Source organism: Marmota flaviventris, chromosome 18, assembly GCF_047511675.1.
Source record: "Marmota flaviventris isolate mMarFla1 chromosome 18, mMarFla1.hap1, whole genome shotgun sequence".
Lineage (NCBI taxonomy): Eukaryota > Metazoa > Chordata > Mammalia > Rodentia > Sciuridae > Marmota > Marmota flaviventris.
This window is the reverse complement of record NC_092515.1, coordinates 4,826,755-4,950,237: the sequence shown is the minus strand read 5'-3', so window position 1 is coordinate 4,950,237 and position 123,483 is coordinate 4,826,755. Positions and strand designations below refer to the sequence as shown.

At 51.7% G+C, this 123,483-nt stretch overlaps 6 protein-coding genes across 24 annotated transcripts; 1 reads left to right on the top strand and 5 right to left on the bottom strand.

Moving 5' to 3' along the window:
* Window positions 1–22,391: 22,391 nt before the first annotated feature.
* On the bottom strand, window positions 22,392–26,870 carry LOC139702678 (myeloid cell surface antigen CD33-like). 3 transcript variants are annotated; one of them, XM_071604381.1, is made up of 6 exons: window positions 26,231–26,869; window positions 25,780–26,058; window positions 25,111–25,230; window positions 24,148–24,250; window positions 23,733–23,814; window positions 22,392–22,860 (listed from the first exon to the last, which is right to left on the bottom strand). In XM_071604381.1, the coding sequence occupies exons 1-6, from the start codon at window positions 26,703–26,705 to the stop codon at window positions 22,615–22,617; spliced, it is 1,305 nt and encodes a 434-aa protein (XP_071460482.1). In that variant the 5' UTR covers window positions 26,706–26,869; the 3' UTR covers window positions 22,392–22,614. The 3 variants fall into 3 exon arrangements, with proteins under 3 accessions (XP_071460482.1, XP_071460483.1, XP_071460484.1); XM_071604383.1 differs by lacking the exon at window positions 22,392–22,860 and adding an exon at window positions 23,522–23,615 and having other exon boundaries at window positions 26,231–26,870; XM_071604382.1 differs by lacking the exon at window positions 25,111–25,230 and having other exon boundaries at window positions 26,231–26,866.
* Window positions 26,871–41,633: 14,763 nt separating this feature from the next.
* LOC139702778 (sialic acid-binding Ig-like lectin 13) lies at window positions 41,634–51,351 on the bottom strand. Its single transcript, XM_071604937.1, has 6 exons — window positions 50,445–51,351; window positions 50,177–50,224; window positions 49,033–49,290; window positions 48,332–48,431; window positions 47,888–47,969; window positions 41,634–44,067 (listed from the first exon to the last, which is right to left on the bottom strand). Exons 1-6 carry the CDS (start codon window positions 51,349–51,351, stop codon window positions 43,879–43,881), a joined length of 1,584 nt encoding a protein of 527 aa, XP_071461038.1. The 3' UTR covers window positions 41,634–43,878.
* A 6,696-nt stretch (window positions 51,352–58,047) lies between these two features.
* Window positions 58,048–64,323, bottom strand: LOC114083614 (sialic acid-binding Ig-like lectin 13). Of its 6 annotated transcripts, none has more exons than XM_071604388.1 (7): window positions 63,836–64,312; window positions 63,370–63,648; window positions 63,102–63,149; window positions 61,083–61,263; window positions 60,601–60,694; window positions 60,194–60,272; window positions 58,243–58,330 (listed from the first exon to the last, which is right to left on the bottom strand). In XM_071604388.1, the coding sequence occupies exons 1-6, from the start codon at window positions 64,272–64,274 to the stop codon at window positions 60,243–60,245; spliced, it is 1,071 nt and encodes a 356-aa protein (XP_071460489.1). In that variant the 5' UTR covers window positions 64,275–64,312; the 3' UTR covers window positions 58,243–58,330; window positions 60,194–60,242. The 6 variants fall into 6 exon arrangements, with proteins under 6 accessions (XP_071460485.1, XP_071460489.1, XP_071460486.1 ...); XM_071604385.1 differs by having other exon boundaries at window positions 61,006–61,263; window positions 63,836–64,311; XM_071604384.1 differs by lacking the exon at window positions 60,194–60,272 and having other exon boundaries at window positions 58,048–58,330; window positions 61,006–61,263.
* A 7,390-nt stretch (window positions 64,324–71,713) lies between these two features.
* On the top strand, window positions 71,714–81,992 carry Znf175 (zinc finger protein 175). 8 transcript variants are annotated; one of them, XM_071604354.1, is made up of 4 exons: window positions 71,714–71,800; window positions 72,553–72,879; window positions 75,690–75,816; window positions 78,186–81,992. In XM_071604354.1, the coding sequence occupies exons 3-4, from the start codon at window positions 75,717–75,719 to the stop codon at window positions 80,048–80,050; spliced, it is 1,965 nt and encodes a 654-aa protein (XP_071460455.1). In that variant the 5' UTR covers window positions 71,714–71,800; window positions 72,553–72,879; window positions 75,690–75,716; the 3' UTR covers window positions 80,051–81,992. The 8 variants fall into 8 exon arrangements, with proteins under 8 accessions (XP_071460455.1, XP_027777387.2, XP_071460458.1 ...); XM_027921586.2 differs by having other exon boundaries at window positions 71,718–71,800; window positions 72,640–72,879; XM_071604357.1 differs by having other exon boundaries at window positions 71,790–71,839; window positions 72,640–72,879.
* A 2,363-nt stretch (window positions 81,993–84,355) lies between these two features.
* Window positions 84,356–94,114, bottom strand: LOC114080063 (beta-1,4-galactosyltransferase 3-like). 5 transcript variants are annotated; one of them, XM_071604400.1, is made up of 7 exons: window positions 94,053–94,114; window positions 92,960–93,019; window positions 87,126–88,968; window positions 85,697–85,884; window positions 84,998–85,120; window positions 84,746–84,850; window positions 84,356–84,664 (listed from the first exon to the last, which is right to left on the bottom strand). In XM_071604400.1, exons 3-7 carry the CDS (start codon window positions 87,342–87,344, stop codon window positions 84,388–84,390), a joined length of 912 nt encoding a protein of 303 aa, XP_071460501.1. In that variant the 5' UTR covers window positions 87,345–88,968; window positions 92,960–93,019; window positions 94,053–94,114; the 3' UTR covers window positions 84,356–84,387. The 5 variants fall into 5 exon arrangements, with proteins under 5 accessions (XP_071460501.1, XP_071460505.1, XP_071460502.1 ...); XM_071604403.1 differs by having other exon boundaries at window positions 84,415–84,633; XM_071604404.1 differs by lacking the exon at window positions 87,126–88,968.
* A 12,341-nt stretch (window positions 94,115–106,455) lies between these two features.
* On the bottom strand, window positions 106,456–119,468 carry LOC114080060 (sialic acid-binding Ig-like lectin 5). The gene is made up of 9 exons (XM_027921591.2): window positions 119,361–119,468; window positions 118,909–119,292; window positions 118,412–118,690; window positions 118,089–118,136; window positions 117,297–117,515; window positions 116,931–117,215; window positions 116,658–116,751; window positions 115,223–115,304; window positions 106,456–107,558 (listed from the first exon to the last, which is right to left on the bottom strand). The coding sequence occupies exons 1-9, from the start codon at window positions 119,395–119,397 to the stop codon at window positions 107,370–107,372; spliced, it is 1,617 nt and encodes a 538-aa protein (XP_027777392.2). The 5' UTR covers window positions 119,398–119,468; the 3' UTR covers window positions 106,456–107,369.
* Window positions 119,469–123,483: the final 4,015 nt, after the last annotated feature.

The window sequence follows — 123,483 nt, the reverse complement described above, 5'->3', positions numbered from 1 at the left end:
CTTTTCTGTCCCAGATTAGACTTTGTATAGTGGAAAGCAAAGAGAAAACAATAGAAGAAGGGGAAATCTTACCAGCATCTTCAAGAGATACTATAGCATTAACTACATACTGACTATCAGAAAATAAATTAAATACAGAATCTTTAAACATCACAAAAGCTTGTAAAACTGCATTAAGCTCTACATTTTGAGCTGATTTTTTGGGTACTAAAAATGTAAAAGTTTGATCAGGGGTAACTACTGCTGCTGTACCATTATTTGACCCATCAGTGAATATATTTGGAGCATTCATGATAGGTGTTTTTCTTGTCATTTTTGGAAAAATTACAGGATGCAATGACCAAAAAGACAATAAAGGATTAGATGGTAAGTGGTTATCAAATGAAACATTAGATTTGCACATGATTATTGCCCAAGTATTTAACTCATTAGCTAACTCATCAATTTGATTCATAGTATATGGAGTAATAATTTTATTGGGAGAAATTCCAAACACTCCCTTTGCTGCTTTTATTCCTTTGAGTATTAATTGTCCTACAGCCTCAGGATACCTAGTAAGAATAGTGTTAGGAGAATAAGATAAATGTATCCATAATAATGGACCTTCTTCCCAAAATACTCCTGTAGGAATATTTTTTGTTGGTAGTACAATAAATAATAAAGGCAAACTTATATCAATTCTATCCAAATGCATATTTTCCATATATGTTTCAATGATTTTTAATGCCTTTCTTGCTTCAGGCGTTAACATTCGGGGTGAATTTGGATCTGATGGACCTTTTAGGATATCAAATAAAGGTCCCAACTCTCCTGTTGGTATCTAAATAAGGCCTTATCCAATTTATGTCTCCTAATAACTTTTGAAAGTCATTAAGTGATTTGAGTTGATCTACTCGTATTTGAATTTTTGGTGGACGGACCATGGTTGAGGATAATAGAACTCCTAAATAATTAATTGGAAAATTTAATTGTACTTTATCTATTGCTATCTCTAGATTATAATTTTTTAATAAGTTTGTAAGTGTGGCATAACATTCTAGCAATGTGTTTTTATCTTTGTGTGCTAATAATACATCATCCATATAGTGAAATATTTGTAGTTCAGGATTTTGATTTCTAAGTGGCTGGATTACTTTGTTAACATAAATTTGACACATAGTTGGGCTGTTAGCCATCCCTTGAGGGAGTACTTTCCATTCATATCTCTGATCAGGACCTTCATGATTCAGTGCAGGGATAGTAAATGCAAAATGTGGACTATCCTCAGGATGAATTGGAATTGAAAAAAAACAATCTTTAATATCTATAACTAAAACATACCAGGTTTTTGGCAAAGCAGACAATTGAGGAATCCCTGATTGAGCAGGTCCCATAATAACCATCTCATTATTAATGGCTCTTAAATCTTGTAATAATCTCCATTTACCAGATTCCTTTTTAATGACAAAAATGGGAGTATTATGGGGAGATACTGAAGGTTGTATATGTCCCTCCGCTAATTGTTGTTTGACCAGGTCATGGGCTATTTGTATCTTTTCTTTAGTCAGGGGCCACTGAGGAACCCACACTGGTCTTTCTGATTTCCAAGTAATTTTGATTGTCTCAGTGGCCCTTTCTGAAAATCCAACCCATGTCTGTCCATTCCTTGGTCTATTTGTATTGGTGCTGCTATACCTTGTTCTTGTTTTTCTAATCTTTTTCCTTTCCTAAAACCTTGTCTAGTCATAATAGTGGGTGCATTTTGATTGATGTTATTTGTTAATGTCAAACCTAATTGATCTAGGACATCTCGTCCCCATAAATTTACGGGAAGATGATCCAATACATATGGCTGTATAGTTCCTTCACATCCTTCAGGATCCTTCCAATCTAATACCATTGCACTTCTATGGGGATTAGTCGCCACTCCTAGGCCTTGAAGCGTTTGAGTGGCTTGTTGTAATGGCCAATGATTTGGCCATTCTTGATGAGAGATGATGCTAAGGTCTGCACCTGTATCCAGTAGCCCATTAAATTCATGTCCTTGAATATTTAGTTTTAGCATGGGGCAGAATCTGAATTTAAAGAAACCATAGCCCAATCTACACCTGTGAAGCCTAATCCCTTGGAACCTCTTTCTACAGTATGACTGGAAAATTTATCATGTAGGCTGGGTATTATTAGTAACTGTGCTATTCTATCTCCTGGTGAAATTACTGATATACCCTTTGGAGAACTGGCTATAATTTTTATTTCACCTTCATAATCGGGATCAATTACCCCAGGACTTATCATAAGTCCTTTCACCCCTGTGGGAATGATTTGAACTCCCATCTCTGGAGTTAGTACTGCTCTGGCGGAGGCGCAGATGTCCAACCCTGCGCTCCCTCTGGTTTGTCTGATGAGGGATCTGATGGACAATGTGTCCTGGGCACTACCCTGATGGGGTTGCTGGGTTCCTCCAGTGCTCCGTATATTTGTGGTTTTGGGCCCCGGAGCATTGGGCCCCCCTTTCCATTTTTTGGCAATGGAGCCCGATGCCTTTCTCCACGATATCGTGGATAAACACCTGGTCCTTGTTTGTTTTTTGATAATGGAGTACCCTCTATGGTGGTTTGAGAACGGCATTCATTAGCCCAATGTCTCCCTCTACGGCATCGTGGGCAAATACCTGGTATTCTACTCCTTTGATACCTCCTCCAATGGGGCAATTCCTTTTAAAATGTCCTGTTTGTTCACAATTGTAGCATGTTCTTGGCCTGACATCTAAAGCCTGTTTTACTGCAGCTGCCACAATTTGCCCTTGTTCATTAATGTCTCTGGCATCTAAAGCCTGTTTTACTGCAGCTGCCACGACTTGCTCTTGTTCATTAATGTCTCTACATAATTTAATATATGTGTTTAAATCTTCATGTTTCCATGGTCTAATGATATCTCTGCACCAACGATTCCCTTGCTCATAAGCCAGGTGTTTTAGTAATGGCATTGCTTGTTCTGTATTCCCAAGAACTCTGGTAGCTGTTTGAATAAGCCTATCTACAAATTCAGCATAAGGTTCATTAGCTCCTTGTATTACCTTAGATAATTGACCTTGTAAACCTCCATGTCCTTGTAAAGTCTTCCATGCCTTAATTGCATCTACAGCAATTTGTGCATATACACCAGGATCATATGCAATTTGTTGCTGCTGATCCTCATAAGGTCCCTTTCCTAACAACATATCTAGATTTCTCTGAGGATAACCAGCTGCTGCATTTCGCCTAGCCATCTCCTTGCAAAATTCCTCATTGGCAACCTTCCATAACAGGTATTGTCCTCCATTTAGCACAGCTTTACACATATTAGCCCAATCTGCTGGCGTCATGTTCAAGTTGTTAATGGATTCGACCATGCTTACAGTGAAGGGTGCTTGAGGACCATAGGTTGTTACAGCCTCTTTTAGCTGCTTCACTGTTTTGAAATTTAAAACTTGGTAAAATCGCTGCCCTCCTGCCTCAAATACAGGGCATGTTAATATTTGAGATCTTGTCTCAGGATCCCAACTATCAACTGCGGGGGTTGGGGACCTCCCAGCATATGGAGGTGGCCTTGTTAGTTGGACACTTACGTCCTCTGGTGATAGAAAGGTGTTAGTAGCAGTCTCCTGTTGTAACTTTCCCCCTGATGGCTTTTTCTGTTTTACGCTTTCTTTCTCTGTCTGACTAACTTGAGAGACCTTCTCTTTTACTTGAATCATTATGTCTTCTCCTTCCTCTACCATTGTCTGAACTGAAGGCTTTGGACTAAGCAAACAAGATATGAACGTCCACAATGGCAATGTGCCAACTGGCAGAGTCCCTGGGCTTTTCTTTTCTATTCTTTTTAAATCTTCACCATGATGGTTCCATTGTGATATATTTAACAACTCCTCCTTAAAAAGCCATGGGCTACATTTTTGTATTGTATCAACGTATGCCCTGATTGTTCTTGATTTTACTGAGATGCCTCCTTCCTCTAACAATTTACTTAACACTCTTTCAGTTTGTTTTTTGCTAATTTCTGATCCCGTATTTCTACTATAATACAACCCAACAAGATAACGCCTAACAAAACCGAAACAGAGTGAAACAAAATTGGAACAACACAAAATCATTATAATAGCCTCCTGAAATGTCCATCCGTCCTTTCTCCCTATCTGTTCCTCAGATGTGAGCGGTTTTCTTCCATCTTACACATCTCCAGGGACAGGCAACTTAAAACAAAAGTGAAACAAAATAACAAAAGAGGAATCTTAAAATGGCTACCCATCCTCTCGCCCTGCCCTCAGGGGCGAGCAGTTCACTTATCCTCAGTCGCTCCCCGTGCGAGCCACCAAATGCCGCAGTCTGGCTGGGCACAATCAGGAGCCACTTGTCAAAAGAAACTAACTTTATTTTTAGAACCACACACGCCAAACAAAACAGCCTCTCAGGAAAAACCCTCAGAGCCTCAACTGCCACCACCGGCTTTCCACAAGCCTCTCTCTCCCCCACAAGCTTCTCTCCACCTCCCACAATCCTCCTGCTCTTGAGGCCGATTGGCTGGGTCACGTGGGCGGAGCCAAAAAAGTCCCCCAATGAGCAGCTCCGTGGTCTGAAAGGGCAGGGAAACAGCCCAATGAGCATCACTGCAGAGGAGCCAATCAGCTAGATGTTGCTGGGGCCGCTGTGAGCCAATCATCAGTCGGCAGCTGGAAGTTTGCTGGGGCCCCTTCGGCTGTGGCTCTCAACAGTAACAACAGAGCACAGCAGTGAATATTCACAAGAGCCCCGTTGTGCATAAATACGGGACATTTTATTTGTCAGTTGGACCTCATTGAAGTGACTGTTCTTTGGGGAGTAATATGGAAAAATCTGCCCAGATTAAGGTCAAGAGACTCTTTCCTTGAGTTTTCTTGTTGTGCTTTTACAGATTTAGGTCTTGTTTTTCTGTATAGTAGAAAATAAGTGTTCACTTTCATTCTTCTGCACGTGGATATCATTTTTCCTAGAATTTTTAGACTGCATTTAGGTATGATTCTGCTGATAAATACTTTTAAAATTAATTTTCGATTAAAATATAATTCATGCACACCAAAAATTGACCATGTTAAAGTGCACAGTAGGGATTTCAGTGTATTCCCAGTTGTGCAGCCATCGCCATCGTCTAATTCTAGAACATTTCATCATCACTCAGAACCCCAGTGTGCTCTAACCTGCACTCTCCCAGCTCCCAGCCCCAGGACCAGAAATCCACTAATATACCCTCTGTATCTATGGATTCATCTGCTCTGGGCATTTTTTAGAAATGAAATAAAATAATCTATGGTCATTTGGGGGCCTTCTGTCTCTCACTGAGCATGTTTTCAGGCTCTTGGTGTCATTTCTCAGTGCCCCTTTTGTCTTTATGGTTGAACAATCTCCCACTGTTCCACCATGCGGCCTGCGCAATGGTTTCATTAATGAGGTTCTTGGCATAAAGTTAGTTAGAAGAGATCGAAATAAAACACACAGACTCAGTTACCTTATTTCTATTGCCAGATCCGAGACGGCTCCCCTCTCTGGCTCCAACCTCTAACCGCCCAGCAGGGCAGCAAGGATTACTCAGGGCTAGCAGGAGAGAGAGAGAGTGAACACGCCAGGGAGTAGCCTTTTATTGGGGAACAAGAAATTCAGGGGATAATTCCATCCAATGAAGGTTGAGGGGGGACTGCACTCCAAGGTCAGGGTCAGTGATTGGGCCCCCGGGGTCAGTGGTCAGTCACACCCCCACACGGACGGGTTCTCTCATCAGGAAAGGGCCGGGAAAATTCCGACACAGCCAGAAGCCTCAGACCCTTAACGGGAGTCGCCCAGTCACGTGTCAGGATGGCTTCCCACACACTGTATGTAGAACACCTTTTATTTTACACATTCACTAACTGATGGACATTTCTGTTATTCCCACTCCTTGGAATAAATTACAAACCCATGAATCACACTGCTGTGACTGGGAACTACTTTTTAGTTCACATCTAATGAAAACTTACTGTTGCAATTTACAACTCTAGAGAAACTCTGTCTCACTTAATCCCCCAGCAACCCTGGGACTTAGATCTCAGTATCCCTTCACATAGAATGTCATAGACCCAGAAGAGTCCTGTGTCTGGACCAAAGGATGGGAGGAGCCATTGGGTTGACAGGTCTCAGATTCAACTCGACTCCAAATGGAGTGCCCTTCTCAGAATTTCATGTAGCTTTAAAACCTGCGATATAAGCATGATCAAGTTCATTCTATCACGTCCATCTCCTCATGAATAAGATATGAGACTAAATCAGCTGGTCCTGACCACCTTATAAGGTTGGTAAGACATTCCAGGAAAGAGCTGTAAAATGCACAGCAAGACGAGTTACAGACATTTTCAGCTGTGACCTGAGATGACCCACACAGTGTGCCAGCAAAGGGATCTAGATTCTTCCTCATCATAAACTGGAAGTCGGATGGCCTGATCTTTGTCCTTACTTCCTGGGTGAGTCTCAGGAAAGTCACTTCCCTCACTATTGGACTCTCCCAAGAGTGGCAACCAGTGGTACCCAAGCTGTGAACTCACTTCTTCTCTTTTGTTAAAAAAAAAAAAATTCAAATGAACTGCCTGATTGTGGGTCACATTCCTGGCGAAAAAACACTCAGGGTCACTCAAGTGAACTGGGCAGTGTGAAATAACCACACAAGGGACAGAGATACCTTTTTCTTTGGGGGTGCTGTGATGGCTCCTCTGACCTTAAAGGTCTGCAGAGAGAGAGAGAGAGAGAGAGAGAGAGAGAGAGAGAGCATGTGAGAGCAAGCCAGGGAGTGCTGACCCCTTTTATTGAGGAGAAGCCATTCAAATGAGGCCAGGGGTCAGGTTTCAAGGGGCTGAGTCTAGCTTTGTGATGTCCACTGTCAGCAGGTTGAATGACATCTAGGAAGTCCACACCCAAGGGCAGAGCAAGAGAAGGAGACACACAAAGGGAGTTTCCGTGGAACATTCCATCCCAAACAGGGCAAAGGGGTAATATCACAAAGGAACAGGTGAGCGTAGCTTGACCCATGAGGCTGCAGGAAGGCACACCTATGCATGAAGACACATTTGGCGGCATTTTTACTCCTCTCAAGACAGGGGTCTACAGCCACTTGAAAGTGGCCAGATCATTGGAAGTGACCAACAGGACCTCAAAGCAATCAGGAGAGGTCACATGGTGCCTCCCACAGTTGTGAATCCTAGTTAGCTGTGTACTAGAAGAAAAGCTAGGCCCGTCTGCTAGTGTACAGCTACGCTCACCTGTTCCTTTGTGATATTACCCCTTGCCCTGTTTGGGATAAAAAGTTCCATGGAAACGCCCTTTGTGTGTCCCCTTCTCTTGCTCTGCTCTTGGGTGGGCCTTCCTAGATGTCAGTCAACCTGCTGACAGCAGACATCACAAAGCTAGACACATGCCTCCCTAGGCCTGTTTCCTTGTGTTTAAATTGTGTAATAACAGCCCCCATCTCATATGGTTGTGGCTCAGGGTTAAATGAGCTAATAGAACAACCTCACATAGAGTGACGCCCTATAATGTTAGTTACTTCTTAGTAAACTGCCTGCCATTTGGATGTGCTCTGGATCCCCTTTACTCCTGCCCGTGCTGCAGACTCTGCCCTCCGCTTCCCTATTCCACAGTTCTCCATGTTGACAGGACCCTCAGAGTGGAGTTCACCTGCAGAGTTAACCGTCACTGTCCAAACTGACTGCCCAACTTCTGCTCACAGAATGAAGATTCTGCCAAGTTCCCCAGTCAGGAGCCTCTCACACCAAACACATGCTGCCTTGCTTTTTTTCTTCTGTTTCTATAATTTAAAACCTTGGGCTGGGGCTGGGGCTCAGTGGTAGAGCACTTGCCTCATAGGTGTGAGACCCTGGGTTGGATCCTCAGCACCGCAGAAGAAAAAAATAAACAAAATAAAGTCATAAAAAATAAGAAACCCTCATTGGGATGTTGGATGAACCTTACCTGGGTTTTGGCTCAGGCTTTGCCAGTAAATCACTGAGGAACTTGGATCAAGTATTTTTTCCCCTCTTGGTTTCCTTTTACTCACCGATGACAGGAGTGGGCTTTTTTCCTGAAGATGTAAGGGTCCATCTAGTTTTAAAACTCTGACATCTTCTTGTTCCTCTCTGCCAGGCTCCTGACCACCACTTTTCTCAAGTTCACCTTGGTCTGTGTTCCAGGGGCTGCAGGCAATTCTTTGTCTGGGGCTCACTTCCCTCTGTGTGTTTCCTTAGCAGAGGGAGAAGGGTGGAAATGCTCTCCTGCCTTTATAAAGGAAGCACTGACTTACATTAATGGAAAAACTGGTTTTCTAGAGAAGCCCAAGGCTAACAGTGAGACTGACACCCTGTCTTTATAGGTGGGATGACTGTGAGACTAATAACTGACTGCCTTCTCCTAAGAGATTGATGTCGAGGAGCCTAATTAACCCACTAACAAGCAGGGCATGAAGGGGTGAGTTGTCTCAGTAATTGATGAACTGATTCACAAGGGGGTAATTGTTAGGTGCAGGACAGGCTGAATAAGTTGTCTGCAGGGCATGCCAAACAAAGTTAGCCGCAGGATGACCTGGCCACTCAAACCCTCTGTCTGGTTCTTTATCACCTGTTTGTTTCAAGCCCAAACGCCCAAGCCCCTGCTCAAGGCTGAACATTTTGGCCCCCTGCTCTAGGCTGAACACTTAACCCTCCTTGTGCCAACAAGGCAGCTTGCAGACCCAGAGACCCCATTAGATTTGGGCTATAAAAACTCCCTCCTGCAGGGCCCCTCTCTCTCTTGCCCTCTCTGTCTCTCTTGCTCTTGTTCTCTTACTCTTGCTCTCCCTCTGTCCTCCTCCTCATCTCTCTCTCTCTCTCTCTCTCTCTCTCTCTCTCTCTCTCTGTCTTTGCTCTCCCCCTCCCTTCTTCTCTCTTTCCTCACTCTTTCTTTTTCTCCTCTTTTGCACTGCTGCAATAAACATCTCTTGGTCACTGCGAGTGCTGTGGTCACTTCCTTCCACTAATCATTGACTCCTTCCGGCACTAATCTGATCCTTCACTGACACACAGCTTGGTTGCCTTATCAACAGACTGATCACTCACATGCTGCCCTTTTGCCTGACCGGGTGACTGATCTGGAAACAAGCTGACCCTGGAACTGATGGGGAGGCAGGCTGACCAGGTGACAGGGGTGACATAATGCCTAGGGAGAACAGACATGGGCTCCAGGTGAAGTGACCAGGGCTCCAAGCTCTTGGCTCGCCGTGCACCCGCGACAGGCCTGCAAGGCCTTAGTGCAGGGCCTCGATGGCTTGTGGCTGGGTCACTGACTACCACTGCCCACTGGAGAGCAGCCCTGCCCCTGGACCTCAATCTGCGGAGGCCCTCGCAGATTCCCTCTGCCACTCCAGGGACGCCACAAGCAAGTTGCGCCCAGAGACCAGTCACCACACTTTTGAGGTTCAGGGAAGGCAGTGGAGGGCTCAACAGCTGGCCAGACACCCCCATGGCAAACCCACCCGTCAACCAATCAGCGGCTGCGTGGCATTTTCACCAGCCAATCAGCAGCTGCACACGCCTACTCCACGCCCTCAGCCAGTCAGGCAGATGGAGCAGGGGCCTCAGGGAGCTGAGGCAGAGTCACCAGGACCAATCAGGAGCTCACCTGCATGTCCCGCCTCTCCTTGAGACCAGTGGGAAGGAGCCAATCAACAGGCGGGGGGCGGAGTCCTGGGAGTTGGCAGGGGCAGTTTTTACTTGGGGAGGCTTCTCTTGACCACACTCTTGAAAGCCCAGCGACCCTCCAACCCAGACCCTCCCTTCCTCTTGGTTGATCCTCCTAATCTCCCATGCTTCACCCACTGCATGCTTTCTGACCCCCTTCAAACATTATGCTGATCAAGTCTGCTTTTATCGCCTGACTGTCCCACTAGGACATAAGCTCGAGTAGGCAGAAATTATTGTCACTACATGTCCTGGCTGTGTCCTCCAGGCTTGAAATATTGAGGGCATCATATTCGCCCATGAGCGGTCATTTAATCAGGGACAAGCATGTGCGGCGGGCCTCGGAGTTCCACAGGTTAGACATAGAGATCACTTTGTAAGATGTGGCTGATGTGGATAAACAGGTGACACTCGCACCACCAGAGCAGGAGAGTCCCATGTGCTCCACATCCCTGCCAACGGGTGATGAAGACCAGTGGGTGTGTGTGTGTTAGGGCCATACCATGATTTTAATTTGCATTTCCCAGAGGGGTAATATTATTTTCTATTCGTATAAACCATTTGGAAATGTCTCTGTGTTGTGGGGACCAGTGTAAAGTCCATATTCATTAAAATAAAATTTAATTGTTTTTTACCTTTTATTTTTCTTGTTTTATAGCACTTATGCATTTGGATATGAATTCTTTTTTTAGTTACACACATTGCATTCAAGTCTTTGCTTGCCTTTCACTCTCTTAATGTTGTTTTTTAATTTTTTTTATTTTTATTAGGGATTGAACCAAGTGTGCTTCACTACTGAGCTAAATCCCCAGCCCCTTTTATTTTTAATTTTGAGACAGGGTCTTGCTAAGTTGCTTAGGGCCTTCCTAATGTTGCTGAGGCTGGCCTCACACCTGCAATCCTCTTGCCTCAGCCTCCTGAGTCACTTGGATTACAGATGGGTGCCACCATACCTGACATAATGCTTTTAATATTGAGAGAAGTTCTTAGAATTTTAAGTGAAATTCAATTTAACATTTTTTAAAAATTAAGAGCTGGGTTTGTGGCTCAGCGGTAGAGTGCTTGCCTCCCACCTATGAGGCACTGGGTTCAATCCTCAGCACCACATAAAAATAAACAAAATTAAGGTATTGTGTCAATCTACAACTAAAAATTGTTTTTTTTTTAAATATGGCTAATGATTTTTGATACTGCTTAAGAAATATGAGCCCCACAAGGTGGTAAATTATTCCTTTTTGCTTCTAGGAGCTTCATTGTTTTACAATGACACTTAAGTCTATTATATATACCAAATTGATATTTGGGTGTGATATGAAATGTGGATCCAGGTTAATGCTCTTTTGTTTAGATTTCTAATGACTTTGGCACCAACTATTGAAAACACCATTTCTTCCCTGAATCCCTGTGGCCCTTAATCACCCACCAGTTCTCTGTGTTCCCAGGTCTTTATTTAGGTGCCCTATTCTGTTCCAAAGGCCTATTTATCTCTGCTTCCACCAAAACCATTGTCTTATTACTCTAACTTCATCCAAGTCTGAAAGTCAGGCATCTTCAGGATTCCAGCTTTCTATGACTTTAAGAATGTCTTGACTTTTCAGCTGTTTTGCATTTTCTTATAACTTGGAATCAGCTTGTGAACCCCCCTCCACACAAACACCTGCCAGAATTTTGATTGGAATTTACTGAACTTAGGAAAGGTTTGGGGTGAATTGATCACAAATGTGGTACAATATTCTTTTAATTGTTTTTGAGAAAATAAACATGAAATAATAATTATGGTTTTAACCATTTTAAGGTGTAATTGTCAGTGTCATTAAAGACAGAGGTTTCAGTTTGGAGTGTCATGGTGGGGACCCTGGCGTGGACGTTCCTGCTGGTGGGCAGCTCCACTTCCCTGTGGTCCTGCGTATCTGGCACATCCTCAGCACGATGCTGGCCTCCAGAATGAGCTGGTGCTCCTCTCTCCACACTTTATGGGGAGATTGAGGTCCATGTTAGCCCCACGTGGTCAGTCGAGGTGACCAGTGAGGCCATCTGGCCAGGACTGTCCTGGTGGAGGTCTGGGGTTAGGGACTCATCTTCTTGCCAGTGTGGGGTCTGCTCAGAGGCTCTGCCTGCTCATGGCTCAGCCTGTGTAGGTTGCAGGTTCCAGGAATCTGTCCTCTCACCCAGGTGGGGCCACTCATTAGCGAGGACTGTCCCAGGGGCTCAATTAATCATCTTCATTTCTCTAAAGTCATGGGGATATCCTCATTTTCATTTACGACTTTCATGATGTGAGATTCTCTACTTGGTCCGTCTAGCTACACGTTGGTCAATTCTGTTTGATTGTTTTAAGAAGCAGTTTCTTGTTTGCTTGATTTTCTGTGACTTTTCTGTCCCCGTGTCATGGTGTCTGTGGTGACCATGGTTCCCCTCTGTTAGGTTTGTACTTTGGTCTTTGCCTGACGTCAGGTCGCTGGTTGGAGACCTTTCCTCCCCAGGTCAGCTCTTATGCTCACATTTCTCTCCAGCTCTGCCCCCTGGACCCGTGGATCCTCACGCTGTGTCCCGCTGCTCCTCATCTCCAGGAATTGTCAGGTCTCTCTGGGGAGTTCTTCTTGCCCACGGGGTGTTCATGGTTGGTGTAGGATTTCCACATCTGTATGGTTCTCTGCTCTCCTCTTGGGATGGATTTCTGGTCTCGTTCCATCATGATAGGAAAAGATGCCGCGCGATTCCAACCTTATAAAATCCATGACGACCTGTGTATGGCCCAGGGGTCCTCCTGCCCCAGCAGATTATCCTGTTGATAAATCTCCTTCTGAGTCCAGGTTTGTCCTTTCCATGAGACTGCAGGGTGACGTCCGCCCTCATCCTGGCTGCCTGGCCCTTGGGCACAGACCCAGGCTGGTGGGGACCATTAGGAAGCTCCCTTTGCTGATGATGTGGATGATGGGCTGTGGGTGAGGGGAGCCCAGAGGCTGGGGAGAAGGCTGTAGGAATGGTCTGGGGAACAGAGGTCACAACGTGGACCTGGAGGTGGGGAAGAGGGTACAGATCAGAAGTTGGGGACTGTGGGAAGGGGCCACCAGAGAGAGAGAGAGAGAGAGAGAGAGAGAGAGAGAGAGAGAGGGAGAAGTGAACCAACACCCTGGCCAGGCCCATGGGAAACTTCTCCTTATAGAAACATTATCTAATACTTCCTATCTGCTAACTGGGACTTCAGTGGGTTTTCCCCTGTGACCACAGGACACTCCCTGGATCAGGGGGCAGGTGGAGAGCAGCATACAGCTGGTACCTTAGGGGATTGTTATTGTTTGGGTATGAGGTGTTCCCTGGAAATATCCTGTGCCAATGCAGGAATGTCCACAGGTGAAATGATGAGATTGTGACACTGTCACCTAATCTGTGGATTAGTCCACGTGATGGGATAATAATTTCAGGGATTACTGGGTGGTAACGGGAGGCATGTGGGGCTGGCTGGAAGAAGCAGTCCCTGGGGTGTGCCTTTGGGGCTTTTACTTGTCCCTGGCTCTGCCCTCTCATGTGCTCTCCTCTGCCCTGGGATGAGCAGCTGTCCTCCACCACGCCCTTCTGCCACGATGTCCCACCTCACCTTGGCCCCAGAGCAGTGGAGTCTGCCCACCACAGACTGAACCTCTGACTGTGATTCCCAGATAAACTTCTCTTCCTCTGAGCTGTTCTCACCAGGTGTTTGGGCCACATCAGTGGAAAGCTGACACAGTCAATTAGAAAATTGAACAATGACCTCAGCAGCACGTGGCACTCAACTGAATGCACTTTGACCAGTCCCCCAAAGCTGACTGCTGCTGGACCCTTACCACACCCCATACCTGCACCAGACTGCTGTGCCCCTTCCCTGAATCCTCAAGATGAGCCCTTGAGCTAAGTGGTCCTGTTACCCCCATTTACAGATGTGCAAAGGGAAGAAGGAAGAGATGGAGCTGTGAAGCAGGCATTAGAGTCCTGGAGATCTGAATTCAAGTTTCCATCCCCATCACCACCATCACCATCATCATCACCATCACCATCATCACCATCATCATTACCATCACCATTATCACCATCACCATCATCATTATCACCATCATCACCATCACCATCATCATTATCACCATCACCATCACCATCATCATCATCACCATCACCATCACCATCATCATCATCATCATCACCATCACCACCATCACCATCACCATCAAGGTAGCATTCATAGAAAGAGAGAGAGAGAGAGAGAGAGTATTTGAATATTTGAATGTTATTTCAGAGGTTCCCTATGAAAGGATAGTCTAGCAGGGAGAGAGACACAAGATGTGAGGATTACCTTATTCTTACTCAATTTTACTGCATGTTGAATTCTGTTTTCCTAAAATCCACGTGTTGAAGCCCTAAGCCCCAATACAGTGGTATTTGGAGACAGGCCTTTGGGAGGTGACTGGTGTCACTGAGGTTATGGGAGCCGAGCCCTCACATAGGACTAGTAAGAGGAAGCACTGTCACCAGGGGGCAGAGGTGCGATGTATGCAGTTGAGGGGTGCTAAGAGCCAAGTATATGATGCATGGCATTTTTGGTCGAAAGGTGATGCCAGCTAGCCATTGAGATGATATGATTATGTTAAGATTTGCATTCATATGGATATTGGACTCCTGCTGTTCACCTAGGCCGGCTACGGGGATCCTGGAGAGTTCCCATTGGTTGGGGAAGTAGAGTAGGAGGGAGTTCCGGGGGAGGAGCTCTCTCGGCGGTACAGGACATTGGCAGCAGTTTCAAAAAATAAACTTTGTTCCTGCTTGAGTGGCTTGTGATTTTGTGCCCAGCCAGACTGCGGCAGAGGGGAGAAATAAAGAATGTCCACACACTTCTGCCCTTTTAAATGCTTTATTCCCTCAAATCACTAAATACAATTTCACTCTGTAGGTTCTTAACCAAGAAAAGGTCAATCCTTAATGCCAGGCACTGCAATAGACATAGTCAATTCACAGCAAACAATTCTAGATTAATTATTCTAGGCACTGCAAACACACTTAATCATCAGGCTCAGGACAGACATCCCCTCTGGGTGCTAAGTTCTAAAGTCTCAGGCCTTAGGCTTTACGTCCAGCAGATGCCCACTCACTCAGACCACAGTGATCAGGTCCTGACCCAAGGCAGGCTTCTCCTGGTGTGGAGTGGACGACCAGTTGAGGAGAGGGTCCTAGGGAGAAGTTGCGGCTCTCACAGGGTCCAGACAAGATGAAGAGTTAGAGGGTGGTGAGGATCAGGAAACGATGATAAGTGATGGGACGTCAGTCCAGGTCCTCCTCAGGCCCTCCAGCTGAGTGCACCCTTGTTTCCGCTGGCTGAATCCCTGTTCATTAGCTCTATTGTTTATACTAAATTTGGAGCTTTTGACCACCATTTCAACCCTTATCATCTACCCCTGGGTTTCTCCATGACGTCATTTACCCTGGGGTCAGAAACATCTGGTCTGCTGGTCTCCACCCTGATCTTCTTCTCTTTCCCTCTTATCAGGCCAGGACAGCCTGCCAGGGCTGCACTCTGTTATCAGGGTGAGGGGAGGTGACTTGTCTGAGGCCACACTGGAGGCCCCCTTAGGTGAGCACTGACACTGCAGGTTTCAAACTGGAGTTTTAAATGGAGTTGCTTAGGCTCAGGCCTCAGGCCATCCTCCAAACACCAAAGAGCTGGTCCTCTTTCTCCACAGTGTGAGACAGGAAGAGGAGAAGATGGTCATCTAAAATCCAGGGGGAAAACCATTACCAGAAACAAATGGGCCAGCACCTGGAACTTGGACTTTTAGCCCACAGAACTGGAGAAGTAAATTTCTGTTAAGTCACCCAGTGCACAGTGTTTTGTTACAGCAGCTCAAACAGACCAAGACAAACTGTGTGCTTACTATTATAAAACAATAGCATTGCAAGATTGAAGGGGAGCAGGCTGGGTTGAGACCCTACGGAGAATGAGGGCAGAGTTTGGAGAAGAATGTCATCCTGGGGGCTGGTGTTGTGGCTCAGTGGTAGAGAGCTTGCCTAGCCTGTGGGAGGCACTGGGTTTGATTCTCAGAACCACATAAAAAAGAAATAACTAAAATTACGGTTGACATTGACAATTAAACAATATTTTAAAAAATAGTAAGGTTTGAAGGCAAAGGAGCATATTTGAATTGTCATGAGCAAAATGTGTAGAAGTGGGTATTAATTGAATGAATAAGTAACCACCAGGAGAAGGAGGAGGAGGAGGAGGAGAATACAGCCCTGGGACAGGTGAGAGGGGAAGTGGCCTTGGGATCCTTGGGGACAGCAGGAGGATGGAGTTGGAAGGTGACAGTGGGTGGGTTCCTGCCTGTGCTGGTCCTGCACCTGGTCTGACCTCCTCCTGAGCTGTGAAACCCAGGTCTTGTCTGAAGCTGAAACAGTCCCCCCTCCATCACACCCCGGGGAGGGTGGCTGTGCCCACCTGTGCCATCTCACATGGCCGGGTTCTGTGGAGACAGGATTGTTCCTCTCAAGTAACAGGAAGGTGGCTGTGGATACCTGTCCCCAGAGATTTAGGAAGGGGAAGGCCATGGGTTCTGTGATGCTCCCCCTTCCTCCTCAGTCCTGGCTTTTAGGGCCCTGGGCACCCTGACCTGGCACTCACAGGACACATTTAGCCTGACAGCTCTCTCCACCATCACCTCCGCTCCAGGGAGGTCTCAGGAAAGGTGCGGTAGGAGCCGTGGTCGTGGGGCCCTGGTGTGAGGTGACCCTGGGGAGCGGGGCGTTCTCAGGCCTGGGGGAGAGGCTTGTGCTGCCTCGGGAAGGCGCGTGGCCTCTCTGTGCAGCGGGATGCCCCTGCCTCAGGGGTGTAGGCTGAGCCTACAGTGAAATGGGGTCAATCAAGGGAACTGAGGGATGGGTTGGAGGTGGGGTGTGGTTTCCTGAGTGTGGTCAAGGAGGGCCTGGCTGAGAAGGGAACACCAAACTCCATGACTCCGCCCACACCACAGGTTGGCTCCACCCACTGGCCACACAGAGAGGAGGGGCTTGCAGGCTCAGCTCCTGATTGGCTCTGGCGGCTGCTCCACGTGGCACTTGGAGCCATCTGCCCCACTGGCTGGAAGTGGAGTAAGCGTTTGGGGCCCCTGATTGGCTGCCGGGTGGGTGGTCCCTGTGAGGTACAGGGTGGTCCAGGGCTGCAGTGAAGCCCCCCCACCCCGTGCCCTGCACTGCAGGAGAATGGTGATTGGCCCCCTGGAGTGGCGGTGGGATCTGCTTGGGGCTCTCCAAACTGGGCAGCAGGAGGCCGGGCTGCTCCCTGATGGGCCACTGTAGCCAGCCAGGAGCCACCGGCCGTCCAAGCCCCGCGTCCAAGACCTGCACCACCGCCCTGTGGGACTGTTGGTTGGTGCATGACCAGCTCCTGATGGTCAGACCACAAGAGCGCAGACTCCTGGTCAATTCGCTCAGAGCCCATCCATTTACTGGTCAATGGTCCCTTTTCAGCATGTCCCCCTCAGTCACCTGGAGTTGCAGAAGACAGCCAATGGGTCACCAGTCACAAGGCAGCCAGTGTGTGCTAGTGACCATGTCACTGTCCTGAAGGGTGGAAAGCTCGTCCCCTTGAGGATGGGTTACTGTATGTCACCCCCAGTCTGCCAGGCCGGAGCACCATTAGGTTCCACTGTCCTCTTACTAAGATAGTCCTGCTCTAGGTCACCAGTCCCCAGCCCTGTGCCTGTCCCATGGGTAGGGCAGGTAATGGGTTTCACTGTGGCCCATCTGTTCCCCTAGAAGGTCTCACTTTGGGACAGGCGCCCACAGGGCGTCAGGGGTTGTCTGCTGTCCCACTCCACCCCTTGTCCCTTCCCCCTCAGTCATGTTCTTATCCTGTCTGCTCTGGGGTCTCGGGAAACCCAAGTCTCAACCTCTTCCTTCATCGCAATCTCCTCATCTTCATCCTCCTCCTGCTCTCTGGGGACATGGGTGGTGACTGAGCCACTAGGTGAGCTCTGCAGCCAACAGGCTTCACAGCTGTCCCACGTGTGACACTCTGGTTCCCTCCTGTTCAGCCCCTTCATCAGCACACTGGTCCCCTCCAGGAGCCTGGAGACCTGGCAGGAGAAGGGACACTCTCCAAAGGGAGGTTCCTCTGGGGCTGGGGTGGACCAGGAGATGAGAAGAACTTTCCAGACACCCTGAGGGGCTCTCAGAACATCCTGTGAGTCCACCACACCTTCATGGGACCCTCAGAGCAGGCCTAGGACAGGGGCTCCATGGACAGATCCACTTCCCAGTGCTCCTGGGCTCCCTGCTGGCCTGGGACCCAGGACCCCCCTCTTAGCCTCCTGCCTCTCTACTCCCCACACCTGTAGGGGGCCCAGTTCCCCTCTCCCCTGGCCTGGCTGGTCCCTTCCTGCATTCCTGAGAAAGCTGCCTGGCCCTGTCCATCCTGCACTGGTCACTCTGAGCGTGGATGCAGCTGGTGCTCGAGGTTGGGCCAGCACCAGGGTTGCGAGGCCATGGGGTCCCTGGATCCCAGCAGCAGGAGGAGAATGGTGATGTCAGTGATCAGGGCAGCTGGGCCCTGGGAGCTAAGTCATCCAGATGGCAGGCAGTGGCCAGAGGCACTGTGACACTGTCATTTCTCTCCGACCAGGACATTGGGTCTGGCTGGCCTGAGGGCCAGGGCTCCAGTGTCCCAGGGCAGAGTGAAGGACCCTCAGGACCCAGGGTGGCTGCTGCCCTGCTGTGTGTGTTGTAGCATGAGCAGGTCCTGCCTGTGTCCATGGCCAGGGTTTGTGCATTGTGGTGTGTTTGTGTGGTATCTGTGGTCTCTGTTTGTGTCTGAGTTAGGTGTGTGTGTGCATATTTGGTGTGCACGTCAGCATCTGGAGTGTATATGTGTCCTGCATGTGGGTCTGCATGTGTGTCCATGGTCTTTGTGCACATGTCTGAGGTGTGCATGTGGATTTTTGTGTGCTTGAACTGTGATGTGTCTGAGGTGTGTATGCATCTCAACTGCTAGTATATGAGTGTGTCTGCACGAGTAATATGTGTGAATTTCGAGATGTGCCTGTTTATATGTGTGAATGTGTGTTTGAATGTGTGCGTGCATGTGCATGTGATATGCTTGCTCTCTGTGCATATCGAATTTCTTTGTGTATTTGTGTATGTATCTGTAGTCTGTGTTGTGTGTGCTTGTGTGTATTGTGTGCATCTGTATGATTGCCATGTTATGTGTGTGCATTTGCAAATATTAGTTTCTCAGGGATGATGTCCATGGGGGACATACTGAAGAGTCCAGTCCATCCCTCATTCCCCATAACATAATCCTATTTTGTTTCACTCCAAACTTCTTGTCACCAACCAGAATAACATGTAATACACTTAGTTATTATTTACCTGACTTTCTCACTATTAAGTTGTGTACCTAATTAAAGATTTTGTATCTCTTCTGCTTACTGCTGAATCCTTCCTAGAAAAATGTGTGGCATATGTGAGGTGCTCACTAGTTACTATAAGAATGGTAAGGAAATACAGAAATGCAAAATAAGATTGCTTCTCCAAGGGACGACTCTGAGTTCTTTAGAGCATCCTGTCTGCAGTGATCTGATCCCAGCCTGCTGTGCCTGTGTGCTATGTGACGATGCCCTAAGGGAGAGATGGAGAAGGGCAAACCATTGCTCCCACACATGCACCTGCCTTCTGTCTCCTGGAGGCCCTTGGTTCCCACACAGTGAGCTGGTTTCCTAGTTCATCCACAAATTCCTATCAAAACACTTGTGTTTCTTTCTCTCCTTTCTGGATCTCTCATTAGTAATGAGTGAAGTAAAATATCTAATGTGTTAATTTTCCCTGTATGACAGTCATGGTGGTGTCCCTCTTTGGGGAAAATCGTCCTTGGATGGAGTAGTGAAGAAACCCAGCTGTGCCTCTGTGCACGGGGTCCCTGCTTGGTCTGTGCTCTTGGCCTTAGAGACAGTGCCCCAGGCCTCCAGGTGGAGCAGATCCTGGGGAGGCCACAGGTGAGGAGGAAGCTGGCCCAGGTGGCCCCCACGCAGGCAGGGACCAGAAGGAGAGGGGCACAGGGAGGTGGGGGATGCAGGCATGAGGTCCCCGTGCCCAGGTGTCAGTGGCACCCAGACTCCCTGCCCCTCCAGGACTCTGGGCTCAGGTCAGCCTGGGCTGAGAAGAAACTGCAGGAAGCTTCTGGGCAGAAATTGGGCTGGGGCCTGCGGAGCCTGAGGCCACCTGGCAAGATGGACTCTCCAGACAGAAATGTGAGAAGACAGAGGGAAACCTCTGAGGGGAAAGAGGGAATAAATTCAGACGAAGAGGGGGGAAGCCCTGCGGGTGTGGGCTGCCTGGAGCAGGCTGCTCACCAGAGCCAACCTGATTCTCCCAGGGTCTGGGAGTGCTCTAAATGCCACTGTGAGTGACTCCTGCTCCTTACCAATGCTGTCCCAAGACAGCACGGCCACTCCCACCTGGTCACTGGGGATGTCCCTGGCTAACCCCCCCTCACCTCAGGACAGCCTGAATCCCTAGCTAACACCCGCGGGGCCAAGAAGCCCCAGCCTGGACACACACCCACAGGGTCCTGGACACCCCTGACCAGCTCACAGACAGCATGTCACCAGGCCCCTCTCTAACCCACCTCTGCACTGGAGTGTGGCCAAGGCTCTGCTCAGGGACCTCCATCCACCAGGAGACTCTGGCCCAGGGACATCCCTGCAGAGGGGCTGCCACTGACCGTGGTGCTGAAACAGGATCAGCATCAGCTCAGCTGCCCCAGCTCTGCAGAGGGCTGAGCCCAGAGCCTGAGGAGCCCAGTGTGGCCCAGGAGGGGACGGCCAGGCCTGCTGCAGAGGCACAGGTGGAGTCTCGGGGGACCAGACATCAGAGGTGGGTTGTGCTGAGCACCCCCTGCAGCTGCCTGTCCCCCTCAGGCAATGTCCTCCTGAGGGCAAGGTCATCTGCCCCCCTGGCTGGGCCACAGGGAAGGGCCTGGCTTGATGAGGCCCTCTGCTGGCCCCTGAGCTGCCCCTTTACCATCTTGCTTCACACCAGCCTCAAGTCTTTGACCAAGAAGAAAACTGAGGGTCAGAAATACCAGTCGCCATGGCGCAGGCCTGATGGGGAGGGGACCACCTGTGACCCCTGATTCAGCTCTGATTGTTCCCCTCCAGGAAATGTCGGTCCTGCCTGAGGCCCTCAGAGGGATCCTCTTCTACCAGGAGCCCACGTGGCTGCCTTGTGCTGCTGGCCAGGGGTGGGGCCGTGGTCCTGAGGGACCTGCCACTGTGGGGTGGTGGCGGCTGAAGGGGCAGAAGAGACTCTGTCTCCGTGTGTCTCTCCAGTCCAGGGTCCCAGACCAGCTGGCCTCACCCACTTCTCAGAGTCCCTCTGTGTCTTGCACCATTTACAGGTTCCTAGTTGTTCTGAGGTGGGAGGAGCAGGGGACATGGGATGATGCCAACTTCTCAGGACCAGAAGCCTCACAGCGACCTCCCAGTGTCTCAGCAGTGAAGTTGAGCTGGTCACACCTGCCACCAGCCTGGACAGGAGCCTGACTCAGCCGCCTGCTGAGGACCTGGGAGTGGCGTCCAGGCCACAGGTGCTTTTCACTCATGGCCAGAGTCCACCATTGTTTACTGGTCCTCATGAATTTCTGGGTAATGCTGTCCCTGCCATGGTTTGGTGCTGCTTGGTGCATGTTGGGCAGGTACGTCCTGAACTAGCTTTCATTATTATAATGGGGCTTTCTAGAAGGACAGTCATGAGCTCTACTTCACTACTCTACCCAGCATCTGCCTTTGAGCTCATTCTGAAGGTCATGGAGGTTTTAGCCTACCTGTGGTCAGCCCTGAGTTCTAGAAAGTTCTCTCAGTGCTAGCCTGCAGTTTGCCTGTGGCAAGACATAAAGGAGCTGGGAAGGTTGAGTAGGAGAGAGGAGGGATGGAGAGAAGGAGGTGGGAGTGGAGGGAGGTGGTGCAGGTCAGGGGGAGAGCGCCCCCTGCAGGGTGTGGGCAGAGGGAGGCTGAGCTGCTGATTCAGTGTCTGTGCTCAGGGGCCTCTGGACTAAGGTCAGCAGGAAGGACCAGGATGCACAGTCATGGGCTCCTGCAGGTGCATGCTGGGAGCACCTCTGCTGCCCTCACAGTCACTGTTACACTAATGCAGACCTGGAATCTGGTACACGGAGGGGCAGAGTGGCTGGCCTGTGTCACAGGGTTCATCAGGAGGGAGCACAGGTGTGATCCAGGTCTCTGGTGGCAAAGTCTCAGAAAATGTAATTGCACCAGGAATCGCACAGCTCACCCTGTGCCTCCTGTCCACCCCAGGCTCTTGCCCAGACCTGGGAGCCCACTTTCTCTCCACTCTGCAAACAGGGCTGTTACAGACCCCTTCTCTATGGGGTGTCAGTCTCCAGGCATCAGCCTCTCCTTCCCAGGAAGGTAGGATGCTGTCCCCTAGCAGCTCAGTCAGCTGAACTCAGGTGGCTCCTGTGAATTTGCAGGGTCACAAAATAAAACACAGAATTTACCTTCACAGAAGCTTCTGGACAGATTCCCTGGCTCTTGGCCTCAGGTTCCCCAAAGGGAGAGCAAGAGAAAGTCACAAAAGGCTGATGAGAGAGAGAGAGAGAGAGAGAGAGAGAGAGAGAGAGAGAGAGAGAGAGAACATTTGGAAGTCATCTTTTATTGGGGGACTCTGTTCTTAGAAAATTCTATCCATTAAAGGGCAGAAGGGGCAGGACTACAAGGGAACAGGTGAGTGTGACTCCACCCTGGGGACATGCCCCACACAGAAGCCCTCCCTGCTGTCCCCTTGGGTCTCTGACAGGCCACAGGAATGCAGGGTTGGCCAGAGCCTGGGGCATCAGGACTGGAGGGCGTGGTCACTCAGTGTGGCTCCACAGCAGGCGTCCTCTGCTGAGACAGGCTCCTGCTGGTCCCTCCCTGTGCCCTGATCTCTGAGTACTGGGTGGTGGTGTCCCCTGCAGGACTTGCCCCGTGGACGTCGCGGGAGGCCCCGTGAAAGCTGAGGGTGGCGTAGTGCAGCTCCTGCTCCTGCCCCAAGCCAGGGCCAGCTCCTGAGGTGCTGCAGGGGTCAGCAGGGCCAGGCAGCGGGGGCTGCTGCCGACACCCCTGTGGGGACAGGAGAGAGGGTCACACACAGGTCCTGCTGATGGGCTGGGGGAGGGGTGTGAGGCAGGAAGGAGTGGGGGGGAGCTGGGCTCAGGGGGAGGGCTGCCTTAGGGTGAATTCAGAGGAACAGGAGTACCTTGGGGCAGGTGGGCAGAGGGAGAAGGATGGGGGACTGGGCTGGAGAGGGGCCAGGTCTCTGTTGGGCTGTGGGGACAGGAGTGCCATCAGAGATGGGGAACCCAGCAGGTGAAGGGTGTGCAGGGATGTGTTGGCCACGCACTTCTGAGGTTCTGACATCAGGGCCTTGCGCACCCCAGACACTGCCTCTCCCAGAGCCCATCCCCAGGGACAGCAGAGGACACGCCTACTATGCACCTTTCCCTGCAGACCAGGTACCCAGACCCCAGACCAACCCCGTCCTCCTGGAGCCCTTCCTCTCTGCGCGACCATCACGGACCCTAATAACCTAGGGCAAGGCGCCAGGCAACCAGAGACACCCCAACCCCAGGCTCTGCTGACACAGAGCAGCCAGTCCTACCCGCTGCCCGCCCGGTCTCGCCCCGGCCCTCAGCATGGGCTCCTGCCCATGTCTTCCCTCACCCTGTCCCCTGACCAGCCCTCCTGCTCCACGAGTGGCCTTGTGTGGCGTGGCCTGCCTGTTCCTCTTTGGAACTGGGAGTCACACACTGTCTTCACACAAGGCCATCGTCTCCTGCAGACTGGCCTTGCCATGTCTCAACACTGAGACCTAAACTCTAAAACAAGGGACAGCGACCAGCTCAGTTCTAGGCATGCTGAGTGGGCACCACCTTGGGCCACCTGGGGACATGCCCTGGGGGCAGGCAGGATCCCAGGGTGCACAGGGCACTTACCAGGGAGGCAGGCTGGAGGGCGGGGTGGGTGTCACTCATGTCCTCTGCTGCCCTGGCTGCCTTCCTCCTGTGGGACTTCATTCTGAGGGGACACGGGTGTCTCTGAGCCTGGTTTGCTCAGACGGTGGGGTCACTGTGTAGCCTGGAGTGCGTGACTATGGCAGGTTTAAGTCAGCTGTCACCTGGTGGCCTTCACCATGGGACTTTGTGACAGGGTCCCCTTCTCCACCCTGCTTCCTGGGCATCTGAGGCTGGGGCTGGGAGGGGACAGGCTTGCCCAGAGGCCGCAGCCTGGATCCTCAACACCACTGCACCCCATCTAGGTCCCAGGCCCTCAGAACCCCTCCAGGTCCCTCCAACCCTGGATCCCCCCTCTCCACCCCCTCTCCACCCCCGACCCCAGGCTGAGACTCACATGGAGAAGGTGAGACAGAGACCGAGGGCCACCAGGGCCATGACGCCAGCCCCCCCGATGGCCCCCCAGACCACTCCTGCTGCTGCGTTTGTCCCCTGACTCCCTGCAGAGAGAAGAGACTTGGGTGACCTCCAATCTTGGTAACCAGGCACGTGTCCCCTCCTCTCCAGCACTCGGGGGCCCTCACCTCCCACGTGGGTTCAGCCCCTAAGTCTTCCCACCCCTCAGAAGACGTCAGCCTGTCAGGAACCTTAGGGGGAAGGACACAGCTCACCCTGTGCCTCCTGTCCACCCAGGCTCCTGCCCAGACCTGGGACCCCAGTCTCTCTCCACCCAGGGTCTCCATGCCACACACCCCAGACCTGGCCACAGTGGGGCCATGAGGCTATGGGGGACAAGGGCTTTCCATTAGAGACAGGGACAGGGACAGAGAAGGTGCAGGACCCTGACGGACCTCATCCCTCCCTTCTTCCCTAGTCTCCTGTCCTGGTCTCTGCGGCCCTGTCACTCAGGGTCAGAGGGCTCCCTGGGCCTGCAGAAGGGACGAGAAGCAGGTGGAGCAGGGAATCCATGTCAGGCCTCGGGTCAGACCTGGGCAGCCTCCCGGGACCTCGACACCTGGAGTCGGGGTGTCCCTGGGCAGTGGAGGTCAACGGTTGAGGAGGACTCCTGAGGGAACCACCCCTGCCCTGGGGGTCTCACTGTCCATTTAGGGGACCAGATGGCATTGCCGATGGGAACAGGCCGTGGTGCTGATCTCTGGGCAGAGGTCAGGGCCAAGGGAGGAAGGATTGACAGGAAAAGCAAGAAAGTCCCAGAGATGTTTCAAGGGCTCTTCTGTGTGACTGTGTTATGGGGTCAAATCCCACAGTATGTAAGACCCTAAGGGTGGCCCTGCCAAGAAGTGAGGACTCCAGGTGACAGTGACGTGTCCATGTAGGTTTGTGGACTGTAGTAACTTACCCACTCTGGAGCACGAGGTCTCCTGACTCAGGAGGTGGTGCCACACAGGGGCACCTGGTGTGTGGGAAATCTCTGAACCTGCCGCTTGATTTTGCAGTGAACCTTCATTTCCTCTAAAACCTAAAAACCATTTTTCAAATGTCCCCAAGGCAATCAGTGATTGAAAAAAAAACCAGAAAATTCTTTGAGGTATGCAAAGAGCTAATTGCTGGTCACCCCCAAATGTCCTTACGCAACTATAGGAAGATACTTGGGGATGGAGGCATGAGGGGGGCTTCCTGTGGGGACCTGCAGCCTCTCCCTTATTCCAACACCTGGAAGCCAGGTCTCACGCAGCCTGGCTCAGAGAGCACAGCACTAACAGCCCCGGGGAGGCCCCCCCGCTGCCTGGACAGCCCCTGGGGAGACACTGACTGCAGGGTTCTCTGCAGCATCTGGACAGGAAGGTGGTTTGTTGCCCCTTTTAGTTGTATTGAAGATGAGGCAGCACTCCCCACACCCACCCCATGACCACAGACACACAGGGGGACAGGACAGGTGCCCTCCAAGGTCCCTGACTCAACCAGGCCCCCAGGACACGGCCACAAAGTGTTCCTACCCCTGGGACCCAAGCCTTCTTCCTTGCCCCTCACAGCTCCAAGGACCCAGGTGTCCTGGCCCATCACTCACAGGTGACATTGAGCTGGATGGTTCTCTCTGTGGTCACACCAGCTGCAGGGAACTTCACCTGACAGGTGAGGTTGGTGCCATGGTCCTGGGGCCTCGGGGTGAGGGTGAGCACCGAGGAGTGGATGATGTTGGGGTCCAGGGAGGACACAGAGGGCCCTACCCAGGAGAAGGTGGGGGGCGTCCCCTGCTCACAGGCCCAGGGCACAGAGCAGGTCAGGTTGCTGGGACGACCAGACTCCAGGGTCCCAGGGACGAGGATGTCGGGGGTGTGGGTCAGGGCTGGTGAGCAGAGGGGGACAGGCAGGGTCAGGAGGGAGGGTGGGAGGTGGGGCCCTCAGAGAAGCTCAGGCTCTGACCCAGCTGCTCCCTGAGCCCCAGCTCCCCCAGGGCAGGGTCCCACCCAGCGCTGTCCTGTGACCTTCCTGAGGCTGCCCTGGAGCTGGAGTCTTACCTGTCACATGCACAAAGACCTTTTTTGTATAATAATTCCACTTAAACTTTCCTTTCTCAACCCGAAATAAGTAGCAGCCACTGTCACTGCGCTTGGCCTCTCTGATGCTCAGGGAGCAGTTGTTGGTTCCTGGGTCCCCGAGGAGGTGGAATCTGCCCTGGGTCTCCTCCTGCACTCTCCGAGTAGAGTTGTTTGTGGCCACAGGACAGCCGTGGTCTGTATTGTCCCCTGCATGGAACCAGGAGACAGAGACGTTGCCAGTCTCTGAGCCGTGGTAGGAGAAGGTGCAGGGCACCAGGACACACAGACCCTCCTGCACCGTCACGGACTCGGGCACATCCACGCTGTGTTCTGGACCCTGAGGGGAGGGCCCCTGGGGAAGCCGAGGGTCATCACAGGGCACACTCCTCGGCCCCTCTGCACAGGCCCCCTCCACTGCCCACAGCAGGGACAGCAGCAGCAGCAGCCGCAGCATCGGGAGGCAGAGGGTCCTGGGCTCCTGGGACTGAGCAGAGCAGCCAGAGCCTGCGGAGGGGAAGCTGCAGGACCCACGGAAGCTGGGGAGGGGCCGAGGCCTGGGCGGTTCTCAGAAGAGGAAGCTCAGACCCGCTCACCACTGCAGTCCATCTGCTCTGTGCCGAGGAGGGACACCCACAGCCAGAGACCCAGAGGCCTGCCAGAGAGGGGCAGAGGAGGGAGGAGACCAGGTCCCGCCCCGTCTTGGGTGCTTCCGTGGAGCACTCAGGACAAGACCAGGACTCTGGGGACACTGGGAGTCTGTGACACTGACGGGGTTCTGAGTCCTCCCACCCTGAGGGCTTTTCTGTGTGTACTGGTCACACCAGGAGCTGGCCAACTCCTGCCTGGACCTGGGGCCACACTCGTCTCATTCTGGGGAGTGGTCAGTCCTGCAGGACGGACTCTGTAGGGCCGCGTCTGAGCACAAGAAACGCAGAGGGACACAGCCAGCCAGACACTCTGCGCAAACCACCAGGCGCTCCCTGCACTGCTGCTGAGGCCACCAGAGGCTGCCCCCTGGTCCCCACCTGGGGCGCCCCACGCAGGAGCTCAGGCCTCTGCTGCCTGCCCCAGAGCCCCAGGTGCCGGGGAGTCGGCCACCTGCCTTGGTAGCATGAGGGTGGGGTTCAATAGGGCACAGAGCTGTCCCAGTGTCCAGTGCAGACACCAGGTCAGTGACCCTCTAGAACAGGGGCCACGCGGTGTCCTCAGGAGGCACAGAGAGGGGGCAGTGTCCTCAACCAGAGCTGAGGGGCTTCTCTCCCAAGAGTGCTGCCTGCTGGGCGAGCCCTGGGGCCATTTGGGACGTCCCTGTCACACACATTGGCACTTCCACATTAGTGTGCCTCTCACTGTGAAGTGGCCCTCGAGGGACGTCAGGTTTCCAGACAGCCCCAGTGGCTCAGGAGGACAAGATGCAGTGCTCAGCTCGCGGGTTCCCCTCCCCCAGCAGGGGCTCAGGTCTGCTCCACTCTCCTGGCTCCAATATTCCAGGGTCATCACGGGTTGGCTGTGTCCCCAGGAGCTCCTTTCATGAGGGACCCACCCACGTGGCTTCTGTGGACATCTCTCTACACACTCACCAGGTGACAGTGGGGTTGCTGTCAGGCCTGGTGACAGTGACAGAAAGCTGCTCTAAATATAGAAACACAAGGACAAGCTGCTTATTGTGTGGAGGAGTGTTCCCATGTCACTTGGAAAAGATTTGGAAGAGATTGGCGTGATCCCTGGCAAGAGTGTAGGTTCCCATTTAGGTGACATCTGCCAACTCCTCCCCGCGGGGCGGTACCACTCATTGTCCTGCTGGCAGCCTTGGGGAGCTCTGGTGGCTGCAGGTCCTCTTCAGCATTTGGAGCCACCAGGGTGTCCCTAAACCTATGTCATGTTAACCATCCTTGTTCCTTTGTAAAGGTTTCCTTGGTGCGTTACAGTTGTGCCTGAGAGCAGGGTCACTGGGACACCTTCATCTGGGCAGGGAAGGTGACTGGCTCCACTCAGTCCCAGTGCTGTCCCCTCCCTCTGTCCTCCACCTGTCCCCTCCCCCACCCCCGGGCTCTTCTACTGATTCGCTGTCCTCTCCTTGGGGCTCTGTTGGAGCAGGACAAGGTGGGATTCAGGCCCTGTTCCTGGGGACGCACAGCAGGACGTGGTCCACTGCAGTCCACGGTCCTCCCCCTCTGGTCGCTGTGCTCCCCTGGAGCAGGCCGCGCACCGCCCCTGGCTGCAGTCTCCAGCCCCACAGGCCAAGGCTGCTGAGCACTTCTCCTCACTGACTGGCCCTGGGTTCTCTGTGCCCAGTGGAGGCCTCTTCCTGGGGCCCCGCCATGGAGACCCACTCCCCTGTGAACTCTCCTGCTCCAGGCCCCTCAGTGGAGATGGTGCTGTCCCTGTGCCTGGCCTCCTGTGCTCAGGGGGCACCTGCTGAGGCTCCTGCTGGCTCCTCCTCCCCTGCAGGTTAGGGCAGGCTGCGTGGGTCCCAGCAGCTGCTGAGGGACAGGTGGCCGCTTCCCCTTAGCTACAGCGAATGCTGCCACAGTGACCCTGGGGTGGACACTGCCTCCCAGGTCTGTGGGGGCTCCCTGGGGGTGGTCACAGTGGAACCTCTGGTGACCGGATCAGCTGTTCCTGGTCTTTTGAGGAAACACGGCGCTGCCCTCCACAGCGGCTGCCCCTTTCTCCTTCTCAGCACAGAGCACAAGCCTCCAGCCCCACGTCCTCCTCCTCACTGGCATTGCCCACTTTAACATAGGACCCTCACGGTGGGTGTGAGGGGCACGTGTTTAACAGGAGCTGTGTGAAGGGTGACGTGGAGGTTTGGGGTTGCACTTCTCTGGTGATTCCTGATGCTGTTGTGTGTCCACAAATTAGCCACCATTTGTATACCTTGGAGAAATGTCTCCAAGTGTTTAACTACAGCCATGTGTGTATTCCTTATAGAGTGACCATTTGTCAATCAGGTGGGGACCATTTTTGTTCCTTTGTCCTTTGCAGATGGCCTGGTTTTGAGGGTCCTTTCTTGAGGATTGAACCCAGTGCCCCACATGTGCTGGGCAAGGACTCCACCACTGAGCTCCAGCCCAGGCCAGAGGGTCCTCACTTGAGATGCTCTGGACACAGGACACTCCCTAGTCCCAGGGATTTCCTCTCATGTGTAACTTTTTTTCTCCCTTGAAGGAGAGACCTGGAGCTGTTAACACTCCTGGGGGACACACAGGGACAGCACCTTGACCCTGGCTTTGGCAGTGGTATCATTTCTTGGGTAACATGAAAAGAAGAGGTGACAAACTAAAGAATCCAGATGGATTGAAGCAAAATGAAGAGTTTATGCACAACCCAAAAAGTGACCAGAAAGGCCATGTGGAGAGAAGGGAGAGGGTCACATGTTTTCAGTTAGGCACAATTGGACCAGGGATCCAAAATACACAAGAAACACAAATTTCCAGCAAGAAACAACCTAATAAAAATGGACAAAGACCTGAATAGATATTTCATTGAAGAACATTTATATGAACAACAGGCTAATTTAAAATACACCACTTCACTAATCATCAGGAAAATGCAAGTCACAACAAAAATGCAAGTCCCCATAACCCTGCTAGGACAGCCAGTGTCAAAAAGAGAAAAGGCAGGTGTCAGCAAGACACAGAGGAAGGAGCCCGTGCCCAGTGTCTGTGGGGGTGTCCGTCAGCAGAGTCGCCCTGTGGAAGAGCACAGCCCCAACCCTGAGAGAAGGACCCGCCCAGGATCCAGCAGGCCCACTGTGGGGGTCAATGGCCACAGCAAGAAATGAGCTTGTCCGAGAGACGCCTGCAGCCCACGTCCATTGCTGCACTGTCCACAAGAGCCAAGGCAGGGAGCCAGCCTGTGTGTCCACCAGCGGGCATTTGTATATGAAGAGGTGATGCACACGCACACACACACACACACACACACACAGTATGATGTGCAGCGTATTTCAGCACAGCCAAGAGAACACCTTCCAATCTCCCATGACAGAGCAACAGGGCACACACTGCCGGGCACAGAGCATCTTCCCACAGCACACAGTGTGCCAGGTGGAAGCACAGAGGGGCTGGTGGGGTTGAGGGTGCTCACCTGGGAGTCCCTGTGCTCAGCCCTTCACGCTGTAGGCCAGTGTCACAGCTCAGTGCTGCACACAGTGAGCACATGCCACCTCTATCTGTCCATAAGAGTGTGACATTAGTGATGGTAACAACAGAGCACAGCACTAAATAGTCACAATGGCCACGTTGTGCATACATACGGAACATTTTATTTGTCAGTTGACCCACATTGAAGTGACTGTTTTTTGGGGAGTAATATGGAAATATCTGCCCAGTTTAAGGTCAAGAAACTCTTTCCTTGAGTTTTCTTTTCGTAGTTGTACAGATTTAGGTCTTGTGTTAAATCTTTAGTCCATTTTGAGTTGTTTTTCTATGTGGTACAAAATAAGTGTTCACTTTCATTCTTCTGCATGTGGATATCATTTTTCCTAGAATTTTTAGACTTTATTTAGCTGTGATTCTGTTGATAAATACTTTTTAAAGTAATTTTAGATTAGATGTAATTCATAGAACACCAAAAATTGACCGTGTTAAAGTGCACAGTAGGGATTTCAGTGTATTCCCAGTTGTGCAGCCGTCGCCATCGTCTAATTCTAGAACATTTCATCATCACTCAGAAGCCCAGTGTGCTCTAACCTGCACTCTCCCAGCTCCCAGCCCCAGGACCAGAAATCCACTAATATACTCTCTGTAACTATGGATTTATGTGCTCTGGGCATTTTTTAGAAACGAAATGGTCTTTGGGGGCCTTCTGTCTCTCACTGAGCATGTTTCCAGGCTCTTGGTGTCATTTCTCAGTGCCCCTTTAGTCTTTATGGTTGAAGAATCTCCCACTGTATGGAGAACATCTTTTATTTTACACATTCACTAACTGATGGACATTTCTGTTATTTCCACTCCTTGGAATAAATTACAAACCCATGAATCACACTGCTGTGACTGGGAACTACTGTTTTACTTCACAGCTAATGAAAACTTACTGTTGCAATTTACAACTCTAGAGAAATTCTGTCTCACTTAATCCCCCAGCAACCCTGGGACTTAGATCTCAGTATCCCTTCACATAGAATGTCATAGACTCAGAAGAGTCCTGTGTCTGGACCAAAGGATGGGAGGAGCCACTGGGTTGATAGGTTTCAGATTCAACTCAACTCCAAATGGAGTGCCCTTCTCGGGATTTCATGTAGCTTTAAAACCTGCGATATAAGCATGATCAAGTTCATTCTATCACGTCCATCTCCTCATGAATAAGATATGAGACTAAATCAGCTGGTCCTGACCACCTTATAAGGTTGGTAAGACATTCCAGGAAAGAGCTGTAAAATGCACAGCAAGACGAGTTACAGACATTTTCAGCTGTGACCTGAGATGACCCACACAGTGTGCCAGCAAAGGGATCTAGATTCTTCCTCATCATAAACTGGAAGTCAGATGGCCTGATCTTTGTCCTTACTTCCTGGGAGAGTCTCAGGAAAGTCACTTCCCTCACTATTGGACTCTCCCAAGATTGGCAACCAGTGGTACCCCAGCTGGGACCTCACTTCTTCCCTTTTGTTAAAAAAAAAAAATTCAAATGAACTGCCTGATTGTGGGTCACATTCCTGGCAACAAAACACTCAGGGTCACTCAAGTGAACTGGGCTGCACGAAATAACCACACAAGGGACAGAGATACCTTTTTCTTTGGGGGTGTTGTGATGGCTCCTCTGACCTTAAAGGTCCCGGCGGGGGGGGGGGGGGGGGGAGAGAGAGGGCTCCAGGGAGTGCTGACCCCTTTTATTGAGGAGAAGCCATTCAAATGAGGCCAGGGGTCAGGTTTCAAGGGGCTGAGTCTAGCTTTGTGATGTCTGCTGTCAGCAGGTTAAATGATATCTAGGAAGGCCACACCCAAGGGCAGAGCAAGAGAAGGGGACACACAAAGGGAGTTTCCATGGAACATTCCATCCCAAACAGGGCAAAGGGGTAATATCACAAAGGAACAGGTGAGCGTAGCAGGACCCATGAGTCTGCAGGAAGGCACACCTACGCATGAAGACACATTTGACGGCATTTTTACTCCTCTCAAGACAGGGGTCTGTAGCCACTTGAAAGTGTCCAGATCACTGGAAGTGACCAACAGGACCTCAAAGCAATCAGGAGAGCAAAATGCTGGTCACATGGCATGGCGCCTCCCACAGTTGTGAATCCTAGTTAGCTGTGTACTAGCGGAAAAGCTAGGCCAGACTGCTAGTGTACAGGTACGCTCACCTGTGGGCTGGGGGGCGTGGGGGGGCTGGGGCTGGGGGCCTGGGGGGCGGGTCTTGGGAGTTGGCAGGGGCAGTTTTTACTTGGGGAGGCTTCTCTTGACCACACTCTTGAAAGCCCACCCACCCTCCAACCCAGACCCTCCCTTCCTCTTGGTTGATACTCCTAATCTCCCATGCTTCACCCACTGCATGCTTTCTGACCCCCTTCAAAACATTATGCTGATCAATTCTGCTTTTATCGCCTGACTGTCCCACTAGGACATAAGCTCGAGTAGGCAGAAATTGTCACTACGTTTCCTGGCTGTGTCCTCCAGGGTTGAAATATTGAGGGTATCATATTCATCCGTGAGCAGTCATTTAATCAGGGACAAGCACGTGGGGCGGGCCTCGGAGTTTCACAGGTTAGACATAGAGATCACTTTGTAAGATGTGGCTGAAGTGGATAAACAGGTGACACTCGCACCACCAGAGCAGGAGAGTCCCATGTGCTCCACATCCCTGCCAACAGGTGATGAAGGCCTGTGTGTGTGTGTGTTAGGGCCATACCATGATTTTAATTTGCATTTCCCAGAGGGGTAATGTTATTTTCTATTCTTATAAACCATTTGGAAATGTCTCTGTGTTGTGGGGACCAGTGTAAAGTCCATATTCATTAAAATAAAATTTAATTGTTTTTTTATTTTTATTTTTCTTGTTTTATAGCAGTTGTGCATTTGGATATGAATTCTTTTTTTAGGTACACACATTGCAAATATCTTCAAGTCTTTGCTTGCCTTTCACTCTCTTATTGTTGTTTTTCTAAATTTTTTAAATTATTTATTAGGAATTGAACCAAGTGTGCTTCACTACAGAGCTAAATCCCCAGCCACTTTTATTTATTTATTTATTTATTTATTTATTTATTTATTTATTTATGTTTGAGACTTTTGCTAAGTTGCTTCGGGCCTTCCTAATGTTGCTGAGGCTGGCCTCATACTTGCAATCCTCTTGCCTCAGCCTCCTGAGTCACTTGGATTACAGATGTGCGCCGCCACCACACCTGACTTAACACTTTTAATATTGAGAGAAGTTCTTGGAATTTAGTGAAATTCAATTTAACATTTTATAAAAATGAGGGGCTGGGTTTGTGGCTCAGCTGTACAGTGCTTGCCTTCCACCTATGAGGCACTGGGTTCGATCCTCAGCACCACATAAAAATAAACAAAATTAAGGTATTGTGTCCATCTACAACTAAAAATTAATTTTTTTAAATATGGCTAATGATTTTTTGTATACTGGTTAAGAAATATGAGCCCCATAAGGTGGTAAATTATTCCTTTTTGCTTTAGGAGCTTCACTGTTTTACAGTCACACTGAAGTCTATTATATATACCAAATTGATATTTGGGTGTGATATGAAATGTGGATCCAGGTTAATCCTCTTTTTGTTTAGATTTCTAATGCCTTTGGCACCATTTATTGATAACACCATTTCTCCCCTGAATCCCTGTGGCCCTTAATCACCCCCCAATTCTCTGTGTTCCCAGGTCTTTATTTAGGTGCCCTGTTCTGTCCCAGTGGCCTGTTTATCTCTGCTTCCACCAAAACCAGTGTCTTAGTTACTCTAACTTCATCCAAGTCTGAAAGTCAGGCATCTTCAGGATTCCAGCTTTCTATGACTTCAAGAGTGTCTTGACTTTTCACCTGTTTTGCATTTTTTCTTATAACTTTGAATCAGCTTGTGAACCCCCCTCCACACACACACCTGCCAGAATTTTGATTGGAATTTTATTGAACTTATGGAAAACTTTGGGGTGAATCAATCACAAATGTGGTATAATATTCTTTTAATTGTTTTTGTGAAAACATACATGAAATAATAATTATGGTTTTAACCATTTTAAGGTGTAATTGTCCGTGTCATTAAAGACAGAGGTTTCAGTTTGGAGTGTCATGGTGGGGACCCTGGCGTGGACGTTCCTGCTGGTGGGCAGCTCCACTTCCCTGTGGTCCTGCGTATCTGGCACATCCTCAGCACGATGCTGGCCTCCAGAATGAGCTGGTGCTCCTCTCTCCACACTTTATGGGGAGATTGAGGTCCATGTTAGCCCCACGTGGTCAGTCGAGGTGACCAGTGAGGCCATCTGGCCAGGACTGTCCTGGTGGAGGTCTGGGGTTAGGGACTCATCTTCTTGCCAGTGTGAGGTCTGCTCAGAGGCTCTGCCTGCTCATGGCTCAGCCTGTGTAGGTTGCAGGTTCCAGGAATCTGTCCTCTCACCCAGGTGGGGCCACTCATTAGCGAGGACTGTCCCAGGGGCTCAATTAATCATCTTCATTTCTCTAAAGTCATGGGGATATCCTCATTTTCATTTACGACTTTCATGATGTGAGATTCTCTACTTGGTCAGTCTAGCTACACGTTGGTCAATTCTGTTTGATTTGTTTTAAGAAGCAGTTTCTTGTTTGCTTGATTTTCTGTGACTTTTCAGTTCCGGTGTCATGGTGTCTGTGGTGACCGTGGTTCCCCTCTGTTAGGTTTGTACTTTGGTCTTTGCCTGATGTCAGCTCGCTGGTTGGAGAAGTCCATGTGGAGGGCAAGGTTCCCCTGGCTGAGAACCACTGGAGTGGATGTTAATAAATAGCAGTGATACTGGTCATGTTGGTAATGATGGTGATGGTCAGGCTGGTTACAATGGTGGTGACCATGGTGACTCTGCCAACCATGGTGATGCTGTGGTTTAACAGTGAGACGGTCTCGGTGACAGTGGTAATAATGCTGACAATGGTGACTGTCAGCCTTCTGTCACTGCAACAAAACACCTGAGAGAGGCAACTTGTACAGATGAAGGTTGATGTTGGGCCACAGTGTTGGGAAGTCAGTCCTGGTTAGTGGTCCCCTGTCCTGGGGCCTGTGGCGAGGCAGCACGTCACAGCAGGAGTGTGTGGTAGAGCATGCTGGTCACCCACGGCAACCAGCCAGTCCTCGTCACCTGGAATTGGCATGTCCAGTCTCAGTTCAGTCCCCAAGGACCCTCCCATACACCCAGGTGTCCAGCACACCAAGATTCTTCTTCACTGGACAAACCTTCATTTTAAAATAGAAGTTAATTTAAACCTAACTGAAATGCAAACCTTGAGATCACAATTATTTGAAAGGTCTTCTAATTTAAAGGTTACACATTTGAAGACATTTAGTACTGGCTTCATTGAATGTTAAATTTATACTACCTTAAAGGGAGGGTCTCTAGGCTTGAGTTAAAAATATGGGAGACACTAGCCATATGCAGGTCTTTAAATTTAAAATGGCTTAAAATTAAATAAGCAAAAAATTCAGGTCCTCAGTCACACCATCCGTCAAGTGCTTGGCCACCCCGCGTGTTCAGTGGCCACCACATGGGACATGCAGACACAGACCTCTGCACCATTGCAAAGGTTCTACTGGACAGTTGCTCTAGGCCAGTTACACGAGATGTTTTGAAGAGTAAAAAACAATGTCTTTATCAATAAAAAGTAAAGAGACAACCACAAATGATCCCCCGCCCACCACCCCGTGAGAAAGCACCCTGCATGGGACAAGGAAAGGCCCAGGTGGGGACAGAACCTCATCCTCAACAGGGCAGAGAGGAGGCAGCTGGGAAAGAGACTGAGAGTGTCCAGGACGCAGGAGGAGGAGCAGGGCAGGGCAGGCCCAGGAGCCTGGGAGGGCAGGGGGAAAGGCGGGGCTGCTGACCTCCACAAGGCAGGGCTCAGAGGACACCAGGTGTCAGAGCTTCCCGCTGAGCAGGGGGGACCCACCTGAGGCCACATCCCTCCTGGAGCAGGCCCCTCCTGATCTCAGGGGCTGGAGTCTGGAGGGAAGCAGGGAGCCCACGTGGCCAGGGGTCCCGGACCCTCCCCTAGGAGGACATCATCAGCACCTCTGACCCTCACCTGCACTGGGATAAGGATGGGCACTGTCCAGGGCGGATCCTGCTCATCCTTCTTCTGATGTCAAGACAACCTGGTATTGAAAGTCAGGTCTGGGCATGGTGAGGACTAGAGTAGAGGGGACAACCGCAGTTCATCTCCTCCAGCCCCTAGGTCCCCTGAGATGGGGTTGGTGAGACCTTGGGCTCCTTCATGCCTCAGTGTCCCCAGGACTTAAGGACCTTGGACCTGACTCCTTCATTCTTCCCCAGGAGGAATCGGGCTACCTGACCTGAGACCTGGAGGACAGTTCCCGTCCAGCAAGGAGGTGAATGGAGAGCGACGGGGAGGAGCTCAGAGTCCCAACCAGGGACAGGTGCACTGGGAAGGCCTCAGGGTCTCCCTGGCAGGGACAGTCAGGGAGGGAACTTGAAGACAGAGGCTCCTACAAGTCTGAAGACCCCATCTGGGACCTGAGAGATGACATCATGGGCGGCATGGCCACTGGCCACTCTGCTTGTCAGTCAGAGCTGACCAATGGGAGCAGGCTGGGCGGGTCCTGGGCTGAGCTCTGACTCTAACCCTTCACCTCCTCTCCATCTGCCTCAGTGTTTCCCTTCCCACTTCATCTCCATCATCCCATGCCCTGGAGTCACCAGAGGGGCTGGGAGGGTCCCCAGGTCAGCACTGTCGAGGACGGGAAAGGAAGCAGCCCACAAATGCCCAAAGACAGACAGTCGCTTCCCTGGGCGCTGCACTTGCTGAGCTTCTGAGCCATGTTAGAGACCTCAGGTGCTGAATTCTCAGGTGGAAACCTTCCACGCAAAGCGGCAGCTGATAGGATCCCGTAGGAACACGTATGGGTCAGTGGACATGAGGGGCAGGCGCAGTGTGGGCATGGGGTGTCCCCAGTTTATGTGGCTCACATGCAACCAACTGTGGGGGGCTCAGATCTGCAGGGCTATCTCTGTGTCAATTACTCTATTTAGACTTTACTGTTTATTCTTAAGTGGTCTCTCCCCCTCACCAAGGGCCTGATCTCTTCACAACCAGAAAAAAAAGAGACAATAAAGTTGAAACAGTTAAGGAGCCCTGAGCTCAGGGTCCATGATACGACATCGGGGCTCTTCTGAGCTGTCTCTTGAATGTCCCCAAAGGACTAACTCAGTGTGCTGATCACATGGCACCACAAAGGGACAAAGACTCAGGGGAAGGAGATGGGAAGGAGGGAGGGGGCAGACACTCCTCAGAGGCCAATCCCGGGCATGTGCCTGCCGCCTGGCCAGCTCAGGGGTCCCTGCCCTCGGGGGCTGCCTGACAGACACCCCTTCACAGGGTACTGCAAGACAGCAGCTAGGACAGGGCCTGGCCAGGGAGGCCCCGGGGAGGCGGCCCCAGACTCCCTGTGGAGGCCAGGTCTGAGTTCGCGGGTGGCTGGCCACGCTCCTCTGAAGTCTCTAGAAAGACTCCGCCTGCTTCTTCCAGCTCCGGGGTTGCTGCGGTCCATCCTGCCCTCCATGTCCACGTGGCCACTTCCCTGTGTCTCTGTCCAGAGGGCCCTGGAGCCTGGAGCCTGGACATGGGACTCTGTGGTCATTGCCAAAGTTTCTCCTGGGATAAGGACACTAGGCACTGGGTCTAGGGTCACTCGAATCCAGCAGGACCTCATATTAACCTGATGACAGGGCGGGGACCCTCCTTCCCAAGTCACGTTCACAGCCTGGCTCAGGACTTGAACTCACATCTCTGGGGGCGGCTGCAACCCACAGCTCTGGGTGTCAGTGAGCAGGGTGACAGACACCCTGATGCTCCCCAAGGCCCTCCACTCCCTCCCTCCCTCCTGGTGGTCCCCATGGACTTGGGAGGACCCCTGGAGCCCTGGACTGTGCTGTCATTGCCTCCGTGGTGGCCCTGCCCCCCACAGCACTGGACACAGGGTCACAGCCGCTGTCTCCATACACCCCTGACTGAAGCCACCCACACACCACCAGGAAGAGCACGGGAGTGAGTGAGCCAGGATGGACTTGTCCAGGGGACCCTCTGGCCACACAAAGGGACAGACATGCTGCTCACGGTGGCATGAGTCTCAGAACACAGCGCAAACTGCTCCCTGCACTGCCCGTGGGCACAGCCCGGGAGGTGGGCAGGAAAGACGCACAGGGAGCAGAGGGTCCCAAAGGGCAGGAGTGAGGTCCTGACCCCCAGGCTCCACCCACTGTCCCAGGAGGTCACTCCCAGGCCACTCTCCCTCCTGGGCCAGCTACCCCCAGATCTACAGCTCGACCTTGTGCCCTGTTAATTAGCAGATCAGGCCAGGAGATGCCGATTCTGAGGGACCTATGATTTAGGGGACTTCCCAGCATTATCTATTGATCAGGTAATGGACCACGTCAGCCTGAGGACCCTGAGGTTGACCAGGCCACCCCCAAGTGTCCTGTAATCACCAGGCTGACTCAATCAAAGGTGGACATTTCAGGGGGGAAGAACAACCTGTGATTTAATAAACAAACAAACAAACAATGGCGGGGAGGACTAAGAGCAGCTCAGAGGGTGGGTAGGAGTCTCCAGGTTCACCTTGGCAGCTGCCCCTCTCCCTGAGAAGCACCAAGGTATGTTTTCTCCTGCACATGTGTCCCTTCTGCCTCCTTCCATGTCAGACGGGAAGAGACCTCAGAATCAGGCTGGAGTTCCAATTCCAGCCCTGCCCCAAGCAGCACAGGAACCCTGAGACAGCAGCATAGCCTCTCTGAACCTCAGTCTCTTCATCTGCACTGTGGGGTGGTCATCTTACAGGACGCTGCAGCACATGAGTGCACTGACAGCAAAGCCCCTGGCTGGAGACTCCCACAGCACAGCCCAGGGCCACATAAAAACCCCTGGAAGATGGATGCATGTGCGTTGGGTTTGTTTTTAAGGGAAAAGCTGATATCTGAATGCAATGCTACCTGTGGCCCAGCAAGGACACCCTGTGATCTGCCATTGTGACACCCTGGTCTGTACCTGCAGACAGGTGCAGAAGTCTCCTGGAGGGATGGGGATTTGGCTCAGTTGGTAGAGTGCTTGCCTTGCATGCACAAGGCCCTGGGTTCAATACCCAGCACCACAAAAAAAAAAAAGAAAAAGAAAAAGAAAGTTTTTTATAAGAGCAACTAAGAACAGAGCAGGGAGGAAGAGCATGAGAAGAAGATTAACATTAAACAGGGACGAGAGGTGGGAGGGAAAGGGAGATAGAAGGGGAAATTGCATGGAAATGGAAGGAGACCCTCATCTTTATACAAAATTACATGTAAGAGGAGGTGAGGGGAAAGGGGGGAAAAACAAGGGGGAGAAATGAAGTATAGTAGATGGGGTAGAGAGAAGAGGGGAGGGGAGGGGAGGGGAGGGGATAGGAAAGGCAGCAGAATACAACAGACACTAGTATGGCAGTATGTAAAAACGTGGATGTGTAACCGATGTGATTCTGCAATCTGTATACGGGGGGAAAAATGGGAGTTCATAACCCACTTGAATCAAATGTATGAAATATGATATGTCAAGAGCTTTGTCATGTTTTGAAGAACTAATAAAAAAAAGTCTCCTGGAACTAGGGATCAACACCTGGCTCCACAGGGGCAGGGGGGCAGGTTATGAAACCCCCCAGGGAAGCCCAGAGAGCCTCCTGGGTGGGGCTGGGCAGCAGCCACTCCACGTCATGCACATGGAGACCTTTGTCCCTTGGAGAGGCTGGTGCTTTTCTCAGGAAGCTCAGGGAACCCAGGGGCAGAGCGTCTGCGCCTGTCAGTAACCACAACAGCCTGCCTACAGCACAGGGCACAACACCCGCAAGAGGAGGCCCCCAGGTCCCCAAGGTCCCCACCTGTTCCCAGAAAGACGCTGAAGCTCCTCCCCGTCCCTCGCTGACTGTCCCCTCCTTACTCCTGTCCTGCCTCTGGACCCCCAGGCCCTGACCCGGGAAGCTGACTCCTGAGTCCTCCCTCCGCAGGCAGAACCATGGGGGAGGGGTGGTGAGCACCTCTGTCCCCCTGAGGGGATGGCAGGTCCTCAGAGGGGCTGACCACTGTCTCCTGAATCATCCTCAGCCTGGGTGGACAGACTGGAAACAGCTGTGTGGGCTGTGGGGACGGCAGCTCATGCCAGTGTCCAGGTCTCTGTACCCGCCATAACTGTGACTGACAGCCGCCGTCACCCACACTCCCCTGACCCCCCCACCCCACGTGAACAGGAGAAAAGGTGACGCAGCCCAGTGACCCCCGCACTCCCCCGAGCTGGGAGGCAGCTGCGCCCCCGCACTCCTGTGAGAGGGACTCCCCGTCCACCCCTCTCACAGATCCCAGTGTCCACTAGAAATGGCTCAGACCTCACCCGACACCTTTCATCCTTTAAAAACTAACTTCTGTTTTCAGCCAAAGTACAACCACACACAGTAAAATGTGAACATCTTCCACGTGCAACTCCAGGTTCTGGGAAGTACACACCCAAGGGGCCAGAATCCCAACCAAACAACTGTTCCCAGCAGCCAGAGTCCCTGAGAGCCGGGAATTCTGTGCATATTCTGTATATGTTCTAGGTTCAGTGAGATGATACACAGCCACGTGTGAGTGTGTGTGTGTGGGGGTGTGTGTGTGTGTGCACATGTGTGTATGTGGGAGGTGTGTACATATGTGTATGTGGAATGTGTGTGTACATGTGTGTATGTGGGATGTGTGCACATGTGTGTATGTGGGGTGTGTGTGCACATGTGTGTATGTGGAATGTGTGTGTACATGTGTGTATGTGGGGTGTGTGTGTACATGTGTGTATGTGGGGTGTGTGTACATGCGTGTAGGTGGGGAGTGTGTACCTGTGTGTAGGTGGGGTGTGTGTGTACATGTGTGTATGTGGTGTGTGTGTACATGTGTGTAGGTGGGGTGTGCACACGTGGGTACACACTCTCTCCCAGGTGGAGACTTGCCGTTCATCTTCTTACTCGGGTCCTGTAATTCACTGAGGGACTTTTAGGCGTTTGGATGACGTCTAATTCATGCAACTTTCCTTTCCTGCTTAGGGTTTGGATCTGCTCTAGGAAATCCTTGCACACCCGAAGATGTCCTCTAGGTCTTCACCCAGAGCTGCCCCCAGGTAGAGGTACAAGGCAAGGCACACATGTGGGTTTTGGTGTCTTGGTGGTCACAATAAAAAGTCAAAGGTGAAATCACTTTTCATAATGTTTTATTTAACACATACATTAAAATATCAAGTATTAAGATCACTAAGGAAGCACCGTGTTCTTTGGCCTAATCAACGCGGCACACTGGGGGTGCCCAGGCCTGGGGGCTGGCAGCTACCACGTGGACCACCCAGTGTAAACGCTTTACAGGTTTCACGCTCACCTCCGGTCCCTGACTCACCGCAGACGTTTCTCGGGTGTGATGTGGTGAGTGTCAGAGTTTCCACCTTTCCAACCCTTGATCCACTCCTTCTACTCCACTAACTGAAAAGTCGCTCCTCTCCCAAGGGAATAAACTTGAAGTCCACTGACAGGTTGCGGGGCCATTCATGGAGTCCACTGTCCCACTGCACTGCCTGGTGACTCTGCCTGAAGCAGACTCTGACCCTCCAGCTCTTCTTCTTCTGCAAGATGGTCGCATTATTCTGGGCCCTTTATATTCCCATGAAGATTCACAGTCACTTGTGCATTTATACACATGGAGGTGAACGTCACCTCCTGTATATTCACATACACACGTCTGCTCACACACCTGTATCTACTAACACGTGCACCTACTCACACTCAGAGGTTAGGGTTTTCACTGGGTATTTGAAACCCACATGGAGAAGGTGACACCTCACCTACGGGTCTTCCAACCCGTGGACATGGTGTCCCCCACGCATTCCTTTGTATCTTCCTTCCACTCCCGCGGCAGTGCTCTGTGGGGTGGGGACAGATGGATTCCACGGTTTTCAATCCTTGTCCCTTGATGTTTTTGACGCTGCTGTGAATGGGCTGGGACCCAGGTTTAGGGCTTTGAGTGCTCCCTCCAGTCCTCGGGTCCTTGCCTTCCCGCCTACTTGTGAAGTGACTGCCATGATCCATTCCTTCCCGTGTTGGGGTGACGTGTGTCGGTAAGACTTTAGGTCATGTGGTTCATTCTGGGGATAATCCTCAAACTGTGGGACACTTTTCTCACTCCCTGGTTTGGCCCTGGAGGGGGGAGACCATGGCTGCTTCCTCCCTCTCAGCTCCACCCTGGAGCTCCACGCTCACAGGAATAGGACACCAGGAGGATAGCCTTCGAGGGGGGACCAGTGTCCAGGGACCAAAGGATGCATCATGGGGCCGACGGAAAAGGGCTCAGAAAGGCCAGGGGAGGCGTGGGCAGCAGTGAGGACCCAGAGGGCGTGGAGGGAGGCCGCAGGAGGCTGGGATGGGCCTCTCGGGACCAGGGAGCCACGGTGAGCTGCGAGCAGAGCAGAGCAGAGAGAGCTCCCTGTGTCAATGGCCCCCTGACTGCATGCAGGTGACAGGCTAAGGAGAGCCGGGAGGCCAAGGCCAGAAGGAGGGAAGGAGGCCGGGCCAGAGCTGCGCAGGCCTGACCCTAAGGCACGGTCACTTCCTGGAAAGCTGTGGAATGGCCACTTGTGGGCCAAGGGCATAGGCAGGTGCCCACTGCTGCCTCCAGAGGAGGAGCCCGCAGGTCCTGCTGCTCAGAGCACAGGGACCCGTAGGTGCTCAGCACCCACCTGCCAGGCGCCCTGCTGACGGGACCTGACTCCTTAACCCCCACCCGGCAGGCGGACGTCTCAGCCCAGGTTCAGAGAGACTTTCTGCCCCTCAATTCCTCACCTGTAGGGCTTTGTAAAGTTTTATTTTGTTTTAATGTACAAATGGTAACTGTGTGCATTTATCGGGGACAATGTGATGTTCAATAGCTTCATACCCTGAGGACTGACACACTGGGCCAATCAGCCATCCATCACCTGTGACACCCTTCATTCCCTTGTGGTGAGGACATTGAAAATCCTCCCTTGAGGCCCGGGGACATGGCCCAGGTGGTAGAGTGCTTGCCTCACGGGCACAGGGCCCTGGGGTCCATCCCCAGCACCACCAACAACACTCCTCTCTTGCAATATACAGTGTGATGTTCTGTCCTTGGGGACACCTGGGTGACCTGCAGGACACTGTGGTGGATGACACAGGCCCAGAGAGAAGCACAGCAGATCTCACTGCAGTGGAGTCAGAAAGAGTTGAGCTCAGGAGCAGAGAGGAGAGCGGAGGCCCTGGGTGGGCAGATGGCGGGGAGAGAGGAGGTGGCCACAGCACGGAGCGCAGCTGAGAATAGGTCTGGGTTCCAGTTGTGCGTGGCGCCAGGACCTAGAGGCGTCCCTCTGCAGGGACCTGACTTTTCCTTGGCCTGGAAGAGGCTGCGCCTCCTTGAGCCGGGGCCGGTCTCAGTCTCTCATGGCTGGATGTGGATCTCCGCGTACTCACTGTCGGGGGCCTGCTCTCCCTGCGGGTCGCTGGCCTTCACCTCATGAAACCTGAGGGCTGCATAATGGATCTCCTCATCCTCTGAGGGGCGGGTGGCCACGGCCAGGGGAGCTGGCTCTGGGGAGCGTTCCTCTGCCTGGGACTCGACCAGACGGCTCTGAGTGGAGAGAGAGGAGAGAGTCAGGGTGGACAGTGGGGAGGAGGCCAGGGCTGCAGGGTGCCCGTGTGTCCTTCATCCACACAGCCTTGTGCACCAGTGTTGAACTGTCCCTCATGGACACTTCCTCAAGCACCGAATGCTCCACGCGCACCGAGCCTCATGAACTTCCCCCAACAGCTCCATGGGGGAGGTATTATTTCGTCTCCATTTCATAGAAGTGAAAACCGAGGTTGAAGTAGGGACGCAGCACACCCAAACTCCCAGGTAAAATCAGGGTCTCATCTGTTTCTTCCTGACCCAAAGCCTGGTGTCCTCCTGAGGGCCCCGGTGCCAGATCCTAAGCTGGGTGCTCGGTACACCCTGGTGGACACAGCAGACCTAGGCCCCTGCCTCTTGCAGCTCATTCCTTAATGGACGGTGGTCACAATAAGGACTAATCAAAAACCAAAAATCCAATCGTGCATTATGATAAGATGCGCAGGAACAGGGCACCTGGGAGAGGCCGTGCCTGGACCAGACATGGCTCCCGCCCCGAGATGCTTACAGCCTGATGGGCTGGGGCAGGAGCCAGCCAAAGAAATGGTATCCCTCCAAGAGGAAGAAAAAGGACCCCCAAATGTCCTCATGTGAATCCCTGGAACCTGCAAATACATTTCCTTGTGAGAGGGACTTTGCAGGCGGAATTAAGTCCAGGACGTGGAGGTGCAGAGGGATCCTGGGTTTGTGGGCGAGCCCTGTGTAGTCACGAGGGACTCTTCAGTGAGGGTGGGGGGACGTGAGGGACTGGACGATGCTGCTGGCTCTGCAGATGGAGAGAGGTCTCACCCCCGCACAGGTACCCAGTTCCCCCAAGACAAAAAAATGAAGAAAATGTCATCTTCTGGAGCCCCCCAGGGATCAGTGCCCACTCACTGATTTTATTCCTGGGAATAAAATTTTGGACTTGTGACCTCCTGAATGGTCTTGAACCAGACCCTGCTGTGCAGAGCCTGCACAGCCCCACAGCAGATGGGATTTTCATGAGCTCAGCCTCTCCCAGCTGACCTCCTGGGGTCACCTGCCTCCCTCTGTAGAGCCCAGGCTCTGCCCTCACCCCTGGGCAGCCTCCTGTTGGAGTAACTGCACCCACTGCTCCCTCTGCCTGGAACCCTCACACCACAGACTCCAGAGCCCCCTCGTCACTACCCTCGCCACAATGGGAAGAAACTTGGGAGAGCCTTCCATCTGATAAGGGCCCAAGAGCCAGGCTGCAGAAGGAACCCTGCAGCACGTCAGCACAAAACACAGCCCAAGTAGACAGTGGGCAAAGAACGTGACCAGACATTTCTCCAAAAAGACACAGAAATGGCCAAGAAGCACACACACACGTCTTCAGTGTCACTAGTGATCAGAGAAATGCAAATCAGAGCCACAGAGAACTGTCACCTCACATGCATTAGATGGACAGTTTTAGGAAAATAATAGGAAATTAAACAACAACAAAAAAAACAGTGTTGTCAAGGATGTTGAGAAATGGGAACTTGTACGCTTCTGGTGCATGTAAGATGGTGTAGCTTCTGCAGAAACAGGCAGTTCCTCAAAAATTAAAAATAGAACACTATACAATCTAGAAATCCTAGTGATGGGAACATATCCAGAAGACTAGAAAACAGAATCTTGAAGGGATGCTCACACAGCTGTGCATTATTCACAGTAGCCAACAAATAGAAGCAACCAGAATGCCCATCACAGATAAATGGGCAAAGAAAATGTGGTGGATATTATTCACCCTTAAAAGAAAGACCTTCTGTCACATGCTACACCACAGACAAACCTTGAGGACGTGTGCATGACATAAGCCAGTCACAAAAGGGCAAATCCTGTACACGTCCACCTCATTGAGGCCCCAGAGGAGGCAAAGGCTTAGAGACAGAGAGTAGGAGGGAGGCTGGCGGGGTGGGGGGAGGGGCCAGGAGGGCAGCGGGTTGGGCTCATGGATGGAGACGAAGTGCTCCGGGGATCTGCTGCCCAGCTCTAACTTCAACACGGCTAAGACGGTGAAACTCACGCTGCATGGTTTTCCACCATCGAGGACAGATCTAAAAAACAGAAGCTCTCAGCCCCTCCCAGTCCTGCACCCTTCCTCCCCAGAGTAAGTCTCTCTCGTTGTGTCCATGCACCCACCATCTGTTTGCTTGGTGGCTTGCTGCATCCCTCTGTCTAGAAGAGAAGCTCCGAGCCTCAGGTTTGCTGCTGTGTCTCATAGATGGGTCCCTGGCCCCTACACAGCTGGTCCCTGTTAGGTCTCAGGGACATCCCCTGAGGGGTTAAGGAATTCCAGAGCAGGCTACTTTGCTGCCCAAACTCTCCAAAGCAGGCTCTAGATACAAAACACAAAGGAGGAGGGTGACAGGGCCCTAGAGCACGGAGGGTGACGGGAATGAACAGTGGGACTGCAAAGAGCCTCTGAGAGGGAGGAACAGGCAGGCCCAGGCCCAGAGGCACGAATGACCTTGTTCTGTTCTGGGGGACCACAGTGAAAGCCCTCTGCAGAGGAGCCCAGTGTGGGGGGCGGGAGCAGGCTGTGGGGAGGACGGGGCCAGGAGAGCGAGCTGGGGACTCACCAGGAGAGAAAAATTAAAAAGGGGGAAAAATGTCAGAAATTGAGATAAATATTTTAATGCAAAATTTTGAAAAATCAGAATTAATGCCAAAATTCATGGAAAACGAAATAAACCCAGCATTAGTGAAAGTGTCAGCTGAGCCAACTGGAGGAACACTCTGTTTGCATGTTTTAGTGACATTTTTAATGGTCAGCTTTTTTAGAGAACTTTAAAATAACTGAAATGGCCACGTTTCATTAATATGTAGCACAGCCTTTTCCTAAGTTGAGGATCTGATGTCCCCACCAGCCCTGAGGTCATGGAGCCCCCTGGCTCTGCTGGAGATGAACACAGGGACGGTATTTACAACCTACTCTTTGATTCCCTTCTGTTCAGGGGAATGCGGCCACGCTGCACAATGTCTCTGGACTGAATGACAACCTTAAGTCACCTTAACTAACTTTAGTTACCTAATTCTGTCACTATTTACATTTTTGATATCTTGCTCATTATGGATCTTTCATTAATTTTGAGCTTAAAAAAGACAGCTCATTAGAACACTATTTGTCTCCATTCCTGAGATTTTCTTGGCACCCCTTAAATTTTCACTGAAGACAAGAGGCTCCTTGGCTCCCCTAGGCTCCTGACCTGATGGGAGGTAGGGGGCCACCAGGGGCTGAGGAGCTCACTTTCCCTGTGGGTCAGCCTTGCCACAGGGCCATGCTCACCATTTGCACAGACCCCGTGACACAGCAGATCCTCATGCCACAGTAGCAGAGCTGAGCAGCCACAACAGGGACAGGGGATCAGCAGCCAAGGGGTCTACCGTCTGGCCCTGCAGACGATGTTCAAGTGCAGAGGAAGTGGACACTGGGCGCCTGGAAGATGGCACCAGGTGGAAGGGGAGACACAGGCGGGAGGTGAACAGGTCCAAGGAAGAGATCCCAGCCCCTAACCATGAAGGGGTCAGGGAGTGCGGGGGCTGGTGCTCGCTGCTCTGAGGAGACATAATGTGACACAATGGCTTAACAGGAGGACAGCAGAACAGAAGGGGGTCCCTGGGGCCTGGCCTGGGAGAAAGCAGGGAGGAGGGTGCTGTCAGCAGCCCATGGTGTGGGCATCCAGGTGGACAGCCGGCTGTCCCGGGGGAAAGAGGGGAGAGCACCTGCACCACCCTCAGCAGAGCAATCCTGGGGACATCTCCGGGAGGTGTGGGGATGCGCCATGTCACTCACCTGAGAGGCCGCGCCCTGGACAGCGTTGGTATCCCCTGAGCCCGCCGCTGGCCTGGCGGACCTCTTCCTGTAGGAGCGCACTCTGAATGGGGACACCAAGGAGCCCTCAGTGGGGCCAGGGAGGCGCAGAGGGCAGACGGCCGCCCCACCCCTGCTTCTTGCTGAGCCCAGGAGGGCGGCCAAGTGGGAGAGGACGGTCCTGTCCTGGAGGATCCTACTGGGAAGGCAGCTCCGGGCTCTGATCTCCGAGAGTGGGGACAGCCCAGGAACCCCTTGCTGGGACGCGGGCTTATGTGGCTGCCTCCCCCAGAGCCCACCTGGACCTCAGGTGCCCTGGCTTCACGCCCTCGGCCATCCAGGTCCCTCCAGCTCAGGGTTGGGCCCAGCTCGCCCTCCTCCTCTCCAGGGTGCTGCCCGGCCTCCCCAACACCCACCAATGCTCACCCGAGGAGGAGGAGGAGGGTGCAGGACAGGAAGAGCAGGGAGGTAGCTCCAGCGCCCCAGAGGGCCACCCGCGTCACTCCGGATAGAGGCCCCGCTTTGCCTGTGGACGCACCAGAGGGAATCCCTTTGCCGACTCAGCTCCCAGGATCCCTCCTCCTTCCCTGCTGCTCCCTGCAGGACCCTGGACTGAGCCTTCCTGGTCCCTCTCCCAGACCAGGAGAACTAGGAGGGGGGTGGGGGGGGGCGCCGTGTGGTTATTAAAATTTGGTATTTTGTTCATCATAGAATTTGTTTGCATCCATTTTTACTTTTTTAATTACTGCATCGTGATCTTATTTTCGCTCAGTGTCTGGGCGGGTTCTGTTCTCACGGGGGTTTTGTTTGCTTTTATTCTTGGCTTCTGGCTTCTGGCTTCATCCTAAATGTTGTGCCCAAGGCAAATGCCTCACGAGTCCTGGCCCACAAAGCAAGGGCCCTGCTGCCCAGACACACCTGTCTAAGGCCCACCTGGCCTCCAAGATCCACCCACCACCCCTTGGCCCAGCAGGGAGAGGACAGCGAGGCTCTGGGTCCCAGGCCCCCAGCTGAGGGCAGGACAGAGATGAGCTTCCCTCTCAAGCCAAGGAGGTGGCTGCAGGGACTGGTGTGGGGCAGGTGCTGTCCCCTCCTCCTGGCCCTCTCCAGCCCACTGTGACACTCACTCTGTGGTGACAGGCTCAGGGAGATGTGCTGGGAGCCCAGTGGGTTCTGCGCACGGCAGGTGAATTCCCCTCCCCCCCTGAGGTGCTCTGCAGACAGCTCCAGCACCCCAGGGTCCATGGTCTGCGAGGGACACAGGGTCAGGTTCCCCCAGGACCAGCTCAGCCTGGCAGGGGGACGGCTGTCCACGACACAGAGCAGACGCAGAGATTGACCCTCCAGGACAGAAAGAGACGAGCCATTCCCCAGGGTTGTAGATTCTGTGGGGAAAGAGACAGAGGGTCAGAGTGACAAAGAGAGTAAAGGAAAGAGCACACTGGAGTCCAGAGAGGGGACCCACACACACTCATGGACTGAATGAAGCACAGGAAAACACACCCTTGACCTGGGCCCAGGAATATGGCCAAGTTGATGTTCCTGTGACGGATGTGTTTTCCTGTACCTCCTTCAGCATATTGACTCAAGCTCTTAGACCAGAACATGTGGCTCAGCTGTGTTTTGTGCTCAGGAGCTGAGCTCACTGACGTGCACACCCAGCTGTGGACAGAGGCTCAGGACCGTCCACTGCACACTCCTGTGGGCTGAATGGACTCAGTGCTGGTTGGCAGAGGACGCCCACAGAACGGGGCCCATCTGGGCAGTGGGACACCCTCACCACTGAGAACGAGGACCCTGAGTGCTACTGACATGCAGTGACCTCTCAGTCCTCAGGTGCACAGTCCAAGGCTCAGCTTGTATGGACACTGGTCAAGTCTGGGAGGGACCTAGGCTCTGGGGACAGCCTGCTGGGCATGTTCTGCGTGTGCCCTGGACTGTGCCTCCTCCCACAAGCACTTAGAGCAAAGCTGTTGGGGAATAAGAAGAGGAGGCTGGAGGCGGGTCCAGGAGGAGGCTGGGAGGGGGCCTGGGAGGCACAGTTCTGCTGTGAGAGTGTCACCCTGTCCCTGTGGGGGTGAGGGACAGGCACTGGAACCCCAGGGAGCCTGGGAGGGTGGAGACAGGAGCTCAAGGCACATGTGGGGCTTAGGTGGGGAGGGGTCAATGGGTTCCCCAATAAGGGGCTCTGTCACCAGGGTGAGGGGACCCAGCCCTGCCCTGAGCTGAAGAGGCCCTGCCCCCCCCAGCCCCAGCGAGGCCCCTCCCTACCTGGGCCAGCTCCTGGGGACACAGTTACAGTCAGGTTCTGTGGAGAGTCTGGGGCAGGGAGACACGCAGACCTGTCAGTGGGAGGCTGGGGACGTCATCCCTCTGTCCCAGGAGCCTCATGGTGGGGAGGGGTGGAGGCTGCATCCTCCTGGCCCAGCCCCCACATGATTTCAGGACCCAGCACCCAGTGTCCAGGGTCTGACCCCTCTCCCTGCTCCCCCAGGGACCAGCCCCATCAGAGACCCAGGTGTCCCAGCCCAGCTCTTACATGAGATGTTCAGGTGGACGGTCTTTGTCCTGGTCACACGGGCCCCAGGCAGGGTCACCTGGCAGGTGAGGTTGGTGCCATGGTCCTGGGGCCGCGGGGTGAGGGTGAGCACCGAGGAGTGGATGATGTTGGGGTCCAGGGAGGACACAGAGGGCCCTTCCCAGGAGAAGGTGGGGGGCGTCCCCTGCTCACAGGCCCAGGGCACAGAGCAGGTCAGGTTGCTGGGACGGCCAGACTCCAGGGTCCCAGGGACGAGGATGTCAGGGGTGTGGGTCAGGGCTGGTGAGCAGAGGGGGACAGGCAGGGTCAGCAGGGAGGGTGGGAGGTGGGGCCCTGAGAGAAGCTCAGGCTCTGACCCAGCTGCTCCCTGAGCCCCTAATGCTGACCCCAGCTCCCCCAGGGCAGGGTCCCACCCAGCCCTGCCCTGCTGCCCCGTGACCTCCCTGAGCCTGCCTTGACCTGGTGCCTTACCTGTCACTTGAACTGAGAAACTGTCATATACGTAATTGAATTTCAAGTCTCCTCTCTCCACCCGAAAGTAGTAGGACCCCGCGTCCGTCTTCCTGGCGTCTCTGATGCTCAGGGAGCAGTTGTAGGTTCTTGGGTCCCCAAGGAGCTGGAACCGGCCCTGGGTCTCCTCCCTCACCTTTCTGTCAGGGTTGTTGGTGGCCACTGGAGCCTCAGTGCTCTTGTCCCGTCGCCGGAACCAGTAGCCATGAGCTGGGTTCCAGTTAGTCCAGCTGCTCCAGGGGTAGGATAATTGGCAGGGCACATGGACACACAGGCCCTCCTGCACTGTCACCTCCCTGGGCACCTTCAGGGTGTAACCCGACAGGGCATAACCCCCCTGGCCCTCCACCCGCCCACAGCCCCGCAGCAGGGGCAGCAGCAGCAGCAGCAGCAGCATGTCGCCCGGGGCTGCAGGGCCGCAGGGGAAGTCTGCCCCCAGAGCTCCTCTCTGAGGAACTAAGAGCCCACAGGAGGAGGGGACGGTGGCCTCCTAGAGGAGGAGCTTCAGCCAGCCTCTGCCAGGGCGGCCTCTGCCCTTGGAGACCAGCCCCCACCACCACGTCCAGCCTGCAGCCCTGAGGACAGAGAAGACAGGGACCCTGCCTGAGTCACCCCCTCTCTTCTCCCTCCCTGTTGGTGTCCTTCCTCTTGGGAGACTTTTCTACAATGTCACTCAATGGGCTTCCTCTAATCGGAGCCCTGAGTGACCCCAGGGCCATTGACGATTGTAAGGTCAAGAGACAAGGGAGGCCATTGGGGTGAGCAGGCCACCTCTCCTTCTTCCCTCAACAGCCACACAGTGTGACACCGTCTCTGCACAGCATACCTGGACACTGTCCCCAAGAAGTCACCGACCAGGGGACAGATACCTAGAATTCAGGCACTGGGCACACTGGGGTCTACCAGGCAGCATGAAGGAGTGCTCCCGCCCTGGATGGACATTGGTCTCAGGGGACTGTGCAGAGGAGACACTGGGCTGAGTTCTCTATGGTAAAACACCAAGGACGCAGAAGGACCCGGCTGACAGGTGACCTGAGGGACAGAGACCCAGGCTGAGGCCTCATGAGGAGGGACTGGCCAGGAAGACAGTGGGAAGGGAGGAGGCAGATTTTAAAAGGTGCAAAACGTCTCCTCAATCAGCAGCCACCAGGACGGACCCCTTCACGGCCATGCTCTCTGCTGCCCGGTTACTCCAGAGCATGTGGACCTGGGGCCTCCAGAGCTGGTTGGCTCTGCCCCCAGGAGTCCCAGGAACAGAAGGCACAGAGCACGAAATGCCAGTGTGGATGTCCCCCCTGGGGTGGCCAGGATTTCGTGTGAGCAGCAGCATGTGCCTGAGGATAGTGATTTGCAGCTGGGGCAGGTCGTGGGGGTCCTGGGAGGGGGAGCCCTGTGATTTGTGTGGGTTTTCCTTAAACCTTTTTCTGGGGGAGACGGGAAAGATGTGTCATGTGGGTAAATGACATCTCCATGTTGGGCTGGGGCTGTAGCCCAGTGGCAAAGCGCTTGCCTCGCGTGTGTGAGGCAGTGGGTGTGACCCTCAGCACCACATGAAAATAAATAAAGATATTGTGTGTCCATCTACAGCTGAAAAAAAAAACTCCATGTATTAGGGCCAAATGAGTGTCCTCCAGGACAGGCCACCAGAGCACCCAGGGCCACCGTTGTCCTGCTCCCCATGGCCACCCCTGCTCCCCTCGGGCAGCCCTTGCCTTCCTCTGCAGTTCTCCATCTGAGCTCACCCCCTCCAACACCATGGCTTCCTCTGAGACTCTGTGCACACAGAAAGTTGGGCTGTGTTTGTCCACTCAGCCCCATGGACCTATCCATTCCATGGTATCCCCAGAACCAGCTCCCTAACCTGGGGTGGGGTCGTGCCCTGTGATGGCTGGGGGGAGGGTGGGGTTCCACACGCAGCCCCCCCCCCACCCCCTGCATTGCCAGCTGCAGTCCCACCTGCAGCCCTCCTAGGCCCCCCGCTGCCCAGAGACCCTCCCAGCAGGAGCAACTGCAGAGCCCAGTGGTCAGAAGGGCTGCTCAGGACCCTCTATTTTCCACAGTCTCCAATTTGCAAAGAAAAACAGAAGAAAGGGAAGGAGAGACCTGGGGAAGCCACAGAGAATCTGCATGTAAGAGAGGAACTTCTGAGAGAGCTGGAGAAGCCCTCTTGTTCCACTTCCCCAATTTCAGAAGAAGACCCCCAGGTCAGAGTGGTGAGTGCTGTGGGCTGAATGCTGTGTCCCTCCAAAATTCACATGTTGACATCCTAACTGCTAAGGGGAGGGTCACAGGAGGTGGGTATTTGGGGAAGTGATTGGTCCTGGGGGCAGAGCCCTGATGAATGAGATTAGTGTCCTTACAGAAGGGACCCAAGGGAGCTCCTTTGCCCTTCTGCCACAGGAGGACACAAGGAGGAGGCAGGGTCGAGGAGGACACTGGCCTCCCCAGACATGGGATCTGCCAGCCCCTGGGCTGTGGGCTTCCAGCCTCCAGAACTGTGAGGAGCAAATCTCTGCTGTTCACAAGCCCCCAGTTGATGGCCTCTCCCCCACAGCCCAATGGACTCAGAAACCAAGTGGGTCCCCTCTTGCCTCTTGTCTGGGGCAGCCACCTCATCAAACGTTGTCCACCAGGGCTGACTGGGCTGGGGGAGGAGAAGTCCCGTCCGATGGGGAGGGAAGAACTGTCAAGTCTGTCCAGGGGACAAGGAGAAGCTGCATTCATGCCAAAGCCAGGTGGTGCCCATTCACACTGGGCCCTGAGGTCTGCAGCTGAGGGGTGAAGAGGACAGATCCAGTGGTTTCCTTGAGGGACAGCAACGTCTGGTTGGGGACACACAAGTCCCCAGACAATGCCAGTGCCACAGGGCAGGTGGCTGAGATGGGCAGGCCCAGCTGGGGGTGGAGGGGATCTTGCTCTTCTGGAGAGGAAGGTGAACTCTCAGGGGACACAGGCAGAGGGACATGGTGGGACGTCGGGCAGACCTGAGGGATATGGGTTACCCAGGGGACCCTGAGACAAAGGCAATCCTGGCTGAATTCCCCACACCTCTGAAGCCCCCTCTGCTGAAGTCCTCAGCCAGCACTGAGTCTATGCTCCGTCTGTGTCCACTCCCACTCTGCCCAGCAGGGAAAAGGGCGCTGCTCAGAGTGGGCGCTGCCTCTGCTCAGGACTGGCTCTGGCTTGGGCATGGGAGGACTTGGGGTGCTGTCCGTGGTGCTATGAGAGTGGGTTCTGACCCAGGAGATGCCCACAGCTCTGTGGAGGAGCCTGATCAAGAGTCTGCAGTCAGGGATCAGCACGTCAGGTGTGCCAGGGAGAGTCCAGGTCCACCTGGAAGGGGGCACTCAGGCAGGGGACAGATCTCTGCTTCTGTCCTGTCCACCCTCAGGAATGCCCTATGGCCCACACCAGGCTGCTGGCTCTGTCCCCATTTCACCCTCCCTACACCCCTGACTGAGAGGGGGGATTGTCCTTGGCAGGGGGACGGGGCAGCTGGTGTGCAGGTGGGTGAGCAGCTGTGGGAAACAGTCTCCAGACACAACCCAGACACCACCCACAGAACAAGGGGTTCCTCGGTCACTAGAGGGTTATTCCCATTCCCACAGCCCCTCCTCTTGGGGTGAATGGAGCCCATGGCTGCTCTGGCCCATAGAACGTGGAGGCTGAGAAGTTCTGAGACTGAGGAGGTCAGGCAGCCTCCACCCCACCCCATGGATCCCTGGGCACCTGGGCATCCTGGGCCTCTGCGGACAGAGACCCACGTGGAGGGGCACCAAGATGTCACATGTCCCACCCTGACAGAGGCCACCATCTCAGTGCAGCTGCCTGAGAGAGCCCAGGGCCAACCACCGCCCACTCACAGCAGGGGGACGTACAATCCAATGAGTCCTGGGGCTGATGGGCAGCAGTACCTGCCTGGAACAGCAGGCCACGGGGGCACAGTGAGGGAGAAGGTGGGACAGCAGCTGGGCTGCTCTTCTTGCTCACTGATCTGAGAGGACTGCTCTCAGCTGGCCACGAGGAGCCCTGTGTGAAGACCCTCTGGAGGTTTGCACTCGGTCAGCCTGGCCAGGCCAGAACTGCATTCCCAGAATCCTTTGCTCCACATGCTCCAGGCTAAAGTGGACCCAGGACCAGGTGGAAGGAGAAGCAGCCACAGGGCTGGGAGGGTCAGGAAGTCTGGGCTATTACAGGGATGGGTCACAGGTCATCAGGATCTGTTGGTCATCTCACTGCTGTGACGCAATAGCTCCTAACATCCAGGCCAGAGGGAGGGTCCTGGGGACAGCCACTGGGAGCAGGGATCACTGAGTGCTGGGGCAAGCACTGGTGGCCCAGGTGGACCCAAGTGGCCAATACTGAAATGTACAGCAACATGCAAACAACCAGGGAAAATGTCGTCCCTGATATTTCACTTTTACCAAGACAGTGACCTAGGACCTCTGACCTGACCTCTAGGGTCCTATTCACAGGTGCCCCATCCTCCCAGGAAAGAGGGCAGGATGAGGCCCATTTCAGAACTCATAATGCCCAGTGCCTAGTTAGGGGTGTGTGTGTGTGTGTGTGTGTGTGTGTGTGTGTGTGTGAGAGTGTGTGTGTGAGAGAGAGAGAGAGAGTTGGGGAGGGGGGAGAGAGCCAGGCAGACACTACAGACTCAGGCTGTTCTCTGATGCTATAATGAAGCAGCTGAGTCTGGTGATTTATAAAGAGCAGAAGTTCATTTGCCTCATGGCTCTGGAGGCTCCACAATGAAGAGCGTGGAGCCCCATCTTCTCCCCTGGGGGGGCTCCCTGCTGTGTCATAACATGACAGAGGGCACCACAGGGTGGGGTGGGGCAAGCCCGCCAGCCCAGGTCTCTTCTGACAAAGCCACGAATGCCATCACCCCATGAACTATTCTAATCCTACTCAACTCCCAAAGGTCCTTTCTCCTGTGGTTTTGGGGAACACATTTCTACATTTGGACTTTGAGGGACACATACAGCCACAGCAGATGACATTGAGTTACAAAGCAAGTAGGAGCCGGGCTGCCTGTTACCAGGTATTGTCATGGACGGGATTTCTGTCCCCAAATGTCCCATGACCCCAATCACATCTGTAACCTGAGAACACTGGGGTGGCTGTGCCCACTGCAGGTGACACAGAGGCAGACCATTAAAGCCACAGATTTATGGGGGACAACAAATCTAGAATGCAACAGAGCCTCAGGGTGGGGTAAGGACAGTACAGTGTTACCAAGGGAACGTTCAGGTGGCAGGGGACAGTCCCCTGGGATTCCCACCAGCATCTCTCCTCAGAGCACTTGGTGCTGAGGTCCCTGCCCTGCAGGCCCCACCCAGGCTCCCCCAAGCTCAGCGTGTGACACCTGAGAGGACTTCAGCAGAGCTCCTGAGTTGATCACGGGCTGATCAAGGTGTCCTGGGACAGGAACCTGCCTGCAGGGGAACAAGGACTTCCCATCTCTGACCCCAGCCTTCCCCACGTGAGCTTGGGCTCCTGGCCCTGCCGTGGGGTGGCAGAGACCCACCCTTTCCTTCTTACTTGGAACGTCACTGAAGGCGGTGGTGCCCGGGGAGAGCAGGTCTGGGACGAGATGCAAGTTCCTGCTCAGTGTGGGGGTGCGGCCACGGATGCTGCCCCCCTCCGTCTACAGCCAGAGTCAGCACAGAAGGTGGAGTCTGGGGTCCCTCTAGTACGTCTGTCCCCAGGAACCAGGCACTCAGTGTCCCTAACCCTGAACTCTCCCTGGGGTCCCCACTGCTCTCAGGGTCCTGGAGTCCTGGCCCCACTCCTAGGAGACATCCAGCTGGAGAGTTCCTCCACTCACCCGGCCCCAGAACACAGCGTGCGTGGTGCCTGATGTCACCTTCCCAGATACAGAGCAAGGACCTGGGAATGGCTGCCAGCGCCCTGCTCTTTCTGACCTGTGGTCAACCTTCTCCTTCCAACCTGACCCTGACCCCGTCTGTCTGGAGGCCCATGGAGGTGGCTCAGCACACAGTGAAACTGTCCTCCCAAGACAGGGACCTGGGGAGCCCAGGCCATGGGCGGTGCTGTCCACGGTGCTGAGCAGCGTTGGTGGGGCCTGGGCTTAAAACCCACCCAGCTCTGCAGAGGAGTCAGGGCCCACAGGAGGGGACCCAGCTCAGACCAGGAGAGTGGGCAGGAAGGTCTGGCCTGTCTGACAGGAAGGATCTGGGAACAAGCAGACCTCGTCCATGGGCTGGGATCTGGAAAGCTGCCGTCTCCTTCCTGGTCCATCTTGGACTCTCCTGTTGTCCCTGCTCTTTTAGGAACACTGAGTCTCCAGGAAACCTCATGGGGCCTAAGATTGAAAATCCCAAACCTGAAGAGAGAAGGATTCAGGGAGATGGGCCATGGGCACAGAGGGGGGCAACTGAGTGACAAGGACTCATGGGTGAGGGGCCCTCTATTCCAGAGATTGATCACCATAATACCAAGAAGTGGGTCACTCTTCCTTAGGTTGGTCTTCCAGCAGGGTTCTTTAAAAGGTGCTTCTCGCCAGACTTTGCTGGTGCAGTTTATGCTAATTCAACAGTTTCAGGGGATCCAGGAGAGACCAGATGACTTCCCCTTTCCTGAGTGTCGGCTGTGCTCTGTGACAGCCCTCCTACAGGTACAGTGAATGAACATACAGACTGTAGGTCCTCAGTGCTCTAACTCTGGATCCACAGAGAGCATAAGATGAGGAGTGAACCATCTGTGGCCCCCCAACTCCCCCCTTTGGGTTCAGGACCCTCCCATCTTCTCCCCACTCCCACTCCCCATAACAAAACCAGAGCTACCCAGGCCTTCAACAAGTCTGGGACCCAGGCACTAGACTCCTTTCAGAGACACTTAACTACTGTGGTCTTGGAGCTTGAGTCAAGAGTAAGGGATCCTCCTGGGGCCACCAGGGACAAGTTCTAATGAGAGGGGAACTTGGCCACAATCCTAAAGAATAAGAAGACTCCTGGGAGTCTGTCCCAAGCATTTTTCTGCATGTGGAAAAATCTCAAAATCATCAATGCTCGCACTACGACCACCTTATTATCTACTCTGCAAAACAAATGCCACAAGACTCAATGGATCTTACACATATTTCAAATCTCATGGTTTCTCTGGGTCTGAAATCAGAGTGCAGCTTAGTCATGTCCTACAGCACAAGGTCTCTCACAGGCCCTGATTCCAATGGATGCTCTAGTCATTTGAAGGACAAGGGAAGGAGTCCCCCCAGGACGACTCTCGAGGTTGGGGAAAGGAGTCAGGTCCTGAAGCTGCTGGGTGGAGCACCAGTCAGAGACACTGATTTATTAACGACAGCAGACACACGTTCAAGGCAGAATGCAGGCCATCTTGCGGGTGAGAAGCTTCTGGAATAAAGAAAAGAATTCACGTTCAAGGGAGAGCATGGGCCATCTCCAGGGGAAACAGCAACACCTTGGTCTGGGGTGTCCATATTTACACAGGGACAGTAGTTAGGGACTGCACTAGAGGGGAGCAGGGCTGTTTCTCTGGCCCTTGTGCATTGCCCTCGAGTCCATCTTTGCAGACAGGGCAGGGGCTGAGGACCTGAGTTGGTGGCCCAGGAGGGCTTGTTTGGCCAGTGGCTCATGGGCGCTTCTCTTTTGAGACTCACTATAACTTTACATTTCTGCATCCCCAAGTTCCTCCCTCAGGGCCAGTGCAGGGCCACCCTCAGACAAGTAGGATGACACTGCATGGACCAAAGTCCCCAGGGCCACAGAAAGACAGAGACCTGGCAGGGACGGGCCAGACCACTGTCCCCTCTACCAGGCATCAGTTGCTTCAATGACCCTACAGAGAGCAAGGCATGTTGAGGTGGAAGGTGGGCAGGGCTCCAGTACAGTCTGAGGAAGGTGGCTTTATCGTGATGGCACTGGGAAGCCCTGCCAGGGTCCTCACAGGGAGAGACACTCATCCATCGGGGAACTATGAGGGAAGACTCTGGTTCTGATGGAGATTCGAGAAAGGCGGGCCAGGGAAGCCTTTGGAACCCTCAGTTTTGGGTCTCCAGCATCTCGGGATCCCATCAAGACCTGTGCCACCCACCGTCCTCCACCCTGAGCTTCACCCCAGGTCCACGGTAAAGCAGAGGGTAGTCGTCTCACTGCCCGAGGTCTGCACGGAGGACCTCAACTGCACCCACCATCACAGCTCTCTCACACACTCACCTGTGCACACGCACCACTACCACCCCCAGGGCCAACACAGACCCACTCCATCCTCGTCCTCCGAGATGCCCCACGCATGCGCGTTCTGCCCTGTACAAGTCCCCAGCCTGTGCACCCCCTTCACTCTCTCCCCGCAACCCCTCCTCAAAGGGTGCAAATCCTATGTTCTATAATTCCTGTAGCCTATAGTGTCGCACAGAACCAGGAAATCAGGACAAAGCTGTTATCCTCCACGCGATCCAGTGGCCAAAGCTTTCTGCCAGAGCAACAGCAAGGACTGCTCAGCGCCCGCGCAGGCGCAGAGGAGATGCCCAGCAGTGCCCTTGGAGCATCAGGCCAAATGGAAGCCTGGACCACAGGCTTGGAGGGAATCCCCCAGCCTCAGGCTCCCTGAGGACTGTTGCATTCTGGGAGTCGTAGGCCAGGCAACACCGAGGCCTGGAGGTGACCAAGACGTGCAGAGGCAGGAGGGGGCGGAGCTGCGTGTCGGGAGCAGGGTCTGCACCTGCCAAGTCTGGGATCCCAGCAGCCGGGCCCTGAGGGTGTGGGGGTCTGCAGAGGGGGGAGGACGGCTCTGGGGAGAGTCCACAGCACGGCACTGGGAGGCCCTCTCGTCCAGGCTCCCTTGTTTCCCAGTCACCATCCATGGAGGGGACACACAGCTGGTCCAGCCATGGAGGAAGTGGGCACATGCTGGACACTGGTGCTGGGGACAGATGGCGGGAGCTGAGGTGGATCCGGTGAGCAGGGAGACCAGGGTCAGAGTGGACAGACATCAGGGAGGCCAGGCTTAGGAGGAAAGAAAATCCAGGTGGTGACTGAGGGGACCAGGGAGGTACAGCAAGGTCCAGGTGGGGACCCACCTGGCTCTGCTGTAGAGAGGGGCCCTGAGCCAGTAGCCACACAGGACCCCAGCAGGAAGGGTGGCCTTCAGGATGGGGACAGGCAGCTTACTTGCAGCCATGGGGAGGTGGCCAACCTAGGGCCATGATGGGGGAGGGTCCCTGAGCAAGTGGGATGCTGAGACGCTGCGTCACTGACCTGAGACTACCCGGTGACACTGTTTCCAAGCTCCACGCCCACAGCTGGCCTAGCTGCCCTCTTCCTGGGGGACCTCACTCTGAGGGAAGAAACCAGGGCCCTCAGGGGGCAGCATGGGTACAGTGGGCAGGGGTCCCCTGCCCTGTGCCCTGTCAGGGGACTGGAGGTGACTGAGGGAAGCCAAGGAGGCTTGGTATGAAGACCTCTTTGATGTCACCCGCTTCCACCCATATTGGGCCAGAACTGGGGACAGACAGCGATGGCCCATGGCCCAGGCAGCACCCACTCAGCCCCTGCCTGGCCGGAGCAATCTTCACCCCTTTGGGTCCCCAGCGCTGGGACTCTGGGATTCAGTGCCAGGTGCCTGCCCTGCCCACACCTCCTCTCCACCCCTGGGCAGCGCTGACCTGAGCAAGATGAGGCAGAGGCCGAGGAGCAGGATCTTGACAGCCACCTCCCCGATGGCCACCAGGACCACCTGGGCCATGGGCTCTGACTTCCCTGCAGAAAAGTGGACGAGGCCAGAGTCACCTGCTAATCCACAACCCAGGGCCCTCCTCCCACCTGAGGCCATGGACATGGCTCCTCCAGGCCTGCTCCATCCCTAGTGTGGGGCCATCAGCCCAGGCCTCCCCCAGGCCCTGACTGCCCAGCAGCTGGACCCCAAGCACTGTCCAGCCTCACAGTTGACTTGAAGCTGAGCAGAGGACCCTCATATCCCCTGCTGGGCACGTGGGCATTTGCTCAGAGGCCTGGGACCTGCAGGTCCTTCCTGGGCTAGGGTCTGGTGAGCAGCCCACAGTGACACTCACTCTGCAGTGACAGGCTCAGGGAGATGTGCTGGGAGCCCAGAGGGTTCTGAGCATGGCAGGTGAATTCCCCTCCCCACCTGAGGTGCTCTGCAGACAGCTCCAGCACCCCAGGGTCCATGGTCTGCGGGGGATACTGAGTCAGGTTCCCCCAGGACCAGCTCAGCCTGGCAGGGGGACGGCTGTCGACAACACAGAGCAGACGCAGAGATTGACCCTCCAGGACGGAAAGAGATGAGCCATTCCCCAGGGTTGTGGATTCTGTGGGGAAAGAGACAGAGGGTCAGAGTGACTAAGAGAGCAAAAGAAAAGAGGAAGAATTCAGGAGACAGTAGAGGGGTCGATTCAGGGACAGACACGTAGACTGAGAGGAACAGAGACCCAGAGATGGAGAGCACGACCCTGGGCCCTGACTCAGCCCCCGCCCCTCCCTGGGTGGTGTAGATCCGTCTCTGTCCTGATGGGCTCTGTCCCCTGGACTCAGGCCCCAGGTATCTCAGAGGAAGCGTCTTGGGCTTCACAGGATCCTCAGGCAAGTTGTGAGTCCAGCCCTAGATTCCAGGTCCCCAAGGGGCCCTCGGTGACACTTCAGATGCCAGACTTTCCTGGGGTCTCTTGCCCTGTACCACACCCTCACCTGACGCCAGCCTCTGGTTTATCAGCCTATTTCTAAGAGGGACTCACTCCCAGGCACTCAGAGTCTGATGGATTGGGGACCCAGGAGCAGGTGTCCCTAAGGCCCCGTGACAAGTGATGGGGACAGCAATGTAAATGAGACAATGAGACGATGTGGTCAGGAGGGCTTCCTGGAGGAGGCGTAGCTTCCTTACACACAAAGTACCCAGTGAAGGTCAAGTTTGGCAAAGGTGATGGGAGGTGGAAGGGGCTCCCCAAGGGGAACAGAGAGCGCCCAAGGACCAAGGCCCGAGGGCACCAGGGAGAGCCCAGGACCTGCAGGGCAGGTGGGAGGGGTGTGCAGGGCAGGTGGGGGGCGGACTCACACAGGGCCTCAGAGGTCAGGGGGGGAGCTTGTTCTTGGAAACTCAGAGGGGGACATCAGAGCTGCCACAGAGCCTGATGAATGTGACTCAGGACAGACCTCCACCCGCTCCCTGTACAGTCAGCCAGCTCCAAGGGAAAGGCCAGGCCTGGTGTGAGGAGGAGGGGCCCCTCAGGCCTGGACAGAGCTTCCCAGAACCAACAGCCAAACAGGACATCACCTGGGCACTGAGCAGAGGGGGATGGGAGTCCCCGGAACTGCCCCTGGGAAGAGGCCTCCTCCAGGGAAGACAGTGCCCATGCAGATCACGCCACCCAGTCGTCACCAACACGGGCAAAGAGGCCTCGGACCCGCTCTCCCCCTCGGTCCTGGGAGGGGACTCCCTGGAGACCCTCTGCCTTTCCTCCAGGTCAGAGGGACAGAGAGCCAGCTCCTGTGGTTTAGGAATTTACGCCACTGACCCACGCGGGAGGGACACAGGAGACTGTTCCCTGCACAGTCCTGTCGGGGGATGACCAGGGCTGGGCGCATGGCACCAATTTGGTTGTCAGAGGACGCCCACAGAACAGGGTCCATCTGGGCAGTGGGACACCCTCACCACCGAGAACGAGGACCCTGAGTACTACTGACATGCAGTGACCTCTCAGTCCTCAGGTGCACAGTCCAGGGCTCAGCGCAGCCTGAATGGACACTGGCCACTTTTGGGAGGGACCTAGGCTCTGGGGACAGACTGCTGTGCGTGTTCTGCGTGTGCCCTGGACTGTGCCTCCTCCCACAAGCACTTAGAGCAAAGCTGTTGGGGAATAAGAAGAGGAGGCTGGAGGCGGGTCCAGGAGGAGGCTGGGAGGGGGCCTGGGAGCCCAGTTCTGGTGTAGAGTGTCACCCTGTCCCTGTGGGGGTGAGGGGCAGACGCTGGAGTCCAGGGAGCCTAGGAGGGTGGGGACAGGAGCTCAAGGCAGCCATGGGGCTGTGGTGAGGAGGGGTCATTGGGTTCTAGAACACAAGGTTCTGTCACCAGGTGAGTCCAGGCTGAGGGGACCCAGCCCTGCCCTGAGCTGAAGAGGCCCTGCCCCCCAGCCCCAGCGAGGCCCCTCCCTACCTGGGCCAGCTCCTGGGGACACAGTTACAGTCAGGTTCTGTGGAGAGTCTGGGGCAGGGAGACACGCAGACCTGTCAGTGGGAGGCTGGGGACGTCATCCCTCTGTCCCAGGAGCCTCATGGTGGGGAGGGGTGGAGGCTGCATCCTCCTGGCCCAGCCCCCACATGATTTCAGGACCCAGCACCCAGTGTCCAGGGTCTGACCCCTCTCCCTGCTCCCCCAGGGACCAGCCCCATCAGAGACCCAGGTGTCCCAGCCCAGCTCTTACATGAGATGTTCAGGTGGACGGTCTTTGTCCTGGTCACACGGGCCCCAGGCAGGGTCACCTGGCAGGTGAGGTTGGTGCCATGGTCCTGGGGCCGCGGGGTGAGGGTGAGCACCGAGGAGTGGGTGGTCCTGGGGTCCAGGGAGGACACAGAGGGCCCTACCCAGGAGAAGGTGGGCGGCGTCCCCTGCTCACAGGCCCAGGGCACAGAGCAGGTCAGGTTGCTGGGACGGCCAGACTCCAGGGTCCCAGGGACGAGGATGTCAGGGGTGTGGGTCAGGGCTGGTGAGCAGAAGGGGACAGGCAGGGTCAGCAGGGAGGGTGGGAGGTGGGGCCCTGAGAGAAGCTCAGGCTCTGACCCAGCTGCTCCCTGAGCCCCTATGATTGGTCCCCAACCTTTCAGGGTCCCACCCAGCCCTGCCCTGCTGCCTCGTAACCTCCTGAGACTGCCTTGAAGCCGGTGCCTTACCTGTCACATTCACTGAGACCATGACATATAGGTAACTGTATCTCAAGTGATCTCTCTCCACCCGAAAATAGTAGGACCCCGCGTCCGTCTTCCTGGCGTCTCTGATGCTCAGGGAGCAGTTGTGGGTTGTTGGGTCCCCAAGGAGCTGGAACCGGCCCTGGGTCTCCTCCCGCACTTTGTGGCCAGGGTTATTGGTGGCCACTAGAGCATCCTCTTTCCTGTCCCGTACATGGAACCAGTAGCCATGAACTGGGTTCCAGTTAGTCCAGCTGCTCCAGGGGTAGAAGAATTGGCAGGGCACATGGACACACAGGCCCTCCTGCACTGTCACCTCCTTGGGCACGTTAAGGGTGTAACCCGGCTGGGCATAATGCCCCTGGCCCTCCACCCGCCCACAGCCCCGCAGCAGGGGCAGCAGCAGCAGCAGCAGCAGCAGCATGTCTCTGGGGCCACAGGGGAAGTCTGCTCCCCAGAGCTCCTCTCTGTAAAGTTAACAGCTACAAGACAGGGAGGAGCCCCACAGGAAGGGGACAAGGAGGGATGGTGACCTTCTAGAGGAGGAACATCAGCCCGCCTGGACCAGGGTGGCCTCCGCCCTTGGAGAGCAGCCCCCACCACCACCCTGTAGCCCCGAGGACAGAGATAGCAGGGACCCTCCCAGAACACCCCATCTCCTCCCTCCCTGTTGACATCCTTCCCCTTGGGTGACATTTTCTGCAGTGTGAAATGGCTCCTCTCTAACCAGACTCTTGAACGACTCCTGAGGCCCTCGCTGTTCTTGGAATGAGGCATGAGACTCAGGGTCAGGAACAGCCAGTGTGGTGTCAGCCTCTGGGCAGTGCACACATCCTCCCTACACACAGCAGACCTGGACAGTCCCCAAGGAGTCACCGTCTAGGGCCTGATGCTAAGTTCCCAGGCACCCAAAGCTTCTGGGGAAAGGAGCTAAAACTGAATATTTGTGTTTTGTGCATTTGAAGACTATTTGGGCACGTGTAGAAGTTTAGAAATTTTATACTTTGGGGGCTGGGGTTGTGGCTCAGTGGTAGAGTGCTTGCCTAGCACGTGCGAGGCCCTGGGTTCGATCCTCAGCATCACATAAAAGTAAATAAATAAAGTAAAGGTGTTGTGTCAACTACAACTAAAAAATACTTAAAAAAAGAAATTTTATACTTTTCTTTTGTATGAAATCTTTGATCTCTATGAAGTTTACTTTGTTATCTAGTAGAAATGCACTTTGCACTAAAAACTCATTCATCTGATAGTAGATAGGGGCACCATCTACACTCTGTTAGTGCTTGCCTGTATCATTTGCCATCTGTAATTTTTGATGATCATATATTGGGTATGTTAGTGGGGTTTTGCGACATTTAATACATGCCTACAGTGTGCACTAGTCAAATCCAGTCTTCCATCATCCCCACACTGCTCCTCCTGCTCCAACCACTAGTTACCACTACTCTACATTTAGGTTGACTACTGTTTTTAAACTCCCACATAGGAGAGAGAATATCCAGTACTTGCCTTTCTGCATCTGTTATTTCACTTAACGTAATGTCTTCCGTTTGTCTGCAAATACAGGATTTCATTTTTTGTGGCTAAATACTATTGCATGGTGAATATACACACATTTTTAAGTTCACTCATCCATGGATGATCACCCTGGTTAATTCCATATCTTAGCTCTATTGCAAATACTGTTGCAATAAAAAAATGGGTGTGTGGGCATCTTTTTGGTATGCTGATATCATTTCCTTTGGCTAGACACCTGGAAGTGGCCTAACTGGTCACATGGTCGGTCTATTTTTAGTTGTTTTTGAGGAAGCCCATATTGTTCTTCATAGTAGCGTTGAGATTCTCACCAACAGCATATGAGAGTTCCTTTTTATCCACATTCTCACCACCATTTGTTATTTTTGTTGTTGTTTTTAAATAACATCTATTTTAACTATTACCATGGCTAATGTTATTGAACATTTTTTCATATATTTGTTGGCCACTTGTATTTCTTTTTAAAGAACTGCCAATTCAGATCATTTGCATTTTTTTCAATTAGATTACTTGTTTTTTAAAGTTTTTGTGAGTGCTTATAGATTCCGGACATCAGTCCTTTGTCAGAGTGACTGGCGTGCACTTTCCAGGTTCCTGCGGGCGTTGGCCCCGTTGATCATTTCCTTGGTGTGCAGAAGCTTTTGAGTTTTGCAGTCTTTCCCGTCAACCCTGTGAGCCCTCACGTTTTATTTCTGGCTCTTGTGTTTTATTCATTCTTGCAAAGGCTTGGATGTGAGTCCTTCTCTCCTCTGGGAAGAAGTGAATTTGACAGAACTGGACGCTGTCCTCAGTGTCCAGTGCTGAGCTGGGCGGGTTGTTAGAAGGCTCCGCTGTGGGGGATACATGTGCAGAGGCTGGGGCTTCTCTTTCGGAGGTGGAGCCTGAGCTCTTGGGAAGGAATCTGCAGAAGGGATGTGACCTGGACCCCCACGTGTGAGGAGGTGCACAGTCTGTGGACGCCACACACACTGGGCGCTGCTTGGAGACTTTCTGGGCCGAGATGAGCCAGGACTCACTCTCACATCCACTGCCTTGCCTGGTCATCATCCCAGAACTGCCATCCTCTTCTGCCCCTGGGGATTTGCTCCTTGGACTCTCGGCTGGGCCTGCTGGTCTCTAGAGACAGGAATGGACACTGCCTGTCAGGCTGGGAGCAATGGACCAATGCTGGGAGCAATGGAGCCAACAGGGTCTGTTAGAAATAACTCCTGCTTCTGAATTTGGAAAACATTTTCCATCTGTGTAGGTGAGGGCTAAGGAGGAAGTGATGGGAATCAGGGACTTGAAGGATTCTCCTTTAATGGGTACATTATTGGATATTGTTTAACATTTTCTCGTTTTTTTTTGCTTGTCCATAAAATTTAGAATTAGCTTGCCAATTTCTGTAAGACCTCTTGCTGAGAGTTTGTTTGGGATTGCTGTGAATTTGTAACCTAATTTGGGGAAAACGTGTGCCTTACCTATATTAAGTCTTCCAATTCCTGATCATAGGAGATATCCATCTAAGAAAATATGTAAATATATATGTTCTGCATACCTAGGTAAATATATATGTTTACATACAAATATATTCATTTCTCTCAGTAATTCTTCTCAGATCATTAAACTTTTATTTTTCCTTCAAAAATATTTGTTTTCTCTACCTATCTAATGAATTCACGTGGGGTTATTTATATTTTCCCCTTATTACCCTTTAATATTTGTAGGAGTCACAGTGGAATCTTCTCTTGCATTCTTCTTACTGGCAATTTGTCTCTCTTTCTCCTTGATTGAGAAATATATGACCAGATAATGTATAAATATCTATATACGTATACATGTACACACACATATCACACGTATGGATACACATCCTACGATCATCTTTCAATGCTGGTGTTAGGGTTTGGATCTGGATGTCCCCTGAAGGCTCACGTGTTGAAGGTGTGGTCCCCAGTGCAGCAATATTCAGTGGTGGGGCTTTGAGAAGTGATTGGATCATGAGGGTTCTGACCTCATCTCCTTAAGAAGATGGAGTGGTGGGACCATCCACAGCAGACTGGCTGGTTTGCCCTGAGGCTGGCTGCCTGCTGGCTGCAGGAACTTGGGTCAGTTGTTTCATTCTGTGCCTCGGGCTTCTCTTCTGTAAAACAGGGGTCATAATCGCAGCTCATGGGTCTGTTGTGAAGAACAGAACAGTGCCTGGGACACAGGCAGCTCTAAATGAGTGCAGTCATTGCTACTGTTGATGTTAGTTAATAATAAAGCCAGGTTTTTAGAAGAATAGCCACACAATGGGAGGGAAATCTGGCAATATGCTAATAAGTACAGGTTGAGCTCCCCTCATCTGAAACTCTGAAATCTTTAGTGCTCCAAAATCCAAAACATGTTGAGTATCAATATGATGCCACAAGGGGAAAATTCTGTCCCTTACTTCGTATTGTTGCAGTCAAAATGCAAGAGCGTAGAGGAAGGAGAATAGGAGGGGAGGAGGGGAGGAAAGAAGGGGGCAGTACTGAAATGGAGTAAATCAAATCCCATTCATGATGTTTTTGTCAGAATGAGCCCAACTCCTAGGTACAACTGCAAAGCACTAACAAAAGAAAAAAATCACGAAATTATTTTTAAAAAATGAAAAAAATGCAGGAATTTCTAGGGGAAAGGATGATGGCCAGCATCTCTCTGTGGGGTTCTTTCTGCCCGGGGGAATCCAAGCCACCCGAAAACTTACAATCTCGGATGATTAGTGAATAACAAAGCACAAATACTCAGAAATATATTTACAGGAAGTGAAGCCCCTGACAGATCTAGTCCACATGGGCTCTGGAACTAGACAAAGGGAAAATGGCTCCCGTGGTTTATTTAAGGGGGTCCATCAAAGGCAGGGGTAAGGTTTCAAGGGCGGAATCTTGCTTCATGATATCTTGCAGTCAGCAGGTTGATTGACATCTTGGCAGGTTACACCCATCTCAGGTGCTGTGTGGGCCAAAGCAGAGTAGGAAAGAGATTCACATTGTCCCTGGGCAACTGACCAGAGGAAATGTCCACTGGTTATTCCCAGACACCAGATATCTCTATCCATGAGGCATCCAAGAATGGTGACCCACATGCAACCCATGAACAGCTGGTGACACAGGCATGCTCAAATTGTTATGTAAAATTATCTTCAGGCCATGTATTTAAGGTGTATCGGAAACATAAATGAATTTCATGTTTAGAAAGATATCTCATTATGTCTATGCAAGTACTCCAAAGTCTGAAAAAATCAGAAATCCAGAACACTTTTTGTCCCAAGCATTTCTGGTAAGGTAAAATGAACCTGTATACAGACAGATAAATGAATAGCTGACACATGTAATTATTCACTCCTGAGAAAAGTTAAAAGCTGTGCAAGAGAAGAAAAGTCATCGCAGTGTATATGGGCAGCCCTATGTAGTTCAGTCAGTCATGTAACAGGGAAGATGGATCTGGTCAGAAATGGACTCGCTCTTGGAGGCATGGGCATGTGCTGGGGATGGGAGTGAGTGATGCACCGGTCTCAACCCAAGAACCTGAGAGGCAGCAAGATGAGCATGTTACTGAAAGACAAGGAGGTGTAGGGGCAATAGACCCCTGTGGTCCACTCTCAGAGGGAGGATCAAACTGGCTTCAGGGACAGCAAGTCCAGGATCTGCTCCTTCCTGCACCTGCTCTCCAGATGAACAGCTTCTGCAAACTCATAGATTCAGTATTATCCACTTTGGTCCTCCACTGTTAGGGCTATGGACTTATTCATTCTGCATAACTCCTCTTCCTATGTAAGTGCATGCTTTTACCTTTTAACCTGACTCTCCCTGTTTTCTGCCCTTCACACTCCTGTTCTACTGTTTCTATATATTTCACTCCTCCTCCCCCTTTTTTTCTCTATATAAGTGAGACTGGAGCTTAGTCCTTTGGTGACCATGAACTGCTGGTACCGCCGGTTATTGGTGACGAGTCCTGCTTCCTCACGTGATGAAGTATAACATTGGAGAACCACCTGGAGGCAAGCATATAAATCAGGGTTTATTTGAAAAAGGGGTAACATAGACTTCTCCTGGGAGGGAGGAGGGGGCCACAGCTGGTATCCTGGCATCCCCAGAAGCCACAGGTGTTCTGTTTCTATAGGTCTTTGGCTTCCTTTGTTCTCCTGCCCTCTTCCTCTTAACTTTCTCCTTCCTACTTATGTGACTTGGCCTAGGAAATGCTCAGAGGGATGGCCAAAAGGTGGGCACCAGGTGGGCTGAAGGGGGGAGGGCAGGATGGTGCCGCCCAGGACACATTGATTAACAACCTTATAGCTCCCCGTAGGCAGGGCCACTCCTGGGACAGGTGACCTTAGCAGCAGGTTGGAGCAGGGGCAGGTTCTTGATAAGGGTGGAGGAAGGGCTGAAGGAATTCACATTTCAAACCCTCAGGAGACAGTCTCCAACTTCCTGGACTCACTCAAAATTGGCCTCCTTGATCCCACCTGACTCGATTTACCTGCCTAAACTGACTGCCTGTCTGATCTGGCTTCACTGCTTCCAAATCATTATGTATAAGAAAGTTCACTTCAGTTGTTCACCTTTTCGATCCTCCCTGGGCTCTACTTCCCATTTTCCAACAGCCCACATGATTTTCAATTTTTAGTAATTCAGAAGAAGAAAAATAAAAAAAGCCTTTTAATTAGTGTGAAAAATACAGAGAAAAGTTTTTTTTTCAGAATACACACCAGTTTCTCTAAGAAATATATGCGCATATATTATATATTATACATATGAATATATTACATGCATGTGTGTGTGTGTAAGTTAGGAGACAGAGAAGATGGTGGGAACACAAGACTAAGAGGATAATTCTACAAAATGAGCCCACTGTGCTCACCCCACCTGCTTTCTTTTTTGCCTAAAAGCAATCTTCCTGCAGCCCTGACTGGCCGAAGTGGACAGGTGATGTCACATTCCTCAGCAAAAGGAGGCAGGGGTGAAGGTCAGGCAGTCAGTGTAGGTGATGAAGGATGAGGTCCCAGTGGATGAGGACTGGTAGGCAAAGAGAGACAATGGATTGCTAACAACTATCCTCTGCACCACTGCTCTTGGAAATGTATGCAGGGAAGAAAGAGAAGACGGTAAAAAGGGGATTCTAGGGTCTATATGTTATGGGCCAGGCTAGGCAATGACCAAACAGATTCCATTTACCCTGAGACTCCATATCGTGTAAGAAATGCTTATCCTGTGGGAAAGCCCCATCTCTGTACCCAAATTAATAGTTACCTAGAAATTCTTATACAATGTAAAATTGTTCTCTTTGCTTTCTATATTTCTTGGGCAATGAAGCCTTGTCAGAGATTAATCATCTAGACGTTCTCTAACTTGTACTCAAATAGGGTCATTTTGACCCACTTCCTTTCTGCTTGCTTGCTTCTTTGCCAACCTGGAAAGTCCTGTGGGAAATACCAATTTACCCACTGCATTGTCTCGTTAACTGCCCAATTCAGCTTCTGTACTTGCTTGCTTACATTGGCTAAAACCCCAAATGTCCCTTTTGTGTTGTTTTGGTTTAAATATGAGGCCACCTGAAGGCAGGCGTGACACTCTGACCATCTCGCTTATAGAGAGTAGAGTGTCTGCCGCTGGCCAGCAATAAAGGCTCTATTGGCATAAAACCGTGTGGTCTGGGAGTTATTCGAGGGTCTCCGTGTAATATTCGTTTTTGGTATAACATAAAAAAGCTAGTTGCACATCTTCTCACGGGCTCTTGGCTCTGAAGCCCTACTTTTCTTTGAAGAAGTCTATCTCTATCACTTTCTTAAATAAAACTTATTCTCTACGCTTGTCTAGGCTTTGCTCTGTTGAATCTTCAACACTGGGGAACATGAACCCGGTTCCTGACCTGCAACGGACTGATACACACAGACACACAGACACACAGACACAGACACACACACACACACACACACACACACACATAATTTATTATATATACATATGTATCACATATATATACAGTGTGTGTGTGTGATTATATATATATATATATATATATATATATATATATATATATATATATATATATATATATATCACCCACGCGAGTATTGGAATAAGTCTTCTGCCATCCTGTGACAGCCTAACTCTTTGACATTCCACTTGCCTTCCCTGGCTGTACGGAATGGGAGTTCTTTGATGGTGGCCTCCGGTATCATAATCCTATGGGCGCGGCCATGACAGTTTCTACAGAGCCGCTAACGACCCACCCACCCACGCTGTCAGCCCTGATAACCATTGGCAGACGTAGCTTCGGGGGTGCTAGTGGGCATGCGCCTATCGCAACTTGTATAAGGCCATCCCGACGCGAAGGGTGGCAAGCCGGAAGTTTCGAAGAACGCACTTCCGTTTAGACCGTGGGGGGCTACACCAGTGGCGGGACGCCGAGGTGATTTGCCATATCTGTAGTGGGGATTCTTTGGAGTCGGTGAGGGGAAGTCGGCTTGGGGTCAGCGATGCGGGGGTTCTGAGCTGGGTGAAGACGAGGCCGTGGGCTGAGAGGGGCGGGCCGGCGTCGTGCGGCTGGGCGTGTCCGGCCAGGGACGGGGCTGAGTGACGGCCCTGCGGGGCAGACGGTTAAGCTGTAGTTTTCGCTTTTCTCGCTGTTGTACACACACACACACACACACACACACACACACACACACACTTTTCGTAGCTTGATTTCCAGGAATACTCTGATGTCCTTGGAGGACGGAGCGCGTGCGTCGTCAGAGCGCCTAGTGGTGGCACTGGAGGACAGTGCCGTCCTGCTGGGCCCCCATGTAGACAGAGCTGGGTTGGGGGCCGGGTGCTCCAGGGGCCGGAGGTCGAGGTGCCTCCTAGTCCACCCAGGGCGCCAGTAGAGTCGGGGGCCAAGGGTGCCCCCTGGGAGCCGACTGGAGGATTGCAGATGGGCGTTTGCCAGAGCGACTGCGTTGCTTTCCGGGCAGCCCGCATTGGGGTCCTTTGGAGATGGATGGGTGGGTCAGGGCTGGTGTATCCCCCAGACCCTGTGGACGTGGCAAGGTCAGTGATTGGTAGTTGGTAATCTTCCTCTTCTCACAGTTAAGGTGGCCCAGCTACAAGAGTCGAAGTTCAGTCTCAGCTCATAGCCTTTTTTTCCCTAATAACTACAGTTGGGCTTTGTTTTCTCTGCAGTGTCTACACGGTAACCTTCATGTTAGGGCCCTCCAGTTCTGTGGGGCAACCGTTGGATGAGTGACCACACAGTCGTTGCCTTTCCAGGGTTTCCTGGTGTCTGTGGAGCCTCTGGGTTAGGCTGAGTCGTCCAGACTGCAGGAATTCTCTTTGCTGTCCACCTGTCTCTCCCCAGTGGCTCTGGTTGGAGCCTCTGGTGCCCACCCAGCTTCCAGCTTCTGAGGAAAGTGGAGCTGCTAGCAAGAGAAACCAAGAGTAGAAGTCCAGGAGGGATGCCAGCTGAAGCCCCAGGTCCTGGGCCCAGAGGAGCAGCACAGATCTTGTGAGGTAAGCAGAGCTGCCCTGGAGCAGCTGTCCAGATCTGCAGCAGGGAACAGCGGATCCTGAACTCAGTATTTGTGAGAGTGGACCACAGGGGGCTAATGCCCATGCCTCCTAATCTTAGTGACATGCTCACCTTGCCGCCTCGCAGGTTCTTGGGTTTGGACTAATGTCTCTCACACCCTCCCGTCCCCAGCATGCAAATGCATGCTTGCCATGCCCACGCCTCTAAGATGTGGGATCACTTCTGGTCAGATCCATCTTCCCTGGTTATGACTATCTAACCTGCTTCGACAGCTGTCTGTGTATAATGTGATGATTTTTGTTCTGCACAACATTTTGTTTTTAACTGGACTGAATGATTTTATGTATTGACCAAATAATTTTATGTAAATATATCGACAGATTTTCCTCCAAGTGTGTGGATATCCTTCTCATAAATTGATTTATTAGCTAACATCAAGAGCAGCACATTTAGAGCTTCCTGTGTCCCACTGTTCTCATCTTCACCATAGACCTGTGAGTGGCTGTCATTCCCATTTTATAGAAGAGAAGGCTGAGCCTCAGAATGAAACAGTTGGCTCAAGTTTATACGGTCAGCAAGCAGCCAGTCTGGGAGTAAAGCCAACCAGAGTTCAGGAGAGTCAGTTTGTCAATTCTATCTTCTTTTTCTTTTTGGTACCAGGGATTGAACCCAGCAGTGCTTACCTACTGATCCACACCCCCAGTCCTTTTTTTAACTTTTTGAGACAGGGTCTTGCCAAGTTGCTTTGGGACTCACTAAGCTATTGAGGCTGGCTTTGAATTTGTGGTCCTCCTACCTCAGCCTCCCGAGCCGCTGGGATTTTAGGCGTGCGCTGTGGTGCCCAGCCATTTTATCTTCTTGATGAAGCCTCTTCTGGCACTTTTCTAACTTATGCATGGAGCCCTGTAGTTCTCTGAGCACTGGACACTCAGGCTTGTCATGGTGGCTCCCTTCACCATCACCTGGGAATTCTCTTCTCTCTGATGCGTGTAGCTCCCTATGTCCTGAATCCTTTGGCTTTCTCTTTCAGGTTATAGTTACTCTTTTTGTGGAGTGCATCCTATAGGAACTCCTTGGAAATATGTGCATGGCAGGTAAATCTTATGAGAATGCCACAGGCCAAAAAACCCAATATTTATATATTAAGTGTATAGTAATTTATCAAAGTGTGTGTATATATACTCACACACTTTGATAAATTACTATATTATAATATGAATTATTGTAAATTACTATATAATAATAAAAATTACTATATTATAATATAAATTACTATAAGGTGTGTACTATATACTCACATACTTTGATAAATAACTATAATATGTTACTATATTATAATATAAATTACTATAAGGTGTGTACTATATACTTTGAGTATATGTACTCAAAGATGTCATAGAAATTATTTATTTTACCATTATATTTATCTTTAACTGGGTTCACATTATAGATTGGAAATCATTGTTGTTTTCCTAAAGCCTTCCATACTGTTGCCCTTCCTACACTTTTTCTCTCTTTTTTTTTGAAGTATGGTGATTGAACTCTGGGGCACTCTACCACTGAGCTACAACCCCCAGTCCCTTTTTATTTTTTGAGAAAGGGTATCACCAAGTTGCCAAGGCTGGCCTAGAACTTGGGGTCGTCCTGCCTCAGCCTCCCCAGTCACTGGGATTGTAATACACATGGTATTGTGCCTGGCGTCTCCTTCTAGAATTTCTGTTACGTTATTCAGATGCTTGTTCACCATTTTAAAGGGTTCATACACGTCACTTCCATCATTTGCTTTCTTTTATCATTTTTTAATTTTTTCTCTTGATACTGGGAATTAAGTTTAGAAATTCTCTTGGTGTTGTCATTTTGATGACATTTAATTTATGTAACACTAAAGAATACTAAATCATTATATGGTATGACCTAATATTTTGATGGAACCAATTGTCTTGTAAATATTAAATTATCCTTATAAAGCTATTACATTTTCTTGTTTGGTTTTGTTGTTGTTGTTGTTGTTGTTTTTAAAACCATTCTACCAGCTCATACGCTTCCATGACAGATGTGTGTGCATGTCTGTGCATGAGTGAGAGCATCAGCAGCTGAGAGGAGTGGTCTGGAACACTTTGGTCTCAGCACTGTCTGTAGTTCAGGTTGCTACAACAGGACGCCCTAACAGCTGGAACAACATTTATCCTGTGGGTTCTAGAGGCTGGGGAGTCCAAGATAAAGGCACAGCAGACCCGGTGTCTGGGAATAGCCCACTTCCCAATTGTAGATGCCATCTTCTCATTGTATCCTCATAATCTTCATCTCTCATGTTTGTTCTTATAAGGGGACTTGTGGGAGGCCAACCTTACAGGTGACTGAGTTACACTCCCCAGCTGGGTGCTGAGGCGCTCAATCACAAAAATGGGTGTGTCTTGCTACAGCAACCCCGTGGTTGAGCCTGTTTACTTCCTGTTGTGCAAATCACTGAACTGCTGAAAGAGTAGCTTAGGTAATTTTATCAAGCCCCCAGAACCCAGCACATCTACAGCTGGCATATAATAAACGTCATGCTGGTTATCCTCGTTAGTTAGATTTTTACAGATAATCCATTTCCGTTCAAGACTGCACAATGGATGGCAGGATATTCATATAATTTTTTTAATCTCCCAAGAGACAATATGAAGTAGATATTTAGTGGGAAGGCTAATGATGGGTCATTGTGAAAAATCATCAGAAACACATCTTTATGTGTAACTTCTACATTACTAATGATGAATAATTTACAGTGAGCTGGGATATCTTGTTACAGAGATTGGTGTCCTTTGAGGATGTGACAATGGACTTCACCAGGGAGGAGTGGCAGCAACTAGACCCTGCCCAGAGACACCTGTACAAGGACGTGATGCTGGAGATCTACAGTCACCTCTTCTCAGTGGGTGAGCACCACTGACTTGGGGATCTTGGATGGGCTTCTGTGAGATTTTCTTTCTCCCCCTTGTAGAACACATATCAGAGTATGTCATGGTTTTTTCCTTGGTGATTTTTCATTCCTTTTGGGTACCTCCAAATACTGCTTCATGCCCAGTGGAAAACGCTGACTTAGCTAATGAGTGACTGCAAAGTTTTATTGATGCCCTCCAAAACCAAAGAGCCCCTGGGTGTAGTGACACACACCTGTAATCCCAGCAGCTTGGGAGGCTGAGGCAGGACGACTGCCTCTGATCGTTGTTTCCATACTTTCCTTAATGTCTGCCATGCCAGCCTTGGCTACTTAGTGAGGCCCTGTCTCAAAAAATAAAAAGGAATGGGGATGTAGTTTGGTGGTATAGCACCCCTGGGTTCAGTTCCCAGTACTACAAAAATAAAGAAATGATGTGCACCACATAATACCCAAGAAGCCACACACCAATCCTGTGTCCTTCTCAAAGCGGGGTACCTCACTCCCAGCTCAGAGGTGATCTTCAGGGTACATGACTCACTTCCTTAATTTTGGAAGATCAGAAATTTGAATTATCCTCATCCAAACTAGAACTTCTTATAATCTGACAAATTTTGTCAGATTCTTCCATTTCTGGGCTCTTCTCTCAGTCTTCTAATTTATTACTTTGGAATTCTTATCTCTTTTTCTTGTTGACTACACAATTTACACGGCTCTTTTTTCTTTGTTAGTTTGTTTGGGTTTTTTGTTTTTGGTTCTGGGAATTGAACCCAAGGGCGATTTATCACTGAGCTACATCCCCAGGACCTCACGTAATGCTGAGGCTGGCCTTGGACTTGCAATCCCACGCTTCAGCCTCCCAGTGGCTGGGATTACAGGTGTGCATCACCACACCCTGCTGTCTACATGGCTCTTTTTCTTAATCCTGGTGGTATCTGTATAAATCAGCTCCCTATTTTCTCATTCTGCCCTTTCTTGAGTTCAGTCAAGATGTTTCTGACAAATTTTATCACATCAAACATTGCTGTTTTTTTCCCAATAGATTTTGATGCAAACATGTTGTTATTTCTTTCTCTATAGGATTAACAAACTCTTCATGAATTTGTCATCATGGCCCATATTTCTAGTCTAAAAATACACCTGAATATTTCCATTATTCATGCTCTGATCATTGTTTCCATACTTTCCTTAATGTCTGCCATGTCGATGATCTACTTTGCATCAGTCCGCTGAGTATTTTGTGTTCTCTCTACCTTTCATTACATCGATGCTAAGCCTGAGGACACCATTTAGGGTACAAGAATTGGTGAATTTCTGAAGACAAAAAAGAGTGTTTTGTTGTATTTGAGAAGAACATTTTAAACATCTGCTGAGGTAAATTGAAAAGGAGATGTAATGAGAGGACGATGGCGTGAGTTGTAGAAGCAGCAGCCTGTTTAGGAGAAGGCTACTTGGAATAAAAGTATCCAAGTGGAGGGGTACAGAGTAACTTTTTTTTTTTTTTTAAGTTCAGAGAAAAGAGAGGTGAAGTGACCTTGGGAGCTAATTTTCAAGGCACAGTATGAGTCACTGCTCCGTGCAGCAGTTTTGAAGAAGCAGAGGATGAAGGCTTAGTGGAGGTGGAGGATATGAGTATACGCTTAGATTTGGGAGTAAACTGGATTTCTTTTGTTTCAACATTGGTAAGATACATTAAAAAGTTATGGAAAAGCTTTTTCGCACAGTTCTGGTAGTTTATGTTGGACGTTTTTGGTAGAAATTTAAATATTATCAGGTTTGGCAAGATTTGTATGATCTACATGAAGTGAAAAGTTAAAAATGTTCCAGAGCTGTGCCTGGGGATGTAAGAGTGTAAGATCACCAAAATAAATGAAGCAAACATATGGGTAAAGTTGCTATCAGGAATACAAGAGGAAACTTGTTTTTAAAATGGACAAAGGCTATGAATAGGCATTTCTCCACAACCACGGAAGTCCTGCACTCTGGGCTCCCTCCTTCAGCCCTGGCTGTCACCCCTTACTCACTCTCCGAGGTTTGGGTGTCTAGGTAGCCTACGTAAGGTCAGTCAGGTTGCCTTTGTCTAAATCCAGTGGTCCCACAGATAGCAAAGTGCTGTTGCCAGTTATGTAAGCATCTATACTTCCATTTCTTCATCATGTATCAGATGCTGCTTGGCACATGGTGAGTGCTGTGTAGATCAGAGTTTGGTGTGTACTTAGGGCTGAGTGAGTGTTCTACTCCCTGCCACCATCATCAGCATTATGTTTACATGACTCAGATTTCCTCATGTTCCGTTACAATCAACTCCATGTGATCCCTCCTCTATCCTGTTGTCATGCCTGTTTCATCTTCTGTTTCTCCTCCCAGAAGAATTTGGGCTTGATATCCTACAACAGGAAGTTTCTGAGAAAGCTTCATTTCAAAATGATATGGTGAGTGAAATCACAAGAAGTGGTTCAGGGTGTTCCATTTTAGAAGAATTGTGGCAGGATGCTGACCTTACAAAGAGAGATCAGCAAAATCAAATACACCACCTGAGTCATGGGGCCTTCATCAGCAAGAAAACATTGAGCATCGAGAGCAATTGTGTACATAAGGACCCCGGGAACATCATTCTCTTGAGGCTTCTCCTTGTTCCTTCACAAAAGAGACCTCTGAAGTGGTGCTCGTTTGTAAAACGTTTGAAACCTAACCTAGAAGCAAATGTTCAAAATCAAAGCAGTGTCACAAAACAGCCTGAAGACATCGGTGGCTCTGGTCAGCTGCTCATTCATAGCTCTTCTAATGCCAGCTGCAAGACGGTTCCTACAGAAGAGAACTTATGCACAGGTAATCGGTGTGGAAAAGTTCTCAGCCGTAAACAACCACTTATGCAACATCAGATTCATCTTTGGGGGAAACCAGGTGAATGTACTGAGTGTGGGGAGGAATTCACCCAGAAGCCACACATCTTTACCCAGCAGAGAACTTGCAGTGTGGAAAAGCTTCATAAATGCAGCGAATTTGGGAATGCGTTTACCCCACATCCAAAACTCAGTGTATATGTGACAGGCCACACAGGGAGCTCACCCTATATCTGTAAGGAATGTGGGAAGGTCTTCATTCAGAAATCAGAATCGGTTACCCACCAGAGGACTCACAGTAGAAAGAAGCCATATAAATGCCGTGAATGTGGAAAAGCCTTTTCCCAGATGTTATCTCTCTTCAGGCATCAGAGAACTCACAGTAGAGAAAAACTCTATGAATGCAGCGAATGTGGCAAAGGTTTCTCCCAGAACTCCACCCTCAGCGGACATCAGAAAATTCATACTGGCGAGAGGCAGTATGCATGCAGCGAGTGTGGAAAAGCCTTCACCCAGAAGTCGACACTCAACCTGCACCAGAGAATCCATTCAGGGCAGAAGGCCTATGTGTGTGTTGACTGCGGGCAGGCCTTCATCCAGAAGGCACACTTGACTGTTCATCAGAGAAGCCACACTGGAGAGAAGCCTTATCAGTGCTGTAACTGTGGGAAATCCTTCATTTCTAAGTCACAGCTTGATATACATCATCGAATTCACACTGGGGAGAAACCGTATGAATGTAGTGACTGTGGAAAAACCTTCACCCAAAAGTCACACCTTAACATACACCAGAAAATTCATACTGGAAAAAGACATCATGTTTGCAGTGAATGTGGGAAGGCCTTCAACCAGAAGTCAATCCTCAGCATGCACCAGAGAACTCACACAGGAGAGAAGCCTCACAAATGCAACGACTGTGGGAAAGCCTTCACATCCAAGTCCCGATTCAGAGAGCACCAGCGAATTCACACAGGGGAGAAACCCTATGTGTGCACTGAATGTGGTAAGGCTTTCAACGGCAGGTCAAATTTCCACAAACATCAGATAACTCACACTAGAGAGAGACCTTTGGTCTGTCACAAATGTGGAAAGGCCTTCCTCCGTAAATCGGAGTTGACTACCCATCAAGGAACTCATATTGGAGAGAAGCCTTATGAATGCTGTGACTGTGGAAAATTGTTCAGTAAGAAACCACAGCTCAAGGTACATCAGCGAATTCACACAGGGGAAAGGCCTTATGTGTGTTCTGAATGTGGGAAGGCCTTCAACAACAGGTCAAATTTCAATAAACACCAGGCAACCCAGACCAGAGACAGTGCTTACAGATGCAGTTACTCTGTGAAAGGCTTTACCAAGAAATCAATTCCTAATCCATCAGCATATCTCTAGCCAAAATGTACTCCCTGAGTTATGTGACTAAGCAGACATAGAGATCCAATTATACATTAATAGTATTAATGCTTTAGAAAAAAATTAGAAATGTGTGGTCTTGTTAAGGATTATGAATTTTCTCTCAGGAAGAAATAAGACTAATATGTTGAGAACAGACTTTCTATAGAAAATGGTACAAGACACCTTGTTACCAGATTATTTGGTGGAAAAGTTTTAAAAAATTTTTTCATTTATAATTGCATTTATTGTGGGATATCAGTTTTTCTAAAGTGCCAGTAGCCAGGTGCAGTGGCACATTCCTATCATCCCAGCTACTCAGGAGGCTGAGGCAGAAGACCACAAATTTGAGACCAGCCTCAGAAACTTAGCGAGGCCCTAAACAACTTAGTGAGACTGTGTCTCAAAATAAAAGATAAAATGGGTCAGGGATGTAGCTCAGTGGTAAAAAGCTTCTCTGTAATCCCCAGGACCAAAAAAATAAACAAACAATAATAAATAAAAATAAAAATAGAGTGTCAGCAAAGTGACTGATAGGACAAGGTATGTACATGGGTCAGTAATGTGTGCATATATATTATATATGTATGTATACGTGTATGCTATATATATCAGCCTACATATTTATGTTTATATATGTTTATGTGTATGTATTCCTGTAGTTCAGTGGGGTTTGCTGTAAAATTTACTGCAAAACAGGAGTAGATCATAATTATTTTTTTAAAAAGAGTCTAATTTGTGTTAATTGAATTTATTCCCTTTTGAAAATCTCTATCATGGAATTGTGCCATCAACGATTATTAATTTATTATATTGTTAGCAGGTTAGCCGTGAACAGGTGGGTAGAGAGAAAGGACAATGAAGAACAGAATTTAGGCCTGTGCACCAAGAAAAATCCAGATGCCATAAAAGTGAAACTGCAGAGAACCTATCTAAACAGGCAAGAGCTGGGAAATGAGATCTGGAATGCCTAACCTTCCCCAGGCTGCAAGAACTTAACCCCTTGGGAATTATTACTTAAAATCCTGGGGACCTAACTAAAACAGATAAGTATCAGAAAAGTGGGGTCTGGCACATCAAGACCCCCAGCTACAGCTAGTTACGACCCCTCAAGGGGCACTGTGGCTTTCAGGTAAGTGCCAGCGTCACCAGTGAAACTGTCCAGCCACCCTGTCAACCAGGATATCCTTCCCTCACAAGGGATGTTGCGGGGGGCTATCCAGAGGGCAGTAAACCAGCTTGGGGGGAGACAGGGAAATCCAGAGGAGAACAGAGGACTTCATTCCCTTAAAAGAGAGAACAGAGGACTTCATTCCCTTAAAAACTGCACACCGTCCCGTCTTGGAGGGGTCCTGCAGCCCCTGCTGAAGGCAGTCCGGTCACTCTATATCAATTGTTTCTCAGTACTCTGTGTTTTGCTCACATTCTTGCTGCAGAGTCATAGAATTTGCACCCAAGGATGTGGGAGGCTGCCACGCCTTGTGGCCACCATTTTCCTGATTGGTGAGGCCCTGTCAGTCACTTTGCGTGATCTGGCTACATCAAAGTGGCTGTAGACTGTGCCCCCGATCTTGAGGGTCTTAAAAATGTCGCCAAATGTGTCTTCATGCGTAGGCGCGCCTTCCTGCAGCCCCATGGGTCCAGCTACGCTCACCTGTTCCTTTGTGATATTACCCCCTTTCCCTGTTTGGGATAGAATGTTCCATGGAAACGCCCTTTGTGTGTCCCCTTCTCTTGCTCTGCCCTTGGGTGTGGCCTTCCTAGAGGTCAGTCAACCTGCTGACAGTGGACATCACAAAGCTAGACTCAGTCCCCTGAAACCTGACCCCTTCCTCATTTGAATGGCTTCTCTTCGATAAAAGGGGTCAGCCTGGCTCGTTCTCTCTTTCTGTGGACCCTTAAGGTCAGAGGAGCCGTCACAGCAACCCCAAAGAAAAAGGTATCTCTGTCTCTTGTGTGGTAATTTCGTGCTGCCCAGTTCCCCTGGGAGTGACCCTGAGTGTTTTTGTCGCCAGGAACGTGACTCAAGGACTATGGTGGCTGCCTCAGCGCAACCCAGATATTATACTGCGTAGTGAGCTTCATATTATGACTTTTCTTTCATATTAGCTCAGCTCTCTACTCCCTCTTCCTTCCGTCTCTACCATCTGTGGTGTGTGTCTCCACAGATAACCAGAACCAGCCTTTTTCTCTGGATTTGCTGGCATTATTTATTAAGGCACCTAGTCGTATACACCAGGAGTCAGTAGATTGTGGCCACTGGCCAAATCTGGCCTACCTACTAACCAACAGTTCTGCTTTTTTAAAAGTCTTATTGGAGCGTAGTGTGCTCATCTGCTTATGTCCTGCCTATGGCTGCTGAGTCCACTGGCAGAACTCAGCAGATGTGGCAGAGCCCTGTGGCTCTATGCTGAACATGTTCGTTTTTCTGGCTCTTTACAGAAGATGTTTGCAGCAGATGGTACCCACACATTACTAGGCTTGTAATCATACCCATATTATAGTTTCATTTATTTGTTTATTTTGGTATCAGGATTGAACCCAGGGGCACTCAACCACTGAGCCACATCCCCAGACCATTTTGAGACAGGGTCCCACTAAGTTGCTGAGGCCAGCTTTGAACTTGCGATCCTCCTGCCTTCCAAACCACTGCACCTGGAGAGTATTAAAATGGGCTGGGGGATGTGGTTCAAGTGGTAGCACGCTCGCCTAGCACACGTAAAAAAAAAAAAAAAAATGTGTCCACCCAAAACAAATAAATATTTAAAACGAAACAAAAACTCTTGTATTCCCTTCTGAAGAGGGAAATAGCAGGTCCAGGTCTGTGCATGCACTAAGCAAGTTTGTACCTTATTCCATGAGTGAGAAGCAAACTGAAGTATATTAAGCCCTTGGACTTTCCTGGAGCGATCAAGTGCTTGGTGGATGATGATGGGACTGTGTCCCTGAGCCTGCCTGGATCCTTAGCTCCAGCAGGTATGCACTCCTCACACGGTCCTCTCTACCCCCGCCCCCCATACACACATACAAACACACCCTAGGACAGCCTCCTCCGTCCTCTTCCAGAACGTTGCCCACACCTCTGACTTATACCTCGCTCCTGTAGGGCCCATGGTTCATAGCCCCTTTGTTCCTTTCTCTGTCCCTTTCCTCCCCAGGCCTCTCTGTCCATTCTGCTCATCTCCCTCTCAATCTCTGACTTCTGTTAATTCTCTATTGCCTCTTCATGGCAATTCTTGGGACAAGCCTTTGGCACTTAGTGCCTGTTGGATCAGAGACTGAAGAATCTGGAGGGTGGCTGGGTGATGGCTTTGGAGTTGCTGGGTCCCAGGGAGAAATACGAAGTTTCCTGTCATGTGAGCCATGTCCAGAGCTTTGTGAAAAGATCTGTGGGCTTCAAGAACTGAGAGATGAATAACTCTTCCTGCAAGGGTCTTAAAGTAAGATTGAGGAGTCCAGAGTTGAGTTTTCAGAAGAAGAAGCTACTATTATAAGCAGCTTGTGTTAATTAATTCATTCTTCTTGGCCATTAGGAGGTAATCTACCCTGACAGATTCCATTTTATAGCTGAAGATACCTAGGCCTAGAGAATTTGATACAGATCTTACCAAGACCACAAATCTATTCATGAGAAAAGCTCAGATTTGACCCAGGCTGCCTGATACCAGTATCTTGACTCACTATTAAACTATCCTTCTCTCCATGACACCTCTAATATTGGGCAGTGATGGGAATGGTGAAATAGAGAATTTCATATTATGAAATAGAGAATTTCATATTATGTGATTTAACAACAAAAAAAATACTGCCTTCCCCCAGCCCAAATCATTCCAAGAATTAGCACAAGGCTTGGGCATAGCAGAGTTAGGCTTATGGGTTCTGGAGCCAGCCTGCCTGGGCACTGTATATCCCCATTCAGTGTCTCACCAACTTGGTGACAAGTGACTTAACCTCTTCATACCATTATTACCTCAAGTACACAATGGATACTCCCATTAGTAGTCCTTAACTCATGGCTTCCTTTGTGAATTACTTGCATTAATTATGTGAAGCCAAGCATTAAAGTGGTGGCTGCCCACTATAAGTATTCCACAGATGTTTGTTCTTATAATTCACTAAGCGTGGAATTTCATTAAATCTGAAATGCAGATATTTTCCGAAGTAGAATTCTGTTATTCAACCTGGAGTCCCTGTCAGAGCTTCCTCTATTTAACACAAAATTCTGATTCCCATTTTCAGTGCGTTCACTCCAAGGGAAGCCTTCCCTGTGTCATTAATGTCTGGTAGAGGTACCTCCTAGGCATGGTTGGATAAAAGAGAGGAGGGATGGATGGGAATTAGGGATGGCAGACAGGAGACACCAATAAAATGAATTCCTTTATTAAAAAATCAGGTGGGGTGGGTGGGAAGGATGCCCCGAAACCTGGCCTCAGAAGCTCTCTTTCAGCCTCCAGATACCTCTGTTTGGCACTGGGGCTTCTGGGTTTTGGAAGCTGATGTCCACAGTGAGGTTGGTATAGAGGGGATGCCGTTCCTTGGCCAGCAGCCTGTAGCCCAGTGAGTTGATGCCATCGTGTCTCCACCTTTGGTGGATCCAGGCCCGAAGACCCAAGTCTGAGGGTGGCAAGGGGCAGCCATGGGAGCCCAGGCTTCAGGGAGCCCAAGGCTGACCACCACGCCTCCACACTGACTCACCTCCAGACGCTCTGCTTCTGGCTATGATCCTGCCCCTCCTCTAGCATGTGGTAGCAGCCAAAGAGTAGGTAGGGCCGTGACAGGAGCATCCCACTTAGTTTTACCCTTTCGGGGACAGGAGGAAGAGCAGGGACATCATACATTTGCCTCCTCTGACCATCCCCATGCCACATCTCCCCAGTCTGGGAAACCCAAGCCAGCCTCAGTCTAGGGAATCCTGTCCCCACACAGTGGGACCCTCAGGCTCCTCACCTGGTAGCAATGTTGTCGTCCTCATCATCCCAGTTCCAGTACACATTGGAGAAGCCGTTTATCCTCAAGTAGTGAATGGGGCGCAGGGCAAATACCCCTCCAAGGTAGCCTTGGTAGGGCAGCCTTCGGAGGCAGAGAGTTGGAAGCACAGGAATTTCAGGTCACAGAGGCCCTGCTGGCAAGAGTCTCCAAGGTCCATTTCTGGGTCAGCCCTTCTTCACTCCTCCACAATAACATCTCCTGATCCCTGTGTTTGTCTCCGTTCATCTCCTTTTCAAGCCTGGGGTTAGCTTCCCTGTAAGTCTCAGAATATCTTCATTCCCTGAATCATCTGGCACCTCTTGTGACCTTCTTGATGGTCTTTTTTCCTCAGACCCTTAAAATAACCTTCCTCACCCTTAGGCAGACCTTCCTCTCATGTCCTCCTGATTCTGTAACAACCCTCTCTGCCCGTCACTATATTAAGCAGATCTTCTGACCCCTCTTCAGTTATCACTCCACCCTAGTTTACACCCATGTCTAAGAGGAAGGTTCTTCACTATCTGCAAAGAGTTTCCCCAGGCCCATCACCCCTCCCACCCTTAGTTTCAGGGAACAAGGCAGAGATCATCTACCACACTGTACCGACTGGCAGGGTGAGCTACAAGGAAAGACAGGGACAGCAGTCCTTCACAGTAGTAGCTCCCTTTGTCTACCTACTTGTAGTTGAACTTGTTGATAGCCACAGACACATGAGCAGGGAAGATGTCACAGGTGTAGATGTTGCGATCATCCTCTGGGAGTAGGTTCACATCATGGAAGAAGACACAGTCCCAGTTCTCCTCCTGCATGGCCTCCCGGAACCCCACATTGCGTAGCTTGCCCCGGTTGAAGGCGGTGTTGTTTACCTGGGGTGGACACAGATGCTCGGTGCTGCCCTCCCAGTTAGGCAGTGGTCTGTTCCTCCACCTGCCACACTGGTCCTCTCCAGCCTTCTCAAGGGCTATTTCCTCGCCTGGAATACCTTCTCATTTCTACTACGGATCTGGAAACCCCATACTTGACCAGGAAGATGCCGTTCAAGTTATTCTCCTGGGAAGCTTTTCTTGTATCCCACCCCTACCCCAGTCAACCGGTCACTTCAGCCTCAGCTTTCCTTCGGCCATCTTCAAGGTTCCATAATTTTCAAAGGGCCATCTGAAGGAGGCAGAGGTGAGGGGTGATGAGGGATTGTGTCTTGGTTTCTGTTCTTGCCAAATGGAGACTGGGTCTGAGGCCCAAGAACCACCACAGGGTTCGACTCTCCTCCATCATTTCCTTCGTCCTCATCACCTCCTTAATCATGACCATCTTCAGCACCACCATCACTGTCACTTTATCATGTTCACTGTTTCCACCATCAGTATTGTCACTGTCATGTCATCATCTTTAACACTATCAACACAATCACTCCTGTCAACACTATCAGCATCACATCTCCATCACCATCTTCCATACGGCCATCGGCACGGCCACCATCAGCACTGTTGTTGGCAGCAGCAACAGCATCAGTCGTCATCATCATCATCACCGCCATCATTGTTATCACCTGTGGAGTGCCTGCTGTGTGCTAGGCCTTGACCTAAGTGCTTTACCTTCGTTAACCTGGTTAATCCCTCCCACAATCCAGTGACAGAAGTGTCATTATCATCCCTATCATGAAGGGGAAACTGGTTCATACACAGCTCTACTGAATACCAGTGTGTTGAATAAATTAATGATTCCCACACTCAGACCACGCAGCTAGTAACAGACAAAACTGGGAGTCAAACTACTATCCAACTGCCCCCAATCCCAGTGCTTCAATTTACCCCCTAGGTTTATTGTCTAACCTGGCCAGCTCTGGTCCTAGAGAGCCCCAGGCTCAGCAGGACTGAATCTTTGACTCAGATAGCCAGCCATTCAAGCTGATCCCAGACTTGGCAAGTCCAGTCCCAACCCACAGTCCTGGCTCCAGATTCACCCAATTCAAGATCTTCTTGACCCAGATTCAGCCTCCTAGATACTCAGACATTCTCACCTCAGGGAGTGCCATCTTCAGCCCAACTCTCCAAGCCCATGCCCAGACCCTCTACCCTTTTGCCCATGTCCTTCCTCATCCCTGTCTCACCTGGTTCACTACATAAATGGCATAATGCAGTTGCTGGCGCTGCAGGAAGGGGTGCAGGTGGAAGAGAAGCTGCTGCAGGTGCTGGGCTTGCCCATAGTAGGGTACCACCACTGCCGTGTGGTGCCAGGTCCAGCGGTCTGGTGGTTTGTATTGACCTCCCAGCCTCACCAATGGGTTCTTTTCCACTGCCTTCTCCATTGTCAGGTTCTCTGGGAACATCACTTTCAAAGGACCATCTGAGAGATGCAGAAGCCCAGGATGTTTAGGGACCTATCCCAGCACCCCACAACCCAGTTGCTCCAGGTTGAATACAGCTCCCCTTAATTCATGTCCATCTGTAACTTCAATGTGGGTTTACTGAAGAGCGTGTTTGCAGTTTTAATTTGTTAAGATGCATCTGCATTGGATCAGAGTGGGCCCTAAACCCAGTGACTGGTATTCATATAAGAAAGCCATGTGAAGACCCAGAGAGAAGACAACCATGGTCAGATTATAGAGTGACATGCCACAAATCAATGAGTGCCAAGGATTGCCAGCAACCCTAAAGTAGGAGAGAGGCGTAGGATGGTTCCTCCCCAAGAGCTTTCCGAAGGAACCAACCCTTGCTAAAACCTTGATTTTAGAATTCTGTTCTCCAGAATAGCTAGAGAATAAATTCCTCTCGTCACCCAGTTTGTGATACTTTGTTGGCGAGTCCTGGGAAACTACTATGCCAATACAGAGGGCTCTGAGTCATGCATGAGGACTTCAGAATGCCCGTCTTGCTTTTCTTGACGCCTCTCAATGTCTCCGTCATCCTATTTCACCCCCCTCCTGATTATATTTGCTGCTTTAGGCCTCACACATGGCTCCCACACCTCACTGTTCTTCACTATTCTCTAGTAAGCTCATCGCCTGTTGCTTTTCCCGGTTGACCTATAGTTCAAAATCTGCTTCCTGGGCTCCCAGATGTTTCCTTCCAGATGGTTCCCAGATTCCCCCAGTTCTTACTTTCTCACTTCCCTCTCATTGAGGACCCCAGACTCCCATTCCCTTCCTGTTCCAGACTTTTCCCGATGTCCACAACAGTATCTCTCACCCATCACGCCTTCCTTACAATGTGAATTTGACATTCCTCCTCCTGAAGGGGTGGGTAGCCTCTGTCCTTGACACCTTGAGGATAGATGGGCTTTAATCACTGTAGAATGGCAGAAGTGACACCATGTCACTTTTGAGGTTAGATCACAAGAAGCTACGTATCTTCCACCATGTTTGTGCAAATACATGCTCTTGGAGCTTACGGCTGCCATGTAAGAAGTAATCATTCTAAGGCCACCATGCCTCCAGGAAGCCCAAACTAGCCCATATGATGAGTTGACACAGACAGGCCTGGAGTTGAGCAGAATGGACGTCAAGAGGGAGATACTCAGCCAGCTCCCAGGGCTTCAGCACATTGCCGTTGCAGCCGCAGTCCCATCTCGTCAACTGAATGGGAAACCTGTACCATAACCACCCAACTGAGCCCTTCCCCAAATTCCTGACCTACATAAACTCTGAGAAGTAATGGTTGCTCACGGACGCTGCTTTGGGGTGATCTGTGGAGATCCAGCTCGATAACCACAACATCACCCACAGCCACCAGATCCTCTGCTTTCTGCCTCCAGGCTCTGCCGGACTCCCAGGGATTGCCACTATCTCCCCATGGCCTGGGACGGGGCTGGGGGTCTGGAAGGCCCGCCAAACGCGTACTGATGCAGGGTGAGCTGATGGGGCAGTTTGGCAGATCATCCTCACTGACGTCCACAGGGTGGATCTGGCTGAGGTTGGAGTAGACGTCCTGCTGAGAGGTTCCTGGAGGGCAGACCTGGACCAAAAGGAGCTGGAGCTCAGGAGGCACATTCAGAACCACGGGTCAGCGAGGGGCAGCCTCTCTCACCCCTGCCCTGTCTTGTGTTAGGAGGCGCAGAAAGGAGGTGAGGTCACGGAGGTGATGGTTTTGGTGGAACAACGCCCCCATGAGCAGCAGCTGTACACCCACGAACGATAACAGGAGCCCCCTCTGCTGTTCCATCCTGGGAAGGGAAACAGGTCATGATTCCTCCCACTTTTCCCTGTTCTCCAGTGGGGCTCTGTCCTGGCCTCCTGCACACAGCCTTCCCTGACTGGTTTTGCAGACTCCATGGAAGAGAAGCCAGTGTGAGACTGGCCCAAGGCCACTCAGAGTCATGCTACCTGTGCAAAAAGATGGCTGTCTTGTGCATGTGTCCACTCTTCCAGTTCAGCCCCTCCAAACCCTCTGGTCATACTTGATACCAACTGGGCTGCTCTCCCCGTGAGCACCTCAACATCTCTTAAGCCTCCATGTCCTTGTCTGTAGTGGGGCCTATGGCCGGGTTGGCCTTCTGGATTGTAGCACTCGGACACACAACGTGCATAGGTCAGTGCGACATGGGCTCAGCATTATTCCAGGACTGGGCCGAGTTCTCTCCAATGTCCAGCATCCTGCACAGAAGGGTGCTAGACAACCGCTCATACTGGACGCTCTTCCCTCCCACACCCCAACAAGAACCAAGTAGCCCCTCATGGTTTCCACGCCTGTGTTTCCCTCTGCTGCAATCTATCCTGGATTGGGACTGCACAGCCCCTCCCACCAGACGAGGAGCTTGCCAAGGGCAGGGTTCAAGATGGCCTCTTCTTGGAGACCCCACATTTTTGGGCAGGTAAAGCCCCAGGAAATGGGAGAATAAGTGATGAGTGCTCTTCTCTGCCCTGTGAACTCTTGCTCTTCAGCCACGAGCCATCATGAGTGCTCCTTGTCTGGGGAGAGTCCTCCAAGTCCTGCACCCTCCTGCACCCTGGGCTTTCATGGTCCCTGGCACTGCCGTGACATCTCTGGTCACCAGAACTAGAATGATCTGTGTCCAGGTCTCTCTCCCTCACCAGCCTGGAATCCTGTGAGGGCAGGCCTTCTGTATGGCTCATCTCTAGGTCCCCAGCCCCACCCAGCACAAGGCTCAAGCCTTCAGTTATTTATTCATTCACTGTATTTCCTAAGGACCCACTTTGTGCCAGGTTTTATCATAGAGACAAAGACCACAAACAAAATTGTCAAAACTTTTGCTTCCATGACACTGACATGGTGAAGCAGAAGTGAAAAGCAGGTTTCAGATAATAACAATCTACAAAAGAAAAGGGCAGTGACATAGAGTAAAGGAACAATGTGTGGCTATTTCTGCTAGGAAGGTTGGAGAGGTGACATTTAACCTGAGACCTGGAAGATGATTAGGAGGCAGCCATGGGAAGCACTTCTGGCAAAGGCCCCAGAGTGAGAAGCAGGGAATGCTGAAAAGGGCAGTAGGCAGAGGCCAGAGTAGCAGCCAGGGTGGGTCACGCAGGTTCTTCCGGGTCAGGGTGAGGGAGCAGGGAGGGATGTGCTCTGACTCTCACACTGGCTCTGAGCAGTGGTTCTCCACCAGGGGAGCTTTTATCCCCTGGGGTGCTTCTGGCAGTGTCTAAAGCCATTCTTTGTCCCAACTTGCAGGGGGAGAGTGCCATTGTCAGAAGCTAGGGGTGCTGCTAAATGCCCCGCAGTGCAGAAGATGGCCGCCTTTCTTCCGACTTACCAAAGGACGTCAGGAGTGCCAGGCAGGGAAACGGTTCTGGAGGCAGAACTACAGCCCCACCAACGGAGGGTGCCTCTGCCGCCCCGCTTCCCTTGTCTTCTCCTTTCCACCTTCTCTCCCCCCCTCTTCCTGGAGTGTCAGTGATGCTCCTTAAGGACCAGAGAGTGCAGAGTCCTGCTCTTCCAGAGACCCATGGAGGACGAGGACATTCACAGACCCTGAGGGTCTCCCTCTATCTGTAGGCTGAGAATGAATCCTGGGGCACTCTCCTGTGCTTCAGTTTCCTAGCTGATGCCTTCTTTGAACTGACAGTCGCAGTATTTCCTATGGAAACTCCATCTTTGATAATGACATCAGAGAAATACAGCATCTGTCCCTGCTGTGGACAGTGTGGCTGTCTCCTTAAGAGCCAAGTAAAGATGAGCCCTCCAGCTCCACAGGAAACACCTCTGAGCCAGGGAGCAGAGGGAATGTGGGAAACCAAACCATCCAGAGGCCTCTGTTATGGTTTGGATATGAAGTGTCCCCCAAAAGCTCCCGAGTTAATGAAATGATCAGACTGAGAGCTGTAACCTCCTCAGCCCATCCTAGTTAGAAAGACTGTGGGGGCGTGGCTGGCAGAGGAGGGCCCTGGGGCAGCCCTGGAAGGGTCACCTTCCCTCCTCTCTGCTTCCTGGGCCAAGAATGGGGCAGTGCTCCTCCACCTCACCCCTCTGCCATGATGCTCTTCCTCACTGAGCCCAGGACAGTGGTTCAACCTACCAGGGACTGAGCCTCTGGAGCCATGAGCCAAAATACACTCTTTCTCCTCTGCTTTCTTGTTGTGTATTTTGGTCACAGCGAGGAAAAGCTGACTGACACACTCTCTTTCCAAAGATAATGTCTCATGAGAAATGTTTGTTTTAAAGAATGGAATTTAAGCCTGGCTAGATCTGTCAGGCTTAGAAATACATGTCAAAACCATAGGGTGCTTCTGCTCGAAGGTGATATTTGTCACTCTCTCAACTTCTTGACCTTCAAGAGGTAAGAACTGCCTTTCAGGTCAGAGAACCCCGTTTACTTGACAAAGCAGATGGCAGACATGGGGAACTGCCAGAGGCCCAGGGTAGACTACGACTGCGGAGTCACCAGAGGCCAGCTGGAAGCAGCCAGGCTGAGGAGCTGGACCTTCACCATGAGTGATGAGAGGTTGGTTGCATGCCCTCTCCAGCCCCCACCCCAGCCTGGTCATGGTTAATGTGCTGCCACAGGTAAGACCTAAGATGTCTGAGAAGCATTCATGCAAAGCCTCTGCCCAAACTGTGCACGCTGATGAGCACGGCCACTCAGAATTCGATGGGCCTGTCCAGTGGACCTGCCTCAAGCCATGACTGGATCTCAAGACGGCTCATCAGACTGGCTGCAGTGGCACCCGCCTGCAGTCCCAGCGGCTCAGGAGGCTGAGGCAGGAGGATCATGAGTTCAAAGCCAGTCTTAGCAACTAAGCAAGACCTTGTCTCAAAATAAAAAAAAGTAAAATTAAAAGAGGAAGAGGAAGAGGGCTGGGGACATGGCTCAGTGGTTAAGCACCCCTGGTTCAATCTCTGCTATCCAAAAAAAAAAAAAAAATGCTTATCAATGTTACCCCAAAGGAAATGACAGAAAGAACCAACCCCTGCCCCTTTTAACAGCACTTACTATATGCCAAGCACTGATCTGAATGCATTATATATATTAACTCATTTAATCCTTCCACCAGTATAACCACCCGATTTAACACATGAGGACACTGAGGCGCAGAAAGGGTAAGTCACACTCAGGTCAACAACTAAGCAAGTGGAGTGAGGAGTCTCACAGGCAGGCTGGCTTCAGTATGTGGTGTTGAGGTCTACTTATTTAATTAAATCAGCTGGAGCAGAAAACTTAAACCAGCATAGAAACCCTTGAATGTTGTAGACTGTGGCTTTAGGGTAAAAACCCACAGGAGAGAATACAGCTCAGGTCGGTGTTTCTCACTCTGGTACTCTTCACTTTTGGGGCCAAGTAACTACTGTGGAAGCTCCCCCGGACAGCGTTAGCAGCCTGCCTGCCACCCACTAACTCTCAGGCCTGCCCCTGGTCTCCTCTCCACATGACAACCACAAATGTCCCCAGAGGAGGCCAAATGTTCTGTGGGTTCCAAATGGCCCCTGCCCTCCCCAGCTGGGAGCCAACGACAGACTATGTTTAGGATGTCTGAGTTTTGGAACTTACTTCATAGCTTCTTCTAAAAGGACTTTAAAATCAGGCCTGGTCCAGAAAAGGCAGGCATTCCTGATTATGGGGAGTGAGATGAAAAAAACAAATGTTACTGTTTGGTAGAGCAATGTGACTAAATTTATCTTCACAAACACTTTAGGAGGCAGGTGCAATTCTTATCCTCATTTTCCTGTGAGTGGGAAGTGCAGCGCTCAGTCCAGCAGGAGCTAACCGTTCACTAACCCATTCTGTCCATCACCCCACATGGGCTTAATAAGAACTTAATAAGAACTAATGTAGTCTGCAATTAAATAAAACTTCAGTGTATAATTATATAGTAATAATTACAACAAATCTAACATTACTTAATTACATAAGCTCTACATTATGGTTTTAAACTTATTTTAATGCACCTGAGTCCATTTCATTGAGAGATTTGCAGGACTAAGGTTTGGGGCGTGGTGGGTTACCTGCTGTCGTTCCCACCACGTCCTGGCTTGCAGCACGGCTACCTCACATTTACCCTCCTACCTCCTGACCAAGCCCCATACACCCGTGTCCCACAGGACAGGGCGTGGGGCAATGACCCTCTCACCCCCAGACCAGAGTTCAACCCTCAGAAGTGACAGGCGCAGACACTGAGGGGTCCCTATCAGCCCCCACCGTCAATCTTCATCACGGGCCTCATGGGGGACAAGATCTCAGAATATACAGAAGACCGGGCAGGAAGGAGGTCGAGGGCTTGGGCCTGGGGAGCAGGGCTCCAGTGGACTCCAGGGAGCGTGCTTCGTCGTCTTTGGGTGCTGGTCTTAGAGGACTCACCTGCTTCAAGCCTGAGCCAAGCTGCCTACTCCACCTGCTGGGGTGGCCTGCGCGACCCACCGACGCCAGTGCATAACTGTTCCTGGCGTCAACCGCTCCCTGTGAGCTCCGCGTGCAGACCCCGGCCCACCCGCCGGCCGGGGTACCGCGGCTGCCCCAGGCGCGCGCAGAAGCCACTCCTCACCCCGGGCTCGCGTTCAGCGCAGGCGCTACCTCTCCTTTCCACACCCCGCCCCACCCGCCACAAACGCTTACACCCCATAAGAGCAGAAAGTCTGAGAAATACCCGTTCTGCTTTGGCATAAACTGCGCGGCTGAGAGCAGAACTCGGGGTCCACACAGCGCGTGCGCAGGCGCAGACGGAGACCCGCACGGCGCGGTGCGCTCCAGGCGCGGCGGAGCGCGCGGGGTGCCGGGGCCGCCGGGAGTTGTAGGCGCAGCTCCTCCGCTGGGGGTGTGGGGAGGGAGCGCTCGGCTGGCGCCGGGAGTCCTTTCCTTGGCGTTGCAACCTGCAAGTTCCGGTTCAGCCCAGGTGAGCGCCTCCGTCGCACTGTCGTGTCGGAATTAAATGCCTCTGGGTTTCTCTCCACGCATTCCCATAGGCTCCCCTGGAGAAAGTGGGCTCTTTGTGACCTCTCAGTGCCCTTGTTCCGGGAAAGCCCTGGGCAGCTGTTGCACCTGATGAACAGCTTTGGACTCTGCGGCCCTATATGAAGCCTCGCCCTCCAACCCTGGTACAGCGCGAGCGCACCTTCCTCTGCCCTGGATAAACCCGGAGTGGTCAGATTAGGTCACGGGGTGCACAGGCAGCTGCGGAAGCCCAGGGGGGCCGCCAGACCCAGCTCAGGGCTCAGGAAAATTCACAAAGACCAGACCTTGTCCAAGCGAAATTCCATATTCTTCGCCCTAAACCCACCCCTGTCTCCGTTCAGGCCTATCTACCGTCTCTTCCACTAAATGCTCCGGCTTTCCTCCCACGTGTTTAAGACAGTACCTCCGACTCGTCTGGAGTTCTTTTTTCTCATCCACTTGCCTCCCTCAACCAAGTCTCCGGAGTCCCATCGATTGGCTCTATCTCCAGAGAGCCACAATCTACTTCTCCTCCTCTCTACTGCCTTAACTCTCCAAGGATCCCCTGGATAACTGTAGGAGCCTCCTGACTGTTCTGCCTGCTCCTGTCCTTGCCACCCTCCCTTCTCATCTCAGGAGCAGCCCACGGGCTTCTGTTAAAATATAAATCAAATCCTGCCAACCTGTAGCCTAAAATCATCCAAGGCTCCACCTCCTTCAAAACAAAATTCAAGCTCTTCACTTCGCATGCCTCCAAGATGCCATCCCTCTGTGGTCTTCAGCCACAACTCACTCCCCAGCCAACTGGACCTGGCCAGGCCCTGCTCTTTGTGACTTAGCATTTGCTATTACCTTTGCAGTTAGCTTTTCTAATGCCTGGCTCCTTATCCTGCTCGCCTCAGCTCAAGGCCTTCTCTGATGGCTCCAGCCTGAGAAACTCCCTCTCCTGTTTCCTCAGTCACACCATCAAATAGTTTTCTCAGATTGCCTTTCATTTTTGGAAAGCACCCTGGCCATTTACTTGTGTATCCATGGCTTGGCTCTTCCTTAGAACTGGGGCCTAGAGAGCAGCAGCCTTTCTTACCTTGTGCACTGCTGGGTTCCCAGTGCCTGGGGCATGCTAGGAGGCACTCACTCAGTGGACATTTGCAGACTGAGTGGATGAAAGCTGAGACTGGAAGGTAAGGTCCAGTCACCGCAGCATCCTGCATTCGATGGGTTCCGCCTGGCCAGAAGTGCAGGGGGTGGAGAAGCCCACCAGGCATTTATCTGGCTAAGGTTGGGGGACCAGACCACAAAGGGACATAAAGGACCTCAAATATCCACTGGCTCAGGGTGGGGAGTCAAATCAGGGTTTCTATCAGGGGTGGGACAGACTCTGATGAGGACCTCAGGAGGTGGATTCCTGGACTAGGTTGGCTGTAGAGCTAGTGTGGAAGATGAGTCCTGTCCTGCGGGAAGCCATCCATGAAATGTGTGAGGACCTTTTCAGCATCATAGCCAAAGAGAGAGTAGATCTGGCATTGGGAACTTCCTGTGGCAGTCCCACCAGGACAGACTGCCCAAAGCAAGTGAACTCCCCCTCTGCTCTGCCAGAAGTTCCCGCGCAGCTCTGGAGATGGGCGTAACCCCTAGGAACTGAGCAGCCTACCTGCCCCCACCTCTATCCTGTTTTGGTGAAGAAAGCCTTTGCTGTTTTCTGATATAAATAAAACAAACACAGGCTCCTTTCTTTGGTAGAAGCTGGACCTGTCTGGTCAGCTTTGCCCATCACTGCCCACTCTTTGAAACTGTGCTCTGTGGTCATTTCTCCGTACTCTGTGCTCTGTGGTCATTTCTCCGCACTATTTTTCTTAGCTTTTCTCAGCCAGCCCATGCCACCAAAGGGAAACCCACTCCCTCAGGCACGATGCTGTCCTGCAGAGATGCTAGGTGGAAGGTGGTGCTACTCTGGGAGGACAGGGAGCTGATCACTGAGAGTCACCTTCAGCCTTGGGAGCTGCACCTGGTCAGTTTGGGCACCAAGAAGATGTGAAAGAGCCAACGATCTTCAGTCAGGCATCTGGAGGTCCAGGCTGGAAACGTTAAGATTCAGAGTCACCCATAAGGAGAATGAGAAGACGGGTGCTGGGGACAATCTGAGAACCGTAAAGGGGTCTCCCCAAGAGACTGAGTAGGGAGAGAAATCCAAGGGCAGCAGAGGGAAGACTTGATCAAGTGCTGGGGGAGAGAAGGTTTGACAGAATGCAGTGCTCAGCTGTGACAGATGTGCCCGATGGTTGTGCAGGCCCTGACCTCCCTCTGTCCTTGTGAGTCCTGCACCTCCTCTCAGGCACTCTGAGCAGCCCTGGAGGGCCAGCCAGGTCGATGATCTCCACCGTGCCCCTCTGATCAGGGCTGTAACAGGGCAGGCTGTGCAACTGGTCCTGAAAGGCACCCCATCCCTCTAGAAGGGACACAACCTGATTCTGAGTATACTTGTTTATTTCTCTCTGCCCCTGGTAATCCCTAGGCCTCACCTCTTTGTGGTGCATGAGTGCAATTTCAGCAGCTTTTCAGGCGCCGGTGTTCTCTTTAGCCAAATATAACCCTCCAGCCCCTGGCCAGAAAAAGCTTCCTGTTGTGCACACCTGTGCCTGGTCCATTACAGGCAGGGGCGCTGTCCAGGCAGCCTCCCCCCACTTCTCCCTCTGATCCAAGGGAAGCCAACCCCACGATGCCCGCCCTTAGGTGAGCCTCCTCCGACCACAATGAGGGCGCGCTGCTCTGCCTTGAGGTCCAGGTGCGCCCCCTGCTACTGTGTGGCGCCAAGGTGATCTGGGTGCCTCCGGCAGCAAGGACTCCACGGGGCTGGGCACGTGACGCACACCGCACCGGGACCTCTTGCTGCACCTCGTTGAGGTGGACGAGGGCATCCACCACTACCCAGACGTGGTGCTGGCGGCCAGGCGGCGCGCTAGGAGCTGCCACTCACCTTCACCATCTATGGAGACCTGTTCTGGGGCTTGGACTAGGAACGCAGTAGAGCTCCTTCTGCAAGATGGTGTGGCACATCTCCTGGGAGCCACGCACATTGTGACGCGTGAGCGCCGCGTAACTGGAAGGGTGTGGTCAGGAGTTTGCGAGGAAGAAAAGGCGCCGAGAGGAAACTGGGTGCACGCCCAAGGAGTAAAAAGGAGACCCTGCGCGTAACCTAAGAGGAGGAGCCCCAATAAAGCGATGGCATATGCGCATGCTCCAGTTTGGGGCTGGTGCCCACTGAAGGTTCTCGGAAGGATGCGCGCCTCCCCGAGATGGAGTAGGACAGGCCTTAAAACATCTGATCTTGCCCTCTTTCTTGGTCCACGCAAATAGAGGGGTAAAGGAGCCTTCTAGGGGCTAGCGATGGAGTTCTCTACTTAAAAAAGACATTTTGTCATTTTTTAAAAGGCTTTTGTGGTTTTGTGTGTGTGTGTGGGGGGGGGGGGGGTTAAAAAACCAAAACACTGCTTTGTGTGTGTTGTTTGTTGCTTTCTTTTAGTTTTTGAAGTACTGGGGATCCACCCGGAGCATTCTACCCCTGAGCTGCAACCCCAGCATGCACACCCCCACCTTTAAATTTTTTGACAGGGTCTGGCCTTAAGTTGCAGAGCCCTCAAAACTTAAGAGCCTCCTGTCTCAAACTCCCACGTGCCTGGGATCACAGTGTTTGCCACGAGGAGGCGCCAGGGGTCGCTGCTTTATAGCGGCTCAGGTCTCCCTAGGGTCCGGGCCAGCCGGGCGGGGATGCCTGTAAACAGCACTGTGATTAAACTCCTGCAGCTTGTGTCTGGCCGTCCACAGGGGGCTCGCAGGGGACAGGGTCCAGGAACTCTGTGGGAACTGCGCCCCAGAGGCCTGGGGCCCAGCCACCTGCTTTCAGGGCCAGTGGAGTTTCGGGGTCCGTATGCTGAGCGCTTCTGTGGGGCTTTGGCGAGCCGCTGAGAGCTTCGTGCAGTGAGATGAACAAAGTCAATTGAAGTGACAGACACAGGTCCCAGTCACCATGAGAATGCCTCCCTTCCAGGGCTCAAGTCCACCAGGTGCTGCGCCCTCTCCTTCCATCCCCGTGTCCACCTCCTTGACTGTAGCCAAGCCTCGGTAACTGAGCTGGGGCTCCCACCGCCGCCTGCTTGGTTCCAGAGCTCCTAGATGCTGTGGGACTTCCCCTCCCCCACTCTGTCCTATTCTTTTATGCGTCCCCACCTGAATCTATCCTGGTGTCTCTGGCATGGATGAAGAGGGCCTGGTGGCTCCCAGACCTCAGGCTTTGGGGGCAGAGCTGGGCGAGCCTGTATTAGTGACTTAAACTTTCTGAGCTTCAAAACCCTCCAAAGGACTTGCGGGGGTGGGGTTCGAAGTGCAGAAAGGAGGGTGAACCACTTGTTTATTACTTTTGAGGTTTGGCCACCAGGGGGCTCTTGGCTTCAGAGTTGCTGCTTTGTGGTCCTAGAAGAGATGAGGTTCTCAGAGCCACCCCAGGAGCTTCGCTGGGCTGGGTCCCTTATCAGTATGCCCTTCCTTTCCCACCTTCCTCTTAAATCCTCCAGGGTCCTCCTGGAAAAAAGCCTTTCCTGATTCTCTCCACCCACCTCACCCAACCCTGGGCACAGGGCCCTCCCATGTGACCATCCGACCCTTTGGGTGTAGTTCTACCCAGCTGGACTGATCTCTGAGGGCAAAAACCACATCTTTCTCCCCATTGGATCACATAGCATCATTCATCTAGAAACATTTATCGATCAAATAATAACATACATAATAACAGCTCCAGTAGGGGCTGTTCTAGGCATGGGTCATGGTGTGTGTGTGTGTGTGTGTGTGTGTGCGTGCCGCACCTGCGCGCAGCTTTCAGTCTCACAGGAGAGAGATAATGGATAAATCAATATATATTGCCAGGTCAGGTGACGATAAGTGCTGTGAACTTAAAATAAAGCAACATAAAGGGAAAAGGTATAAAGGGATGCTATTTTAGTTTGGGAGGTCAGGGCCTCTTTGAGGTAAAGGCAGGTTCCTAGCCATGATGGAGTGGCCTGTGTCAACCGAGATTGTGAGACCAGCTGGAAAACCGAGGAACACACACACCAGTCCAAAGACATTGGAGAGCTACCAGGTGGCCAGTAACCTAGAAAACCGGAAGCCCCTTCTGCTGAAGGGGCCAGAAGGCTAAGGAAGCAAGCAGAGAGCACCGGTACAGAGGCGGGACTCAAGCCTAGCTTTGAGCTGCGTCACGGGTGGGCTCGAGACAGCGTCGTGCTGTCTGGAGCTACTGCCGCAGGAAGAACTCGAGGGACCACCATGCAGCGGCTGAGCCCAGCAGAGTGCTTAGACTTTCCCTGGGCAACCGCAGGACGGGGTGAATAGAACTTGATGTTCAGGATCCCACAAGAAGGGACCCAGTGAACACCCACACCTTCTTAGGACTTAAGAAGGGATACAGATGAGAAGTAAGGGTCACCCACAAAAGGCCAGCCATGCCTCAAACTCGACCCTGGACTGGATGGAGGGGATCTATCCCTATGCTATCTGCTTGCCAGAAGGCAAAAAGAGGCTCTTCCCAGCCCCATGAGCCCATTTAGGTTTAACTAAAGTTAACTTTGAAACTCGTTCCTCAGTCACTGTAGATGCCTTTCAAGTGCTGCACAGCCACACGTGGCCACGGCTGCCACGTTGAACAGCACAGACCACAGAACCATTCTGCCATCACTGTGCAGCGCTGTCCTAGATTGTCCTTGATTCCAGAGGAAGGACACTTCAGACAGCACTCAAAATACTGGACATTCTATTAAAAAAATTTTTTACGAGCCTTCTAGGAGACATGACAGAACAACTGAGCACCAGGAGGATTTCACAGGTCACCCACTTAGAGGAGAGCAGGCCTGGGCTTCGACTGTCCCCACAGGCCCAGGAAAACAGAGACGCACTGGAAGAGCTCACTGCTGAGTTGGAATACGTTTTAAAAGGAATCAGGCAGAGAACCAGAGTGGGCTCCTGCCCTGGACACTACGGAATGACATGCTACAGCGGCACCTGGCTCCACTTGGCTCCGCCCTCCTCCACAGAGGGCTCTCCCCACTGCCAGCCCATGACAGCACCAGCTTCACGCCACCACTGCCCTGGCCGAGTGCTCACAGGAGCTCACAGGCCTCCTGTGAGCGCCCCGTGGGCTCCCCCAGGGGCAGTGGGCACGCTTGGCTCGGCAGGTTTCTCTGAATGCTCCGTATTGTCCACTGCACCTGCGCCTCCGGGAGCCTTGGGAACACCACCACCGGCTTTCTCGCCACAGCTGGGTTAAGGACCAAGTCCTCTGGTGAGCCCCTGTTCTCATCATTCCCTCAGTGGCCGTGTTTCCCCAGCTGTGCTCAGTTACAGTTTGAAAAAGCAGAGAAACAATTTTAGACTCCGGGTCAAATTATCTTTCTCCAGAGCATATCCACTCTTGCTTCTAGCAGGTGGATCACCTTCGACTGATCAGAGATGGAGGAAATTTCAAGTCTGTTTTTGTTTTAATTTTGTTTGTTTTCACATTTTTTTCCATTTTGTTTGTTCTTGTTTTTCAGTGCAGGGGATTGAACCCAGGGGTGCTCAACCACTGAGCCACATCCCCAGCCCTTTTTATCTTTTGTTTTGTGGCACGGTCTTGCTGAGTTGCTTAGGACCCGGATAAGTTGCTGAGGCTGGCTTTGAACTGGCAATCCTCCTGCCTCAGACTCCTGAGAGCTAAGTCTGGTTTCAGTCCTCACCAGGTCTCATCTATTTTGGCCCAACCCACTCTATAAGGTCCCCCACTCTATAAGTTTCTGTAAACTTATAGAAACACGTCAGTGTTGATGCTCGTCTTTGACAAGCCTCAACTACAGTTTTTACCCCCGTAGCTCCTTGTAACTGAGAGTAGTCTACTCAGCTTTTCAACATCTGCTTGGATTCAGCAACGATTTTGAGGATAAAAATCATGTCCAGATACTTGGCTTTTCTCTCTTGAGTTCCCACTTCTTTCAGATCTTTACCGTGAACTTTTTCTCTCCATTGACTCCAAATATTTGAAACATTCTATCCAGCTTTTCTACTTTTTGGTTGGTTGTTTGTTTCTTTTCCACAAAGGCATTTGGTTTGAAATGACCTGGAAAGCTGTGGTCAGAATCTGGTCACCTGAACTAGAGAGTTTGCTGCACCTTCCTGCTCTGGTGCCTCTGTCCCTGCGGTTCTAGGATGCCAGCCATGAATGGACCCCCGGAGGCCTGTTTGTCTCATGGCCAGCTGACCTGACACAAGAGCTGCACCACACAACGTCCACTCTGTGGCATCACCAGCTGTGAAGGTCGCCCAGCAGGGGAGTCAGCAGTCCCCTGCCCCCCTCCTCCTCCACGTCCCCACACTCCATGACCTTCCCCTCTTCTAGGACATGCCTGTCATCCTCAAAGAGCCCCGGTGTCCCTGTGTTTCACATCTGGAGCATCTTGTAATCGGGGGCAGGACGGTGCTGGTCTGGAGGTCTTGGGGGGGGGGCTTGCCCTGGCCTTTGGTGCTGAGGACTCTGCTGTGTGGCCCTGGAGCATCTGGGTGAGGACGGCCCCTTCACGGAACCAGCAAATGTGACCGGATCTGAGTCCACCTGGGGATCCTGTGCAGAGGATCTTTGGATTAGAAGAAGTGTGGTTTGGGGTGCAGTGTCTCAGGGTGGCCCACTGCCGGGAGAGTTGTTGTGTCCTGTCCCCACAAACTTTTGCATGGGGAAGGCAGGATCCCTTTGTGCCCAGACTCCAGGACGTGAATGTCAGGTACCTGGGTCAGCACTGGGGGACCTAGAGCACAGAGAAGGGTGGCACAGGAGTGGCCTCTGCACAGCCCCCGCTGACCCTTCCCTTTCAGCCTCAGGCCTTCCTGCCTTCCTCAGCCCAGGCCCCTGGAGGAGGCTCTGTCCCTCTCTGGCACATGCAAAGATAGTGTTTTCTATTTGGGAGAGTGTCTCATGAAAAATGTCCTCCTCTCCCTCACCCTGCCATCCCTGTGGCCCAGGGAGCTTGATCTGGAGGTCCCTAAGGCGGTGACATTGGCCCAGGGCGTTTGGTTGGCTTGCTGCAGCTGTTTGTGGGTATAAGAAGTCGGTGGTATGTTCTGGCCTCTTCCACAGTTCAAAAGATAGAGATAATTCTAGAATAAAAACAGAGCTTTCAGGGTGAGGAAGGTCAGAGCCTGAGGAGGCAAAGGCTCTTGGTCCTGCGCTGGATGGACCTTCTCACACTGCAGCTCCTACCTGCGCGTTTCTCCACGTTGAACCCCAACACGGAGCCCAGAGACCCTCCGTGGGGTCAGTCTACCCGCAGCAGCCCTCTCTCCTCTGCATGCTCACAGAGCAGGAAGCAGCAGCAACCTGACTTGGAGTGGGCAGGTCTGGGACCCCCGATGTCACCTGACCAGCCCTTTCTGTCTGGGGCCCCAGGACAGACGTAGGAGGAGCAGGCAGCTGGAGACACTTTCTAGATTGGGCTCCCCAATCCAGGGTAGCCCCAGGACCACCCAGGAAATGAAACTGAGCTCCTCTCACTCCAGGTCCAGCGGCCGCCTGACCACGGCTCCTCCCCACCTCGGCCAGTTCAGGTGTTGCCTTCCCAGGTGTCCATCTCCACTCCCCTCAGATGTGAGGCCTGGCTCCCTCCCTCCCGCTCCCCACTTGGAATTCTTGAAGCTTCTCTCTAGGAGCAGGAGGGTCTGGGGCCAAGACCTCCCTGGCCATCAGCCCATGTCTGGCCACCCAAGAAGCTTCCAGAAAGGATGACTGAATTCAAACTCCTCTGAGATGGTTTCCTCCATGGTCAGGGCTGTAACTGAGAGCTGGGCCCCTGGCTCAAGCCGCAGACGCGGGTGTGACACTGTGCTCTTCCTGTGTCAGTTTGAGTCCAGAAAACAGCTGGACTTGCTGGCATCTTTCAGCCAGTTCTCACGTCTCCCACGGGCCCTGCACTCACACCTTCAGAATGAGCTTCGACTTCTAAATAGTTCCTTCATCCCCACAGGCCTCCCCCCTCATGGTATCTACCAATTCTCCTCTCCTTACCATATCACCATTTTGCCCTTTCTGGGTCTTCTCTGCCCCTCATGACACATTTTTGCATCCCGGGGTCCCCTAAGGCCATAGGATCGTTTTTCCAATCTGAGTAATTACTGTTCATACCGAATGAAGAGATTAGAAATTATTTCTGTAACCCAGGAGTTAAAATACATATTTCTAATGAGTTTCCTGATACGTCATTCTTTCACGTGAGATCAAGCAGGACTTGACATAGAGCCAGGCACAGAATAGGGCCACAAAAATGTTCTTTTGTTGTTGTTCAAAAATAGTGTTGTCCAGAGCTCCATAACAGTAGAAGGAAGGGAGTTAAATCAAGAGATGAATCCCAGCCCACTGGACAGTGAGGGGAGGAGGGGAAGGAGTCTGACACAGTGTTGTATGGACAGGTAGTCGGCCCTGAGGGGAGAGGAACCCAGTGCCTTGTGAGAAATGTGTTGTCTCTCTGCAGCTAAGTCCTCTCTTCCCTAGGGAGCTTTCAGAGGGGAGGCTGAGGAGAAGCTTGGACCCCTTAACAGCCCCTCTGTCCTGCAGGACAGAATGTCACCAACCCGGTTCCCCGACTTGCTTCCTTCTGCCCCTGAGACAGACCCGAGCTTGTCTGCAGGGGGCGCTCCACCCGCCAGGGCCTGCTGGGCGCCCCGGCCGCGGGCTTGGCGCTGTCCGTGGTCCTGGAGCACCGCAGGTCTCTGAATCCAGGAAACCGCCCACTCTTGCCATTCGCCCAAATCCCCAGGCACAAGGTCCGAGCCCCAGGCCCGCAGGACGCCCAGGTGAGCAGGATCCGGGAAGAAACGGGGCAGGTGGGCGCCTCTCGGTGCTTTCCCTCAGACCCTCTGTTTGCCGTGTGCTTATTCCTCCGCTCTGGTGGAGAGACAGGGGAGAGGAGGAATTCTTCCGAAGACCACATACTGAGTGTTGCTGGCTGTCCCCTCGCTCAGGAGACCAGGAGGGAGCTGGGTGTCAGCTGGTGCTCCCCGGTGCCAGGCCCCGGGTGCCAGGCCCCGGCTGTCTCCCCACATTTCACCCTCGCCACCAGCTGAGAGGGGTCGGTTGGTAACTCTCATCTGACAGAGTGGGAAACTGAGACTCCTGGTGGAGTGGCCATACAGGGTCTCACATCATCGCCTACATTCTGGGGTTGGGATGGCAACCGACACCCACCTGGTACCACAGAGCGTGCTCCTGAACCCTGTATCAAACACTGGATCCCCAAAGAAACCAGACATGCTCTGGGGCGGGTTTGCATTCAAGAGGGATGGACCATCAGACCATAGCCCAGGAGCTGCCACCAGAGGGGAGTCCAGGGGGTTTGAGGTCATTTCTCCAAGGACCAGTTCCCAGCACCACCTTCCTCCTAGTTCAGGATGCTTTGCTTCCAGCGGATTCTCAACCTGCTTACTACAGGCAAGGAGTGATCCACCGGAAGGTTCCCAGAGGAGGAAGGTCCCCGGTGAACTTCCGTGGGTCTTAGGGGAGCAACCAAGCCAGCCAGAGCACCTCGGAGAATCGGGATTTCAATGTGGCCTGCAGAGAGGGTCGGGGGAAGCGAGGGGAAGCAGGAGGCTGGGGATGAGCTGCGCTGAAGCAGGAAGAACCGGCCGAGGCTGGAGTTGTAAGGGGCACCTGCTGCCTGTTCTGGGCCGGCAGCGGTGTGAGCTGTGGGCCTGTGGCTGTTTCCTCACTGCAACTAGCAGTGCAGGGATTTGCCTCATGGAATAGACTGTGTTGGGGAGAGGCTGAGATACTGGAAACACCCATAAATCAGCGTTGAGCTCTGCCTTGGCTACACACCGTGCAGGCATTGGAGCCGCAAAGACAGCCAGGTGGACTCGGCCCTACTGCAGAGGGAACCCAGCCCGGCCTGCAGCCTCCATCTCTTGCTCTTGCCCTGAGCAGCCCTGGGGCTGCTGTGATTTGGGGAGGGGCTGTGGGGACCTGGACCCACTTCCACCAGGACCGACTTCCTTTCAGCGTTCACTCAGCCCTGGCTTTACCCCCTCACCATTTCAGGATATGCCAGGCCCTGCCAGGCCCCTGGCCTTCAGTCAGATGGGTCTTGCTGACAGTCAGGACCTCTCCCTGTGTCCCCACAACCAATAATGTCTGGTAAGCTTTATACTTTGCAGACCTAACTTTATCTCCAGAGTCCTTTGAGAAAACTGTTCCAATTTTAGTGTTGTCAAATCTATCAAGCCTCTGGATAGGCAGGATGAGTTGTCCTTGACATTGGGCCATAATCTCTGTTAAGGAACTTTTATTTTTTATTCAAAATCTCCAACAAAAGATGACTCTCAGAACACCAGACTTGTCCTATCTTGCTATATTTTCACGTTTTTGTTACAAAGATTCACATTGTGTGGTCATCTCTCAGTCCCAGAAGCAGGACAAGAAGGTCCTCTTCATGAGTGACCCCTATACTGACACTTGAGAGCGTCTCATTTTCTGCCTTTGACTATAAGCACCATCCTTGTGTACGTATTCTGAAATAAGAGTGGGTGCTTTAGAATCCTGTAAGAACATAACAGTGTGGCCCTGTGTATTTGGTATCACCAAAAAGGACTATATAAGTTTTCTTTTTCTCAGAGTTGGCATAATGCACAATTTGTCTCCTTCTGCTCCTTGACATCCTCTGGTGTTTTACGTTAGGTGTGTGTATGGTGAAGACCTTGAACAGACTGACCCTTACTTTGCACGACTTGACTTATGATATTTCAACTTTACAGTGGTACAAAGCAGGGCTGGGGATACTGCTCCGTAGAATAGTGTTTGCTCAGCCTGCACAAGGCCCTGGGTTCAGCTCCCAGCGAGTCCCGCCATTATCAGGGTAAATGAGGGATCCATGGTAGTGTGCTGAGCCCCTGAGCTGTGCTGTCCCAGGGTTAAGGGTCTGATGTGCACCGCCATCATGACCCAAGGAGCTCCTGTGGCTGGGATATTAACCCAAGCTGACTCTGTCTCTAACTGAAGCATTTATCCAATACTCTGTGCCACACTGGACTTGCCCACTCCTTTCCTCATGGCCACTTGAACGTTTAGGAGACAACATTGCTGTTTATTTACGTTTGGGTGCTGCTTGAAAACCCATCACTGCTTTTGTCTTAGCACTTAAAAAACCCAACGAGTTTGGGTTTCGAGAAGGGCATGTATGTGGTCTGTCTTCGGTCCACCCTCTCCACCATCCACCAAGGACCAGCGTCTGGAGAGCAGGATGGACAGCGGGAAGGCATGAGCCAGACAGAAGCCAGGGGCATGGCCTCCAGGAGGAGGGTCGCAGCTGCAAAGCTGGGGTGGTGTGAACCAGTGTGGAGGGTCCAGGGAATGGTGAGGTTTGCAGGGAGACCATCAAGAGCCCGGAGAACCAGAGGAAGGAGAGGCCTGTGACAGGTTGTCTGAGGCCAGGAAGAAAGTCATTCTCAGCTCTTAGGCTGTGCACAGGCCCTCTGGACACCCCCAAAAGGGGCCGAGGAAGGGACTGGGGAGGAAGAGAGATGCTGGAGCCCTTGGTGGACATGGTGGGGTGAAGAGATGACCTGGAGAGCACAGTGGTCGTCACAGCATGAACCCGATGCTGGGCAGAGGAGCTGGCCTCTCCTGGAGGGACTTCCACAAGTTGCTGGCCAGTTCCTGCCCGGGTCCCCCAGCCTCAGGGGAACTTGCCAGGAGAAGGAGGAAGCAGCTGCCCTGCAGCGCACCTCTGCTGTGGCTTCCACGTCTCGGTTTCTCTGACTTACAGGATGGGAAATGAGGACAGAGGTGAGGTGGCTCTCTTGATAATAATGCCCCAGAAGGCGCTGGGGCCGGTTTGAGCCCAAGTCTCTCCATCCCGCAGTGGCCCTCTCTGCTCGACCGGGGCCGCACTTTCAGTTTTGGGTGGCGATGCTTCCTGCTTCCGCAGTCAGTCCTGACTTCTCCTCTCCTCCCGCCAGGCCGGGCTCTGGGGTGTCCTCACTTGCTCGTCCTGATCTCTGAGTAGTCTGTGCTGCTGGTGGCCTCGCGCCCGCGAGGCATTGCCGACGGGGTCCCGTGGAAGCTGAGCGTGGCGTAGTGCATCTCCTGCTTCCCTGGGGGGACAGCGCCCCCAGCCGGGCAGGCTTGGTCCCCAGAGCTGTCGGGACAGGACTTCTGCCTGGGACCCTGGAGGGGAGGAGGGAGAAAGGCGGAATCAGGAGGCGGGCAAGGTGGGGATCCTCACCTGCGAATTCTTAACCCCAGTCGCCGGGGCATCTGCTCCCCCTACGGCAGCAGGCGCAGTCGCCCTCGGCGGCTCCGGGGTCTCGCCCTGCTCCTTCCTCAAGGTGGTCGATGCGGAGTTGGCCTCCTTGGACCCCTTGTAACCGCTTCCCGACGGGGCAGCCGGGCAGCTTTCCTGACTTGACCTGGTGCCCGCCCCCAAGCAGGTGCCTGTCGTCACTGCGTGACCCCACGGAGCCCATCGGCTTGCTCTAGAGCCCAGGGGCAGCCCCCCTCTCCAACAGCCGCGACCCGTGAGGGCGGCAGCCTGCAGGTCCCGCCCGAGCCTGGTGGAGGCGTCCTGCGCCGCCCCTCCCGCTGCCCCCGGGACCTGCCCTCTTCTCTCCGGGTCCCCAGCACCGCTCCGCCGCTGCACTGCAGGTGCTGGGCCACCAGCCTGCGCTGTGACTTGACCCCACGCCCAAACCGGGCTCTCCTGGCCAGCGCTCCCCCCAGAGTGGCCGTCTTGGTGGGAATGAACCGGATGCTGGCCAGATGGGAGCCACAAGGCACCTGCCCATATAAACAAGGGCCGCCAGGTCACAGGGGGTCCTGGGGCATCCAGCAGTCCATCCGAAAAGAGGTGTCCTGCGGAAGGCACCTGTGAACAGCCCCAACCAGACCCCTCAGGTGCCCTTGGGAGCTGAGGTAGGGGACCACTCCCCAAGAGACCCCAGGTCCAATTGGGGAAAACATCTCATGGCTCAAGGGGAAGTCGGGCTGAAGGGACAAGGGCTGAGGGACATCAGATCCTGGAATTCCTCTTCTCTCTGGGTAAAAATAGGGGCAAAAAAATTGTTTTCAATTTTTCACCCCCCCCCCCCCCCCCCCCCCCCCCGCCGAAGCTTCGGCACAGGGAAACCGAGACTGAAGCCCCACTGGGAAGACAAATTAAAAAAAGAAAAAACAGAGAGAGAGAGAGAGAACAACCCCAGGATATCCTGTGATAAGTACAGGATATGAAGGTGCAAAATAGCTTGGTGAAACGTGTAGCTGCATATTTTCAAAAAGGGAATGGAAAAATCACAAATATGTTCTTAATGACCCAGAATGAAAATTTAGATCTATAGAAAATACCAACATTTTACAGAGTAGAAGGAAGAGTGACCAAGAGATAAGAAAGTGTTCTCTGTGAGACAGAGGCATTGATTTTTAAGTAAGAAAGAAGGAAACCAAAACATTAGAGAAGTAGAGCCAAGTAAAATTAAAATGTGAAATCTCCACATCAATGATCACAATCAACACCGACAGGGTAAACGCAAGAGGGTGTCACAGGACACTCTTGAACAGCTGCTTACACACCATGTACAAAAACCACTGCTAAAGCATAAATATTTAAAATGTTGGGGAAAATGAGGCTTGAAAAGCATAAGGCCCCATCTAACCCACCACAAATTTGGGTAGCTGTGTTAAGATCCAACCAAATAAACTTTAAAGCATGTGTGATCAGATGTTCAATACACTGAGAATTGAGGCTTCTAAAATAAATAGTTTTAATTAAAAGCACATAGATATAAGAAACACATGGTAGATCTGCAGGGAGGAATTGACAAATATGTTATCATCATCTAAGATTTTAAGACACGTTTCCCGAATATTTGCAGATCAGGGAATCTATCAGAAAAGATCTGGATTTAAATATTACAATGAATGCACTGGTCTGGGAACTTTTATCTATAATTTAAGAAATAAAAATATGCATATTCTTAAGCACACAGGAAACATTATAAAACCTCATTAGGTACAGGTCACAGATCAAGCCTCAATACAACGTAAAATTCGGTATAATAAAGACCATGCATTTTCACCAAAAGGCATCTAGTTAGGATCTTTTATGGAAAGTTGTCTAAAAATATCTGTATAATTTTTTAAAACACCAAATAATGTAAGATTCCAAGAAGAAATTTTGATGAGCTCTAACATATCTGGAACTGATTTGATGTAAAAATAACATATCAAAACTTGTGGTGTTTTAAAGAAATGCATCCATAACTACTTTCATAAAGAAGAAAGAGCTATAAGTTAATAAGCTAAGTATCCCGCTTAAAAATCAGTGACGCACATCAGAATGAACGGAAGGAAGCAGAAGGCAGGGGCTGAGAAAATGAGAGCAAAACCAAACCAGGTAGAAAACAAAGGTGCAGTGAGAAAGTCAAGCATCCCAAAAGTTGGTTCTCTGAAACTGATAATAAATAAGAAGACAGTGAGATCTACCTAGAGAAAAAGAGAGAAGTCACTGGGCACTCTACCAGGAGTATAAAAGGGGAAGTAAACTCTCTAAACTAGTACAGAGACTGCAGAATGCACACACACATGACCTTTGTCAAAAAAACTAACATGTCCCCAGGAAAAAGCTCACTGAACAACACATAAAATGACTCATCTAGGAAAATGGAGTGAGCCCTTGACATCTATCAGCCTGTCAAGAAGTGAGCCATCCCAGATTCATGCACTCTCTTCCAGACGATAGAAAGGAGCAGTTGTCTTCACCACCTCAGTGTTATCTCAATGTGTGGGAAGCCGTTCTCGCACGTGATTGGGCACCTCCCTGCCTGGGTGTGAGGCTTTCCGGCCAAGCTGTGTCAGAACTAATCCCCACCCTTTTTAGGTGGGAGAGCCCATCCCTGTGGGGGTGTGACTGACCATTGACCCTGAGACCAATCACTGACCCTGACCTTGGAATGCTGTCCCCCTAGACCTTCATCGGATGGAATTTTCCCTTGAATTTCTTGTTCCCCAATAAAAGGCCACTCCCTGGAGTGCCCCTTCCTCTCTCCTGCTGGTCTCTTGTGTAAACCTTGCTACCCCACCGGGTGGCTCGAGGCAGGAGCCTCTCAGACCTGGTCAAGAAAAAGGTAAGTTGAGTTTATGTGTGTTTATTTTGATCTCACTAGTTAACTTCTATGCTTAGGACCTCTAGTATGAAGCTAGCGTGCTGGTCGCGCGGCAGAACAATGTCCAAACAAAGTCGACAGGAGAAGAAAGGAAGTGACAGGTCTGTTGATGTATAGAGAGGCAAAGACACTAACCAACTGAATCTACAGGGTACCAAAAACATACGCCCGGAACAATGTGGTTCTCCCAGGAAAGACAGAGTAGTTTCACCTGAGAAAAATCTTTGACAGAAGCGTGTAGTATGAGCAAGACCCAGGCTTCAATCCCCAGTACAACATCAACAAAAAATTCATCGTCACTAACAATGGTAATAGATTTAGGAGGGCAAAAATCCTATCAGTTGGATTTTATTTGAAATGTTCAATAAAAATTTATAATAAAAAATGTATAGTGATTTAGTGATAGAAAGAAATTTCCTTCACCTGAATAAGGTTGACAGAAACCAACCTGAATGGCAGGATAGTGAGTTAGAGAGTTCATTTCCCTCAAAGTCAGGAGTAACAAAAGATGCCCAAGGTCACACACTTCTCCTTGAGTTTGACCGGAGTCTCAGCCAGTGCATTAGAATAAGCAAAAGGAACAAAGGATATAAAGAGAAGAAATAAGCAGTCTGATCTTGTAGCTGACAAAAATCATCTAATTCGAAATCCCAAAGGATTCGAAGTAATACCCCACACCAACCAATATATGATGTTTTTAAATTTTAAAATTATTCAAAATAATTCAATTTATATATACAGATTATTTCAATTAATAGGCTAGCTTACCAAATCAACAGGATACAAGATAAATTAAAAATGTAATTTGAGCTGGGGATGTGGCTTACTTGTACAGCACTTGCCTAGCATCTGCAAGGCCTCAGGTTCAATCCTTGGCACCAAAACAACAATAAAAAATTAGTAATTTGAGTTTCACTCGATGAAGCTACTTAGACAGTGGAGCTGGTTCTCGGCACCCAGACATCTGTGGAGGTGCTGTGTCACCTGTGGAGGTGGGTGTCACCATAAAGTGATGCAGTCACAGAGAAGCCCTGGGGAGCCCACCAGAGGAGTTCAGCTCCATCTGTGTTGGAAAGAAAAAGCAGAAGCTCTGTGCTGACGGACAGTGAGGAAGTGAAAAGCATTTGTCTGCAGTTCAGTGGATCTCACCCTGTGGTCTGAGAGGTGGTGCAGCTTCTGTGGCTGCAGGCAGCCAGGTCTGTGTGCTTTCACTTCCCCTCAAAGTGAGTATTCAGGAAAGTGGGTAAATTGTTGAAATCTCATAGAAGAAAATACACCTACAGGGCACATGAGAGGAAGTCCAAAAGGATGAGCTGATTGTTGAAGAAAATAGAATCACACCTGCATCAAATTCAGCTGCTCTGACTCAGCAAATCATGACAGTCAAGGATAACATCTCTGAGATGTCATCTCTCTCTGAGAAAAGAACAGGTCAGCTGGTGCAGTGGTGCACGCCTGTAATCCCAGTGACCTGGGAGGCTGAGTGTTATGGTTTAGATATAAGGTGTCCTCCAAAAGCTCATGAGTGAGACAATGCAAGAAGCTCAGAGGAGAAATGATTGGGTTATGAGGAGCTTCACCCAATCAGTGCACTAATCCCCTGATGGGGAAACCAGTGACAACTGGATAGGGTGTGGCTGCAGGAGGTGGGGTGACCGGAGCCTGCCCTTCGGGTTTATATTTTGTCCATGAAGGGATCTCCCCCTCTGTCTCTGTCTGTTTCTCTCTGCGTCCTGGTGTGATGTCTCCAGTGGCTTCTCTCCGCCACACTCTTCTGCCATGAGGTTCTGCCTCACTTTGAGCTCCCAGGAATGAATGGAGCTGGCTCTCTATGGATTGAGACCTCTGAAGCTATGAGCCCCAGATAACCTTTTCCTCCTAAAATTGTTCTTGTCAGGTCTTTCAGTCACAGCAGCCAAATCGCTGACTGAGACACCGAGGTGGGAGGACGGCAAGTTCAAAGCCAGGCTCAGCAACGTAGCGAGACCATGTCTCAAAATAAAAAATAAAAAGGGCTGGCGGTGTAGTTCAGGGGCAGAGCATTAGTGAAGCATGAGCGAGGTCCTGGATTCAATCCCCAGCACTGCAACCAGTCAATCAATCATTAACAGATCAGCAGGCTCATGAAAAAGACCTAAGAATTCTTCAGCTACCAAAGTAATGAGACCCTAAATGACACCAAAGTCCTGCCTGTGATATTTTAAAAACCTCACATTTAAACAAAGGCTCTCACTCATCATTTAGGCAATATGAAATTTTTAAAAAATACACTTTTTAAAAGATAGATATTATAATAGCAACCCTAACCATATTTAGGAAGAAACATCAAAAGAGGAACAAGCCCTGTGTGGAGAAATCCTACATCTTCCTTGAAAACACTAAAAGAGATTTAAGATGAATATACTTGTGTCAATAAGAAGGATTCATAAATAAGCAAATTCTTCCCAAACTGACAAACAGGCTCAATGTAACTCCAATTAAAACACCAACAGAAGTCTGTTTTAAAACTTGACAGACTGATTCTACAGTCACATGAAAAACAAAGGGTCAAGAATAGCCAAGACTATTTGTGGAAGGAGACGGAGGAGGAGTCTTGCTCCATTAGACATGGGGGCCTTTCTGTTTACTCCTAGACCGTTCTGGCTCGGAGACAATAAACTTGGTTATTGCATCATAGCAGAGGCCACAGAAGGGGCCCGCTCCCACACGGTATGAGGATACATGACAGAGTGGCATGTGTGTCAACACAGGAAGTACCTGTGGGTACACACTGCACACCACACACAGACACCAACCCCAGGTAGGTTCAGTACTTAAATGTGAAAAGCAAAATATGAAAATTTTAGTAGAAACTTTACCCAAATATCCCAATCTTAGGATGGGAAAGATTTTCTTAAAAGACACTCAGTAGAATAAAGATGATCATGAATATGATCACATTACAATTAAGAACTTACGTTCATCCAAGGTCACCTTGGGAAAAGTGAAGGCCAACTACTCACTGGGAGGTACATATTTCCAGAAAAAAAAATTAGTGTATCAATACATAAAGCCCCCCAACAAATTCAAGTTTAATCTGACAAGATTGAACACTCAGTAGAGGAACGGGCTCCGGATGTGGCAGGCATTGCATAGAGAAGTGTTGACATGCCAGAGAAAATGTAAAGATTTTCATCTTCCTGGACACCAAGGAAATGCAAATCGACACCATAGTGAGAGAGTGAGACGAGAACACATTGAGACAAGCGGTAAAACCAACTACGAAGACTGAGGGCGTACCTCCTGGGTCTCACAGGCACAGGTGGGAGTGTACGTGGATACCAGGGCTTTGGGAAAGTGCATGTCACAATCTTGTAAAGATGGACCTTCACATACCCGTGACCCAGCCATTCAATTCCCACATGATGCTAAAGAAAAACTCCCTGAATCTGGAAACAACTCAACTGTCCATCTGTCTGAGCCTAGATAATTGACATGATCACAAGATAAACTATTGTACATGAGGGGAAAATAAGCTGCAGTTCTACACAATAATGTGTCTGAATCATCAGTGTGATCCAGAGTCCACAAAGCAAGTCCAAGAAGAGTGAGCAGAACATGGCGCCCTTTGTGGGTTGGGAAAAACTAAGTGGAGTGTGCTTCTTATATGTACATGTCAGCACTAGGAGGAGGAGACCCAGAACAGCAGCCCTGGGCGGGGACCAAGCAGCCACACAGGCAGGGTGAGGTATCAGCCATCGCCCACGCCTTCGGCCTCGGGCTGGAAGGAAGGCTCACGGTGTTTCACATATTATGAATAAAAATGAGGGAGTAAGAGTGAACAATGGTTGTTCCTGGGCTAAGTGCTTATCAGGAACCAAGCACCGTGGGTAATTCCATCAGGGGTAACGTGGACCTGGTTCTATGAAGGGGAACATGCTAGACAGGGGCAGGCTGAGGGAGAGCCAGCCCTGGTCCTGAAGAATGTCACCAATACAGTGAGAGGGTGGAGACAGGTGAAGAGGGCATCATGAGCCCCTCAGCACAGGGAGGCCTGCAGGACCCTGGGGACATGGGGGGGGGTGCCCGCAGGGAGGGAGACGTGGTTTTCCTGGAGTGGGAGGTTAGAGCTGAGGGTTAGACCAGGGGGCCTGGTAGAAAGGGGGAGGAAAGGGTGTTCCAGGCAGGAGGAGCTGTGCATGCTGAGGCCAGAGCTGGAAGTGTGTGTCTCTGTGTGTGGACGGTGAGAAGGCCACTGTGGCTGGACCAGAGGACAGGACATAGTGGGGGCTGGCCATCAGGTGGTGGGCCCGGGAGTGCAGACCTGATTCTCCCAGCAATGGGGCAACAACTCGGGGGCTCTGGGTAGGCTGGAAGGTAAGAGCTTTGGGGAGAAGGTTCTGGCAGCCTGTGTCCAGGGTGAAAGGCGGAGGCGAGGAGGGAGGTAGACTGAGTGTCCAGCAGAGTTCGGGCAGGAGGATGAGTAGAGGGCCAGTTAGCTTTCTTAGAAGGAAGGCTGGGCAGACATAGCCCTTACTGGCTCCGGGAGATGAAGGCCGAGAACAGGAGAGAGGACACCTCCTGGGTCTCTGCCAGGTGACCAGGGAGGAGCAGGTGTGGGAAATGCTGAAGGCCTCAGTGTGGACGTGCACAGACGTCCCCGCCCCCCCACATGACCCAATGCACATCACTCACCCAGGGGACGGTGTCCATGACAGGGTCCCTGTCATCCATGACCTCTGGTTTCCCAGGCCCGTGCTTTCTGCAGGACTTCACTCTGAGGGAAGGAACACACGGGCAGTCGAACCAGCTCCAGCACAAGTGGGCAGCCTGCCTCTGGCCCGCGAAGATGGAGAACCCAGCCGACCCAGAGGCCTGGACGTGAAAGGACTCCATCCCGTGCACACCCAGGGACGAGGCTGAGTGGCCTGAGCCTGCATTTCCACTCCTACAGGACCCCCTTATACGTAAGAACTTGCTTATGAATGATCATAGGAGTGTTATTCATCATGGCCAAGAGGTGGACGCAACCCAAGTGCCCATCACATAGTGAATGGGTGAAGGAAATATGTGTCATCCATACAGTGGAATATTACTGGAGCCTTGTTTTCTTTTTCCAATGCTGGGGTCTAACCAGAGCCCTGAGCATGGCGGGCACGTGCTCCTCCACTGGGCTCCAGCTCCAGCCCCCAAGCAGTGCCCTTTAGGAACCAAGAGGGTTGAAGCTCTGACACGGGCTGCAACCTGGGAGAACCCCGAAGACACTGTGCGAAGTGAGAGGATCCAGACGCAAAGGACTAGTACCGTAGGGTTTCACCTACGCCAAGCCAGGGACAGAAGAGGTTAGGGCGGGAGGAAAATCGGGGGGGGGGGGGGTGACCATGAGAGGGAGCGGAACCCTTTTTCACTTTGGCCTCATGAAAACCTTCGAAATTGATGGTGGCGATGGGTGCGTTCCTCTGTGAACACGCTGAAAGCCCTTGAGCTATTCACCTTCAGCCCTTAGATGGCAAGTACCCGCAGCATGGACCAATAAGGCTGTCAGGAATGAGAACAGAGGCCCCTCTGCATCTACTGAGTGTGGCGTTTCTGGGATCCAGGGGCCCCTCGCCTGCTCACGGCCACGTACCTCCCTGTCCTTTCCTAGTGGATTCTCGCGATCTGGTGGGGCCTCAGCAGCCATTCTGCATTGGCCTGAGCTCCTTATGCTAGAAGCAGGGCTCAGCCACAGTTTCTAGCTCTCCACCTCCTCCTGTCCCTCAGTGTGCTCCACCAGACATCTGCCTCAGCCCCTCCCTCCTGGAGATCACAGCTGCAGACAGCACACCTGAGTGGCCCCTGCCCCCACACCCTGCATGGACGCACAGATGTCACCCTGTGAATGTGACTCCCTGGGACTCACATTCACCTGCTCCATTAAACCCCTCTGACACCGCCTGACTGGATAATGCCTTACCCCCCCCCAAGGAGCCGGGGTGCTCCTTGACTGCCATGCGCATGACCTCAGGCACCTGCACCCCCCCAAACCCAGGGTCTGTGAGTAGTAAAATCTTTATTTCCATCCTGATCATTGGAGCCCTTCTCCGCATCTTAAAGATCCTGAATCACAACTCCGGGGACCAAGACTTACATGCAAAAGAAGACGAGGCAGAGACAGAGAGAGAGCAGGGCCCCTGCACCAGCACCTCCAAGGGCTGCGAGCAACACCCCTGGCCTGGACCTTCCTGCAGAGAAGAAGGACAGAGGACTCACTCTCCCCGCTCCTGGTGGAGCCGCTCAGGGCTGGCTCAGTCAGGAAGCCAAGGGCCCAACTCCCAGCCGCTTATTCCAGACCCAGCCCCCGTCCCCAGATCCAGGAGGCTCCCCTCAGACACCCTGTCTCCCTCCACAACAGGCCCCTGACCTGGCAGCAGCAGGACGGTGGCGCTCTGGGTGCCCTGGGCGTTCTGGGCCTCACAGCTCAGCCTGAGGTCGGAGCTGAGCGCCCCGTGGAGGCTCAGGGAGCTGTTGGCCCAGGGCCCCACGGAGCTGGAGGTGACCCTGAGGGAGGCATTGCTGCTGTTCCCCTCCAGCAGCCCCTCCCCCAGCCGCCAGTGCAGGGAGGGGGCCGGCCAGGCGCGGGAGGAGCAGTTGCAGAGCAGAGCCTGGGCCTCCCAGGAGCAGGAGGGTCCCAGCAGCCTTGGGGGGTCTGTGGGGAAGGAGCAGGAGGGTCAGCAGGTGCCCCTCCTCCAGAATCCAGATGTCCACATCTCAGGGTTCCCGAACTCACAGGAGAGCCTCACAGAGACACTGTGGGAGCCCAGTGCATTCTGAGCTCGGCAGGTAAAGGCCTCTCCTTCCGCAGCCCCTACTCGGGGCAGGTCCAGGAGCCCAGTGTCAGAGACCTGGGAGACGTTCTGGGTGGAGGACCTCTGGAACCAGCTCAGCTGGGCCGCAGGGTTGCTGTCTGCAGCACAGCACAGCACCACAGCCTGGCCTTCCAGGAAAGCTGGGGGGAAAGAGGTGCTAAGAGACCGCCAGTGGGGGACTCAGGGGACCCTGCTCCCAGGTCTGACTGGACCTCCCCACTCCCTTGGCCCATCCCCACTGGATTCCTGTCGGTTCTCAAAGGCTGGGCCTTTACACCCTGGAGACTTTGGCTGCGAGTCTTGAGAGGAGACTCAGCGTCTCACAGGGACATGTGTGGACTGTGTGGCAGAGAAATCAGAGAGCCCTGTGGCCTTGGGAAAGAGGGTAGGTCAGTGCAGCAGGACCAGGACTCAGGAGGCCAGCGCAGGGGCAGGAGCCCCCAGAGCCGAGCCATGGTGAGGTGGGGTGGCATGGATCTGTGGGTCCTGGAGATCCTAGTAAGAAGTGGACCTGGCAGGGACAGGGGACAGGCAGGGTCCAGAGACTGCTTGTGACTTTGAAAAGAACCTAGTGTGTGAACGTGGGGTGCACAGAGGGTAGGTGATGGAAGGGGATGGTTCTTTCTTCCTGCTCCTAAATCCAATTCCATTAAGCTTGAGTCCCCTGTACTTGGAGGTGGTCTCAGCTGTGGACAGGAAGAGCGCTTTCCTACCTGTGCCGTTTCTGAAGAGGATGTGGATGCTGAAGTTCTGAGGGGCATCTGGGAGGAAAGACAGGGTCCTGCTTCAGAGTGAGCAGTGGGAAGGGCGTGGGCCATGGAGGAGCCCAAGGGGGCCATGGACACCAGGAAGGGGGGGTGCTGTCCCTCTGACCCCCCCACCTGGACTCCAAGCGCTCAGTTCCACAAACAAGTTGTCTGACTTTATCCTTCTACATTCCTACACACACCCACCCACACCCACACCCACACACACACACACACACACACACCCTGCTCACAATACCCTGGGGACCCCGCTGGCCTCCTGCACTCACAGGACACATTGAGCTGGACGGTGCTCTCCGTGGTCACCTCAGATCCCTGCAGTTTCACCTGGCAGGTGAGGTTGGTGTCGTGGTCCTGGGGCCGTGGGGTGAGGCTGAGCACTGAGGACTGCAGGGCCCCGGGGGCCATGGAGCTAGTGACCGCCCCTGTCCAGGAGAACTGGAGAGGCCTTCCCCCTTCACAGGACCCTGGCAGGCGGCAGCTCAGGCTTGTGGGGCGGCCGGACTCCAGAGGCTCCAGAGAGTGGATGACGGGCTTCTCTGTGAGGGCTGAGGAGGAGAGAGCGAGATGCCTGGGCCCCAGAGAGAGGGGACACCCAGGGGGACGCTGAGAGTGACTGGAGCCTCAGGGCCCGAGCTGGCCCTGGGTCCCGTACCACCTCTGAGCACCCCGGCCCCAAGACCAGAGCAGGGACAGCTCTAGCGTCCTGACCCTGTTCTAACCCAGGGGTCTTCACTACCTGGGTACCATCCTGGGCCCCGCCTACCTGTCACCTGCAGAGTCAGCTTCTTGTCTCTGAAAGTATATCTTGTATTCCATCCTACATCTGCCATCAGGACGTAGCTTCCTGTGTCCTTCTTCTTGGCGTCTCTGATGAGCAGAGAGCAGTTGTTGTCCCTGACGTCCCCAGGGAGATGGAATCGATTCCTGTGTTCTGTTCTGACGTCCATGTCTGGGTTGTTTGTGGCCACAGGACCATCATAGTATGTCCCGACCCGTTTCCGGAACCAGTAGATGTAGAGCTTGCTGGGGGGACTCCACCCACTCCAGGGGTAGGAGAAGGAGCAGGACACCAGGGCACACAGCCCAGCCTGCACTGTCACCGACTCCTGCAGCTGGAGCTTGTACCCTGCATCTTCCTGCAGGGACCCTGGGGGGACACAGAGGCTCAGCTCAGCCCCGCCCCCACCCTGGCCGCCCCTCCCTCAGCCCACTCACCTGCCCAGAGCAGGGGCAGCAGCAGCAGGGGCAGCATCCTGCATGTGCCAGGGCCGGAGCCAGTCCAGGGTCCTCTGAAGCTGGGGTGGGGCAGGACAGAGGAAGCCCTGGCAGGAAGCCAGTGGTGAGTGACAGCTGTGGTCACCCACCAAAGGGGAACTCGGTGCCTCGTGCTGCTGGTGCTGAGGTGGGGCTGGGAACCAGCTGCCTCCCCAAGCCTACAGTTGCCTCAGGGATGAGCTGAGGTCCCCAGAGGGTGGAGTCTTGTCCAGACAGGAAGCTGGAAGTGCCTCCCTGCAAAATGGTGTAAATCAGCAGTGGATCATCAAGGGTGGATGCAGATGGCAAAGAGGAAGGACAGCTGGACACAGTGGCACACTCCTGTAATCCTTTTGAAGAGGGAGGCTGAGGCAGGAGGATCACAAGTCACAAGTTCAAGGCCAGCTTCACCAACTTAATATAACTCTCAGCAATTTAGTGACTCCCTGCCTCAAAATAAAAAAAATAGAAAGGGCTGGGGCTGTGTCTCAGTGGTTAAGTGCCCCTGGAGGCACTCTTCAGTTTTACACACACACACACACACACACACACACACAGACGCATCCAGACACACAATCTCTCTGCTAAATCCACAGTGTGGCTTCTGTTTTCATGTGATCCTTAACTCATTAAATCTGAAGAAATAAAAAAGATCAACACTGGAAATTTCAAACGCCTTCATGATAACTCAGAGCCAGCTGGGAACAAGAGCAATTTCCCCCGACAAGTTAAAAGGTGTCTTCAGCAAACATCACGCCAAATGGAACAGCAGCATCAGGTCCTAAGGCATGAAAATAAGTAAAAGATATAAGAATTGAGAATAGAAAAAAAATTAAAACTACACTGAGATTTCATACACACCAGTCAGAGTGGTGGTCATCAGGAATTGTAACAATAATAAATGCTGGAGAGGATGTGGATGAAAGGAAGACTTTTGCTGTCTTAGTGGAAATCAGTATGGAGTTTCCTCCAAAGACTAGGCATGGACCCACCATATGACCCAGCTAGGCCACTCCTTGGTTTTTATCCTGAGGAATTTGTCATCTTAACTACAGCAATACATGCACACCCATGTTTATAGCAGCACAAGTCACAATAGCCCCACTATGGAACCAGCCAGGCAGCCTAGGTGTCCATTAATGGGTGAATGGTAAGAAAATATGGCCCTATACACACAGTGGAGTGCTATTCAGCCATAAAGAAGAGTGAAATTATGTCATTTGCAGGAAAATGGATGGAACTAGAGACCGTGTTAATGTTAAGCAAAGTAAGCCAAACCCAAGAGGTCAAGGTCACATGTTTTCTCTTATATGTGAAAGCTAGAGAGGAAAAAGGAAAAGAAAGTTGGGGTGTATCTCATGAAAACCATAGGGAGATGAGCAGAGGAAAGGGACCAAGGGGCGGGGGAGGTTAGGAGGGACGGGGGAAGTGCTGGGGGTGATGTTGGCCTCATTTTATTGTTGTTTTGTGTGCATGAGTGGATATATAACAAGGAATCCCATCACTATGTACAACTATAGGGCACCCATGAAAATGCAGAAAGACAAGAAGACGACTTTCTTCATGAAGGATGTGACTGCACAGACAGAAAAACCCCAGAGTGCATACAGATGAACTTGGGGCTTAAGAGGGGAGTCAGCGAAGCTGCCAGAGATTAGTCCAACTACAGAAATTAAGTGTATTTCCGTATCACAGGAATAACAGAGATGGGATCTTGTGAACGCTGCTGTTGGCAGTAGTGTCTGTGGGAGGAAGCCACAAGCAGGGACCAGGTCTGAAGGATCCCGAGCCAGTGAAACCAGCTCTGCCTGTCACTGACCTGAGCCCCTCTTGGTGTGGGGTTGCAAAGCAAAGTTTGAGCTATTTGCTGTGAAGAAGGTCAGAGCTGGCCAACACTCATTAAGGGACCTTTGATAGATCCACAAAGTCAGCTGGACAACTGTGGCCTCAGGGAGGTTTGCTGTCTTCTGTGTCTGTCCCCCAGATGCCACCCCCTTGCATTCCCTCCGTGGAGCCCCCAAAGCACTTTGGAGCTGCCCAGCTCAGGAACTGCTGTTGGCTCTAAAAAAAAAAAAAAAAAAAGAAAGAAAGAAAAGAAATCTTTAAGATTATATTGTGGTGGGCTGGGGCTGTAGCTCAGTGGCAAAGCCTTTGCCTAGCATGTGTGAGGCCCTTGGTTTGATCCTCAGCACCACATACAATAAACAACAACAAAAACGACCACAAAAATAAAGGCACTCCATTGGTACTCAACTACAAATTTTTTTTTAAAAAAAAGATTATATTGTGCCTCTTTGAAGGTAAATGGATGGAATTAGAGAATATCATGCTAAGTGAAATAAGCCAGTCCCCCAAAACCAAAGGCCTATTGTTCTCTCTGATAAGTGGATGCTGATCCATAGTGGGGAGAGGGTTAGGAAAGAAGGAAGGAACTTGGGTTTGTGCAGAGGGGAGTGAGGGGAGGGGTGAGACTGTGGGTGTGGGAAGGGCAATAGAATGAGACAGACATTACTGCCGCAGTCTGGCTGGGCACAAAATCACTAGCCACTCACAGCCTTGTAGATTCAAACAGCAATTCTTTATTCCCGAACTCACATCGGCACTCTACAATCACGTTCTGGGGAAATCCACGTTCTGGGCAAAATCCACGTACTCCACAGGGCTCTGAATCCCAAATACTCTCTGAATCCCGGAGAACTCAAAGGGAACTCAAGGAGCGCGCGCCTGAGGCAGCAGGATATGCCCTATCCCCAGCAGGGTACACCTTAAACCTGGAACCGCCCTAAACCCAAGGAGCGGGATACTCCCTAATCCCAGCAGGATACACCCTAAACCTGGATCTGCCCTGGTCCTTGAGCAAGGTCACCTTACATGCAATGTCACTGCAAATGACCTGGGTCATGCCATGCATCATACCTACTTGGCAATGGCTCTCAGCACATTACTGTTGGGAAAAGTATAAACGGCAGCCATACCCCAGAGAAAAAAACCCAACATGGCGCCTAAGGACCTCTTCTTCCTACCTTCTTCTTTTCTGCAGTGGCCCAAAAAGTTCCCGCCCGTGTGAACTCTCCCACCAGCGCCAATTTCAAATCTCGCTGGCGGGGAACCTTAGCCCCAATGAGAACTAATTCCTGGGCTCCGGAGCTGATATCTGGAAGAACTTGCCAATAAACGGGTTGCCTGCCATTTATCTAAGCCCTACCATCTCCCCCTTAGTTCTAATATAAGCACACAGCTTTTTGCAATAAAATTGGAATTCTCCCAGCGAAGTGTCTTTGCGTGGGGAATTCTTTCAATTACTACCCCTATACATGTATGATCACACTACTGGGGTGGCTCTGCACCAAGGACAGCCAGAGGAATGAGAAGGTGTGCTCCATTTGTGTGCAATGGGTCAAAATGCATTCTACTGTAAAATAAATAAATAAAATGCAAAAAATGATTATTTGGGGCCTCAATTTACTTAACATATCAAGAATTATGATAAAACTAGAACATATCTAAGCACTTAGAGGCTTACCTAACAAAACCATGGTGTTACCACCTCGATAGAGGAAATAGAGCACCTGTATTAAGGACATTCAAGGTGCAAAGAAACTGAAAATATGTCACGTTAATGGGTTTGGAAACAACATTACAGAAACATCACCTCACCCAGATCAATCACGAGAATCACCACATTACATCATGACATCCTTCGAGGACTTGGGGGGAACTCATGACTGTATTGTAAACTTTATGTTGAAGTAGAAATGTCCCAGTATGCCAAGGAATTATGAAGAACAGTGAGTAGCTCCGCGAGATAGCACGATTGCTTACACTATAAAAGCTGTGAAGGTGTTGTATTGACACGGGAATTGACCAATAGGACAACAGAGAACTTGGATAGATTCCTTAGCCACAGGAACCATCACACACCTCAGCAGAGATGATAGAGAAGGACAGAAAATAGAGTAGAGATCTGGATGCAGAGAAGGGGAACTGGGAAGACAACCAGCTCAAAGCCAGTGTTAAGTATGAAAGTGACAATTTAGGATTCAGGACATATGTGTCACAGTGTATCCAAAATGCATGGCTAGGT

Bases quoted from the DNA above. Each gene is read 5' to 3' on its own strand.
- LOC139702678 (XM_071604381.1), bottom strand. From the start codon at position 26,705: ATGCTGCGGCTGCTGCTGCTGCTGTCCCTGCTGTGGGCAGTGGAGGGG. The intron at 25,231-25,779 runs GTGAGTGATGGG...AATGGTTTTTAG, and splicing joins CATCCAGCTCAATGTCACCT to GTTTTAGAGGAAATGAAGGT. The intron at 22,861-23,732 runs GTAAGTGCCCTG...CTGTCCCCACAG, and splicing joins CCCTCCAGCCTGCCTCCCTG to GGGTGTCGGCAGCAGCCCCC.
- LOC139702778 (XM_071604937.1), bottom strand. From the start codon at position 51,351: ATGCTGCTGCTGCTGCTGCTGCTGCCCCTGCTGCGGGGCTGTGGGCGG. The intron at 48,432-49,032 runs GTGAGTGTCACA...GTGCGTCCACAG, and splicing joins CCTGAGCCTGTCACCACAGA to GCAAAGCGGGGCCTCTATCC. The intron at 47,970-48,331 runs GTGAGCATTGGT...GTCCCCATTCAG, and splicing joins ACCCTCCTCCTCCTCCTCGG to AGTGCGCTCCTACAGGAAGA.
- LOC114083614 (XM_071604384.1), bottom strand. From the start codon at position 64,274: ATGCTGCTGCTGCTGCTGCTGCTGCTGCCCCTGCTGCGGGGCTGTGGG. The intron at 63,150-63,369 runs GTAAGAGCTGGG...TCCCTGCCCCAG, and splicing joins CGTCCACCTGAACATCTCAT to ACTCTCCACAGAACCTGACT. The intron at 58,331-60,600 runs GTCAGCGCTGCC...TCTTTATTCCAG, and splicing joins CTCTGCCTCATCTTGCTCAG to AAGCTTCTCACCCGCAAGAT.
- Znf175 (XM_071604354.1), top strand. From the start codon at position 75,717: ATGGACTTCACCAGGGAGGAGTGGCAGCAACTAGACCCTGCCCAGAGA. The intron at 75,817-78,185 runs GTGAGCACCACT...TTCTCCTCCCAG, and splicing joins CAGTCACCTCTTCTCAGTGG to AAGAATTTGGGCTTGATATC.
- LOC114080063 (XM_071604400.1), bottom strand. From the start codon at position 87,344: ATGTTCCCAGAGAACCTGACAATGGAGAAGGCAGTGGAAAAGAACCCA. The intron at 85,121-85,696 runs GTAGGTAGACAA...CTGCCTCCGAAG, and splicing joins ATCAACAAGTTCAACTACAA to GCTGCCCTACCAAGGCTACC. The intron at 84,665-84,745 runs GTGAGTCAGTGT...TGCCACCCTCAG, and splicing joins CAGAAGCAGAGCGTCTGGAG to ACTTGGGTCTTCGGGCCTGG.
- LOC114080060 (XM_027921591.2), bottom strand. From the start codon at position 119,397: ATGCTGCCCCTGCTGCTGCTGCCCCTGCTCTGGGCAG. The intron at 119,293-119,360 runs GTGAGTGGGCTG...GTGTCCCCCCAG, and splicing joins GCTGCCCCTGCTCTGGGCAG to GGTCCCTGCAGGAAGATGCA. The intron at 118,691-118,908 runs GTAGGCGGGGCC...TCTCCTCCTCAG, and splicing joins GCTGACTCTGCAGGTGACAG to CCCTCACAGAGAAGCCCGTC.